At 38.8% G+C, this 114,661-nt stretch overlaps 2 protein-coding genes across 2 annotated transcripts in view; both read right to left on the bottom strand.

The window, feature by feature from the left end:
* Nucleotides 1-1,709: 1,709 nt before the first annotated feature.
* On the bottom strand, nucleotides 1,710-101,646 carry SYTL4 (synaptotagmin like 4). The gene is made up of 17 exons (XM_016194511.2): nucleotides 101,525-101,646; nucleotides 56,288-56,463; nucleotides 55,825-56,040; nucleotides 55,586-55,695; nucleotides 55,253-55,355; nucleotides 20,363-20,464; nucleotides 18,375-18,450; nucleotides 17,619-17,709; nucleotides 17,404-17,507; nucleotides 16,811-16,909; nucleotides 15,441-15,619; nucleotides 15,066-15,168; nucleotides 13,985-14,146; nucleotides 10,390-10,498; nucleotides 6,696-6,795; nucleotides 5,719-5,927; nucleotides 1,710-3,333 (listed from the first exon to the last, which is right to left on the bottom strand). Exons 2-17 carry the CDS (start codon nucleotides 56,395-56,397, stop codon nucleotides 3,185-3,187), a joined length of 2,022 nt encoding a protein of 673 aa, XP_016049997.1. The 5' UTR covers nucleotides 56,398-56,463; nucleotides 101,525-101,646; the 3' UTR covers nucleotides 1,710-3,184.
* A 12,642-nt stretch (nucleotides 101,647-114,288) lies between these two features.
* The window catches only part of LOC103126604 (small ubiquitin-related modifier 2-like), a 4,562-nt gene continuing 4,189 nt past the window's right edge, over nucleotides 114,289-114,661 (bottom strand). Inside the window, exon 2 of the mRNA XM_060182662.1 lies at nucleotides 114,289-114,485. Within this exon, the coding sequence (XP_060038645.1) occupies nucleotides 114,289-114,485 (197 nt within the window). The remainder of the gene's footprint in view (nucleotides 114,486-114,661) is intronic.

Genomic DNA, 114,661 nt, shown 5'->3' with positions numbered 1-114,661 from the left:
GATAGTTAACCCAGGTCTGCAACCTTGGTAGAACCGCAGTGGACTGCGATAGAGGGATCAGGGATTCAGAATTCTAGTGGTTAGAATAGTGTGGAATTGTACCCCTGCTGACATGTACTTTTATAAATTAATATTGAATCACTAATAAAAAATCAACAGAAAAAAGCCCTGCACACAAAAAGTACCCATTTTAAGTTTCTTTGCCCAAGAAGTCAAGAATCACTTGGGTTCTACCTATAAAGTCAGAACCTTGTTAATGAGATTAGTTACTTAGCATCAGTGTTATCTCTCTCCTTGAACATTGGCTGGATGTGGTATAAAACTATTCATTGTAATAGTACAATTGTGTAACCCAATATAAATCACAAATAAAAATGGAGAAAAAAGATTGAATACTGGTAATGTGAATAAAGGCAGAAAGCCCTACCTCGTAAAGAAATTGAAGGATTCAGAAAGAAGCAAAGCGAGAACATGTTCCCTTCATTCCTCTGCCTGTGCACTTGTCTCTTTCCTTCATTACAGAGCATAAAAAGCTAAAGGAGAAATTCTCTTTGGGCGGAGAATGGTAGGGAGAAGAATGGAGAGAAAGAGGGACAGGGAGAGGGAGAGAGACTGGCATCTCCTTAAACACAAAGTACAAAAGACATGATATCAGAACTCAGAAAAGATATCAGTTAGCAGTGTAGGAAAAGAAACAATTTTCCTTTCATAGGATGCTATAATTCCATTTCAGGGGGTTCACTTCCTAACAAAGTCCCAAAAACTAGGTATAGATCAGGTCCCATGAGATAGGGCATATGTTCACATGTATCCATAAATTAGGGCAAAATATATACCTGAAAGCAAAAGTGCACAACAGTCTGCAGTGAGTCAGTATATATAGTAAGCAAGTAGAAAGACCTAAAAAGACACCATAAAGTTTCTAATGAAATAGTGTCTACTTAGACCTAGATACCCTCCTCACCTACTTCCTATTATACTTCCCTCAGTCACTCCAAAGCTAACCTTATCAAAGTAATGATAGCAAAAGCTGAATAAGGGAAAGAGACTGGCATACTTTAATGATGACTCTTTAGTCACTATCAGGCCACCTCATCAGCTGGCGCCCTAGTTGGGGAGTCCTGAGATTCCCAAACAGACATGATGGGCCTAGACCTCAAATAAATTCCTCTCTCCATTGTTACCAGTTATCTCTATCAGGAACAACACAATACACCACTTTGTGGGCCCCCATAGGACCTTTCCCTCAACTTGGATCAACAACGGTAGAGAATGTTCCATATTCTGCATATTCTGAAGGGAGTCTGGACAACATACTCATCTTCCACCTAACGAAGATGGGTCCTAAAATTCGGGCAGTTTGGAATGTTCCTACTCATGACCACAGAATGTGAGTTCAGATCTACAGGGATGCAGAGGTCACATGGGCTCCTAAGCTGAATATGGGCCCCAGATCAGATCAAATCAATGGGGTTTACAGTCAACAATATTTATACACCTTTCCCATATTTGGGAGCTACTCTCTTCCCTGATCCAGCTATCTAGTCCTTTTTCAAGAAACATTTTCTTTAAATTAGCACAGAGTTTCTAGAATAGAGTATTTGTCACTTTGGTTCTTATCCTTTAAGCCACATGTAAAGCAACAACATTAAGTCAGGACATTAGAAAGAAACAAGCAAAAACATGTATAGAACTAACAAATGCAAACATTTGACAAATGAGAAAGCTTTATTGAAGCACACATACATTTCAGGGAGTACTGGGCAAAAAAAAAATTATAACCTAGGACTCAAGTTAACCTTCCATTACAATAACAATCCATCCCCAAAAAATCCTATTTAAAATTAAAACACTGCTCACCCAGTTCACACATTATGAATCAGAATTGCTCTCAATTCAGTAGATTTATGGAAGAATTAATTAACAGCTGACTATATTAAAAGAGACTTCTTCTCTGATACATATTTTCTTTTCCAAACAAATTTAAATGTATAGATGAAAACATCAGTTTGAACAGTTTCACATGACTCTTAGGTCACTTATTCCTTTCTAGAAAGGTTTCAACCACTCCCACATTATAGCTAGATCATATTAGGAAACTTAAAAAAAACATAGGAACTGAGACCCTTTCAAAATAGAATTTAGGTAACTGGGAGATTCTCTGAACACATTCTCTCAGACCACTAATGGTGCCTATCCAGGGGGAACACCGGGCCAATTATGACAGCACTTGGCTATGTCTATAGAATGATATGTATACCATATCCTATATGGTAACATATTGTGTGCACAAGCATTAAGAATGGTGTGGCACATGAGAATGAATATGTCTCATCTTTTACTAGAGAGATGAGGAGCTCTCCAACTACAACAATTACTAATTTAAAATGATCAACACAAGCTAGGACAGACTTCAAGTTCACTAACTCAGGTCCACTGGGACTAACCAGAAGCTGTGGTTAGACATACCTCTGACTTAGTCAGAAAGCTATCACCTAATTAAAGTTTTTATTTTTCTAAATCAGCTGCATTCTAAGGGTCCCCAAAATGTCTACTGAAGGTGATTAAGAGCCAGATGGAACTTAGTTTTTGTTTGTTTGTTTTTTATCATTTCAAAGAAAATAACTATATTTAAACAAAGGTAGAAATTGCATAAAAACAGGTTAAAAGACAAGTTCTAGAAATGTATCAATATAGAAAATAAGTGGAATGCACGTATTGGAGTTTTAAAAAGGGGACCAACTCACCTTTCCTTTCCTTTTCTGTTCTTAGTAACCCAACCCTGCTTCCCAGTGTCTTGGCCTCAGACCATGCACATTTTGAAATACAGACCAGTATAAATGTCAAAGATAACTCGCCTTTCTGGACAAGTAGTAACAGGATAGGAAAATAAGAGATAAAAAGTTTTAAAAATATTTTAAGTTAAAACCTCATAAAGATATAAGAATGAACACTTGAAAAGTACTAGGTTGTGCATAAATAAAATCCTAGAAAGATCAGTTTTTGAGCCTGCTTTAAAAGGAGGAACAAGTCTGCATCACTCTTGCATAAGAACTTATAGAAATTCATATTTGTACACATACATACATCATGCACATATTAAATTATAAATGTTTTCTTTTAGTTTCTTCACATCCTCTGACTTGCCCTGGCCAGGGCTGGACCTTCAGAGAAACACAAGGACTCACAAGCCCAGCTTCTGCTTGGCCATCGAGGAACGGAGTTGCAGAGTCCCTTCTGCCCAAGACCCTGGGTACTGTCGCATCTTCTGCCACAGGCTCACTTCTTCCCCAGTCGAGTCCATCCAGTCCACTACTTCCCCATTACTGATCCCTAAGGAGAAACACCAGAGGAGGCTGAACAGGGGCCCCAATCTTCAGCTCCCTAGGAAGCATGTGTTAAAAAGTATGAGAAAGTTTGCTGTGAAGATGGGCTGATTGAGTCAGAAATCTGGGAACTGCTGCACTGCTCTCTTTACTGATCCTCCAGAACTATTTATATACTCCTGAGATTCTAGCAAGAGATGCCTGGTGGATAAGATAGGAGTGTAAAATATACACAACAGCTAGAGACTTCTGATGCTAAGGCTGTTAGAAAGCTCTAGTGCCAGACACCTCACTCTAGAGCTCCTGGCCTTCTGTTGTCAAATTGACTTAAACTTTTTTTTAAGGGAAGAACCTTTTCTCTAGCTGTAGACTACAGGTCTACATCCTTATTCCTTGTACATTCATTCATTCAACAAACATTTATTGAGTGCCTATTGTGTGCCAGATACATACAATGGTGAAGTAAGCAGAAAATGTCCTACACACAGGCAGCTTACATTTGAGTAAGGAAAACAGAAAAATAGATAAGTAAATCAACAAGAGTAGCTGAGAAGTCATCATAGCATGAAATGTAATGAAGTAAATAAGCAGGGTGACCCTGCAGTAGCTAGAAAATCTCCTTTAGAAGGAGTGGTCTGATAGGCTTTCTAAAAAGGAGACATTTGAATCAATATGTGAAATCTGTGAAGAAGGCAGTCTTCAGAGAGGGAACACTAACTGTAAAATTGATGGAGTGGGGATAAACTCAGTATATGTAGAGAGCAAAAAGAAAGTTATCAAGAGATGAGAAACTGGAGACAAGATTTTTAAAGAAATTGGGGGGGGACAAAAATCCAAGGAATATTTGTTTCTTTTTCTTAAGATTGTTAATATCAGAATAAATATGTATTCATCTCTAGTAGGGAGGAAGAGAGAATGAAATGTGGTCCAGGAGGTGACGCAGTAGATAAAGAATTGGTCTCTCGAGCATGAGGTCCTGAGTTCAGTCGCAGGCAGCACATGTACCAGCATGATGTCTGGTTGTTTCTCTCTCTCCTCCTATCTTTTTCACTAGTAAATAAATAAAGTCTTAAAAAAAGAAATTGGTCAGACAAGGCAGACAGGTGATTCCAAAAGTGAGGTCATTAAATGTGAATATATATGGGCCCTGGATCAGACCACTGGGGTAAGCAGTTAATTGTATTTACATACTTTCTTCAAGTTTGGGAGCTACTCTCTGCCCTAATCCAGCTTTCTAGCCCTATTCTCAATTCTGACTACATCTTCCCAGACAATATATTTAACCCACCTCCATGTTAACTATCAAGCTCAAACAAAAATTAGTAAAGTTAGGGGCCCATAGGAACATACCTAAAATAGACTTCCTAGCTTCTTCCCATCCTAAGATCCCTATTCTCATCTGCTCTATTTTTATTCATTGTTTAATTTTATTGTTTTGTCTTGCTTTATTTCTTACTGCCTTTCAGCCACCAAGTTGCAGATGCCACTAAGATTCCATGCTCATTTCCCTGGACAGAAAAAGTCACCAATATGTCCTGGAATCTCACCTCTCCAGATCCCTACCCCACTAGAGAAAGATAGAAACAGGCTGGGGGTATGGATCAATCTGTCCCATGTCCAGTGGATAAGCAATTACAGAAGCCAGAACTCCCACCTTGTGCAACCCCAAAAGAAATCTGGTTCATATCCCGAGAAATGGGGAAAATGTTAGGGGAGCAGGATTAGAGGGCTCCATCAGGACTTAGAGAGCGAAGAGGAAAAAAAAGGTAGGTCATTCAGAAATAGCAATAAGTGTAGGTATGACTTAGAAAGGAAGAGAAGGTGGGGCAACAGGAAAAAATGGGCAAAAATATGTACATATATAGTTATAGAAATAATAGTCAACCCATATCTGTGAGCTTGGGAGAACTACTGCAGTTTCCAATGGAGGGAATGGGGGCACAGAATTCTGGTGGTAGGAACAGTGCAGAACTATACCCCTGTTTATCTTATAATTTTGTAAATCACTAATTAAAAGAGTTTGGGGAGAAAAATGCAAATGTGACCCAGAATACTTGGAAAGAGTGTGGCCTTTTATAGAAAGAGAACTTCTTTCATTTTAACTGAAAGGAAAATATAAAATACAGGTAGGTGTGTAGATTTCTTTGGTGGGAAGACAATTGAATTCCTAGTAATCAGAGTCATATTTATTTATACACCTAAGAGTATATGGGCTCAGCCTCCTCCTAAGTTTGGCACATAGCAAGCACTCAATAAGTACTGGTTGAATATTAACTGTAAGGAAAGAATCCAGGTCTTATCATAGTGACATTTTGTAGGGAGGTGTACTGCATATTGGAAGTGAATGAACAAAAGGCCTTTTAGACAGTGAGAATGAGGGGGAGGTTCTCACCAGTGCCAAAACCCAGCCTGACCCCTCCCAGGAAGTCATTGCTGGCCAGGGGTTCCCGGTCCCACACAGTCAGTTCCAGGCACATGTGTTGCAGATCTTCCAGCCTTATACCATTGTAGACAAATGTGTGATTGTAGTGGGGATTCAGGGTCTTCTTCATCACTGGAGTTTTACGCTTACTGGCCTTGTTCCTCATAGGAAGGAGGTATCTGGCAGAAGGTGGGGAGTAATCAATAACCTACTAAAATCTGGCAATATCTATTTAGATTTCTCTCTCCCTTACCACATATTTATCCCAGGAAGATGAGTCAGTGCTCATTCCCTATTACACATACTCCTTCTTTAGGACCTGAAGCTGAGCTCCTACTGTCTCCCACTAGATAAGTTAGTTACCTGATTCAATTCCTTTAAACCTGGAGGAAAAATTAATATAAAATTATAAGTGACTTATTGTTTATATTCCACAAATATGGGTTTTAAATATTTGGTTCCCTTCATATTGGGTAAATTCTTCTTTAAATACAACCAACAGTAGTTACTATAGGCAAATAGTTAAACATGATTTACTAGCAAATTTAAGCTGGAGGGGGTAGTCTATTACTAGGAGAAAGCTATAATTGGGGGTATTAAATATTATAAGGGACAAAGTTCTGAGTTCCCATTTTGATACTCAAGGAACACATATTTTTATTCAGAATTAATTAATAGCATAAATCTTTAATAAGGGAAAAGTCAGATCTATCTATCAATCTTCTATTTGAAAATCAGCCTTATAGCCCAATTCAAATTGAGCTCAAATAAGTATAAACATAGTAGTAGAGGTTTTATTATTTTCTAATTTCAGGAACAAAGTTGGCTATTGGAGGTAGTAGGACACACATGGATAACATCCACAGAGAAAGGTTAAATTGGGATCTGTCTTCTCTTAGTTCTCTTGTCCTGAAACTGGTTAGTTTGGTGCTGATCCAGGGACTCACCCCTTGACAAAGCTGTCTGAAGTCCCTCCTGATTTGGCAGCTGTCAGGTTCTTGGCTTCTTTGATCCACACCTGGAGCTCTCCCCCTTCCCCACCTTTACCTGTAAGGGATGTTAGCCATAGCATGTGAGCCCCTACTCTCAGACTTCTCTGAGGCATTACCTACATAATACTCCTTTTCCTTGCTTGTGAAGGCAATAAGCTACAACTGGGCCATATTTGACTTTCACTCTCAGGACCTAACTGTAGACAATAGGAACTCAATTAACAAAAATAATGTTAATAAATACTTGTTCAAAACTAGATAGGAGGCAAGAGATCACTTACTTAGTAGAGTGCACACTTTACATTGCATGAGGAACTGGGTTCAAGTTGATGGTACCACATGGGAACACCATGCACAGAGGAGTTTCATAGTGGTTAAAAAAAAAAAAAGTATAGTAGTGTTTCTCCTCCTCTCTCTCCCTCTCTGTCTCTATCTAACACTGAAAGGGAAAAAAGTCTACTGGGAATGTTTGAATCATGCAGGCACAAAAAGATCTGGCAGCAAAAAGAAAGGGAGGGAGGAAAAACTAGGTAAATGCTATATTCCTCACTAGGCATTTAATTCTCAAAAACAATTATGAAATATAGACTATTATTCTCCTCATTTTACAGATGAGAAAACTGAGGGTTACAGAATAGACTTGTATGGTAGCGGCTGCATAGTTGAAAAAGAGGACTCTCTCCATTTGTTTTCTTGATCCAGCCCCATTTTGAAAGACTCATCAGGCATCAACTTCAAATACCCTCGTATTTTTTATTATAGGTTTCCTCCAACATCTGAAAGTAAAATTTTTAATTGATATAACTTGCTAGGTTACTTTTGAGGTCTAGAAATACTAGATAAAAAATGTCCACATAAGTTAATGATAATCACAGTTCTCGGGCTGGGGAGATAGTATAATAATTATGCAAAAACAAACAAAAAACTTTCAATGCCTGAGGCTCAGATGTCCCAGGTTAAATTTTCAACACCATCATTAACCAGAGTTGAGAAATGTTCTGGTACAAAAAACAAACAAACATACACTCCAAAACCCCCAAACCCCCCAAAAAAGAAATAACCTACTAAATATAAAAGTTCAATTTTTGGATAGTGTAGAAACATGTATCCCTTTCTCTACTGATCTCATTTCCTCCGTCTAAATATATATTAATTAAATAGATGTTATCTCCTTTTAAGAATATTCATTCAGGGAGTCTGATAGTAGTGCAGTAGGTTAAGCACACATGGATCGAAGCGCAAGGACTGGCATAAGGATCCCGGTTCAAGCCCCTGTCTCCCCACCTGCAGGGGAGTCGCTTCACAAGTGGTGAAGCAGGTCTGCAGGTGTCTATCTTTCTTTCCCCCTCTCTGTCTTCCCCTCCTCTCTCTGTCCTATACAACAACAACAATAATGACTACAACAATAAAACAAGGGCAACAAAAGGGGATAAATATTTTTTAACAATAAAAAAGAATATTCATTCAAAAAAAACTTTTTTATATTTATTTATTTTCCCTTTTGTTGCCCTTGTTGTTGTTGTTGTTTTTAGTTATTCCTGTTGTTGATGATGATGTCGTCGTTGTTGGATAGGACTGAGAGAATTGGAGAAAGGAGTGGAAGACAGAGAGGAAGAGAGAAAGATAGACACATGCAGACCTGCTTCACCGCCTATGAAGCGACTCCCCTGCAGGTGGGAAGCCGGAGGCTCGAACTGGGATCCTTATGCCTGTCCTTGTGCTTTGTGCCACTTGCACTTAACCTGCTGTGCTACCGCCTGACTCCCTCAAAAGAAAATCTTAATTATTATCTCCATTTCAAGATATTCTGAATGTCTCTCTTGTCATCACCTCTCCTTCTTAGCTTCATTCACTCAATCTCATTCCTTTTTTTTTTAATTGAAGAAATGCTATTTTATAAAAATGTATTATTTCAGGGGTACGCTTTCACATCTCCCCAGGAATACATGCTAGTACACTTTGCTCTCTACCCAAACACCACCCACTCTCTACTGCAGTCTACTGTATTCAGTCCATCTTTTAGTCCCTTCTTCTTCCCCCCTCCTTCTTTAGCAACTCCAGGTCTCCTGATATAGACTAAGGGTTTATTTGTATTTCACCCCATCTTTACTTGTTCTGCTTTTTAAATCCCATGAGTAAAGTCATCTGGTATTTGTCTTTCTCCTTCACTCAGCCTACTTTCTAGTGAAATCTGACTGAAAATGTAACCAGATACTGATGACCCATGTCTTCAGTCCTTCTCAGATCTCATCTCCCAGTGCTATTTCAATAATGTTGACAATTTCAATTTCTTGTACTACAAGCTGCTTTCTGATAGTGGTTTATTTCTTCTTTTAAAGTGGTGTGCTTAAGTTTTCATTTTATGGGGTTTTTTTTTTTTTGGCAGTGTTGGGACCTTGAACATGCATGATTCCACTACTCCCAGGCTACCTTTTCCATTCTTTTTACTTCAGAGAAAAGAGACCACAATGCCACTCTACCATTTGTGGAGTCTCCTCTGGTGTCATGGTGCATTCATATGGTGTTGGAACTTGAACTATGGTGATGAACATGCTCTACCAGATGAGCTGTCTCCTAGTCCCTGGCATTACTCTCTCTTGATAACTAAATGACAATGATGTTTTTTTGTTCTTCATCCTTTAAAATATGACTGTCCTAGACCATGGAGATAGCTTACCTGGGAGGGTTCTTGCTTGCCATGCATGCAACCCAGGTTCAAGACTGGTCCCCACAGGACTGGGGGAAACTTCAGTGATGCACTACCTCCCTCTCTGTCTGTTTCTCTTTCTATCTGAAAAAGTCAGCCTAGAGGGGTGAGGCCTCAGCTATGACAAAAATATGTCACTGTTACCTACAATCCTATCCTTGCTTGTACTGTCATTCTACAAACCCTATTTGGAGAGCTCACTAATTCCCCAAATTCTGTGGAGTGGATCTTGCTGATAGTATTTTTTTCTTCTTTTTTTTTTTATTTATAAAAAGGAAACACTGACAAAACCATAGGATAAAAGGGGTACAACACCACACAAATCCCACTACCAGAACTTCATATCCCATCCTCTCCCTTGATAGTGTTCCAATTCTTTAACCCTCTGGGAGTATTCCAGCCTTTAGGTTCATGATTGGTTAACAATTTGTTTGGCTTTGTATGTTAAATCTTGTTTCAGCTGAAAGTATTGCTTTTCTTTTAAAAATCTCTGGCTTCCTTTGGTCAATTAATCAAATTGAGTTCCTTACCATTATGTTCAATGCACTTTTCATTCAAGCTACAAACTCATCTCCAATTCTAGCCCCACTATCACATATAGATAACATAATTCTTGGCCAACTGAAGTAAGAAACTCAGTCTCTCATACTCACAAACAATCCCATACTTAATCATTCATCCTAGCCAGCCTTTCTCAGTTTCAAAGTTTCTGTTTTATTCTGCCTCCTTATTTTCTTGCCATAGTGAACTGAAAAAAAAGGTCAACCCTAAGGCATTCCCTCCTCGTTTTAAAAACTGTAGAAAAAGCTTACTTAGTAAAGGATTAGAAGATGATCCAGGAAAGATCTCAAATTTGGTCTCTCCAACATTATATGGCACCACCTCACAAAGATCCTGTGCAGAAAACTAAATGCTATATCCAAGGCCCCAAAGAAAACTCACTCTTTTTCCGGTCACCTCCAACAGGTAGTTTGGAGGCTGGGATGTATTTCAATGAAACCACCAACTCGCCTTTGTGTGATGGCAAGCCAGTCGGGGACTCAGCACTGATCTGAAACACAGGGAAACCCCATAGGTCAAGCTGGGCTTTTCAGGAGTTGTTGGATCCTCTTGTTGAGGAGATTCTAAATATCACCCTCAAGACTAGCTTCATGGCATAACTGGGAATATAATCCAGGGTCTGTAGGCCATGGCAGCCAGTTTTTAAGGAAGTTTTTCTAAAGGAGCTGCTAAAAAAACAACAAAGAACCTGCTTACTGATTTGCTACAGTAGGAATATATTAACCAAATTGCAAAATACCCACAAAGGTCTTCCAATAAGACTGCCATACAAACTCTGGAGACTGACATCAGCATAGTTAGTAATGGTAAAAAAAACCGGAAATTTCAATCAATATAAGGAAAAGACAAATGAGTGATTTTTAAAGATTTATTTTACAAGAGATTAAAAACCAGAGTACTGATATAATGAGGTATATGGGGTACAAAGGGTCAAACCCCAGGCCTCACTCATGTGCATTCTGTACTCTATCCACATCCCAGTCTCTGTTGGAGTGATTTTAATGTCTTCATATTTCCTGAGGCATGGGACCACTAAAAATTAAGCAGTGAATCTATACATAAGTTACATGAGAATATATCTAAATTATCTGCCAACAAAGAAAGATGCAGATAAAATATCCCACTAATACTAAATATACAGACCATGTTAGCATGTATTATGTATATCCTTTTATTTTTCATTATTTTTGTTTATTGGATAGAGACAGCCAGAAATCGAGAGGGAGGGAGTGATAGAGAGCGAGAGAGACAGAGAGACACCTGAAGCACAGCTTCACCACTAGGAAAGCTTTCCGCCTGTAGGTGGGGACCAAAAGCTCAAACCTGGGTCCTTGCACACTGTAACATGTGTGCTCAATCAGGTGCACCACCACCCAGCCCTGTATTAAGTTTATAATTATTATTGTTATAATTATAACATATATAGCACTCACTATGTGGCATGAATTATTACAGGTGCTTTAAGTACATTGTTTTGTTTAATATTCTAGATAGTTTCTATGAGACAGACAATAGTATCCCAATTTTATAGGTTATGGAGCAGAGGAACAGAGACTAAGCAACTTAACGAGGTTATATGGTTAGTAACATACAATGTCAGGGTTAAAATTCATAAAGACTTGCTCTAGACTACATTCTTTGAACCTCTATACAATATTACATAGAAAAACCCGGAAGGGGGAATATGGATTGAACTGCCAACACCCATGTTCAATGGGGAAGCAATCACAGAAGCCATACCTTCCACCTTCTGCACCCCATAATATCCCTTGGTCCATGCTCCCAGAGGGATAAATAATAGGAAAACTATCAGGGGAGGGGATGTAATATGGAGTTCTGGTGGTAGGAATTGTGTGAACTTGTACCCCTTTTATCCTATGGCTTTGTCAGTGTTTACTTTTCATAAATAAAAAAGAAAAAAGAAAAAAACAGAAGGAAACAATATTAACAGAATGTGAAAGAGGACTTTTACTTTTTGAATTGTTTATATCTGTATAGTATATGTGAGAATGGCATATATTACATGCACGATTTTCCAAGATAAAAATGTGTTTTATAGTAACTTTAACAGATGAATGCAGCCCTATGTTCATAGCTGCATTATTCACAATATCCAAGGAGTAGAAGAAACCCAAATATTCATCAGTAGATAACTGGACTTATGGGATATATATTAAATGGAATACTACTCTGCAGGTGGCGCAAAGTGCAAGGACTGGCATAAGGATCCCAGTTCAAGCCCCCGGCTCCCCACCTCCAGTAAGTTAACTTCACAGTCGGTGAAGCAGGTCTGCAGGTGTCTATCTTTCTCTTCCCTCTCTCTGTCTCCCCCTCCTCTCTCCATTTCTCTCTGTCCTATCCAACAATAGCAACATCAAGAACAACAACAATAATTACAACAATAAAACAAGGGCAACAAAAGGGAATAAATATCTGTTTTAAAATTTAAAAAAACCATTTTTAAAGTCAAGCTACAAATACACAGAAAGGTTTTTATGAGTTTGTTTGTGTACAAATAAATTAAAATTCCTTCATGTTTATCCATGCTACTTAATTCAAAATTTCTATGAATATATCTATGTACTTGGTAATAGTGTTTGTTTCTTTTTCAAGAAGAGTCTAATTTTTGTTTTATATACTTGTGTGCTGTTGTAATTTTGAACCATATGCATGGAAAACTTTTATTCTCAATAATACACATAGATAGGGCAGTAAGTTCAAACATTCTAAAAGGGCATACAATTGATCCTTGAACAATGCAGAGGATAATGTGTACTGACTTGTCAAGCAGTCAAAAACCTATGTGTAACTTCTGACTCCCTCAAAACTTGAATACAGTAATACCTTGGTATTCACAGGGGGTTGCTTTCAAGACTGCCCTATGAATAACAAAGTCTGTGGATGCTCGAGTCCCTGAAAGTTGGATCTCTGTATCCAAAGGTTCCAAATCTGCAAATTCAACCAGCTGTCATTCACGGCTAGTAGAATCCATAAATATGGGACCCTGGGACAGGGAAAAAACAAATTCCACACAGAAGTGCACCTGTGCAGTTCAAAGCTATTTTGTTCATAGCAATTATACAGAGAAAAATAAATCCCCCACCCACATTAGTCTGTCATCCTAGAGGTAGCAATCATTACTAGTTTCTTGATTATGCACAATGTATACATTTTAATATTTAAAATGCTAATATAACATGTTGTAGGAATATTTGCCATTAAACAATTCTGATAATCTAGAGCTCCTAATTGTGTTTTAGCAATCTCATCTGAACCAGAACACCATTAACCTACTGAATGTCCATTATGAACCAAGCACTGATTAGTATTTTGTATACAGTTAGGCGAAAGAGGACTAGTAATATTATCTCCATCCTACAGATAAAGAAGCCAAGGCTTACAGAGAGTATGTGTCTTGACTAAGTCATTTTACATATTAGATGAATCACTTAGCTGGCAAGTAACAAAAAATGGGTCAAATTCAAACCCTAGGTACTACTTTGAGCTCTACTATACTCTCACCTGAGATACCATTTCCAAGTAAAACTTAGCTTTGGCTTGCATGACCAAGGCAGGTAGAAGTTCATGGGTTGCGTTACTTGCCATTTAAGTGAAAAAGTTAGCACATAAAAGTGGTGTAGATTAGGATACATCCAAAAGGTTAGCTTGTAGAAGAGGTATAAGTTAGAGTGCTAAGATTTATTCAGATGCTAGAATCCTAGAAGGCACAGCTTGGCACACAAGTGAGAAACTTCAAAGACAAACCATAGTGTCATTCTTTGTCTGGTCTCCACAGAAGAGGTTATTCACACTTGACATACAAATGTATCTGAAATTACTGCCAAGCTCAGGAACCCCAGTAGGATGTGCTAGAACTCCACAGACTGCATGATGAATGCTACTAATGTATAGCAGTAGAGGTCACTACAGACAATTCTACCTCAGATCCAAACAGTAAGTTGTTAAAGCGGACTACCTTTCCATGTAAAGGGAGACAATGATCCAGTTTCTTATCAAGTTTCCAGGAATCCATCTGGATTTCTGCCTCTCCAAGAAAAGTGTTTCTGCCAAAACGACCATGGTGCCAAACAGAGAACTGCAAGATCCTCTGGGCCAGAAGAGACTCTGAGATCTCATACTGTGAAGGGAAAGGAGAAGCCTGAGACATTTCATTCATAGCAATTCCTCAAAAAATGTATTCCAGAATCGAAACAACTATACCTAAATCCCATAGTGAAGATTGTCAAATTACATTAATAAATAAGCAATTTTGATTTTCCTTGTTCAAAGCCTCAACTTACCACATTAAAAAAAGTTACTATATTCCCTGGGAATACCTAAAAAGTTCATTTATTTTTCACTGAGCAGGTAAGAGAACACTGGAACATTTAAAAAGAGTTGCCATAAAGACTCTTTATTCCAAATGATTTTTCAGAATGAGATCTGTAAGCACATGAATCTCCAACTTCGGAAAAATAAGAAAGGAAGAAAGAATGAAAGAAAATAAAAAGCCGGATCACCTTTGTTCTCTTCTCTGTTTTTTGGAATGTTACAATGTAAACAGATACTCACATTGTATTTTCAGACACAGGTGTGGTTATTGAAGTCCACAGTGACTGGCCATGTTGCAGAGAAATGACTAGCTTAGAGTACAAGACAGAACATGTTCTTTTTTTTTCCCTCCAGGGTTATTGCTGGGCTCAGTGCCTGCACCATGAATCCACCGCTCCTGGAGGCCATTTTTCCCCCTTTTTGTTGCCCTAGTTGTTGCAGCCTCGTTGCGGTTATTATTGCCATTGTTGACGTTGCTTTGTTGTTGGATAGGACAGAGAGAAATGGAGAGAGGAGGGGAAGACAGAGAGAGGGGGAGAGAAAGATAGACACCTGCAGACCTCCTTCACTGCCCGTGAAGCGACTCCCCTGCAGGTGGGGAGCCGGGGGCTCGAACCGGCATCCTTACGCCGGTCCCTGCGCTTTGCGCCACGTGCGCTTAACCCACTGCGCCACCGCCCGACCCCCGACAGAACATGTTATACCATCAAATTCTAGATACTTACTCTGAGGATTTCATCATACAGTGGATTTACAGTGTCCCGCTTAATACTGGTTTTCCTTTTTCCTTGGCGGGACTTGTCAGGCAAAAGGTAAGTCTTCACATAACTAGAAATCAAAGAAAGTACTGCATAATTCACCATCTTCTTTCAAGTCTATTAATCACTTCTTGCTCTTCATACACATATGCCATGACAAAATGGTCATGTCACATCCAAATGTCTCAGATACATTCTTGCGCTTTCCCACTTCTCTTCCAACCACCCTCTATCAAATCTCCCTAACCCTCCATGAAGTGATAGACTCAATTCAAGACCTAGACAGATGCCAGGATCTGAGTTTTCATCTTAGAGCATCAGTCAGGTTCTAGAAACACTCACGGGTTACAGCGCTTCTTGGCTTCATCAGCATAAGCCAGTTGGTGGCACTCCTTCACATGGATGACCAGAGTCTGCATTTGTTGCTCATACTTCAGAGAAAAGGCAATCCTGCCAGTCACAAAGATGTTCCCAAAATCACCAGCTTCACTGTAGATGCTCATCATGCTGCCGATTGTACTCTGAAGATAAAGCACCCACAAATATCTGGGGGGAGGTATATTTCCTTCTCCCACACTGCCAACATCTTTCATATTAAAACTATAGCCACTGAACAAAATGAAATTTTGGAAGCCCCTACAACAAGCTGGTGCTGCAAACAATCTTGTCCCCAAAGTCTAAGAGACAATAGCATGCTAATAATTGTTTAGATTGATAAATCAATTCAGGGCTTGCCAAAGCTCTTAAATTATCTTCTTCGTATCTCTTTTTCACATACTTTATCGTGTTTTCACCTGGTCCAGAAAATGGGCAAGAAATATAGAGAGTGAAGGTACAGCTAGGTCCATTTTATGTCATATATGTTAAGACGTTGGCTAGAAGACATTAGTTACTAACTTAACCAAGTTGCTTTCAGGTAGTAGATTTTCCTTCATGGCCTAGAAATTAAGGCTGAGCACCCTTCGTGGATTATTGGTGTGCAGAAGAGTAGTTCTCTTTTGACTTGGGTGTCATTTTATTTTTATTCACTTGATCTTAACACCTACAGAGATAACTTATTGGGACAAAAATATGGAAACAATCCCACAAGAAATGAAAATATATTCCAGAAATTGGCTATGCAACCCAATTATTCTCTTCCTGTGTTATTGGGAACACACTCTAATTACCTTGGTTTGTGACTATTTCCCCTATACATCAATTTTCATATTTGCAAAAGAACAAGACTCTGATTCTTAAATATTCATTTAACTTCATGACTCTGATTCTACAACTGCTCTTTAATCATTCCCTGATACCACTTAGCCCTGACAATGTCCTTCTCATGGCATTCATTACCCTTTAATGTGAGATTTATTGTAGGATCTGATGAAATATAATTTTGTTTATTTCATGGCCTGGATACTTCTAAAGGCAGGGGGCATATGGATTAATGTTTGTAAGGCTGTAATGAAAAATATCTATAGTCCTAATTACCTGACATAACTCACCAAGGCAAAGGCTGAGGAAGTCACCTAACTGCACTAAGCAACTATAGTTTAAATTCAGGACAGGAACAAACAGACAAACTTCACTTATCTGGGAAGAGTAATTAGGTCGACTTCCTCATGTCCTTACTTTGCTCTAGGGAGACTGACTCTTTATTCCCAGTCCCTCCACCCCCACCCCACACTGTCCCACACATCAGTAGCCACAGAATTAACAGAACTCACCATAGAGGAGCCACTTCTCATGCTGCTTCTGGCCAGCTTCTGTCTATGTAACTTCACCAGATGGTCAATATCTTCTTCTTCCTCTTCCTCTTCTTCTTCCTAGAGTAAATGTAGATTTGGAGTTAATAAAAATGAGAAAAAAATTCAAAGACTGCTTCTTTTAATGGGAACCAAGATTATTGCCAAGTTCTAAGATATTATTTGTACATTCATTCATATATCCTTACTTTATACTCCCCTCCATTTTAGGATTCCCAACTATATTCTAACCATCTTTCTCAAATGTCAAAAGAATATGATCAAGTTATCTCCCATTTCACTGCCCCAACTCAGTCATTTATTTATGTTTTAACAAAATAATTATTTAAGCCCCAGCTGTATATCTAGCAAGTGTTTTTATATTCTACTTTATCCTTTACTTTAAGCAAATAAGAAACCAGATTTAACTTTAGGAATTTGGAGAATCAAGATTCAAGTTTTCTTTTCCTAAAGAATTAAACAGGTTGATTAAGAATATCAGGTGTCAAAGTCAACTCTACATGCATAAGATTTCATATACATAAGAGGCTAATGTGAGGGAAAAAATTACTTACCTTATTCATATTGAGACCTGGGACTGATTTACTTCTATCTCCCAAAGAACCACTTTCATGCCCCACATCTTCTGGGCGAAGATCAATTACAGATTTGGTATATTCTAAGTGGAAGACCAAACACCCAAATCAAAAGGGACATACTCTTCTCCACACCAATAATTCATGAAGGGCACTCAACTTTAATTTCTAGGCCTTGAAGGGAAATCCACTACCTGAAGGCCTGAGTATCTTTCTAGTGTTCTTCTTGAATATCATTTCATCTTCATCAACAGATACTACATTTTGATACCCAGACTGAGTTTCCTGAGTAGAAATATGGGCAAGGACATAGAAAAGGACATTGAATAATTGTAAACATAGAGTAGGGAAGGATAGCCTTAAGCAGAACAAGGCTTACTTTTGATAAGCTATGATATACTTACAGCAAACATTAAGTATCTAGGAAGTAATACAAACCTTATTTTCCTTATATGTTTCAACTAACACCTTAGAAAATGTTTCCAATACTCTGCCATCATAAAAAGATGATATGGTATCCTTTGGGACAAAATGAATGAAACTGGAACTTATTGTGCTTAGCAAAGTACATTAAGAGATGAAAGACACGTGCCAGATGGTTGCAATCACATATGGAATCTAGAGAATCAAATCACACAGACTTACAAAAACAAACAAAACAGAAGTAACAAAGTTGTCTCTAAGACTCTATATAAGACCTGTGGTGGTTATTGTTAGGAGGGTAGAGGCACAGAAATTTGGTGGTAGGTGTGGTATGGAACCCTGTAATCTTACAATCTTGTAACACATTATTAATCACAAATAAAAAATAGCTTTAAAGGGAAAATAAAATATTCCCAAATGAGTTTGAATTAAAATTTGTGTAGCTGAATTCTTGATTCATACTCATCCTGAGAAAAGGTTGTGAGAAGTAAAAGAGGAGATTCAATTAAACATAAACTAAATCTCACCTTTTCTACCTGAGATTTAGGGGCAGACATCTTCTTCCATTCTGGAAAAAGACCAGATTTGTCCAAAGAGTCTCTCCTGGAAGGAGATATAGAAATTATAACAAAATCACACCTACCCTCCTCATTCCATACAAAGGCGTCCAAGCTTGATGGAAGGAGAGCCCATCTTATAGAAACCAAATCCAGAAAGTAAACTGTATATATTAATTGTCTTGAAGACACATCTTTGTACAACACAAATACTTATACCCCTAATTCTTTTTTTTTAATGTATTGGAGGATTAATGGTTTTCAGTATAGTTTTTAATACATTAGGCACAGACTCTCATCTCCCCTTGATGGGTGTCTAAGAGATGCAACAGAATCCCACTGTCATTTGATCCTGCCCCTTTCCCTCATTATCCAGAGTCCTTTCCTTTGGTGTAATATGCTACCCACAGTCAAAGTTTCACCTTATGTCCTTTCTTACTGTCCTTTATTCTTTAGTGCCACCTATAAGTGAGATTATTTGGTATTGGTCTTTCACTCTATGGCTTGTCTCACTCAACATGATACCTTCAAGTCTGACCACGGTATTACATTTTTAACAGCTGCATAGTACTGTACTAGTTTTTTTTTTTGTACCACAACTTTCTTAGTCATTCATGTAACATTGTGCATCAGTGTCACTTCCAAGTTTGGGCTATTATAAACTGTGCTGCTATGAACATCAGCATGCATGGGTCTTTTCAGATATGTGTTTTATGTTTTCCCTGAGTAAAGCCCTAGGAGAGGGTTGATGGGTCAAGTTCATTTCTAGAGTTATGATGAATCTCCTGACTGTTTTTCCATAGAGGATGGACCAATCTACATTCCCATCAACAATGGAGAATCCATCTCCCACCCTCAACCTCTCCAACTGTTGGCATTTCTCTTTTCTAATGTATGACATTCTCAAAAGTATAAACAGGTATCTCAGTGTTGTTTTTATTTGCATTTCCCTGATCATTAGTGACTTTGAGCAATTTTTCATCTTCTGGCTCTTTGTACCACTACTTTGAAGAAGATTCTGTAGATACTTTCCCCCCATTTTTCAATATGGTTGTGTGCCTTTTTATTGTAGTTTGGTGAGTTATTTATGTATTTTGGTTATCAATCCTCTGTCCAATATGTGTTACATAAATATTCTCTCCCACTCTGTGGAGGGTTTCTTTGTTAGTTAGTACTCTGCCATGTAGAAGCTTTTCAGTTTGATGTAGCCCCATTGGTTTATTTCTGCTTTTGCTCTACTTCCAATTGGATTTGAGTTGCTGAAGATGTTGCAAAAACTTATATGGAAGAGAGTTCTGCCTATGTTTTCGTCTAAGTATTTGGTGGTTTCTAGCCTAACTTCTAAATCTTTGCTTCATTTGGAGTTAACATTTATATATTATGAAAACTGGTAGTCCAGTTTCATCCTACACATTTCAACCCAATGTTCCCAATGACATTTGTTGCATAGGCTTTCCTTTCCCATTTGATCTTTGGGGCTCCCTTGTTGAAAATTAGATGACTGCAGGGATGGGTGCTGACTTTGGGGATGTCAATTCTATTCCACTGGTTTATATGTCTATTTTGGTTCCAGAACCAGGCTGTTCTGATTATAGTGGCTCTGAAGTGTTTTGTTCAGGAAGCATAATGCCTCTATTATTGCTCTTATCTCTCAGGACTGCTTCAGCATATCCCCATTTCTAAAGGATGACAATATTATCTACTGCTGGCCTAAAAATACTCTTTCAAGATATGTCAACTTCTCAAAGTCAGCATTTTCCAAGAGGCTGTGCTCAAAGTCAAAGGAGTAGAGACACTATCAAAATAGTTGTGGTAGAGGTCAGAGAAGCAATTTATTTGACTTCCTGAGGACTAAAGTTAGGAATACTAAAGGCATAGGAATCAGCATTCTGATTCAGGAGAAGAAAATGAGAATTCAAACAGAGGGAAATGTCAAAAAGGAGAGGGAGGGTTCTCACCTGGATGTGCTATCTGAGTCAGCTGTGTAGCTATCTAGACTCTCACTCTCAGCCTCCAATGTATACTTTCCACTTTTCAGCTTGGGCACTTCAAATGGCACACTAGAATCAAAGCCAGAATAAAGAAGTGAGTTTTCCTGTTGGGAGTCAAGGTTCCTCTCAAACCAGTCATAATAGTTGCCTTAGCATCAATGCTTCCAAATATATCTGACTACTTCCTACTCCAGTTCCAAATTAGTATAGTCTTCCTATGTGATCCTAAAACATCCTGATTTCCTGATTACAATTATATGTGTGTGTGTGTGTGTGTAGATAATTATTTAAACATTTGAATAAAACCAATATGTTCAATAACTTCAGCACATATTTTAATACATTTATCTTCGGTTATATTTAAGTTTCCCAATGTCAGTTACCAAACATCTTCACTACTATGTTTCCAGTGCCTAGAAGAAAAGCTAGCACAGGTCGACACATACTCCCAGCCTGTCTCTCTCTTTCCCTAGTGGGGCAAGGCTTTGGTGAAGTGGGGCTCCAGCACACATTGATGGGGTCGTCTGCCCAGGGACATCTGGTTGGCATCATGGTAGCATCTGGAACCTGGTGGCTGAAAAAAAAAGAGCTAACATATAAAGCCAAACAAATTGTTGACTAATCATGAACCTAAAGGCTGGAATATTACAGATGAATATTTGGGGTCTCTTTTCTGAGGATAGCTAGTAGGTCTATTTTAGTTATATTCCCAGGGCCCATAACTATACTAGTTTTTTTTCCTGAGCCTGACATCTGATATGCTGATGGACCCAAGTTATTGTCAGGGGAGATGCTGTACTGTATAGTATACAATTTATAATGTAAATAATAGTCTTATAATAGAAGAGGTGTCTCTGAAAAAATTGACAGAACCAAAGGATGAGTTAAATGGCCAAGCTCTGAAAGGAACTAGTAAGCAGAAGTCACAAAAGCCTCCAGGTAAGCCCTACGGAAATGCTAGGGAACCTTTTGTTTTTTACTTATTTGTTTGTTTGTTTGTTTGTTTTATAAAAAGGAAACACTGACAAAACCATAGGATAAGAGAGGTACAACTCCACACCATTCCCACCAACAGAACTCTGTATCCCATCCCCTCCCTTGATAGCTTTCCTATTTTTTTCCTTTTTTATTTATAAAAAGGAAATATTGGTAAAACCATAGGATAAGAGGGGTACAACTCCACATAATTCATGTTCAGTGGGGAATCAATTACAGAAGCCAGACCTTCCATCTTCTGTACCTCCTAATGACCCTGCGTCCATACTCCCAGAGGGATAAAGAATAGGGAAGCTATCAGGGGAGGAAATAGGATATGGAGTTCTGGTGGTGGGAATTGTGTGGAGTTGTACCCTCTTATCCTATGGTTTTTGTCAGTGTTTCTTTTCTATAAATAAAAATTTTTTAAGTAATAAAAAGAAAAAAAAGTAAAAGAAAAGCTAGCACAGATACTCAAATATTTGTCAACTGAATCATTAATTAAATGTCTTCAGTAAGGCTTAAAATCATATAATATCATATATGTGAAAGAGAATAAATGTTTTCATTAGGATATTCAGAAGACAAGACTGCTTTTCAGCTTAATAAAGAATGAGCCAGGACAAAGTGATGGTGACTGTTTCTGGGCCCTTTAACTCAAAAAATTTGTGAGAGCAGAAGAAAACTTATTATTCCTTAAGTATCTGAAATAAATTGTCTGTCTGTAAGAATACCAAAAGCCTGCAGTTTTCCTTACTTAAACTCACTATTTTTTCTCAGTCCTGCTTTCTGGTCCTTCCTCATCTCCCAGATCTCCAAGTATTATTCCTTGAATTATTTTACTTCACTTGAATTATTATTAGTAATAATTATCTTGAATTATTACTAATTCATTTACACTAGTCTAATGGCTTTAAATGCCATCAATAAACTATTAATGCCTAAATTTATCTCTCAGTCAAATTGCAGGTTTATACTTTCAATAGCACACTTGGTGATTTTTTGCTTACATGTTGCAAATACAGAAAATCTAAACAGCAAAACTTCACTCCTCCCACAAATTAGGTCTTCACTTAGTTTCATCAAATGATAACGCACCTTTTCATTTATTGTATCAAAAACTTATCCCTGACTCCTTTCATTCATTCTGATTACAAATTCAATTTTTAGCAAATTCTCCTGACTTTGTCTTCAATGCATATGTAGAATCTGTCCAGATCTCACTGTCATTACACTGGTCCAAATCATCATCACCTACCTCCTAACTGATCTCCTTGTTTTTTTCTCCTTGTCTCCACACAGTCCATCCTCAGTACAACAGTTATTTTTGTGTTCAGTAGATATATACTACTATATGGATGAAATTTGAAAACATTATGCTAAGAAACAGGAGCCAGATACAAAGAGCTATATTTCATCTGACTCCGTTTATATGAACTGTCCAGCACAGGCAAATCCACAGAGACAGAAATCAGATTAGGTGATGGGGAAAATGAAGAATGACTGCTTAATGGGTACAGGGCTTCTTTGAGCGATATGAATGTTCTGAATTTAGATAGTGGTGACAGCTGCACAACATTCTGAAAATATTAAAAGCCAATGAATCGCTCAATTAAACATTGTTCAGTTAGGGGCTGAGTGGAGGTACATCTGGTTAAGTGTACATGGTACCATGTACAAGGACCCATATTTGACCTCCTGGCCCTTACCTGCAGAGAGGAAGCTTCATGAGTGGTGAAGCAAGTATAGAAGGTTTCTCTCTTCTTCCTCCCCCCTACCCTCTCAGTTTCTCTCTGTTCTATCAAGTAAAGAAAATTTTAAAATAAAAATTAAAGGAAAAAATGGCCACTGGGAGCAGTGGATTTATCGTAAAGGCACAGTGCACCAGTGATAACCCCAATGGCAATAAAAATTGTTTGGATGGAGAATTTTATGTTAATTTAATTGTACTTCATTAAAAAGTAAGTCACTCAGAATCCTTCTTCCCACCTGGATTATTTACTAATGCCAATAAAAGTATTATATGATCTGATTCTCACCCTACTTCTATCCTCATCTTTCACCACCCCCTACACAGTTCCAGATTAATCAAATGTGTCAAAAAGAAAACTTACCTTACTCTCTTTATACCTTCTTCCTCTGCTTAGAATGATTTTCACCGAGACAGTCTCAGCATCTACTCCCTTATTTGTCTTTATTCAAACATTACCTTAATGTTAAGACCTTTCCTAAATTATCTTAATTAGAATAGCATAGGTAAAAGTATGCTTTCCTGGAACTCTCTATCCTTTTCAGCTACTTCATTTTCTCCATAGAAGTGGGCCAAGGCAACATCAGATATACCGTGTGTATAATAGTTTATTGGCTATGTCTCACAAATTTAAGCTTCAGTGCCTAGCAGATAATAAGCATTAATAGATATTTATTAAACAAATAAACAAACTAATAAATGAACAAATTAATCAAAATGTATAATGTCTTAAGCAATAAAAATAAAATCATCACATTATTTTTGAGGACATTTGAGCTAGTTCTATGAAAACAGACAGCAGGGATTGAAATTCTACATGCTTTCAGAGACAAAACAGCAGTCATTTATTCATAGTTTAATTAGCCTTATAGTCCAAGTTAAATTATAGAGTTTAACTTCATTTTTCCTTTAGAATTTTTTTTACCCTTTTTTTCCCCAAGGAATATGGAACTAAAGTGGAACCATTCTTCTAGAAAAGTAGTTCAGCAGTGGTTTACAGTGTTCTCTACTTGCAGTTTTTCCTATAGATTAATACACACTGATCCAGGGCTGATATAAACAACCTTAGGGCAAAAAAGCCATTAGTTGACATCTGTGCAATAAAACAGACTAAGAGATGGGAACCCTGGGCTCTATCTGTCTCATCTCAGGTAAATCACTTGTTCTGCTTTCTTTTCTCTAAAAAAAAAAGGGGGTGGCATGGGAGTTGAATTAGATTATCTCTGAGGCACCATGATTTTATGGAATATATCATTTATGGCCACTTAATCTGTTCCCATGTTTAGGATAAATGAGAACTTCTGGATCCACTGAGACAAGAGGTTACAGATAGTCAGGAGCAGCATTTTTCAGAAATTACATTCTGACTGATGATGTCAGATGTGTTTATTAGATTCAGGACATAAAAGCCATTATTACCATTATGAGTAAAGAAAAAAACAGGGCCTTATAACCTATAACAAATGAATCACTCACCCAAGGATGTGTGGAGAAAATCACAGTACATACATACAGTGAAAACAATTGATATGTGCAAAGAGTGAAAGTTTAAGTCACAAAAATCATTAAAAAAAAAAAAGAAGAAGAAGGTTTAGCCCAGCAAAGGTAATTCCAATGTGGAAATGTGCAGACTAAGTGAATGAGGAGGGAGTCCTAAGGTAAAATGAGGAAAAGCAAAGTATTCAGGATCTAGCTCTTGCCGTGCAGCCCAGCTCTTGCTGGGTTATGTCACCTCCTGGAGTACTAGAAAGAGGTAAGGGATGTACTCTAGCCTGGATCAAGTGAGTTCTGATTGAGGACATTTAAGAGATACTCACTTAAGAGAAATTCAGGAGATTGAAACCAAAACTCATAAGTTACTTTCTGCTCCCTCCCCTCAAATTGCAGAAAGAATATTAAAATTAATATCCTGGAGGGATGGGCAGTGGCGTACTTTGCTAAGTACATATATTACCATGCTCAAGGACCTGGGTTCAAATCCCTGCCCCCTGCTCCCCACCTGCAGGAGGTACACTTCACAAGTAGTGAAACAGGGCTGCAGGTCTCTCAATATCTCTCTCTCCCACTCTATCTCTCTCCCGCTCTTTCTCCCGCTATATCTCTCTACTCCTCTCAATTTCTCTCTGCCCTATCAAATAAAAAGCTAAAATAAGCCTACTAGCTATCTACAAAATGGAGACCCCCAGGGGGGTCAGGCGGAGGCACAGTTGGTTAAGCGCATGTGGCGCAAAGCGCAGGGGCCGGCATAAAGATCCCTGTTCGAGCCCCGGCTCCCCACCTGCAGGGGAATCGCTTCACAGGCGGTGAAGCATTTCTGCAGGTGTCTATCTTTCTCTCCCCCTGTCCTTCCCTCTTCTCTCCATTTCTCTCTGTCCTATCCAACGACGAACAACATCAACAATGGCAATAATAATAACCACAATGAGGCTACAACAATAAGGGCAACAAAAAAAGGGGGGGAAATGGCCTCCAGGAGCGGTGGATTCATGGTGCAGGCACCCAACCCAGCAATAACCCTGGAGGAAAAAAATGGAGATACCCCACAACTCTTCATCTGCACTATTCCAGCCTTTAGGTTCATGATTAGTCAACAATTTGTTTGGCTTTATATGTTAACTCTCTTTTCAGCCACCAGGTTCCAGATGCTAGCATGATGCCAACCAGACTTCCCTGGACAGACAACCCCACCAATGTGTCCTGGAGCTTCGATTCCCCAGAACCCCACTCTACTAGGGAAAGAGAGAGGCAGGCTGGGAGTATGGATCAACCTGTCAACACCCATGTTCATCAGGGAAGCAATTACAAAAGCCAGACCTTCCACCTTCTGCATCCCACAATGACCTTGGGCCCATACTCCCAGAGGTTAAAGAACAGGAAAGCTATCAAGGGAGGGGATGGGATATGGTGTTCTGGTGGTGGGAATTGTGTGGAGCTGTACCCCTCTTATGCTATGGTTTTGTCAGAGTTTCCTTTTAATAATTAAAATAAAATTAAATAAATAAAATATAAAAAGGTAAAAATGGCCATCAGGAGCCATAGATTAATCATGTAGGCACCAAACCCCAGCGATAACCTTGGTGTATATATAATTTTTGATAAAGGGGCCCAAAGTGTTAACTAGAGGAAGGAGGGTCTATTCAATAAATGGAATTGGGAAAACTGGGTTGAAACATGCATAAGAATGAAACTGAACTATCTCACTAGAAACAAAAGTGAACTCCAAATGGATCAAGGACTTGTATGTTAGACTAGAAACTATCAAATACTTGAGGAAAATATTGGTGGAACACTTTCCCATCTAAACCTCAAAGGCATCTTTGATGACACAAATCCAATTGCAAGGAAGACTAAATCAAAAACAAATCAATGGTCCTAGACAAAGTGAAAAGCTTCTGCACAGAAAAAGATACCATCACCCAAAGAAAGAGACTGCTCACAGATGGGTGATTTTTACATGTCATACATCAGACAAGAGGCTAGTAAACAAAATATATAAAGAGCTCACCTAATTCAGCAATAAAAAAATCAAATGACAAAATCCAAAAGTGGACAGAGGATATGAACAGGATATTCACAAAAGAAGAGATCCAAAAGGCTAATATATGAAAAATTGCTCCAGATCACTGATTGTTAGAGAAATGCAAATAAACACAACAATGAGATACCAACTCACCCCTGTGAGAATGTCATACATCAAAATTGACAGCAGCAACAAATGCTGGAGAGGTTATGAGGACAAAAGGTTCTCCTCCTACACTGCTGGTGAGAATGTAAATTGGTCCAGCCTCTGTGGAGAGCAGTCTGGAGAACACTCACAAGGCAAGAAATGGACCTTCCATATGACCCAATATTCCTCTCCTAGGGATATATCCTAAGGACTCCATAACACCCAACCAAAAAGATATGTATACACCCATGTTCGTAGTAGCCAAAACCTAGAAGCAAACCAGGTGCCCAACAACAGAAAAATGGCTGAGAAAGCTGTGATATATTTACCATGGAATACTACTCAGCTATTAAGAATAATGAACCCACCTTCTCTGACCCATCTTGAAAGGAGCTAGAAAATGTTATGCTAAGTGAGGTAAGTCAGAAAGACAAAGATAAGTATGAGATGATCCCACTCATAAACAGAAGTTGAGAAAGAAGAACAGAAAAGGAAACACAAAGCAGAATTTGACTGAGTTTGGAGTGCTGTACCAAAGTAAAAAACTCTGGGTGGAGGGTGAGGATAGATTTTTCTGTGTCACCGTGGAGTGGGGGTGGGGGGGCAGTAGGGATACAGACCTCTGGTGGTGGGAATATACAGTCCTATTAACCTATAGTCTTTTTAAATTTTTTTTTTTAATTTTTTAACCTATAGTCTTATAAATCACTATTTAGTCAATATGAGAGGGGAAAACTGATTGTTTCAAACATTTTAAAGCATAGACCTCAGGTCTGAGTACACATTCCTTTAATCTAAGCACTTAAGGCTTCAAATTGATAACCTGATTGAATTTTAACAGTGGACTTAAATTCTTAATAAATTTCTAATAATGACTTTTCTTTGAAATATTAAACCACCTATAATCTTAGTCCAGAAAGACCAGAAGCAACTATCTGTGTTACTATAACAGATACAGCTATATGTAAATAGCATTAAACGACATGAATCATGGTGAGATCTTGTATGATACAGAAAATCCTAACAATGGGATTTTCAAAGTCAAACAAATTTCCAAATAATTTGGTTATAATAATAACTACCTATTGCCTTCTTAAATGCTAAGACAGCAGGAACCCTCCCCATTCTCCATAAAACTGGTATTTCTCCCAGTCCTGGAACCTCAGCAGTGGGGCTCATCTTCCACCAGGCTTCTCTCAACCCATACCAATTGATATCGCATTCGCTGACTTCAACCAAATCAATGCAACCAGTATCAATCAGTTGGACATGTTTCATTTCGGACTGTGTCCATAGACAGGTCTGCTATGGTAACCCTTCAGCTTCAGTACTCTGGCTAGACTTTGCCTAGCTCATAGAACTCCTTAATTCCATTTCAGTGGCACACTTCCAAACAAAGACACAGCACCGGGGGTCAGAGCTAAGATGACAACTTAAAAGTAGCTGCACCTGCAAACTCTGACAACAACTGCTAGAAAGCCTTAGAGATCCTGGCCTTCAGTGGAACAAGAAGGAGACATCCTAAACGTCAGACAAAGGAGGTGACTATAATTCAATTTGGGTTAAAAACTAGAGCAAAAAGAAAGGAAATTTTTTGATTATATCTCTCAGCCCCCCTCTCCCCATAACCAGACCCCGGGGGTAGGGGAGCTGCTGATAGCAGGCTCCCCACTGAGCTCCTTTCTTTACCAAGATTCCTGGCCCACAAGGGTGTCATTCCAAACCTGCTTCCAAATTTCTAGGCTATTTTTGTTTTTCGTCTGAGTAAGGGACTTAGACCCATTTGGAGTAACAATTAGCTAATCAAGTAAGCCTCACCCAGCCTGGGAAAGACTGCTTGAAAGTTTTTTTTTCCTTTTGTTTGGTTTTGTGTTTTCTTTCTCAATCAGTTGTCTACACTCAATGTGCATAATGCTAACTGGGAGCTGTCCAAGCTGCAGACCCACTGCTTGGGCTTTTTACTCTGTTCTATATACCCTAATACTATTATATATACACGCATACCCCTTTGGCCCCCTCCATCAGGTTGACCAAAATTAACTCTTAGTATATTTTCCATTGCTAGGTAACAAGAATTATCACTCACTGTGAGAGACACTTGTCTCACTTTTCATACCTCCTCTATCCACTCTCGCCCTTCTCCTACCTCCAAGCCAATTAAAAAAAAAACACACAACTCTCCTTACACTGCTTTTTTTTTACTGTTTTATTTTCTTTTTTCTTTTCTCTCTTTTTTCCCCTGTCTTCCTTTCTCCCTTCCTCCTCCCTCTGCCTTCTGAATTCACTGATTTGTGAACTATTTCATGGAAGAAATCTGACTCAGAGCGGACTCTCTTTGTGTGTTTCTCTGCTCTACTTCCCCTTCTCCTCTTGCTACCCCTAGAATTTACAGTGGACAGTAGATTTGCATAATTGTCTATTCCTTGTATCCATTTTTTTCTTTCTCATTGTTTTTCATTTGGACTTAGTTGCTATTTCTTCTTGAACTGGAGACATTGTGGGACAAATGGGTATTGGCTAAACTGCTTCAGTCATTGCTTTAGTTACCACTGTAATTTCTGAGGGTGGTGTTTGCATTTGTCATAAAGATATTTAGTAAAGTGTGGCTTGTAAACAAAACAAAACAACTGAGGAACAAAAAACATAAAAATAAAAAACACATTAAAAATGGGTAGATCAAGAGCAAATAAAACTTCTACTACAATGAATGAAGATAAGAGACCAGAATAAACTACAAATCAGCCAGAAGTAACCATAGATAAGAAAATCATGCAAGCAATAATACATTTATTAATCACATAAATGAAAACAACTTTGGAGAAAAGGAATAGCAGATATAGGGAAACAACAGATGAGACCCTCAAGGAAAATACTAACTACCTTGAGGCAATTAGAGAACTGAAAGCTGAAATAGCTGAACTGAAGAAAGCAGCTGAGGGAAGGGAAAGCAGACTAGCAGAAGCAGAAAACAGAATTAGCCAGACAGAGGAAAGCTAGAGACTGAAGAAAGCAGCTGAGGGAAGGGAAAGCAGACTAGCAGAAGCAGAAAACAGAATTAGCCAGACAGAGGAAGAGCTAGAGAAAACTAAGAAAGAGGTGAAAGAGCTCAAAAAGAGATTGAGAGACACTGAAAACAACAGCAGAGACATATGGGATGATCTCAGAAGAAGTAACATTCATATAATTGGCCTGCCAGAGGAAGAAAGAGAGGAAGGGGAAGGAAACATTCTAGATGAAATTATAGAAGAAAACTTCCCAGAACTGAACAACAGAAAGGACATTAAGATCCAAGAGGCTCAGGGAGTCCCAAACAGAATCAACCCATACCTGAAGATACCAAGACACATTATAGTCACAATGAAAAGAAGTAAGGATAAAGAAAGGATCCTAAAGGCTGCAAGCAAAAAACAAAAAAATCACATACAGTGGAAAACCCATATGACTATCAGCAGACTTCTCCACTCAAACTCTAAAGGCCAGAAGAGAATGGCAAGATATCTATCGAGTCCTGAATGAAAAAGGGTTTCAACCAAGGATAATATATCCTGCTAGACTTTCATTCAAACTAGATGGAGTCATCAAAACCTTCTCAGACAGACAACTGTTAAAGGAGGCAACCATCACCAAGCCTGCCATGAAAGAGGTTCTAAAAGACCTCTTATAAACAAGAACATCACTATAATACTTGCAACATATCAGAACAAATAAAAACTTGTTGAACAATGGCACTACAACACATTAAATCCATAATATCTGTAAATGTCAATGGCTTAAACTCACCCTTCAAAAGGCACACAGTGAGAGGATGGATCAGAAAACAGAACCCAACCATATGCTGCTTGCAAGAATCCCGCTTGACCCAACAAGATAAACACAGACTTAAAGTGAAAGGATGGAAAACTATCATACAGGCTAATGGAACACAAAAAAGGCAGGAACAGCCATTCTCATCGCTGACACAATAGATTTTAAATTAAATAAAGTAATAAAAGATAGGCAAGGTCATTACATAATGATTAAAGGATCAGTCAGCCAAGAAGATTTAACAATTATTAACATCTATGCAACCAATTAGGGACCACCTAAATACATCAAGCAGCTACTCGAAGAACTTCAAAAATACATCAAAAGTAATACAATAATAGTGGGAGACTTTAACACCCCACTCTCACACTTAGATCAACAAAGCACAAAATCAACAAAGAAACAAGAGAATTAAATGAAGAGATGTACAGAATAGACCTCTTGGACATTTTCAGAGTTCTTCAACCCAAAAAATTGGAATATACATTCTTTTCAAAATCACACAACACATACTCAAGGATAGACCACATGTTAGGACACAAAGACAGCATCAACAAATTCAAGAGCACTGAAGTCATCCCAAGTATCTTCTCAGACCACAGTGGAGTAAAACTAACATTTAAAAACAAACAGGAAATTATTAAAAGTCACATAATCTGGAAACTAAACAATGTACTACTTAAGAACCACTGGGGCAGAGAGACACTCAAGCAGGAAATTCAAATGTTCCTGGAAACAAATGAAAATGAAGACACAACCTATCAAAATATTTGGGACACAGCTAAAACAGTATTGAGAGGGAAACTTATAGCCATACAATCACATATTAAACAACAAGGAAAACTACAGACTGATATCTCAGATGAACATAGATGCCAAAATATTAAACAAGATCTTGGCCAACCAGATACAGCAACATATCAAAAAGATTGTTCATCATGACCAAGTGGGATTCATCCCAGGAATGCAACATCCATAAGTCAATCAACATCCATAAGTCAATCAATGTCATTCACCACATCAATAAAAGCAAAGCCAAAAACCACATGATTATCTCAATAGATGCAGAGAAAGCCTTTGACAAAATCCAACACCCAGTCATGCTCAAAACTCTACAAAAAATGGGAATAGATGGGAAATTCCTCAAGATAGTGGAGTCTATATATAGCAAACCTACAGCCAACATCAGACTCAATGGACAGAAGCTGAAAGCATTCCCCCTCAGATTGGGGACTAGACAGGGCTGTCCACTGTCACCGTTACTCTTCAACATAGTATTGGAAGTTCTTGCCATAGCAATCAGGCAAGAGAAAGAAATCAAAGGAATACAGATTGGTGGGAAGAAGTCAAGCTCTCACTATTTGCAGATGATATGATAGTATACATAGAAAAACCTAAAGAATCCAGCAGAAAATTACTGGAAGTTATTAGGCAATATAGCAAGGTATCAGGTGACAAAATCAATGTACAAAAATCAGTGGCACTTCTTTATGCAAACACTAAATCTGAAGAAGACATCCAGAAATCACTACCCTTTACTGTTTCAGCAAAATCAATCAAATACCTAGGAATAAAGTTGACCAAAGAAGTGAAAGACTTGTATACTGAAAACTATGAGTCACTCTTCAAGGAAATAGAAACTGATACCAAGAAATGGAAAGATATCCCATGCTCATGGATTGGAAGAATAAATATCATCAAAATGAATATTCTCCCCAGAGCCATAAACAAATTTAATATGATACCCATCAAAGTTCCACCAAGCTTCTTTAAGAAAATAGAACAAATACTACAATCATTTATCTGGAACCAGAAAACACCTAGAATTGCCAAAACCATCTTTAGGAAAAGAAACAGAAATGGAGGCATCACACTTCCAGATCTCAAATTATATTATAAAGCCAGCATCACCAAAAACAGCCTCATATTGGAACAAAATAGGCATACAGACTAGTGGAACAGAACTGAAAGCCCAGATCTAAACCCCCACACCTATGGACATCTAATCTTTGATAAAGGGGCCCAAAGTATTAAATAGAAGAAGGAGGCTCTCTTCAATAAATGGTGCTCAGAAAACTGGGTTGTAAGATGCAGAAGAATGAAACTGAACCACCTTATCTAACCAGAAACAAAAATCAACTCCAAATGAATCAAAGATCTGGATGTCAGACCGGAAACACAAATACTTAGAGGAAAACATTGGTGAAACACTTTCCCACCTAAACCTCAAAGACATCTTTGATGAAACAAACCCAATTGCAAGGAAGATTAAAGCAGAAACTAACAAATGAGACTACATCAAATTGAAATGCTTCTGCACAGCCAAAGAAACTATCACACAAACAAAGAGACCCCTCACAGAATAGAAGATCTCCTCATGCCAAACATCAGACAAGAGACTAATCACCAAAATATACAAAGATCTCAGCAAACTTAGCAAAAAAAAAGCAAATGACCCCATCCAAAAATGGGCAGAGGATATTAACAAGACATTCACTTCAGAGGAGATCCAAAAGGCTAACAAACATGAAAAACTGCTCCAGGTCGCTGATTGTCAGAGAAATGCAAATAAAGACAACACTGAGATACCACCTCACTCCTGTGAGAATGGCATACATCAAAAAGGACAGCAGCAACAAATGTTGGAGAGGCTGTGGGGACAGAGGAACCCTTCTGCACTGCTGGTGGGAATGTAAATTGGTCCAGCCCCTGTGGAGAGAAGTCCGGAGAACTCTCACAAGGCTAGACATACACCTTCCATATGACCCAGTAATTCCTCTCCTGGGGATATACCCCAAGGATTCCACAATGCCCAACCAAAAATATATGTGTACATCTATGTTCATAGCAGCACAATTCATAATAGCTAAAACCTGGAAGGAACCCAGGTGCCCAACATCAGATGAGTGGCTGAGAAAGCTGTGTTACATATACACAATGGAATACTATGCAGCTATCAAGAACAATGAGCCCATCTTATCTGACCCATCTTGGACAGAGCTAGAAGGAATTATGTTAAGTGAGCTAAGTCAGAAAGATAAAGACTAGTATAGGATGTCCCCACTCATCAACAGAAGTTGAGAAAGAAGAACAGAAAGGGAAACTAAAAGCAGGATCTGATTAAATCAAGAGCAGGGCACCAATGTAAAAACCCTGTGGTGAAGGGGAGGGTGGCCATTGGGCTTCCCAGCGGAGCTGGGGGGTGGGAGTGTGGGGGTGGGTGATGGGGATGGGAAACCAAAAAGTGGTGGGAATGGTATTTATGTACACTCCTATTAAAGTGCAAACATATAAACCACTATTTAATTAATATGAGACAGGAAAAATTGATCATATGTCTAGAAATTCTTAAAACACAGACTCAGTCTTTTTAATACATAGGCTGTCTTTGATATGTTAATTCTCTCAAAAGCCTAGACCAGGGAGAGCAGAAGCAACTGGTAGCACAGCTATATACAAGATGCTGGGTATTATACCCCAACCCCTAACAAAGGGACTTTCCAAAGTTAACCCAATCACCAAATAATGTGATGATAACAATAACTATCCATTGTCTTCTTGAACCCTAAGACAACAGGAACCTCACATTTCCACTATAGAGCCTATATTTCCCCCAGTCTGGAACCTTAGGGTGGGGTCCACTTTCCTGCATGCTGCTCTCAATTCATATCAAATAATATTGCATCTGCAAATCACAACCTAATCAACTCAATGAGTGCCACCCCAGCATGCTTCACTTCAGACTGTGACTAGAGACTTCAGGTGTGGAATGACAACCCTTCAGCTTCATCACTCGGGTGAGACCTTTCCTTTCATAGTATTCTCTAATTCCATTCCAGGTGGTCCACTCCCCAATAAATTCCCCAAACCTAGATATAGTCCAGGTCCCCTGAGATAGAGCATAGGTTCACACGTGCCCATAAACTAGGGGAAAATATATACCTGAAAGCAGAAGTACACAAGAGCATTCAGGGAATACCCCCAACACTTCATCTGCACTATTACAGTCTTTAGGTCCATCTTTGTTCAACAATTTGTTTGGCTTTGTATGTTAACTCTCTTTTCAGCCACCAGGTTCCGGATGCCAGCAAGATGCTGACCAGACTTCCCTGGACAGACGACCCCATCAATTTGTACTGGAGCTCCGCTTCCTCAGAGCCCCACCCTACTAGGGAAAGAGAGAGTCAGACTGGGAGTATGGATCGATCAGTCAATGCCCATGTTCAGTGGGGAAGCAATTACAGAAGCCAGACCTTCCATCCTCTGCAATCCACAATGACCCTGGATCCATACCCCCAGAGAGATAGAGAACAGGAAGCCTATCATGGGAGGGGATGGGATATGGAGATCGGTTATGGAAATTGTGCGGAACTGTACCCCTCTTATTCTATGGTTTTTTTAATGTCTCCTTACTTAAATTTAAAAAAAAAGAGTTAAAAAAAGACACAGCACCTAAATATGGACCAGGGCCCAAGAAATAGAGCACACGTGCATATGTATCTAAAATTTCGGGGAAAATATATACCTTAAAGCAAAAGTACAAAAGTTTGCAGTGACCAAGTAAGTACAGCAAGCAAGTAAAAAGACCTAAAAAAAGATATCTTAAAGTACTTAATCAAATAGTTTCTACTTAGACCTAGATTTCCCCTTCACCTACTCCCTATTTTACTACCCTCAATCACTCCAAGACAAAGTAAGGGCTACGAAAGCTGGACAAGGGCAAGAGACCAGCATACTTTAATGGCAGCTCTTTTGGTTACTACCAGGCCACCTAATCTCCTGGGCACTAGTCAGGAATCCTGGGATTCCCACACAGACATAATGAGCCATGCTTGCTCTCAATGTGGATCAACTATGGTAGACTGCCCCATTCTGTGAAGGGAGGCTGGGCCAAAATACTCTACCACTTGAGGAAGATGGGTCCAGCAATGAGTCCAGCCTAGAACATTCTTAGCTATGGCCACAGAATGTGAGCTCATATCTACAGGGATGCAGAGCTTACACAGGTTCCTGCACTGAATATGGGCCCCAGATCAAACTGATGGGGTTTTTCAGTTAACAATATTTACATAATTTCCCTATATTTGGAAGCTACTCTCTTCTCTGATCCAGATTTCTAGTACTATTTCAAACTCTGACACCATCCTCCCAGACAATACCTTTGGCCCACCTGTATGTTAGCTGTTGGGCTCAGACAAAAATTAGGAAAGTGATGAGCCCTTTGTAATATATTAAAAATGGGTCTATTATCTTTTTCCAAAATGGAGATCCCAAGTCTCATCTGCTCTATTCTTGCATTTAGGTTTCTGGTTATTAAACATTTTGTTCTGCTTTATATATTAATGCTTTTTCAGACACTTGTGAGGGTTAAAAATGGACACAGGTATAAACTAGGGAAAACGGATACATGTATAATCAAGGAGAAAATGGGTATAGGTATAATCAAGAAATGGCTAGCATAGTTCAGAGACCAGACCCGGTGGTGGTTAGGCACCAGAACAGTAGAAAGGTTAAAAATTAACCAGACCTAGAGTAGGAATAATAAGAAGAAGAATAAGAAAGAAGAGTCACCAGGCATCTGCATTGCAAAGGTAAGGACTCTCAACAAAGAAGTTGCCTGGTTGCATTACAGGGGTATACTGTACCTCAGATACCAATACTGAAGAATTTGCTGCTAACTGTATCTCAGACTACTGAAATCAGTAAAGCAGGTTATAGCTGCTCTACAACCAGCAGTGTTTTCAACACACAAATAAAGGGGGTACCCAACACTCTTGTGAACTCATCAAGCAAACTGTCTAAGAAGTTCAGACTTGTCTTCCAACAGTTTCCTGTCCCTGGAGAATGCATGAAGAGGCAAATTGTGGGCAGGTCTGAGGAGTGAATTACAGTAAACTGTCTGTGGCTGCCTGAGGCCAGCAAACCAAACCTTCCAGGGAATGTACTTTTAGTCAAAACTATCCTAGTCCTGCCTTCTAGTATTGTGCCTATTATTAAATTCAGTCCTCAGGGAGAACAACACCAAGACCAACAGATACTATGGTACAACCTCAGTGGTAGTGGGAAAGGAGGGGTTCATGAACCTGAGCAAGAGTACTCTGAAGGGAGAGATTGCCTTTGTGTTAGTCTGACTGATAAGTCAGATCACAATGTGGTGGCTCATGACTTTCCCTTGACTGGACCTGAACTGCAAATTAGGCCAGAAGCAACTTGGCAGGCTGTTTGGTCTCTCTTCTGAAACAATCAGGTATTACGCCATTAACTTAGACTTGCAGGTCCACCCACTCATCACCACAGCAGAGACATGGAAAGATAGTTTCTTTGGGAACTTGGAGAAGCTTCATTAGACCAACATTCTTACCAACTGGTAATAAGGGACCAAATTGATACCAACCTATGACAAGACCTCTACACACTGCACCACTCACTATGATCAGCAGGAGCAGTTGTGTCACCATCAGAGCAATAGGTCCACCATGCCTGAGACACATCATAAGGTGGCTGGATTCAGGAGTACTAGAACCAACAGACAAGAGGCAACCTAACAACATACCTGAATATCATGTAATACTCTAAGAGCTGGTGCCTCTGCAGGGAGTCACAATGTATCTTTCTTTACTTTTCCTGAAATTTAAGGTAGCCAACCAGTGGCATACAATGTCTTCCTGTCATAAATTTTAGCCACAATCAGTATCTACATTCTTTTTTTAAAAAAATATTTATTTATTTATTTATGGGAGTTGGGTGGTAGCGCAGAGGGTTAAGCATAAGTAGTGAAGCGTAAGGATAGGCATAAGGATCCCGGTTCGAGTTCCCATCTCCCTACCTGCAAGGGAGTCACTTCACAGGCGGTAAAGCAGGTCTGCAGGTGTCTGTCTTTCTCTCCCCCTCTCTGTCTTCCCGTCCTCTCTCCATTTCTCTGTCCTATCCAACAACGATGACATCAATAACAACAATAACTACAACAACAATAAAAATATTTATTTATTCCCTTTTGTTGCTCTTGTTGTTTTATTGCTGTTGTTACCACCCAACTCCCCAATATTTACATTCTAAAGTTATCAACATTTACACTGGAATCCTACTGACTACTGAAGATGCACCACAACTACTGCTCCTACATATAAGATATAAAAATAGACCCAGGCATCAGCAGCAACCCCCACCTAACTGGTACAGTGATGCCAGAGAAACTTATGGACTGGGATGTACTATTCTGTTACTTGGGAATTGCTTCATTATAGAGGGACTATGGTATACTCCACCTTCATCTCAAGTAAAGCAAAACCCTAGTTCTGTGGTATGCAATAGGTCATTTTACTGGGGCTTGGTAGTGTCTACAGAGGAAGCAGGCTCCACACATCATGAACAGAGAAAAGGCACTGAAGAGAATGTCTAAGCAAACTAAAATAGGTGAACACCCAGGACACAATTTTAAAAGACACCAAATATAATCGTAAGACAAAAAGTAAACTATCAGCAATGAACTAAGACAAAAGCACAGAAAAATATCCCAATAGGCAAGAAGCAAGTAAAAGTGAAAAACATATCCAAACATTAACTGATACAATAATCACAAGAATGAGGAAAGCCTTTGATGGAAATAGTAACAGAAATGGGGAAAAAACAGACAAGTCAGTAAGATAAAATACAAACTAGCTTGTGGTAATTAGAGAGTTGAAAGCTTAAATAGCTGAGGTAAGAGCTCAACTACCTGGATAGGCTAATACAATAACTAAGCAAGGTATAAAAATAGCTGAGCAAAGGAATGGAGCTAAGGGAAGTTACAGCAGGACAACTGAGTTGTAAAACAAAGGTAGAAAGATAAAAGGATGAATTAGAGAAAACTAAAAAGTAAGAGAACTAAAAAAAGATTAAGAGACACTGAAGACAACAAAGACATGTAGAATGACCTCAAAAGAACTAATACACATATTATTGGTTTGCCAGAGGAATAAAGAGAGGAAGAAATAGAAAGCATACTAGAGGACATAATAACAGGAAACTTCCCCACACTAGACAATATGAAGGAGATAAAGATTCGAGAAGCACAGAGAATCTCAAACAGAATTGACCAAAATCTACATATACCCAAGAAACAAAATAGTTAAAATGGTAAATGGTAAGGATAAAGAAAGAATAATGAAGGCTTCAAGAGAAAAACAGAGAGGAACATACAGAGAAAAACCCCTAAGATTAATAGCATATTTCTCTACACAAACCCTACAAGACAGAAAAGAATTGTAAGGTATATATATATATCAAGAATTCAATAAGAAAGATTTTCAGCCAAGAATACTCTATCCTGCCAGACTGTTGTTTATATTAGATTGAGGGATAAAAATCTTCTGAGACAAGCAATAATTGAAGGAATCAACTGTCACCAAACCTGCTCTATAAAAATTTCACAAAGGGCTCCTATAAATAAGTCACTGACTTCCGGAGGTGGGGCTACAGAGCAGCAGCACCTATGTTTCTCTCTTATTCTCTCCCAGGTCAACTAGAAATACCAAAGGAGATCATCTAGGACTGCAACAAGGCAGGACTAGAATGACTTCAGGTACCTACCAAATCAACAGTCAGTGTAAATATGTGTGGCTCATGGACAGAGAGAAGCTTAGGGAGAGATTAAGTGGCTGTTAACAGTCCAGCAGTTTACCAGTTGAAACACCACCTCCAGTCTGTTTCACCAACATAAAGGCAGCTGAAGGGAGGAGAGCACTCCCCTAAGACTCACCAAATGCAACAATATCAATTTTATTAAAAAATGTCATCCATTAGAACACTCAAGACAAGTCGAGAGTAATGGCACTTAAATATATTAAATCCATAATACCAATAAATGCCAACAGTCTGAACTCATCCATTAAAAGGCACAGAGTGGGAAGATGGATCAGAAAATACAGCTCAATCATATGTTATCTACAATAATCCCCAAAAATCAAAAAGACAAATACAAATTAAAAATGAAAGTATAGAAAACCATCATACAAGCTAATGGAACAAACACACAAAGGAACAGCTATTCTCATATCTGACACAATAGACTTTAAAATAAATAAAGTAAAAAAAAATAAGGATGGATATTACATGATACTCAAGAGGATCAGTCAACCAAGAAGACTTAAAAATTATCAACATTATACATCAAATGAGGGAACATCAAAATATGCCAAACATCTACTGATAGAGCTCCAAAAATACATAATCAAGAACACAATAATAGTTGGAGACTTAAACACCCCACTCTCTCAAACAGACAGATCATCTAGGCGGAGAGTTAATAAAGAAACAAGATACTTAAATGAAGAGATGGGCTAGACTTATTGGACACTGTCAGAGTCCTCCACCCCATAAAAGTGGAATATACATTCTTTTCGAGTCCACATGGAACATTATCATGGACAGACCATATATTAGGCCACAAATGCACTGTCAGCAAATTCAAGAATACTAAAGTCATCCTAAGCATCTTCTAAGACCACAGTTGAATTAAACTAAAACTTAACAGTAAACAGAAAATTAATGAAAGTCACAAAATATGGAAACTCAACAGTACACTGCTGAACAACTACTAACTCAAGGAAGAAAGTAATAAATTAAAATTTTTCTAGTATAAAGTGAAAATGAAGACAAAATATCAAAATATTTGGGACACAGCTAACACAGTACTAAGAGGGAGATTCATAGCCACACAGGCACACTTTAGGAAACAAGAAAAAAACTCAAATAAACATAACTACACATCTTAAGGACTTAGAAGAAGAATAAAGGATATCTACAAGAAGCAGAAGTAGTGAAATAATTAAAATTAGACCAGAAATAAACAACATAGAAAATAAAAGAACCACACAAAAGATTAATGAAGCAAAGTGCTGGTTCTTTGAAAGGGTAAACAAAATTGACTAACCCTTGGCCAGACTCACTTAAAAAAGTGAGAAGATTCAAATAAATAGTATTGTAAATGAAGAAGGAAGTATCACAATAGACACCAGAGAAATCAAAAGTATCAAGTGATTCTTCTATAAGCAATTATATGCCACCAAGATAAAGAACCTGGAAGAAATGGAAAAGTTACTAGAAGCTTATAGCCTTCCAAAATTGAACCAAGATGATCAAGAAAACATAAAGAGGCCAATCACAGCCAAGGAAATTGAAACACTCATAAAAAACCTTTCCAACAATAAAAGTACATGCCCAGATGCATTTACAAATGAATTCCACAAAACATTCAAGGGATAGCTAAAACCCATACTTTTTAAACTCTTCCAAAATATTAAAGATAAAAGAATTCTCTACCATTTTCTAAGCTGACAAGGATACAAGAAAAGAAAAACTACAAATCAGTATCTCTGAAGAGCATAGATATTAAAATACTTAACAAAATGCTAGCCAACCAAATACAGCAGTATATTCAAAAGACTATACATCAGGACTAAGTGGGATTTCTCCTAGGGATGCAAGGCTAGCTCAATATATGTAAATCAATAAATGTGATCCAACACATTAGTAAGATAAAAACCAAAAAGTACTTGATTATTTAAATAGATACAGAAATCCTTTGTAAACTATCTAAAAAATCTTATCTAAAACTCCTTCATGATCAAAACACTACAAAAAATGAGAATACGTGGAAAATTCCTTAACCTAGTACAGTCCATTTACAGCCAACATCATGCTCCTTACAGAATGGGAGAATATCTTTACATGCCACACATCAGGAAAAAAGTCTAATAACACAAATATTTTAAGAGCTCACCTAACTCAGCACCACCAACAACAAATGATCCCATCCAAAAGTATGTAAAGGATATGAACAGAATATTCACCAAAGAAGAAACCTAAACGGCTAACAGAAATATATAAAAATGGTCCAAGTCATTGATTGTTAAAGAAATGCAAATAAAAGCAACAATGAGATACCACTTCAATGCTGTGAGAATGTCATACATCAGAAACGATAGCAATAACAAATGCTGGAGCAGTTGCTTGCATAAGGGAACCATCCTTCACTGCTGGTGGGAATGTAAATTGGACCAACTCCTGTGAAGAGCAGTCTGGAGAACCTTCAGCTAGTATTGGACCTACCCTACCTTATGATCATATAATTCCTCCCCTGGGGATAGATTCTAAGAAATCAAACACACTCATCCAAAGTGTACCATGTATATCTATGATGACACCAACACAATTTGTAACAACCCAAGCTTGGAAGCAATCCAGATGTCCAACAACATAAGAAAGTTGAAGCAAATATACACCATGGAATCCTACTCGGCTATTAATAATGATGTAGTCATCTTCACCTCATCTTGAATGGAGCATGAAGGAATTGTGTTAAGTGACATAAACAAGAAAGAGAAGGATGAATATGGGATGATCTCATATATGGACAGAAGTTGAAAAATAAGAATACAAAGTACAACTTGGATTGGGTTTGGTATATTTCATCAAAGCAAAAAGACTCTAGCAGTGGGGAGAAGGAGGGTGATATCAGGTCCCAAGTGTGTTATGGTATAGGAGGACCTCTACTAGTGGTGAAAATGTGTGTTTTACAGAAAGTTGAGAAACTTTACACATGTATCAACAATGTATTTGCTGTAAACCATTAATCCCTCTAACATAAAAATTAATAACTATTTTTAAAAATAAATGGTTTGGTAAATATATTGATATGTCATAGTGATATAGAAATAATTATAAACTATAGGAGAAACCTGTTTGGGAACAAAATTGAACCTTAGTATAAAGAAGCAAATTAAAGGTGGCTGTATGGAACAATGGATAGTGCACTGGACTTCTAGTTACTAAAAGAAGCAAATTAACTACAGGTCAGTGAAGGTGCTCTCTTGTATAATGCATTGCTTTGCCATGAATATGTCTGAGGTTCGAGCCTGATCCCCACCACATAGAAGGAAGCTTCAGTGCTGTGATGTTTCTGTATCTCTCTACCTCTCTGTTTTTATCTAAAGAAAAAAGCAAATTACTTGTGAGTGGTTTACACTAAGTGGAACTTAAGAATACAGATATGATAACATACTAAGAACTAAATTACAAAATGCTAAAATAACAAAATTGAAGGAAAAAAATATTAAAACCTAAACAAGAATTTGTCAGAGAAATGCAACTAAAGACAACGAGATACTACTTTGTACCTGTGAGAATGTCATACAATAGAAAGGACAGTAACAACTGTTGGCTAGGATCTGGAGAAAAAGTAATCCAGTGGGAATGTAAATGGATCCAAACCCTGTGGAAAACAGTCTTGAGATTTCTCAGAATACTAGACATAGACTGACCATATGATCTAGTAATCCCACTCCTAGGGATATATCTGAAGGAAAAAAAATACACCCAACCAAAGAGATCTATGTATACCTATGTTCATAGCAGCACAATTTGTAATATTCCAATCATGGAAACAACTCAAGTATCCAATGACAGATGAGTGTCTAAGAAAGTGTCTAAGAAAGTCATCTTTGTTTCATCCTGCATAAAAATTGAAGGTATTATGTTAAGTGAGATAAGTCAAAAAGAGAAGGACAAATACCAGATGATCTCACTTAAAAGTGGAATTTAAGAGAGTCAGGCGGTAGCACAGTGGGTTAAGCGCATGTGGCGCAAAGTGCAAGAACCAGCATAAGGATCCTCGTTCGAGCCCCCGGCTCCCCACCTGCAGGGGAGTCACTTCACAGGTGGTGAAACAGGTCTGCAGATGTCTGTCTTTCTCTCCCCCTCTGTCTCCCCCCCCTCCATTTCTCACTGTCCTATCTAACAATGATGACATCAATAACAACAGCAATAACTACAACACCAATGAAAAACAAGGGCTACAAAAGGGAAAATAATAAATATGTATAAAAAATTTTAAGTTGAATTTAAAAAACAAAACTGAAAAGGAAAAACGCAAAGTCAATCTTATACTCTTCAGGGCCTACTGCACCAAAGCAAAAGACTGGGAAGAGAAGGATTGAGAGGAAGTGAAAAGGGTCATAGGGTATTGATGTGCCCGTATGTCAACAAAAATAATATAAATCACTAACCTACACTCTTCTCAATTTCTCTCTGCCCTATCAAATAATGGGGAAAAATAATAAATGGCTGCCAGGAGCGGTGGATTCATTGTGCATGCACCAAGCACTAGCAATAACACTGGTGGCAGAATTAAATATGCTTAATACTGAAACAAGTAGTTTTAAAAATGACTAACCATCCCCACACCTATGGACAGCTAATTTTGAAAAAAAGGGGGGGCAATTATTTTTTTGTATTTTTTTATTTTTATTTATATAAAGGAAACACTGACAAAGCCATAGGATAAGAGGGGTACAACTCCATACAACTCCCACCACCAGAACTCCATATCCCATCCCCTCCCCTGATAGCTTTCCTATCCTTTAACCCTCTGGGAGTATGGACCCAGGGTCATTATGGGGTACAGAAGATGGAATATCTGGCTTCTATAAATGGTTCCCTGCTGAACATAGGCATTGACAGGTCGATCCATACTCCCAGCCTGTCTTTCTCTTTCTCTAGTAGGGCTCTGGGGAAGTGGGGCTCCAGGACACATTGGTGAGGTCATTTTGGCCAGGGAAGTCAGGTTGGCATCATGGTAGCATTGGGAACCTGGTGACTGAAAAAAGAGTTAACATATAAAGCCAAACAAACTGCTGACTAATCATGAAACTAAAGGCTGGAATATTGTAGATGAAGATTTGAGGTCTCCGTTTTGAAGATAGCCAGTAGGCCTACTTTATTTATATTACAAAGGGAGCCCAAATTATTAAATGGAGGAAGTAGAGTCTCTTTAATAAATGTTATTGGAAGAACTGGGTTGAAACATGCTGAACCACTTTATCTCACCAGAAACAAAAGTCAGCTCCAAAGGGATCAAAGACCTAAATGTTAACCAGAAACTATCAAATGCTTAGAGGAAAACATTGGTGGAACACTTTCCCACCTAAACCTCAAGGACATCTTTGATGAAACAAACCCAATTGCAAGGAAGACTAAAACAAACAAAAAAATCAATGGGATTACATAAAATTGAAAAGCTTCTGGACAGCAAAAAAAAAAAAAAATCACGCAAAGAGAACCCTCACAGAATGGGAGATCTTCACATGGCATACATCAGACAAGAGACTTATAACCAAAATATATAAAGAGCTTACCAAACTTAGTAACAAACAAAGCAAATGATCCCATCCAAAAATGGGCAAAGGATATGAACAGAATATTCACTACAGAAGAGATCCAAAAGGCTAATAAACACATGAAAAACTGCTCCAGGTCACATATTGTCAGAGAAATGCAAGTAAACACAACAAAATGAGTTATATCAATAACTATCTATTGCCTTCTTAAACCCTTAGACAGCAGGAACCTTACCCTTTCTCTATAAAACCTGTATTTCTCCCAGGCCAGGAACCTCTGGGGTGAGGTTCACTTTCCTGCATGCTTCTCTCAATTCATACCAACTGACACTGCATCTGCTGATCCCAGCTTAATCAATTCAACCAGTAACACCTAGGAACACTTCACTTTGGACTGTGTCCAGAGACGTCAGATGTGGAATGTCAACCCTTCAGCTTCCTTACTCTGGTGAGACCTTTCCTAGCTCATAGGACTCCTTAAATCCATTTCAGGTGGCAAACTTCTTAACAAAACTACAAAACCTAGATATAAAATAAGGCCAGTTAGGTGAAAATATATACCTTAAAGCAAAAGTGCACAATAGTTTGAAGTGACTCAATAAATGAAGCAAACAAGTAGAAAGACCTAAAAAGCCACCATAAAATACCTAAAGAAAGTTTCTACTTAGACCTAGATACCCTCTTCACCTATCTCCTATTACATGTCCCTCAATCATTCCAAAGATAACCCTGTCAGACAAAGTAAGTACAACAAATGCTGAGTAAGGACAAAAGACTGGCATACTTTAATGATGACTCTTTAGTCACTACCAGGCCACCCCATGACAGGGATGGGGCACTAGTCAGGGAGTACTGGGATTCCCACACAGACATGATGGCCTAGACCTCTAACAGATCCCTCTCACCATTGTCACTGGTCATCTCCATCAGGAACAACATGATGGACCCCTCTGTGGGCCCCTATCAGACCTTGCCCTCAATGTGGATCAAAAATGGTAGGGAGTGTTCCATTCTCCAAAGGGAGGTCGGATAACATATTCTACCTATTACCCAAGGAAGATGGGTCTTGAAATTGCACAGCCTGGAAAGTTCCTAACCATAACCACAGAAAGCGATATCAGACCTACAGGGATGCAGGGATTACACAGGCTCCTGTGCTGAATATGGGCCCCAGATCAAACCGATGGGGTTTACAGTTAACAATATTTATATACTTTCCCCATATTTGGGAGCTATTCTCTTCCCTGATCCAGCTTTCTTTTTCCAACTATGACACTTTCTCCTACGACAATAACTTGGGTCTACCTGCATATTAGATGTCAGGCTCAGGAAAAAATTAGTGAAGTCATGGACCCCTTGGAATATACCTAAAAATAGACCTACTAGCTTTTTCCAAAACAGAGACCTCAAATCTTCTTCTGAAATATTCTTGCCTTTAGGTACATGACTAGTCAAAATTTGTTCTGCTTTCTATCTTAACTGTTTTTCAGCCACAAATTCTAGATGCCAACCTAACTTCCCTGGGCAGACGACGGTCACTGATGTGTCCTGGAGACCCACCACTCCAGCCCTGCCCAACCAGGGAATAAGAGAGTCAGGCTGGGAGTATGGATCAACCTACCAATGCTTATGTTCAGTGAGGAAGCAATTATAGAAGCCAGACCTTCCACCTTCTGCACTCTATAATGATCCTCGGTCCATACTCCCAGAAGGGTAAAAATAGAAAACCTATCAAGGTAGGGGACTGGATACAGAGTTCTGGTGGTGGAAATTGTGTGGAAATGTACCCCTCTTATTCTATGGTCTTGTGAATATTTCCATTTTATAAAATCACTAACCACTTGACCCAGAAAATACACCAAAAAAAAAAAAAAAAGGAAATGTCCACAATGAAACTCAAAGCAAACATTCAGGAGACTTCCACAGGCAGGGCTACAGAGCAGCAGCACCAGTTTTTCTTTCCTCTCCTCTCCTGGTTCAACTAGGAATACCAAAGGAGATCATCTAGGACTGCAACAAGGCAGGACTAGAACGTCTACAGGAACCCACCAAATTACCAGTGAGTGCAAATAAGTGTGGCTCGTGGACAGAGAGGAGTCTAGGGAGAGATTAAGTGGCTGGTAACAGTCCGGCAGTTTACCAGTTGAGACACCACGTCCAGTCTGTTTCACCAACAAAAAGTCAGCTGAAGGGAGGAGAGGACTCCCCTAAGACTCACCAAAAGGAACTGAGAGTCTCCATTGCTACTTCCCTCAGAAGCTGGAGTAGCAGGGGGAGGCCCTGTGCTGACACTAAGGGACAGAGAACTAACCAGGTTACTCAGGAGAAGACATATAACTTTTTGGCTTAGCACTGGAGCTGTGAGAGTCTCTTTGCATAACCACTGTATTATCTATCACACACCCTGCTTAATCTCTTGGTCTGGAATGAGGGATTAAGCTAAGAAGCCTACTTATAATTTAAAAGCCCTCAAGCTCCCATAGCCTATAGGAAAGAAAAAGAAAAAGAAAAAGAAAAAGAAAAAAAAAGAGGCTTTTAAAGCCTCTGTGCTCCAACTGAGGGATTAAAATAATATTGAGTATATATACCACAACTTGCTCAGCCACTCATCTGTTATTGGACACCTGGGTTGCTTCCAGGTTTTGACTATTACAAATTGTGCTGCCAAGAACATATGTGTACACAGATTTTTTTTTGGATAGATATGTTGTGTTCCTTAGGATATATCCCCAGGAGAGGAATTGCAGGATCATAGGGTAGTCTATCATGTCAGATATGAGAATAGCTGTTCCTGCCCTTTTTTGTGGGCCATTGGCTTGAATGATAGTTTTCCATCCTTTCACTTTAAGTCTGTGTTTGTCTTGTTACGTTAGGTGAGTTTCCTGTAGACAACATATTGTTGGGTTGTGTTTTCTGATCCATCTTCCTACTCTGTGTCTTTTAATAGGAATACAATGGAATACTACTCAGCTGTAAAAAATGGTGACTTCACCGTTTTCAGCCAATCTTGGATGGACCTTGAAAAAATCATGTTGAGTGAAATAAGTCAGAAACAGAAGGATGAATATGGGATGATCTCACTCTCAGGCCGAAGTTGAAAAACAAGATTAGAAAAGAAAACACAAGTCGAACCTGAAATGGAATTGGAGTATTACACCAAAGTAAAAGACTCTGGGGTGGGTGGGTGGGTGGGTGGGGAGAATACAGGTCCATGAAAAATGATGAATGAAATAGTGGGGGTTGTATTGTTGAATGGGAATCTGGGGAATGTTATGCATGTAAAAAAAAAAAAAAAAAAGAAGTAGAAACGCAAAGCAGAAATTGACTGAGTTTGGAGTATGGCACCAAAGTAAGAAAGCAGAAGTACACTAGAGTTTGCATCACCAGGTTCCAGGTGTCATCAGGATGCCGGCCAGACTTCCCTGGATTGAAGACACCACCAATGTGTCCTGGAGCTCAGCTTCCCCAGAGACCCATCCTACTAGGGAAAGAGAGAGGCAGACTGGGAGTATGGACTGACCAGTCAACACCCATGTTCAGCGAGGAAGCAATTACAGAAGCCAGACCTTCTACCTTCTGCAACCCTCAATGACCCTGGGTCCATGCTCCCAGAGGGATAGAGAATGGGAAAGCTATCAGGGGAGGGGGTGGGATATGGAGATTGGGCGGTGGGAATTGTGTGGAGTTGTACCCTTCCTACCCTATGGTTTTGTTAATTAATCCTTTCTTTAATAAAAAATTTAAAAAAAAAATAAAATAAAATAAAATAAAATAAAATAATATTGAAACAACTGTTACTTTCCACAACTGTGAACCCTTTAATTAACTTACTTAGACACAAGTCAATCCAGGCAAGAGTGATCAGTAATTCTGAAAAGTATTGAGAGACGGACCTCATAACATACTATATAGAATGGTTAAACTAACAAGAAGAAATATTGGAGAAATGAACCAGGACAAGAGTCCATATAAAAGCCCCCCAAAGGCTGAAGCACAGAATAATGAGGTTAACATCCAAATACTAGTTAAGGGAATAGCCACAGGACTTAGTAAAGAGTTTGAAAGAATTGTCATCAGAAATGCAGAAACAACAAATGAGACTCTGGAAGAAAACACTAATTATCTTAAGGTTATTAGAGAGCTGAAAGCTGAAATAGCTGAGCTAAGAACACAGCTAGCTGAACAAGCTAAAACAGTATCAGAACAGGGTAACAAAATAGATGAACTCCAGAAAACAGCAGAGGGGAGAGAATAGAATAAATGAGGCTGAAGACAGAATTAGAAAGATTGAGGACAAATTAGAGACAACTAAAAAAAGAAGTAAGATATCTCAAAAAGATATTAATAGATACTGAAAACAACAACAGAGACCTATGCAATGACTTCAAAAGAAATAATACACACATTATTGGTGTACCAGAGGAAGAAAGAGAGAGAGAGCAGAAGAAAGCATTCTTCGGGACATAATAGCTGAAAACTTCTCTAGTCTAGACAACATCAAAGACATAAAGGTCCAAGAAGCCCAGAAGGTCCCAAGCAGAATTAACCCAAACTTAAAGACACTAAGACACATCATATTTAGAATGTAAAGGAATAAGGATAAAGAAAGGATCCTGAGGGATGAAGAGAAAAACAGTTACCTACAGAGGAAAACCCCTGAGATTAGTGGCAGACTTCTACACACAAACACTACAAGCAAGAAGAGAATGGCAGGATATCTATCTAGTGCTCAATGAGAAAGGCTTTCAACCAAGACTACTGTGTCCTGCTAGACAGTCATTTAGACTAGATGGAGGCATAAAAACCTTCTCAGACAAGCAACAGTTGAAAGAATGAACTATCACCAAGCCTGCCCTGAAAGAAGTTCTGAAAGGTCTCCTATAAACAGTCAGACCACTAAAAATATGTAAGAATACTCTAAAACTCTACAAGAATGGCATTAAAATATCTTTAATCTTTGATATCAATAAATTTCAATGAACTAAATTCACTGATTAAAAGGCACAGAGTAGGAGGATGGATCAGAAAATACAACCCAACAATATGCTGTCTACAAGAAACCCACCTAACTCAACGAGACAAACACAGACTCAAAGGGAAAGGATGGAAAACTACCATACAAACCAATGGCCCACAAAAAGGGCAAAAAAATCTATTTTCATATCTGACACAACAGACATTAATATAAATAAAAATTTAAAAAATAGGGATGGACATTACTTAATGCTCAGAGGATCAGTCAATCAAGAGGACTTAACAATTATTAACATCTATGCACCCAATGAGAAGCTATCTACATACATTAAACATCTACTGAAAGAGCTACAGTGATATATTAACAGCCATAGTAGGGGACTTCAGCACCACACTCAAACTGATAGATCATCCAGGAAGAAAATCAATAAAGAAATGAGGGAGCTAAGTGAGGAGGTAGATAAACTAGAACTATTGGATATTTTCAGAGACATTCACCCCGAGAAACTGGAATACACATTCTACTCAAGAACACATGGGTCATTCTCAATGACAGACCATATGTTATGCTACAAAGACAGCATCAGCAAAAACAAGAATATTGAAATCATGCCAAGCATCTTCTCAGACCACAGTGGAATTAAACTAACACTTAACAATCAACAAAAGATTAGTAATCATCCCAAAATTTGGAAGCTCAACAGTACACTACTTAACAACTACTGGGGAAATAAAGGAAGAAATCAAAATGTTTTGAGAGTTCAATAAAAATAAAGACACAAGCTATCAAAATATTTGGGACACAGCTAAGGCAGTACTGAGAGGGAAGTTAATAGGCATAAAAGCACACATTAGGAAACAAGAAAAAGCACAAATAAACAACCTGATTGCATACCTTAAGACCTAGAAGAAGAACAAAGGAACCCTAAAGCAACCAGAAGGACAGAAATAACTAAAGTTAGGGCAGAAATAAATAACACTAAAAACAAGAAAATCATACCAAAAAAATCAATGAAAGTAAATGTTGGTTCTTCCAAAGATTGAACATAATCAACAAACCTTTAGCCAGACTAACAAAAAAAAAAAAAAAGAGAGAGAGAGAGAAAAGACACAAATAAATCGGGTTGTAAATGAAAGAAGAGATATTACAACAGACACCGCAGGAATTCAACATATCATGTGAGGCTTCTATGAACAACTATATGCCACCAAGCTAGAGAACCTGGAAGAAATGGACGATTTCCTAGATACCTGCAAACTTCCAAAACTAAGTAAAGAGGAACTAGATAACATAAACAGGCCCATCACAGCTAATGAAATTGAAAGTTATCAAAAACCTTCCCAAGTATAAAAGTTCTGGACCAGATGGTATTACAAATGAATTCTACAAAACCTTCAAAGAAGAACTAATACTTCTACTTTTAAAAGTCTGGAATACTCCCTTCCAGCTTCTATGAAGATAATATTACTCTGATACCAAAAGCAGACAGGGACACAACCAAAAAAGAAAACTACAGACCAATATCTCTGATGAACATAAGTGCTAAAATACTGAACACAATTCTTGCCTACCGGATAGAGCAGTATATTAAAAAGATTGTTCATTATGATCAAGTGGGGTTTATCCCAGGGATGCAAGTTTAGTTTAATATACGTAAATCTATCAACATGATCCACCAAATCAATAAAACCAAGACCAAAAACCACATGGTCATATCAATAGATGCAGAGAAAGCCTTTGACAAAGCCCAACATCCCTTTACGATCAAAACGCTACAAAAATAGGAATAGATGGAAAATTCCTCAAGATATTGGAGTCTATATATAGCAAACCTACAGCCAACAATATGAACTCAATGGTGAAAAACTGGAAGCATTTCCACTCAGATCAGGTACTAGACAGGGCTGGCCAGTATCACCATTATCATTCAACATAGTGTTGGAAGTTCTTGCCATAGCAATCAGGCAGGAGCAAGGAATTAAAGGCATACAGATTGGAAAAGAAGAAGTCAAACTCTCCCTATTTGCATATGACATGATAGTATACATTGGAAAACCTAGGGAATCCAGCAAGAAACTTTTGGGAATCATCAGGCAATACAGTAAGGTGTCAGGCTACAAAATTAACATTCAAAAGTCAGTGGCATTCCTCTATGCAAATACTAAGTTAGAAGAAGATGAAATCTAGAAATCAATTCCTTTTACTATAGCAATAAAACCAATATAATATCTAGGAATAAACCTAACCAAAGAAGTGAAAGACTTGTATACTGAAAATTATGAATCACTACTCAAGGAAATTGAAAAAAAGATACAAAGATTAAAATGAATATAATACCCAGAGCCATATACAAATTTAATGCTATCCCCATCAATATCCCAACCCCACTTTTAGGAGAATAGATCAAATGCTAAAAATGTTTATCTGGAACCAGAAAAGACCTAGAATTGCCAAAACTATCTTAAGAAGATAGAACAGAACTAGAGGCATCACACTCCCAGATCTCAAATTGTATTATAGGGCTGTTGTCATCAAAACAGCTTGGTACTGGAACATGACTAGACACACTGACCAGTGAAATAGAATTGAGAGGCCAGAAGTAAGCCCCCGCACCCATGGACATCTAATCTTTGACAAAGGTGCCCAGACTCTTAAATGGGGGAAAGCAGAGTCTCTTCAACAAATGGTGTTGGAAAAAAATGAGTTGACTAGATCCATACTCCCAGAGGTATAGAGAGTGGGAAAGCTATTGGGGAGGGGATGGGATATGGAGATTGGGTGGTGGGAATTGTGTGGAGTTGCACCCCTCCTATCCTATGGTTTTGTTAATGTCTCCTTACTTAAATAAAAAATTTTTTTAAATGAGTTGAAACATGCAAAAGAATGAAACTGAGCCACTATATTTCACCAAAAACAAAAGTGAATTCCAAGTGGATCAAGGACTTGGATGTTAGACCAAAAACTATCGGTTACTTAGAGGAAAATATTGGCAGAACTCTTTTCCACATAAATTTTAAAGACATCTTCAATGAAATGAATCCAATTACAAAGAAGACTAAGGCAAGTATAAACCTATGGGACTACATCAAGTTAAAAAGCTTCTGCACAGCAAAAGAAACCAATACCCAAACCAAGAGACCCCTCACAGAATGGGAGAAGCCATACATCAGACAAGAGTTTAATAACCAAAATGTATAAAGAGCTTGCCAAACTCACCAACAAGAAAACAAATAACCACATACAAAAATTGGGAGAAGACATAGACAGAATATTCAGCACAGAAGAGATGCAAAAGGCCGAGAAACACATGAAAAATTCCTCCAAGTCTTTGATTTTCAGAGAAATGCAAATAAAGACAACAATGAGATTACACTTCACTCCTGTGAAAATGTTATACATCAGAAAAAGTAGCAGCAGCAAATGCTGGAGAGGTTGTAAGGTCCAAGGAACCCTCCTGCACTGCTGGTGGGAATGTCAATTGGTCCAACCTCTGTGGAGAACAGTCTGGGGAACTCTCGGAATACTAGAAATAGATCTACCCTATGACCCTGCAGTTCCTCTTCTGGGGATCTATCCTAAGGAACCCAACACACCCATCCAAAAGGATCTGTGTACACATATGTTCTTAGCAGAACAATTTGTAATAGCAAAAACCTGGAAGCAGCCCAGGTGTCCAACAACAGATGAGTGGCTGAGCAAGCTGTGGTATATATACACAATGGAATACTACTCAGCTGTGAAAAATGGTAACTTCACCGTTTTCAGCTGATCTTGGATGGAGCTTGAAAAAATCATGTTAAGTGAAGTAAGTCAGAAACAGAAGGATGACTATGGTATGATCTCACTCTCGGGCAGAAGTAGAAAAACAAGATCAGAAGAAGAAACAAAAGTAGAACCTAAACTGGAATTGGTGTATTGCACCAAAGTAAAAGACTTTGGGGTGGGTGAGGGGGAGAATACAGTCCCAAAAAGGATGTCAGAGGACCTAGTGGGGGTTATATTGTTATGCAGAAAACTGGGAAATGTTATGCATGCACAAACTATTGTATTTACTGTCAAATGTAAGACATTAATTCCCCAATAAAGAAATTTTTAAAAAGCAAACACTCATTACAGTATTATTCTTACTGTAAAAAAGTAGAAATAACCCATATTTACAATGGATGAATGAGTAAGAAGATATTAGTATATGATAATATAAAAGAATTTTATTTTCCAATAAAAACTAATGAAGTACTGATACAGTATGGATAAACACTGAAAATATGTGAGAGAAAGGAGTCTAAAAGGATCACCTATTATGTGATTCTATTTAAATTAGGCAAACCCATACGGACAGAAAGGATTATAGATTTAGAATTACTTAGGAATGAGAAAGGGTAGGGATACTGGGAGGTGTGGGGGATGATATATAAAAGGCATAGGGTTTCTTTCTCTTTTTTTTGCATAGGGTTTTTTCTAAGGTAATAACAATCAATTGCAGTGATTTAATGGTTATGCTGGCAAACGCTGGAAGAAGAAGAAATGGTTATGCTTTAAAAAAGAAAGAATGCATTATACACCATAAGTATGTGAACCATTGGTATTCGCATACCACTTTAGTAAGACTATTACCAAAAGAAAAGCTGAAAAAAGAGAATAGCTCAGTGGTCTTCACAATGTTTTTTCTTCTTCTTAGAGGACTGTTAATAACTACTGTGTTTTGTAGTACATAAACATCTATCTAAAGTTTAGCTATTCTTCCATTTCATTTCATTTTTTATTATGTTAAAGTCAGTGTAAATTAAATATGATGCTTTTAATTTACTATTATCCCACAGTTTTTTAGTCCATACATCCATTCCTTTATACACACACAGGCACACACACACACACACACACACATTTATAGAAATAATTTATAGAATAATTTTCACATAATATGAGTACTAGGTAGTGTAAATTTGGGTGATATATTTTGCTGTATTCTCTCCTATACTGGTTGAATTTTCTTTTTTAATATTTATTTATTTTCCCTTTTGTTACCCTTATTGTTTTATTGTTGTAGTTATTATTATTGTTATTGTTGATGTCATCATTTTTGGATAGGGCAGAGAGAAATGGAGAGAGGAGGGGAAGACAGGAAGGGGGAGAGAATGATAGACACCTGCAGACCTGCTTCACCACTTGAGAAGCGACTCCCCTGCAGGTGGGGAGTCGGGGGCTCAATCTGGGATCTTTACGCTGGTCCTTGTGCTTTCTGGTTGAATTTTCAATAATGAAAATTCCATAATGAGTGTAAATTCTTTTATTTGCCTTCATATTGTTCTTATATAGAACAAAATAATTAATCCAAGATGTTTATGTTTACATATGAAACAGGAAGATTAGAAATTTTTTCTTCTTGTCTTTTTCCTGTATATTTCAAAAAAATCTTATGATTTGAACATCTACCATTTTATAATAAGAAATTTATATACACATAATATATATATATGGAGAGAGAGAGAGAGAGAGAGAGTGAGAGAGATGAAAGCAATTGCTTGGTTCTTACCTGGGCTCCTTCTGTTGTTCCTGGATGATCTTTCTTCCTGGCCAGATAATGCCCACCTCTGACTGGTGAAGGAGAGACTGTCCCACCATTTCTCTCTTATTCACTTCAAGACAAACGAAAGTATGTCAAATGGTAGTGACGATAAAGGAAAGGGAAATACATCACATATGGTTAAAGGATGGTAGTATAATATTTTATATTCCCTGGGAATAGGTGGAGTCCAAGGTGTTAAGACACCAACAATAAAAATACACTAGAATTTCACACCAGGAATCTGCCATTGAGGTCAACTATAAACTATATCATGGATCTATCCTTTAACAGATTCAGTACCTGCAGTTTTGCGACGCAGAGACATCCTAATGATCTCACTGCCTGTGCGGTAAGCAAAACGATTCACTTTCTGGTCATAAAACCAGTCTCCAGTTGCCATTTTCAGCTCTCTGAAAAGAAAAATAAAAAGACTCTTATAATTCAACCAACAAAAGCAAGGAAGAAAAATTCTTACCACATTTCCTTTCTACCCAACCACAGATGATACATCCCTCTACTCATCCATAGCTGACACTCACATTTCCTTGGCACACACTTTGCACCTCCAGATACCATTGCTCTCCTGAATACGGCAGTCCCGACAAATGAGATGATTACAACCCCGGCAAGTGTTAGTCTTAGGAGTCAAACGGCCCAGACTCTCCTGGCACCGAGCACAGGTTCGGTCACTATAGTGCTGGCTGCCTCTTTTGGCCCCTTTCCTTTTTATCTCCAGTAACTCATTCTTCAGTCGTCTGTAAAGATCAAAATAAAAATAAGCATGAGCAATTCAGGACATAAATAATGAATGGAAAGGAGTTGAGGGGCAGAGGCAGAAATACTACTTGGTTCTGCAAAAGCAAAACCTCAGAATACAACCACAATGAAGAATGGTAAACCTCATATACAAGTATCTTCGAAAGTCAGATGTTAGGTTTAAAGAAAGGTGTGGATATTATCTGACAAAGGCCTGAGAGCCCATGTTCTTTCTGGGAGTCTTACCTAATTCTTTTCTCATCTGCTTTCCGGAGTTCTTCATCTCTCTGTAGAACACTGAGAATCAAATCTCTTTCCACTTCAGACAGAAAAGAAAGGTCAAGTATCTCTGACATGATTTATTTTATTTCTTTCCTTTATAATTCTCCTTAAATCACCGTACCAAGAGAGCTATCAGCTACCTGGAAAAAGAGAAGAACTACTTTCACACATTTTTACTTCTGAATAGGCCCACAACCCTAGAGCCTTTCACTTGTATCAGGTAAAAGGACAACACACAGATATGTCTAACCTATTTATCATTGGCACTCACATCTTAATCCTGCCCCAAATGAAAAACTTAGATTTTATTTTTATTTTTTAAAGATTATTTACAAAATACAAAGGTAGGTGGAGAGAAAGAACCAGAAATTATTCTGGTACATGTGCTGCCGGAGATCAAACTCAGGACCTCATGCTTGAGAATCCAATGCTTTATCCACTGTTCAACCTCCAGGACCACAAGAAGTTAGACTTTACAGAAAAAAAAAAACCCAGCAATTACAGAAGCTAGAATTTTCACCTTCAACACCCCAAAAAGAATTCTGGTCCATACTCCCAGAGGGGGAGAAATGTTATGGGAAGATGACCAGAGGGGTCTGAAACCCAATTCCATCAGAAACAAAAGCAAAAAAAGGAAGTAGTAATAGGTGTAGGTGTGACTTAGAAAGGAAAAGAATACAGGACCATAGGAAAATGAGCAAAATATATTTGGGCAAAATACATACATATAAATATAGACAGACAGTTATAGAAGTAATAGTTCATGATTAGTCAACAATTTGTTTGGCTTTATATGTTAACTCTTTATTCAGCCACCAGGTTCCAGATGCTAACATGATGCCAACCTGACTTCCCTGGGCAGACGATCCCACTAATGTGTCCTGGAGCCCTGCTTCCCCAGAGCCCTGCCCCACGAGGGAAAGAGAGAGACGGGCTGGGAGTATGGATCGACCTGTCAATGCCCATGTTCAGCGAGGAAGCAATTACAGAAGCCAGACCTTCCACATTCTGCACCCCATAATGACCCTGGGTCCATACTCCCAGAGGGTTAAAGAACAGAAAAGCTATCAAGGGAGGAGAGGGGATATGGAGTTCTGGTGGTGGGAATTGTGTGGAATTGACCCCTCTTATCCTATGGTCAAGTGTTTCTTTTTTATAAATAAAAAATTTTTTAAAGAAATTGATTCTGAGAAAAATATGGAATAAACACTGAATTTGTTTCTCACTAAAAAAAAAAGAAGTAATAGTCAACCCATTTCTGTGACCTTGGGAGACCCACTACAGTTTCCAATGGAGGGAATGAGGGCACAGAATTCTGGTGGTGAGAACAGTGTAGAACTATACTCATTATCTTGTAATTCTGTAAACTATATTAAATCACTAATAAAAAAGGAAAAATTGGAGGATTCCGGAAGATGGCAGAATGAGAAGCTGCTAGTAGCTTGAGCTCCGGCCACATCTACTGGAAATGGTAGGATTTTTTGCCTTTAGTAGGCCAGTCAATAAGGGGTCCTAGCAGTAACACCAAGGAGGTGACTATAACTCAATTTGGGTTAGAAAATAGAGTGAAAAGAAAGGGGAAAAAATTCTTTTAAATTACTATTCCTGAAGCGCACTCCCTCCCCCCACCATAACCAGTCCCTGGGGACCAGAGATCTGCTCCTAGCAGGCTCCCCTGCTGAGCTTCTTTCTTTACCAAGATTCCTGTCCCACCAGGAGGTGTCATTCATTCTAATACTATTCCCTTCTGAAACCTTTGGCCTTTTTTCTTTCTAAGTAGCCAATCAGCTGCCTCTGCTCAGGGGGCATGAGGCCATATGGAGACATCCAAGCTGAAGGCAGGACAGGTTTTTTACTCTGTTCTATGTTATCATCAATGCAAGATAAACGCGTACCCCTTTCCCCCCTACTTCAGGTTGACCAGAATTAACTTTTAGTGTATTTTCCATTGCTAGGGGACTGGGTGTCTTATTAACTGCTAAAATAACTTGTTTCACTTTTCCTACTGCCCCTACCTATTCTCTCGCTCCCCCCCCCACATAGCTAACTAAATAATAATAAATAAATAACTCTTTCCTTTCACTGCTCTTTTATTATTGTTCTTTTTCTTATCTTTTTCTTTTTTCTCTATCTCTTTCTTTTTTTCTTCTTTTTATCATTCTTTTCATCCTTTCTTCCTTCCTTCTTCAGCTTTCTGAATTCACTGATAAACGTTTGGGAATTATTTTGGGGAAGAAATCTGACTCAGAGTGGACTCTCTCTGCGTGTATCTCTGCTCTAATTCCCTTTCTCCTTTAGCTACCCCTAGAATATATAGTGGATAGTAGATTTGCATAACTGTCTAGTCCTGAGGTTTGTTTTTTTTCTTCTTATCAATCAGCTGCCTCTGCTCAGGAGGCTTGAGGAAATCTGGGACAGGTTTTTTACCCCACTCTATTTTATTATTAATATTATATAAAGGTGTATATCTTTCCCCCCTCTCCTTTAGGTTGACCAGAATTAACTCTTAGGGTATCTTACATTGCTAGGGGACTGGGCATCTTATCCATTGTGAGAAGAACTTGTCTCATTACTCCTACCTCCTCGACAGACTCTCCCCTGCCCTGAAAGAGGTTCTGAAAGACCTCTTATAAACAAGAACATCACTATAATACTTGCAATATATCAGAGCAAACAAAAATTTATTTGAACAATGGCACTACAATACATTAAATCCATAATATCAGTAAAAGTCAATGGCTTAAACTCACCCATCAAAAGGCACAGAGTGGGAGGATGGATCAAAAAACATAACCCAACCAGATGCTGCTTGCAAGAATCCCATCTGACACAACAAGATAATCACAGACTAAAAGTGAAAGGATGGAAAACTATCCTACAGGCTAACGGACCACAAAAAAAGGAAGGAAAAGCCATTCTCATCTCTGACACAGTAGATTTTAAATTAAATAAAGTAATAAAAGATAGGCAAGGACATTACATAATTATTAGAGGATCAATCAGCCAAAAAGACTTAACAATTATCTTAACTTAACATCAATGCACCCAATGAGGGACCATCTAAATACATCAAGCACCTATTGAAAGAATTTCAAAAATACATCAATAGTAATACAATAATAGTGGGAGACTTTAATACCCCACTCTCACACTTAGACAGATCAACAAAGCACAGAATCAACAAAGAAACAAGAGAATTAAATGAAGAGATTGACAGACTACACCTCTTGGACATTTTCAAAGTCCTTAAACCCAAAAAACTGGAATATACATTCTTTTCAAATCCACATAACACATACTCAAGGATAGACCACATGTTAGGACACAAAGACAGCATCAATAAATGAAAGAGCATTGAAATAATCCCAAGTATCTTCTCAGACCACAGTGGAGTAAAGCTAACATTTAACAACAAACAGGAAATTATTAAAAGTCACATAATCTGGAAACTAAACAATGTACTACTTAAGAACCACTGGGGCAGAGAGACACTCAAGCAGGAAATTCAAATGTTCCTGGAAACAAATGAAAATGAAGATACAACCTATCAAAATATTTGGGACACAGCTAAAACAGTATTGAGAGGGAAACTTATAGCCATACAATCACATATTAAACAACAAGAAAAAGCTCAAATGAAAGACCTTACTGCACACCTCAAGGACTTAGAGTAAGAGGAACAAAGGAACCCTAAAGCAACCAGAAGGACAGAAATCACTAAAATTAGAGCAGAAATAAACAACATTGAAAATAAGAGAACCATACAAAAGATCAATGAAGCCAAATGTTGGTTCTTTGAAAGATTAAAAAAAATTGACAACCGCCTAGCCAGACTCACCAAACAAAACAGAGAGAAGACTCAAATTAATAGAATTGTAAACGATGGAGGAGATATCACAACTGATACCACAGAAATCAAGAGAATCATGTGAAACTTCTATGAAGAACTATACGCCACCAAGCTAGAGAATCTGGAATAAATGCAACAATTCCTAGAAACATATACCCTTCAAAACTGAACCAAGAAGAACTACAAAACCTAAATGCACCAATCATGGACAAAGAAATTGAAACCATTATTAAGAATCTCCCCAGCAACAAAAGTCCTGGACCAGATGGCTTCACAAACGAATTCTACAAAACTTTCAGGAAACAGTTAGTACCATTACTTCTTAAGCTTTTCCATAAGATTAAAGAAAAAGGAACACTCCCTTCCAACTTCTATGAAGCCAACATCACCCTGATACCAAAAGCTGACAGGGACAAAACAAAAAAGGAAAACTACAGACCAATATCTCTGATGAACATAGATGCCAAAATATTAAACAAGATCTTGGCCAACCAGATACAGCAGCACATCAAAAAGATTGTTCATCACGACCAAGTGGGATTCATCCCAGGAATGGAAGGCTGGTTCAACATCCGTAAGTCAATCAATGTCATTCACCACATCAATAAAATCAAAGCCCAAAACTACATGATTATCTCAATAGATGCAGAGAAAGGCTTTGACAAAATCCAACACCCAGTCATGCTCAAAACTCTACAAAAAATGGGAATAGACAGGAAATTCCTCAACATAGTGAAATCCATATATAGCAAACCTACAGCCAACATCATATTCAATGGAAACTGATATCAAGAAATGGAAAGATATCCCATGCTCATGGATTGGAAGAATAAATATCATCAAAATGAATATTCTCCCCAGAGCCATATACAAATTTAATGCAATATCCATCAAAGTTCCACCAAGCTTCTTTAAGAGAACAGAACAAACACTACAATCATTTATTTGGAACCTGAAAACACCTAGAATTGCCAAAACCATCTTGAGGAAAAGAAACAGAAATGGAAACATCACACTCCCAGATCTCAGACTATATTATAAAGCCATCATTATCAAAACAGCATGGTACTGGAATAAAAATAGGCACACAGACCAGTGGAACAGAATTGAAAGCCCAGAAATAAATTCTCACACCTATGGACACCTAATCTTTGATAAGGGGTCTCAAAGCATTAAATGGAAGAAGGAGCCTCTCTTCAACAAATGGTGCTAGGAAAACTGGGTTGTAACATGCAAAAGAATGAAATTGAACCACTTTATCTCACCAGAAACAAAAATCAACTCCAAATGGATCAAAGACCTGGATGTCAGACGAGAAACAATCAAATACTTTGAGGAAACATTGGTAAAACACTTTCCCCCCTATACCTCAAGGACATCTTTGATGAATCAAACCCAATAGCAAGGTAGACTAAAGCAGAAATAAACCAATGGGACTACATCAAATTGAAAAGCTTCTGCACATCCAAAGAAACTATTAAACAAACAAAGAGACCCATCACAGAATGGGAGAAGATCTTCACATGCCATACATCAGGCAAGAAACTAATCACTAAAATATATAAAGAGCTCAGCAAACTTAGCACCAAAAAAGCAAATGACCCTATCCAAAAATGGGCAGAGGATATGATCAAAACATTCACCTCAGAGGAGATCCAAAAGGCTAATAAACATATGAAAAACTGCTCTAGGTCACTGATTGTCAGAGAAATGCAAATATTAAGACAACATTGAGATACCACCTCACTCCTGTAAGAATGGCATACATCAAAAAGGACAGCAGTAACAAATGCTGGAGAGGTTGTGGGGACAGAGGAACCCTTTTGCATTGCTGGTGGGAATGTAAATTGGTCCAGCCTCTGTAGAGAGCAGTCTGGAAAACTCTCACAAGGCTAGACCTGGACCTTCCATATGATCCAGTAATTCCTCTCCTGGAGGTGTGTACTCCTTTGTTCATAGCAGTACAATTTATAATAGCTAAAACCTGGAAGCAACCCAGGTGCCCTACAACAGATGAGTGGCTGGGAAAGCTGTGGTATATATACACAATGGAATACTATCCAGCTATCAAGAACAATGAACCCACCTTCTCTGACCCATCTTGGACAGAGCTAGAAGGAATTATGTTAAGTGAGCTAAGTTAGAAAGATAAAGACGAGTATGGGGTGATCCCACTCATCAACAGAAGTTGAGAAAGAAGATCTGAAAGGGAAACTAAAATCAGTATCTGACTAAACTGAAAGTTGGGCCCCAAAGAAAAAACCCTGTGGTGAGGGGTAGACATGCAGCTTCTTGGTCCAGTGGGTGGTGGGGGTGGGTGGGTCGGATAGGACACAGTCTTTTGGTGGTGGAAATGGTGTTTATGTACACTCCTAGTAAAGTATAGTCATATAAATCACTAGTTAATTAATATGAGACGGGGAAAATTAATTTTATGTCTTGAAGTTTTTAAAACACAGACTGATTCTTTTTAATATATAGGTTGTGTATTTGATATGTGGACTCTCTCAAAAGCCTAGACCAAGTAGAGCAGAAGCAACCAATGGCACAGCTACATACAAGATAATGGGTACTGTACAGCAAACCCTAACAAAAGGACTTTTCAAAGTTAACACAATTACCAAATAATGTGATGATAATATTAACTATCCATTGTCTTTTTGAACCCTAAGACAGCAGAAACCTCACATCTCCACTAGAGAGCCTATATTTCCCCCAGTCCTGGAACCTTAGGATAGGGCCCACTTTCCCGCATGCCTCTCCCAATCCATATCAAATAATATTACATCTGCCGATCGCAACCTAATCAACACAATGATTGCCACCCAACATGCTTCAGCTCAGACTGTGTCCAGAGACTACACGTGTGGAATGACAACCCTTCAGCTTCATTACTTGGGTAAGACCTTTCCTTTCATAGTATTCTCTAATTCCATCCCAGGTGGTTCACTTTCTAACAAAGTCCCAAAACCTAGATATAGACCAGGTTCTGTGAGAGAGCATATGCTCACACGTATCCATAAACTAGTGCAAAATATATACATGAAAACAAAAGTACACTAGAGTTTGCAGTGAGTACCCCCCTTACACTTCCTCTCCACTATTCCAAGCTTTGGGTCCATGATTGTTCAACAATTTGTTTGGCTTTGTATGTTAACTCTCTTTTCAGCCACCAGGTTCCAGATGCCATCAAGATGCCGGCCAGGCTTCCCTGGACTGAAGACCCCACCAATGTGTCCTGGAGCTCCGCTTCCCCAGAGACCCACCCTACTAGGGAAAGAGAGAGGCAGACTGGGAGTATGGACCGACCAGTCAATGTCCATGTTCAGTGGGGAAGCAATTACAGAAGCCAGACCTTCTACCTTCTGCAACCCACAATGACCCTGGGTCCATGCTCCCATAGGGATAGAGAATGGGAAAGCTATCAGGGGAGGGGATGGGATATGGAGATTGGGTAGTGGGAATTGTGTGCAGTTGTAACCCTCCTACCCTATGGTTTTGTTAATTTATCCTTTCTTAAATAAAATTTTTTAAAAAAGGAAAAATTATGACTATGAGATAGGTGTAGGTCTTCAGCATAAGCATATTAGTCTGAAGGAAAAAAAAGCACAGAACAGCTGAGTTCAAACTGCCCCTCCACCAAATGGATCCTTAACCACCCAATTTCCAACAATTTAAATGTTATCAATTCATAAGTCATTAACCAAAAAAAAAAAAAAAAACAGACAAATGTCTCTATAGTATAAAAGAAACCCATATGGGGAGTACTGGCAGTTTTAAGCCTATTTCTCCTTTCCTGACAAGCTTCCATGTTCTCACAATTCTGTCTGATTTCAGCTCCACTTCGGAACTGCCATCATGAAATGGATAACTAATTAGGTAATGTGCATGCCTTCATGTGCACAAAGTTCATGCCCATGAGACACTATAGGAGAGGTGCTATGATAATGCAGGAAGCTCTTTCAACCGAACAACAGAATGACTAGAGTGGTGAAATTATGCTGTGTAAGGGCCTGATTCCACAAAAGCAAACACATATGTATGACTTACACTAGTTACCAAGGTTCTTATTGCTAATAAAACATGCATGGACAAAATTCTCCCATTTCACACACTTGTTAAGCACCTACTCTGACAGGACACTAGCATTCTGGGACCTTGAACTTTTGTAACCAAGGATTTTTTTTTTTAACTTTTGCTTCATCACTGAGAGGGAAGAGAACCTGGATAACGACTGAGGAATTCAGGCACTGTTTCTCTTATCTGAGAGGGAAGAGGGAAAAGGAAGGACACTTGGAAGTTGTAACAGGTGTCGGTGTGGCTTAGAAAGGAAGTGAAGGTAGGGCCTTAGAAGTGAATAAAAATGAGCATCAGTTTCCATCTTTGCTCAAATGGCCCATGTACTCTGCTGAGTTCCATGTGTTCCTTTTCATTTTCCTGATTAAAACTTTAAAATACTGGGGGAGAGGGGAAACCCTATGAAGATTACTTAAGATATGGAGGGGGAAGCCTTCAGTAATGTAATAAGAATCACTAATTTGAGTCATAAATAAAAAAAAGTTATGGGACATACGGAGTACTGCACAGTAGTTAAATATATATAATGTGTCCCTTGGGACTAAATAGATGGACTTGGCAGTGACTGTGCTTACTGAAGTAAGAAAATGGAGGATAACTACAAGAGAATTGCACTCATATGTGGAGTATAAAGAATTGAAATAGAAAGGACAGGAGACTGGCATATTTTAATGATGACTCTTTAGTCACTTTCAGGCCACCCCATCACAGGGGTGGGGCCCTAGCCAGGGAGTACTGCGATTCCCACACAGACATGATGGGCCTAGACCTCTAACAGATCCCTTTCACCACTGTCACTGGTCATCTCCATCAGGAACAATATGATAGACCCCCCTCTGTGGGCCCCTGTCAGAATTTGCCCTCAATGTGGATCAACAATGGCAGGGAATGTTCCATTCTCCAAAGGGAGGTTGGATAGCATAATCTGCCTATCACTCGAGGATGATGGGTCCTGAAATTGGCACAGCCTGGAATGTTCCTAGTGTGACCACAGAATATAAGCTCAGACCTACAGGGATGCAGAGGTTATATAGGCTGCTGTGCTGAATATGGGCCCCAGATCAGATAGATGGAGTATACTTTTCTGTTGTTAAAAATTCATAAGCTCTAGCCGGCCGGAATAGCTTCACGGCAGGTAACAGAGATGCGGAGATAACGGCTGGGCAGGGAAGCTGTATTTCTTTATTCAGGAACAACGATTCATAAACTAAGACAAACTAATCACCAAACAGAACTCTGCTGTCTCTTTGCGGCGGCACAAGCACTCTCTATTACTCTGAAACTCAAGAACCCTCTCCAACTCTGGAACTCTGAAACTCTGGCGGGGTTCCTAGGGGCGGGGCCAAGCGTGCCCGCGAAATTAACAGGACTGATCCAATTCTCTTGGCGGGGGAGAACTAGAACCCAATGTAAAGCATACAACAATTCCCCCTATTCTTTTAACTAAATGGCTACAGTATCAAGGGTGTGGGGTGAACAGAAACCTATATCGTACAGGCATTTTTATAAAAAGAAACTGGCACAAACATGGAGAAACATGCAAGCAAGTAACAAGAACCAGTGTGCTGCTAAGGGAAGGCCTGAGGCGGCCATATCTGTCTCTGTGGGCTAAACTTTATCAGCTTAAAAAAAACATTTCTTGCCTCTGGGGGGCGTACCTGTCTCGACGGACATTTGTATGGGGGTGGGGAACGGCCTAGAGTCCCAAAGGCAGCTGGCTACAATTTACTTACTATGAAACAAAACTTGTTATTAGCATATTTCTAATGGAGAAGGAATTTGAGACTTTTACATATCAACAACATCTTTTAACCTTTTGTTACACCCATTCAAGATGGAGTCACGTTGTACTCAGGAAAGGAAACCTCAGGCATGAGAATAATTAGCATAGCCATTGTGCGATCTACCATTTCTAATAGAGAAGGTAATGGAGAGTTTTACACATCAACAAGTCTATTTAACCTTTTGTTTAGACCAACTTAGTTAAAATATATTGCTTGTTAACTAATTTTTACCTTAGACTTTAAATGTAAGTTAATTTTATCTTTATGAGAATTACGTTGAAAACCTTTTTTATTTAACTTTGACTAGTAAGAATTTAGCCTTAAAGTTACTGTTTACCAAACTTTAAACATACACATAAACATGGTCATTAATACACAAGGAGAGAAACCTTTGTTACGAAGACATGTCATTTTAAACACAAATTTAGATATGTACTGTCTTAGTTGTTGGGGGGGGGTTCACCATCCGGAGGTGGCTTCCTGCACAGCTTCACTTCTAGGAATTGCAGGTTGTGATCTCTGCACAAATCTCTGCTTACTCCAGCTTGTCTGCCTTCAGACCGGACTGGCAGCTGGAGATCTCGTGTGTCCAGTTTCGGCAGGGAGCCCGGGGGTCTGGGAGGCCTGGGATCGTTCCAGAATTTATAGCAAGAGGGCAGGCAGGCCAGGCTTGTAGAAGGTGTGGGCCTAGGTGCCCAGGGGTGGCGGCCATGATAGGCCACCACGGCCCTGCCCCATGGCCCTGCCATGTCTGCTGCCCTGCTCGCAGTGGCCGAGCAGCGTGGAGGGATCACGCATCCAGTGGCAGCGGTGGAGAGCCGGCTCCTGTGGGCTGGCCTCAGGCTCTTGCATGTTGGCATCGGGCTCCAGCGTGTTGGCATCGGGCTCCAGCATGTTGGCGTCAGCCTCTTGCGGGCTGCGGGGCTCTTGGGGCTCTTGTGTGCTGGCATCGGCCTCCTGCAGGCTGCGGGGCTGCGGGCGCGGTGCGCGGGGTTGCCTGGGCGCAGCCAGCTGGCTGGCTGTTTAACCAGGTGGAAACAGCAGCTCCGCACCTCGCCTCCCGCCCGCTGGCTCTTCCCGCTGGCTGTTCTGAGTTCGCCCGAGCGAGTGGAAACCACAGAGTGGTCCAGAGATAAATGTTCCAGAAACAGCAAAACAGTCTCGTGAAGAAAGAGCAGAGGCCTTTGGAGATCTCTTCACAAGCAGAAGAGAAGGCCATAGTGTATAGGTAGCCAAATTGTCTTTACTTATCTGAGAGATGTGCAGGTCAGGTCCACATGGGTGCCATTTGTTGTTAAAATTCGGAAGGCTCTTGCTGGGTAGGTTGGCTTCATGGTGGGTAACAGAGACGCAGAGACAACAGCTGGGCAGGGAAGCTGTATTTCTTTATTCAAGAACAACGATTCATAAACTAAGACAAACTAATCACCAAACAGAACTCTGCTGTCTCTTTGCGGCGGCACAAGCACTCTCTCTTACTCTGAAACTCAAGAACCCTCTCCAACTCTGGAACTCTGAAACTCTGGCAGGGTTCCTAGCAGTGGGGCCAAGCGGGCCCACAAAATTAACAGGACTGATCCAATTCTCTTGGCGGGGGAGAACTAGAACCCAATGTAAAGCATACAACACTTTTCCCATATTTTGGAGCTACTCTCTTCCCTGATCCAGCTTTCTAGTCCTTTTTCCAACTATGACACCATCCCCCCAACAATAGGTTAGGTCGCCTGCATACTGGATGTCAGGCTCAGGCAAAAACTCGTAAAGTCATAGGGCCCTTGGAATATACCTAAAATAGACCTAATAGCTTTTTCCAAAACGGAGACCTCAAATCTTCGTCCAAAATATTCCAGCCTTTAGGTACATGATTAGTCAACAATTTGCTCTACTTTCTATCTTAACTCTTTTTCAGCCACCAGGTTCCAGATGCTACCATGATGCCAACCTGATTTCCCTAGGCAGACAACCCCACCAATATGTCCTGGACCCCTGCTTCCCCAGAGCTATGCCCCACTAGGGAAAGAGGAAGACAGGCTGCGAGTATGGCTCGACCTGTCAACACCATGTTCAGTGAGGAAACAATTACAGAAAGCAGAACTTCCACCTTCTGCACCCCATAATGACCCTGGGTCCATGCTCCCAGAGGGTTAAAGGATAGGAAAGCTATCCAGGGAGGGAATGAGAAATGGAGATCTGATGGTGGGAATTGTGTGGAAATGTACCCCTCTTATCCTATGGTCTTGTCAGTGTTTCCATTTTATAAATAAAAAAAATTTTTTTAAAGAAAGAAATTCACATAATAAGGGAGAAAGATATATAAATATAAGAGTTCAATATAGTACATTCTATCAAAAGGGGCTGGGGAGGAGGCATAATGGTAATGCAAAAGACTGTCATGCCTGAGGCTCCAAGGACTCAGATGTAATACCTAGCACCGTTGTATGCCAGAGCTGAGCAGTGCTCTGGTGTTTCTGTATCGCTCTCTCATTAAAATAAATATATTTCAAAAGTCTATCAAAGGGACCATAAATTAAGTGTTGTGGCAATTTAGAGAAGAAAAAAGTTGTTCTATCTTGCTTGGAGGGACAAGAATTGTATACTTAGAAAGCTACACAGAAGACGTGAATACTACCTTATAGAGCAGAGTATATATATTTGTTGGTGAAGAAGTTTAAGCTAGACAAATTGGTGTCAGACAATGTATCTGTAAAACACTCTTAAAATTATGAATTTTAAAATTTATTATGTAAACAATATAGAAGATTTATTATATAAACAATAGAAAGCAATAAAACATCACTGTTGTTTTATTTTTGATGTTGGGAAATCATATGATCAAATTCCTTTTACAAAGATCACTATAGCCATGTATGAAAGAGTAATCCCCAGGATAAATCAAATACATTGTAAAATAGGCACACCATATCTGAGAATTTGTACAATGAAATATTCAAAGAAATGTGAATACAAAATGTTAACACAGTATAAGTGAAAAACAATAAAATAATATTTAACAGGAGAATAATTACACAAAATAATACACTTAATTATATACTGTGCACTCATTAAAAATGTTTTAAATGAGATCAGAAAAGAAAACACAAGTAGAACCTGAACTGGAATTGGCGTATTGCACCAAAGTAAAAGACTCTGGGGTGGGTGGGTGAGGAGAATACAGATCCAAGAAGGATGACAGAGGACCTAGTAGGGGTTGTATTGTTATTTGGAAAACAGGGAAATGTTATGTATGCACAAACTATTGTATTTACTGTCGAATGTAAAACATTAATTCCCCAATAAAGAAATTTAGAAAAGTTTTAGACCTGTAAGAAGTTAAAATAAATAAATAAATAAATAAGCCAAATAACTAAACAATTTTCCAAGGGAAACATGGCCCAGAGACATATAAAGAAATAAATGCTCAGGGGCTGGGTGGTGGCACAACTAGTTAAGTGCATGTATTACCATGTGTAAGGACCCAGGTTCAAGCCCCCAGTCCCCACCTGCAGAGGTAAAGCTTCATGAGTGGTGAAGCAGGGCTGCAGGTGTCTCTCTGCCTCTCTTCCTCTCTAGCTCCCCTTCCCTTCTCAATGTCTCTATCCTTATTCATATATATATATATATATATATATATATATATATATATATATATATATGAAATGCCCCACTTATCATTAGAGACATGCAAATTAAAGCTACACTGAAATAACACCTCACATCTGAAAGAATGGCTTACATCAACTAATCAGGAAATGACAGTGTTGTCGAGGGTATGGAGAAAAAGGAACTCTGCTACACTGCTGTTGGGAATGAAAACTGGTGCTGCCCCTGTGGAAGACTGTATGAAGAGTCCTTAATCAAAATAAAAATGGAATTACCTTATGATCCAGTGATAACACTCTTAGGAATTTATCCAAAAGGCACTCAAACACTAATTTGAAGGAACATATGCACCCTTATGTTTACAGCTACATTATCCTTAACAGTCAAGTAGTGGGAGCAGTCCAAATGTCCATCAACAGATGACTGGCTAAATACTACTCTGCAGTCAAAAAAGATGTTGTGTCCTTTGGGACAAAATGAATAGAACTGGAGGTGATTATGCTTAATGAAATAAGTAAACAAAGACAACTACCAGATAGTTTCACTCATATGTGGAATTTAGAGATCACATGAACTTGAAAAAAAACTGAAGCAAGAAAACTGTAAGACTTGTGAGAACTATAGTGGTTATCTTTGGGAGGTTGGAGAGTGGGGATACAGAACTCTGGTAGTGGGTTTAGTGTGGAAATATATACTATAATCTTACAATCTTGTAACCTACTATTAATCACAAATAAACAAATAAAAATAATCATAGATCTGCATGAAAATATACCCCCTAAGTGGAAATGGACTATACTGATTGATTACTTTCATTAATTACTTACCTAGTCATGTTTCTATGGAAAACAACATAAAATTCTTGAACAACAGTCATTATCACCAGTTTCTCTTGGGGAATAGGACTGGGAGGGCCAACATGCACTTTCTACTTTCTTTCTTTCTTTCTTTCTTTCTTTCTTTCTTTCTTTCTTTCTTTCTTTCTTTCTTTCTTTCTTTCTTTATTGCACCAGGGTTATAGTTGGGGCTGGGTACATGCTTGATGAATCCATGGTTCCTGGTGGCCATTTTTTCTTCCTTCCTTCCTTTCTTTTCTTTCTTTCTCTCCCCTTTTCATCTATATTAGATAGAGATAGAGAGAAATTGAGAGGAAAGTAGGAATGAAGCTTCTACCTTTCAGGTAGAGACCCAGAGTTTGACTCTGGATCCTTGTGCATGGTAACATGTACACTCAACTGGGTGCCCCACTGCTTGGCCCCTATAGTTCAGATTATTTTACAAACTTTTTTTTATCTCCAGCACTTTGGAGTTTCTGTCTAGGTTTAATTTTTTTTAAAAAGTAACTTATCTTCAAGAAAAGAAAATAATTCATAGAAGACAGTTATTACTGCTATGGAAGGTTTGTTATTGGTGACTCTAACCAAGAGGACAAGTTGTTTTATTTTTGTCACCCTTCAGTGTCTCATTTACAAAGTGGCCTACCTCATAAAGCTATTTGTCATGAAAATTAAATGTCTGTTAAATATTTGGGATTTATCTTTCTCTCTTCACCAGTCTTATAACTAGGGCTCCACACCTATATGATTCCACCATTCTTGACAGACTTTTCTTTTTAATAGAGGGTAAGAAACATGGGAGACAGAAGGAAAGAAGGAGAAACACTACAGTACTGCTTCATCATTCATGAAGTTACTCCTTTGCATAGTGTACCCTGGGTTGACTTTTTCATTTTTTTAACTTCAGAAATAAACAGATATACATAAAGAGAAAGCAAAGCACTGGAGCTTCTCCTGGTATTGTGGCACTTCCACATGGTGCTAGGCCTCAAGCTAAAATCATGGGCATGGCAAGGTACGCACCCTACCTACTGAGCTATCCTCTGGTCTCTAAGATTACATTTTAAAGAAGAAACCTGCTGCTTGCCTCACCACTACCTCCATACAATAGGATAGAATATTTTCTAAAAAAATCAAAAAGAAAAAAATAGAATAAAATAATGGTCTCATATACAGTGAGGGAAGTGACGTCTGATAGGAAATAGTACATCACCTATGGAAACATGTATCTTGGAAAAATAAGAAGGGGACAAGTACTAAAACCAGACAGATGCAAAGTTGGAAAATCTGTCACTTTTTATATTCTCCCAATTGACAGATACTGGGGTTTAGTGGTGAAACACAAGCCAAAAAAAACTAATTAGGGCTCTTCACTGAAATTCAATCACAGGTGTGTAGTCAAAAGGACAAGGATTATCTGTTGAGAAGACTACAGATCAAATAACATGACTAGCCAAACTGGAACTCTGATGGACAATTTGTTCCAGGTTAGTAGCGGGGTGTCAAGACACAGATGAAATATCTCAGTGTTGCATCCCTGGGAGACTTCATGCCCACAGAAAGATGTGTCTTAGAGAAGGTGGTCTATTCAGTTAAAAATTTATATAAAGTTATTGCACATATATCAGCATATTTTAATAGAAACACAAAAACAAGAAAGAATAAAAAATCTGCCATCAAATTGGAAGTTAATGTACTTTTCTTGATTATTGGTATACATCAATAAAGCAGATTATAAGCTGAAACAAAACATACTTGATAAAATAAAGATATAAAGTATTATATATTCAATATATAGTCTGATCCTATAAATTAGGAAATAATTAATTAGTGAACATTAACACCAACACTGACACAGCTGGTAGACCAGAAAGGACCTTTACAGCTATTTCAAATATTTCAAATTCTGAAAATAGGTTAAAAAACTTAAAAAAAACTAGGTCTAACAGATAAAAAGTATGAAATAATGAGTAAATAAAGCAGGACAAATTATATTTGAGTTCAAATCCCAGTTTTGCTATTTTTTTCAGTTATATGACTTTGGATAAAGGCTTAAAATATAAAAAGATTATCAAAAATAGAATTCATGTTAAGAATTGTACTTAGGGGAGTCGGGCAGTAGCACAGCGGGTTAAGCGCATGTGGCACAAAGCACAAGGAACTGCGTAAGGATCCTGGTTTGAGCCCCCGGCTCCCCACCTGCAGGGGGGTCGCTTCACAGGCAGTGAAACAGGTCTGCAGGTGTCTTTCTCTCCTTCCTCTGCCTTTCCCTCCTCTCTCCATTTCTCTCTGTCCTATACAACAACGACATCAATAACGATAACTAGAGCAATAATAATAATAATAAAAAGCAACAAGGGCAACAAAAGGGAATAAATATTTTTTTAAAGAATTGTACTTAGATTAAAAGTCATTGCTGGTGTTCCCAGAATGGAAACTAACATTAATGAAGAAAGTATCAAGATCTCACTCTCAGGCAGAAATTGAAAAACAAGATCAGAAGAGAAAACAAAAGTAGAACCTGAACTGGGATTGGCATGTTGCACCAAAATAAAAGACTCTGGGGTGGATGGGTGGGAGAATACAGGTCCAAAAAGGATGACAGAGGCCCTAGTGGGGGTTGTATTGTTATATGGAAAACTGGGAAATGTTATGCATGTACAAACTATTGTATTTACTGTCAAATGTAAAACATTAATTCCCCAATAAAGAAATGAAAAAAAAAGAAAGAAAACACACACACAAGGTATCAAATAATGTCCCAGAACTATACAGCAAATAAGACAAATTTTGTTTAATTTATGGGTACACTGACACCTCTCCCAGACATGTACCACACAGGTAAATGTGAGGATAACACATATGCTGAAATTAGAAATTTCCACCAAATGCGAGTCTTTTAAGGATAGACACTGTATCTGAACTTTATGGCAACCAGTTTACTCAACACAGTCCCTGACATATAGTGTGATTTCAATAAATGTTGACTGGATGTCTTTGTCCAGAATTTTTTTGTGTTTATGTCTATACATATACTCACAGAAACTGAAGAGCAGTAACAGAGACAAGAGTAGTTTTGGGTTTTTGTTGTTGTTGGTTTGATTTTGTTGTTATTGTTGTTGTTTCCCTAGGGCCATAGGGTGTCATGGTTAAGAACAAGAACTTTGGATCCAGACTACCTGAATTTGAACTCCAACATTACTATTTACTGTGTGACCTTGGGCAAGTTAACAAAACTCTCAGGGCCTCAATGGCCTCATTTCCTTTCTTACCCTCCTAGACCAACCATAAAGACTAAATAAACTTTATAATATGTGTAAAGCATTTAAAGTGATAAGAACACAGAATGGTCTCACAGCTACATCTATTTTGTCAGTTTTCACATATCACTTGTGGGTTAAGATTTGAGTCTTACAAAATGACATTTGTTTTCTTTTAAAGAGTACAAATGAATTGTGAATCAAATTGCACAGACACCATTTAAAGTTTATGGGATTTTTTAAAGTGAGAAACTATGCTGACTGTTTCTCTTATCTGGGAGAGAAGAGAAAACAAAGGAAAGACACTCAGAAGTAGTAATAAGTGTAGGTATGACTTAGGAAGTGAAGGCAGGACCATAGAAAAAATTGGCAAAAAATATATAGATATACACAGTTATAAAGTCAGCTCATATCTATGACCTTGGGAGAACTACTACAGTTTCCCATGGAGAGAATGGAGATACAGGAGAGAGAGAGAGAGAGAGAGAGAGAAAGATAATGAGAGAGACTGTACTGACAACTTTACAGAGATAACAGTTAAACTGTCTTGGTAGTTTCCAGGGAGGAATGCAGGCAGAGTATGGTGAATTCCCTTAGCTGAGATGACAAAACTGAGAGTGATGGGAAATTTCCAGATTTTAGCCCCTGGATATGCTTATAATATGTACTTACAATCTGATTGTGATATATTTGTAAGTAGGCTTCAATACAGAACAGAAATACTGAAAATATAATGAAAGGGTTAATAATAAGTAGAAAGTCTGAGATTATGCAGGTGGTTAAGACAGTGATGCAGGATGGCCTTCACTGAGTGAGGAAGTGATAACAAGTACAGACAGTGAAGGTCAGACTGAACTTTTACTGAGAAGGCAACTTCTGTAACCCTGGCTAGTTTCTGCCCTCCTAAAAGGGTACCCCTCCTCCCCACCAGTGGTGTATCTTATGCTGAGGCTAAACTTGCCCAGACACAGCTATGCAGGAAAGGTAACAGTAACTAAGACAACCAGAGCCTGAGCAATGCTTACAAGTGCCACCCCTACACCTTGCAGTCTCGGCTTCTGCAATGACGCTTTTTGTTCTCAAGCCTGTACCCACTATAAAAGCTTGTACTGTCCCTTTGGTTGATGCCAGAGTTATCAGAAAGATCTGAGCTCCTGGCCTGTGCGTGAATAAAAGGCTGCTTTCTTCCTCCACCCACCTTGGCTTCAGTCATCTTGATTATTAACAAGAGTCTAGAAAACCTAGGCAGCTAGAGTTCATAGGACAGAGTATCCAAAAGAACTACAGAAATTGCATACCTGTGAGAACGCGCCTCTTGATCAAGGACAGAACCTGCTGAAAGGATTTAAAAAAAAAAAACTGTTTCATTAACTCATACTGGGGCAGTGGCAGGAGTAATGCCTGTTACCACTAATCAAACTGGAAAACCTCATGATTTACAAGACACTGGGCAGAGTATTCAGATGTGGCATACCCCCATGGTGGGAAATAACTAGCCCTAGCCTCTGTGCTTCTCTAGTACTGCTCACAAAGTCTGAACAGCAATGACTCAAAGGGTCAGTCTTCCAGGTGACTCAAATACATCCCAACAAAGAGCCCATCAAAATGTATAGTAATATAAAAATATGCAATACCCAGCAAGGCAAAGGGTACACTATATAATACATAATAAAATTGATGGGGGTAACTTGTGTGCAAAAAAAAAATAATAATAGGAGGCAGGTAGCTTACCCAGAAGAGTGTTCACATTACCATTTACAAGAACCCAGGTTCAAGCACTGAGCCAGCATGTTGGGAGCAACTATAGGGGAAAAGTTTCAAGAGTGGTGGTTCTTCTTTTCTCCCTCTTTCCTTCTCTATCTTTATCTGCCTCTCACACTCTATCTAGAGGGAAAAAATACATAGCCACCAGGAGCAGAGGAGTTGTTCAGGTACTGATATTCAGTGGTAAGTCTGGTGGCAAATAAATAAACAGTAATAAAAGTAGTATTAATAATAATAGGAATGTAGACAAGGCCAGCAGATGTTTATCCAATACAGTGCACATGCTACCATGTTCAATGTTCTGGGTTTGAGATTCTGGTCATCATATGGGAGCACCTGCAGGTGAAAAGCTTCATGAGTGGTGGAACAGTGCTATAGTATCTCTTATCTCTCTATCTCTTCCCCTCTCTATTGCTTTTTTTACCTCAACCTCTATCTAGAGCAAAGAAAAGAAAAATGGCCACTTGGAGCAGTGGCACTGTATGGGGGCTGAGTTCCAGCAATAACCCTGGTGGCAATATAAATAAGAATTTGGAAAAAAATAGAATTTCAAAATCCAGGGAAATACAGTTCATGACAAAGATAAAAGCCAATAAGAAAACTGACTGATAATTACACAAATGTTATACATAGCAAAGTCTTAAAATAGTAATAATTATTTGTCTGAGATTTAAAAAAATATACATTTTGTATTTCTGAGGACAAAATGGAGAGGACTGGAGGTGATTATACTAAATAAATTAAATAAGAGGTAAAAGACAACTATCAGATGGTTTTACACATACATGGAATATAGATAAGAAAAACAAATGAACTTACAAAAAATAAGTAGCCAACTCTTTGAAAATCATGGTGGTTACCAGAGGCAGGGGCCAGAGGAACACAGGAACTTTGGCGTCAGATGGGTTTAACTGTACATATACATGTGTAGGTGTAAAACTATAATCCTGAAATCTTATAATTTTGTAAACCAATATAAAATAATTATAATGTAAAAATTAAACTGAGGAAAACGATTATTAATTTTAAAAAGATATCTTCCTTTTCAACAGAAGTAGACCAGCAGGGATTATTCCATCCTACCTAGTACATTCTATTCTTTTTCTTTAAAACATCTATTTTTAGGAGAGATAGAGACAGGTCAGAGCATCGTATGCAATGCAACACAAACAGTCTAGACATATGTTGTACCAAGAATCAAATATGAGGTCTCATGCATGCAAAATATGTGCCCTACCTGTTGAGTCTCCTTCTGACTACAGGAAAACTATTCTTATAAATGCCATATATTATCCATGATCCTGCTTGCATGTAGTTCTGATGTTAATTAGGAATAAGGAATGGATAAATCATTCTGAAAACTGTAATACAGCTGTCCTGATGCAAGTAGGACAGCATAATGAACAACAATTTCCTACCATAAAGTGCACTCCACAGAGGACTGTGTTAACTAATGTGACTGGGGACATCTCAATATCTGAAGTAAATAAATCTAAACTATATGTGAAGTCATATTTATTATGTGTGTGAATTTTGATAACATGGTTGAAAACACAAACTTAGTGGATACTAAAAATTCTGTACTCTTTGGGAAACTTAATTATTTAAATATATAAAAGTGGATGGATTCTAGAGCATAGAAAAATAAGACCAAATCTAAGTTGCATGGTGAATTTACAGACTTCTAAAATGATGACTCTCATGTAGACAAGAAAGCTTTCAAGGACACAGGCCTTCTTCCCTATTCTTTGAGATCTAGTCACCTATGCAGAAAGGTATCAATAGGTAATGTCTTCTTGGCTGGTAATAGTTGAGTGAGCATTGTAGTATTGCTTACAATCAACAAAATGCTAACATCACCATACTGTCTCTTGTGTCAACTTTCCCATTCAATTTCAGGATGATAATCAAAAAAAGCTGGAATATATTTATTAAAAATACCTTTGTCTTAGATATCTAATCAGTGTCACTCAGATAATCTTTAGGTAGACCCAAACTGCAAGGCTACTAAGTCTCTTAGGATATACACCCCAGGGAGTCGGGCGGTAGCGCAGCGAGTTAAGCGCACGTGAAGCAAAGTGCAAGGACTGGCCTAAGGACCCTGGTTCGAGCCCCCGGCTCTCCACCAGCAGGGGAGTCCCTACACAGGCAGTGAAGCAGGTCTGCAGGTGTCTTTCTCTCCCCCTCTCTGTCTTCCCCTCCTCACTCCATTTCTCTCTGTCCTATCCAACAATGACAACATCAGTAACAACAATAATAACTACAACAACAATAAAAAGACAACAAGGGCAACAAAAGGGAAAATAAATACAATTTTTAAAAAAGATAGGATATACACCCCAATCCCCATGCCCACAACTGTATCTGGTCCTAGTGATTCTTCTACAGAAACTCCCTCTGATATGCACTCATAGTAGCTAATGCCTCCAAATGTGTATGCAATTTTTAGGCCTTCAAAATCCTGCCTACATTATCTAAGCATCTGTCTTTAGGCATCTTGTTTGCATCTATGTTTTGGCTATTATTTGGGATATATGTTCAATGCAATACTAGTCTGTAATCAAAATAGATGAGATTATACCATTTGGAACAAAACAGATGGAACTGGAAGTGACTCTGCTAAGTGAATTAAGAGGTAAAGGACAACAACCAGATGGTTTTGCTCGTATGTGGAATATAGAGGACTAAAGCAAATGAACTCGTAAAAAAAATGGCAACCAAACTGTTTCTTAAACTATGTGAGAACTATGTTGGTTATGGGGGTCATAGAACTTTGGTGGAGGATGTGGTGATTTATACTTACCATGTAAGGGTGTGAAATTATACCATGGAATTTTATAAAACACTTAGGTCACTAGTAAAAAGAGAAAACATCCTCCTTACTATTATGACCTAAAACTCTGTATTTTGCACTATTTATAGAATCTCATTAGTTAGAAACATTAACTCTGTTCTTAAGTGCTATAATCACTGATTACGGATTTTTTTTAATGAGGCATAGTGCTTCCCACAAAGAAATCATAGCTGAACAAAGGAGTTAATGAAATAGTCATAAATAAAACATGATGATTAAGGGAATATATAAGGGGTTATGAGAATACTAATATAAAGGAACCTACTCGAATTTGAGTAAAAGGGTTAAGAGAGATGATATCAGTAGTACCTCTAAAGGACTAGCTTTAAATAATGTGTACCAGTTGAGCTGGTTAACCAGAACACAAAATACACTACATTTACAGAAGCATCAGAAGGGCAAAGCAGCACTATAAGGGAAAACAGTACAGTGGTGCTATGTTGTAAGGGAGGATGTGGAAGAGGCAAGTGGGATCAGAACATGTGGGTGGAGGAACTTGATATGCTTATGCTCAGAAACATGAATAGGTAGCCTCTGTTCATGTGAACCAACCACTGAAAAGTTTGAAGTAAGGCAAGGGGTTACTAGATCACTCTTTAACAGTTATGTAGAATATAAATTTGAGGTCACTATGGTAAACAATTAAAAGGAAGATGATGTGAGCCCAAAGCCCCTAAAAAATGCACTGTTCCCTTTTTTTTTTACTTTTCATTTTTCTTTTCTTCTTTCTCCTTCCTTCCTTCCTTCCTTCCTTCCCTCCCTCCCTCTCCTTCCTTCCTTCCTTCCTTCCTTCCTTCCTTCCTTCCTTCCTTCCTTCCTTCTTGATAGAGATAGGAAGAACTGAAAGGGAAAGGGGGATAGGAGGAGAACAGGAGCTTGAACCAGGTCTTTGCACATGGCAATGTGAGTTCTCTACAAGGCACACCACCATTCAGTGCTCAGGTACACATATTGAGCAAAGGGCATAATATAGTACCTAGCATAGAACAAGCACCCAGTAAAAGGTAGCTTTTTAGTTTTTTTTTATTATTAACCATATGTCTTGGAAAATATACGAGTATGTGGCTGTTCTGACATCTTTCCATGAAATTTGAGAAAATTAATCAGTCTTTTTGCCTAGATGAGAGTCACTATACCTCTCTGCATGGAGGCAAGCTGGAAAGTATAAATATTAAGTAAATGTTTGTAATCAGGTACAATCATTTTAAAATGCATTTATTTATACACTGTTCCAGACAGGATTTAAAGTGACTTACAGAGATATATAAAACATAACAAAATGATATAAATTCAGAAAAAACAGGATCAAAAAGAAGGAAAACAAGAGTAGAGATGAAATAGAGGTGTCTAAATGAAAGCCCTAAAACTAAGAAGTAACTAGGGCTTCCCAATGGTCAGTTGGGATCTAGGGTTTCCCAATGATCACTTGGGGTGTAGACTCCCTTAAGACCACCCATGGAGCACAGACATGCTTCAGACAATATGCCTATGGCCTATCTGCACTGAGGCCCATTCTCAAAAATGTGATGGCAATCAAGTTTTTCTTTTCTTTTTAAATATATATGTATGTATTAGAGGCAGAGAGAAACTGAGAAGGGAGGGGGAGATAGAGAGGACCTACAGCACTACTTCAACACTCCTGAAGCTTTTGCCCTGCAGGTGGGACCAGAGGCTTGAACCCAGGTCCTTGCACACTGTAATGTGTTCACTTAACCAGGTGCATCACAACCTGAACCCTCCAAGTTTTTATTTTCTCCAAACAAGAAAGGTATAACTAATTTTCAATTTTATAATCTTCTGATTTTAGTTTTACAGTAAGGTTCTCTTTACCTCTTATAATCCTTATTTATGTATTTATTTATCTATTTATTTATTGCCTCCAGTGTTATTCCTGGGGCTCAGTGACTGCACTACAAATCCACTGCTCCTGTGGCCACTTTTTTATTTTTTTACTTTTTATTTATTTTTGATAGGACAGAGGGAAATTGAGAAGGGAGGGGAAGATAGAGAGGCAGAGAGAAAGACACCTGCAGACCTTCACTGCTTATGAAGCAAACCCCCTGCAGGTGGGGAGCTGGGAGCCTGAACCAGGATCCTTGTGTGAGTCCTATGTACTATGTACTATGTACTATGTGTGGTTAACCCAGTGTGCCACTGCCCGGCCCCCATACAAACCTTTTTAAAATAGGCTCTACATGGTGGCCAGGAAGTAGTGCACCTGGTTGAGCACACACGTTACCATGCCAAGGACTGGGGTTGGAGTCCCTGCCTCTGAAGCAGGTCTGCAGGTGTCTATTTTTCTCTCTCCCCATCTCTTCTTCTCTTCTCAATTTCTCTACCCTAGCTAATAAAAAATAAGGAATATTTTTTAAATGAAAAAAATGGCCACTAGAAGCTATGGATTAATAAGTGCTGGCACTGAGCCCCAGTGATAACCCTGGTAGCAATAAAATAAAAAAGGTTCTACAAAGGTGTAGTTTGTATGTACAGTGCCATTTTGCAGTTTTACTTCTTATAAAATATCTACCAACTAACAAAGTTGAAGATGATGGAAAGAAGAGGAAGGAGGATGAGGAGCAGAAATAAAGAGCAAAGGAGGATAAACAGCAACAGGAGAAAAGAGGAAGCAGCAGTTAACACTTCCATAATGGTTACTTTCCTAAGCACTTTACATATAGTTATTTTATCTGCATATTGTGAGGCAACTACTATATTATCATGTTTTACATATGAGGAGCGTGAAGCAAATAACATTAAACAAATAACTCACCTAAGGTAGATTTGTTTTTATTTGCTTTTTTAAAATTGAGGTAATGTTAGTTTACATAATTATTTCTGGAGTGTTTTCATGCCTTTTCAAAAGTAATTTGTCATTCTAGGTTCAATTCCTAGCATCACCAATGACTAGAACTCTGGTTTTTCTCTCTGTATATCTCTCATGAAAAAAAAAAATTAGGGCAGGGGAGATGGTAAAACGGTTAAGCAAAACGACTCTCATGCCTGAGACTCAGAGATCCCAGATACAATCCCCACATCATGATAAACCAGAGCTAAGCACTGCTCGATTAAAAAAAAAAGAAATAAAGTATTTTTAAAAAGCTATTTCTCACTACAAATCCACAAAGTACAAAATTTATTAACAGAATAAAAAGCAACTCAGTAAAAAAAAAAGTGGACAAAAGATATAGATACTACTTTAGTGAACACATATCAGCATAAGAAAAATACCTCTACATCCCATAATGACCCTGGGTCCATACTCCCAAGGGATAAAGAATAGGAAAGCTATCAGGGGAGGGGAGGGGATATGGAGTTCTGGTGGTGGGAACTGTGTTGAGTTGTACCCCTCTTATCTTATGTTTTTGTTAATGTCTCCTTTTTATAAATAAAATTATAAAATTAAAAAGAAAAAAGAAAATAAATAAATTAAATTAAATTAAAAGAAAAATACTTATCAAAAAAAGAAAAAAATACTTGTCATCATATATTATTAGGAAAAGCAAATTTAATCTACAATGAGATATCTCCTCAGGGGGCTGGATGGTTGGCACACCTGGTTGAGCACACATGTTATAAAGAGTAAGGATTCAAGACCTCAGTACCCAGAGGGAAAGCTTCACGAGCAGTGAAGCAATGCTGCAGGTGTCTCTCGCTCCCTCCTCTATCTCCCCCTTCCTTCTTGCTTTCTCTCTGTCTCTTACCTAATAACAAATCGATAAAGTAAAATAAAACAAATTTAAAAACAGATATACCCTCACATCTGTGAGAATGGTCTATTTCATAAAAACCAGAAACAAGTTAGTGAGGTTGTGGAGGAAAAAATAACCCTTGCATATTGCTAGAAAGAATGCAGCTTCTCCCAACTCCAGAAAAGCACAACTGTAGTAACGTTCCAACTCCAAAAAAGGAAGGTCAGTATGGTCTATGCATGAGGTATGATTATGCGTATTTACAACTACCTTCTCCCAATGCCACCAGGGCCCGCTGGAGGGGCTCGGATTCCATGATGTAGACTTTAGAACTTTGCTAAGTGCTTTTTAGACTGCTTAAAACTTTTCCCAGATTTTTAAACTGGGTTGTAACATGCAGAAGAATGAACCTGAACCACTTTATCTCACCAGAAACAAAAATCAACTCCAAATGGATCAAAGACCTGGATGTTAGACCAGAAACAATCAAATACTTAGAGGAAAACATTGGTAAAACACTTTCCCACCTAAACCTCAAGGATATCTTTGATGAAACAAGCACAATTGCAAGAAAAGACTAAAGCAGAAACAAACCAATGGGACTATATCAAATTGAAAAGCTTCTGCACAGCCAAAGAAACGTTCACACAAACAAAAAGACCCCTCACAGAATGGGAGAAGATCTTTACATGCCATACATCAGACAAGAGACTAATCAACAAAATATACAAAGAGCTCAGCAAACTTAGCAACAAAAAGCAAATGACCCCATCCTGAACAGACATTCACTCCAGAGGAGATCCAAAAGGCTAACAAACATATGAAAAACTGCTCCAGGTCGCTGAGTGTCAGAGAGATGCAAATTAAGACAACATTGAGATACCACCTCACTCCTGTGAGAATGGCATACATCAAAAAGGACAGCAGCAACAAATGCTGGAGAGGCTGTGGGGACAGAGGAACCCTTATGCACTGCTGGTGGGAATGTAAATTGGTCCAGTCTCTGTGGAGAGCAGTCTGGAAAACTCTCACAAGGCTAGACATGGACCTTCCATATGATCCAGTAATTCCTCTCCTGGGGTTATACCCCAAGGACTCCATAACACCCAACCAAAAAGAGGTGTGTACTCCTATGTTCATAGCAGCACAATTCATAATAGCTAAAACCTGGAAGCAACCCAGGTACCCAACAACAGATGAGTGGCTGAGAAAGCTGTGCTATATATACACAATGGAATACTATGCAGCTACTAAAAACAATGAACTCAACTTCTCTGACCCATCTTTGTCAGAGCTAGAAGGAATTATGCTAAGTGAGCTAAGTCAGAAAGATAAGGATGAGTATGGGATGATCCCATTCATCAACAGAAGTTGAGAAAGAAGATCAGAAAGGGAAACTAAAGGCAGGATCTGACTAAATTGAAAGTAGGGCACCAAAGTAAAAACCTTGTGGTGAGTGGGAGGGTGGACATGTGGCTTCCTGGGCCAGCATGGGGGTGGGGGTGGGGGTGGGGGGGGGGATGGGACACAATCTTTTGGTGATGGGAATGGTGTTTATGTACACTCCTATTAAATTGTAGTCATATAAATCACTATTTAATTAATATGAGAGGGGGAAAAATTGATTGTATGTCTAACAAAGGGACTTTTCAAAGTTAACCCAATTACCAAATAATGTGATGATAACAGTAACTATCCATTGTCTTCTTGAACCCTAAGACAGCAGGAACCTCACATTTCCACTATAGAGCCTAAACTTCCCCCAGTCCTGGGACCCTAGGGTAAGGCCCACTTTCCCCATATGCTTCTCCCAATTCTTACCAAATAATATTACATCCACTGATTGCAACCTAATCAACACAACGAGTGCCATCCCAGCATGCTTCACTTCAGACTGTGTCCAGAGACTTCACGTGTGGAATGACAACCCTTCAGCTTCATCACTTGGGTGAGACCTTTCCATTCATAGTATTCTCTAATTCCATCCCAGGTGGTTCACTTCCTAACAAAGTCCCATAACCTAGATATAGACCAGGTTCTGTGAGAGAGAGCATATGTTCACAGGTATCCATAAACTAGGGCAAATATATACCTGAAAGCAGTAGTACACTAGAGTTTGCAGTGAGTACCCCCCTAACACTTCATCTCCACTATTCCAACCTTTGGGTCCATGATTGCTCGACAATTTGTTTGGCTTTGTATGTTAACTCTCTTTTCAGCCACCAGGTTCCAGATGCCATCAGAATGCTGGCCAGGCTTCCCTGGACTGAAGACCCCACCAATGCGTCCTGGAGCTCAGCTTCCCCAGAGACTCACCCTACTAGGAAAAGAGAGAGGCAGACTGGGAGTATGGATTGACCAGTCAATGTCCATGTTCAGTGGGGAAGCAATTACAGAAGCCAGACCTCCCATCTTCTGCAACCCACAATGACCCTGGGTCCATGCTCCCAGAGGGATAGAGAATGGGAAAGCTATTGTGGAGGGGATGGGATATGGAGATTGGGTGGCAGGAATTGTGTGGAGTTGTACCTCCCCCCATCCTATGATTGTGTTAATGTCTCCTTTCTTAAATAAATAAAAATAAATTAAAAAAATTAAAAAAAACTTTTCCCAGATTTTAAAAGCTGTTTAAGGTTAAGTTTGCAAATTTAATGGAGATGCTGTTTATCTTTTGAAGTAATAAAATCTGCGTTGGAATTTTAAAGAAAATATGTTGTAATACTGCTGTGTAAGTATTATTTTAATGTCTTCTTTTGCCTGTTTTCTATTTCAGTACATTCACTGTGGTGACTGTGTGTAGCATTATAACTGCTTAGCCATTTATTGCTAACAATTGATAGTGGGAATTGGACATTTTATTTGTGAGATTCTGCAGAATTCATTTTTCCATTTCCAATATTTGCTGAAGTTAAATAAAAGTTTTCAAGCCACTGATGTAATAAAACCTGAAACCAAAAAAAGAAAGAAAGAGAGAAAGAAAGAAAGAAAGAAAAAAAGAAAGAAAGAAAGAAAAGGATGCAAGTCAGAAAGAGAAAAACGAATAATGTATTATTTCACTCATATGTGGGATATGAAAGGAACAGACAAAACTAACAACAACAAAAAATCAATGTTTTGTTTGGAGCATGCAACTTTAGGTTACCAGAGGAGGGACAATATAGGGGAAACAGTCTGTTAGCTTTCTTATTCTTTAACCCTGTGGGAGTATGGACTCAGGGTCATTATGCGGTGCAGAAGGTAGAAGGTCTGGCTTCTGTAATTGCTTCCCCGATGAACATGGGTGTTGATAGGTTGATCCATACTCCCAGCCTGTTTCTTTCTTTCCCTCCTAGCCTATGGTCTTGTCAGTGTTTCCATTTTATAAATAAATAATTTTTTTTTTAAAAAAGAACTAGCTTATTTGATTCCAGGGTTAAAGTTATTAACCACAGTGCTACATGGCCTTTTCAGATTCTGATAATATGTATCACACAGAGGAATATTTCAGAAGTGGGACATTCTACCTTCAGGAACTGGAAGTATATACTATTTTTAAAATTCTCAGCTAGTAACAGATGAGCTTTTCAGAAGGCCTTGTTCTAGATTACTTTTTCAGTCTCCTGGACTACCTATATAATGTTGTGGAATAGGAAGAGAGCAGCTTTATATATGTGGGGGAAATCCACTCTTGTCATACAAAATATCCCTTCTAAAGCATGGTAGGAGCTTATGGGGGGGCAAGAGTAAAATATACTTTGTTAGCTCTTAGAAACACATGCAGGGTCAATTTCCTCTAGAATGAATAATTTACAATAATACATACTTTCCTAAATCCCAGAGGGAAGCTGAATATCTTAATATACACATTTCTCCTGCAGAATGCTTGTTTCGATACATGAAAATAGGGTCCCATCTTCATGATTTCACATATCTTTTCCTGCTCCTCACAACCCCGGGTACCTTAAACCTACCAACAATCCTAGAAGGCAGAGCTCAATAAACTTGAGACATAAAAATAAACAGAAAAGATAATTTAAAAGACCATGGATCTAAATAACCCCTCCTGCTTCTCCCCCACCCCCAACAATAGGAATTATGCAGCTAGTAAGATCTGAGCTTCCTAACTTGTAAGGTCTGCATTGGAACTTCTCACATAAGCAAAGCAGGCAGAAGAACCCAATGAGATTTATAGGGCAATGGATGGTCTGTCATCGTCTATCAAAACCTCTTTCCTTAGCAGTCCAAAAGTGCAAAGATATCTTAAATGTTCAGCTAAAGGAATAAAATATTTTTATTTATTTTTTATTTATTTAAAAAAGGAGACATTAACACAACCATAGGATAAGAGGGGTACAACTCCACACAATTCTCACCACCAGATCTCCGTATCCCAAACCCTCCCCTGATAGCTTTCCTATTCTTTATCCCTCTGGGAGTATGGACCCAAGGTCATTGTGGGATGCAGAAGGTGGAAGGTCTGGCTTCTGTAACTGCTTCCCTGAAGGAACAAAATGTTTTTAAATCTAGGTGTTTTATCTGCATAAACCATTAATTTCAAAATCTGGCAAGAGCTGATGCAGTGTCACTTCTTAGTATGCCTCATTACTGTGTGGAACACCATTATCTTCCCCTAGTCAACAGGCTCTGATAAACCAGCACCCCTGTAGTGGAGGTCCTCATCTCCTGCCAGGGGCACAGATGGTGAAAATTTCTAAATTGACATCTAACTCTTTCTTACCAGCCACATCACCTGAAAATCACCCACACAGTCTCCTTAAATGAGAAATCATGGTAGTTCATGACTAATCCACCCCATATTTGCACATAGCTGTGATTTCATGCATTTGGTTTCTTTTTTAATTGTAGGGATGCTGTGATCTAGCTTTGGCCACAGAAGCCTTAAACACAATCAAATAATTTGTAGTTGAATATAACTTGAATTTTATGTGTGTAGCAGATAATTCTGAAGCATGATTTAAGGCTTACATGACATTTAGTAAATGTTAATTTCTTTTAAATAAAAATAAATATACACAGAAGTATATGTATATAACACCTTAGATATAAATTGAATAATATAAAGGTAAAATATTATTGTACTGCAAGCCCTCTCCCTCCTAAAATTCTTAATCATAATTACTTTACACATTACACCAGATCTCTAGAGCTAGATTAGCACATGTATTATCCATATCTGGTCTACAGCTAGAAGCAATGCCCTAACACTAAAATAATAAAAACAGAAAAAAATTAAAACAGCTAAAATGTTAAAATTATGTTTTCAGTTCTGGCACAGAATACAAAAGTACCTTAACATATTTTGGAATATGAAGTTTCATAATTCAGTCAGTTAAAAAGCAAAAAAGCATTCAAATTTGCCAGATGGACTTTCCTAGTCCCATACATGTAAATACTTTGCCTTCATATTATTATTAGTTCAAAATAGAACTAGGGGGCTAGCCATGGCACACTTAAATGCTCACATTACATTAGTTACCACCTGCAGGGGGAAAGCTTCAGGAGTGAGGAAGAAGGGCTGCAGGTATTTCTTTCCCTCTCTACCTCCCCCTCCTCTCAATTTCTCTCTGTTTCTATACAATAATAAATGAAAATATATTTAAAAAAACAAATAGAACTATACATTTAGGAATCAGTATATGGGTAAAAATTATGTTTCATTCTATTATTTTAAAAATATCATAATGACTCTGGGTCCATACTCCCAGAGGGATAAAGAATAGGAAAACTATCTGGGGAGGAGATGGGATACGGAGTTCTGGTGGTGGTAATTGTGTGGAATTGTACCCCTCTTATCCTATGGTCCTGTCAGTGTTTCCATTTTATAAATAAATATTTTTAAAATATGAAAAATATTTTATTGATTATATTTCGATGAGAGAGTGAGAGAGACCGAGATCCTAGAGCACTGCTCAACTCTGGCTTATGATGCTGCTAGGGACTGAACCTGGGACCACGGAGCCTCAGGCATGCATAACCATTATGTTATCTCCCTAGCCAAACCTTTCATTTTATAAAAGTGAGTAATCTCCACTTCTTTTTGTCTTTTTCAATTTCCTTGAGTAGTGACTCATAATTTTCAGTATACAAGTCTTTCACTTCTTTGGTTAAGTTTACTCCTAGATATTTTATTGTTTTTGTTGCTATAGTAAAAGGAATTGATTTCTGGATCTCAATTTCTTCTAGCTTAGTGTTTACATAGAGGAATGCCACTGACTTTTGAATGTTAATTTTGTAGTCTGACACCTTACTGTATTGCCTGATGATTTCCAAAAGCTTCTTGATGGATTCCTTAGGTTTTTCTGTGTATACATCATGTCATCTGCAAATAGGGAGAGTTTGACTTCTTCTCTTCCAATCTGTATCCCTTTAATTCCTTGCTCCTGCCTGATTGCTATGGCAAGAGCTTCCAACACTATGTTAAATAGTAATGGTGATAGTGGGCAGCCCTGTCTAGTACCTGATCTGAGTGGAAATGCTTCCAATTTTTCACCATTGAGTATGATGTTGGCTGTAGGTTTGCTATATATAGACTCCACTATCCATGTTCATGGGTTGGTAGAATTAACATCATCAAAATGAATATACTACCCAGATCCATCTACAAATTTAATGCTATCCCCATCAAGATCCCAAGTACATTTTTAGGAGAATGGAACAAATACTGGAACCAGGAAAGACATAGAATTGCCAAAACAATCTTGAGAAAAAAGAACAGAATCGGAGGCATCACACTCCCAGATCTCAAATTGTATTATATGGCCATTGTCATCAAAACTGCTTGGTACTGGAACATGACTAGACACACTGACCAGTGGAATAGAATTGAGAGCCCAGAAGTGATCCCCCACACCTATGGACATCTAATCTTTGACAAAGGGGCTCAGACTATTAAATGGGGAAAGCAGAGTCTCTTCCACAAATGGTGTTGGAAACAATAGGTTGAAACATGCAGAAGAATGAAACTGAACCACTGTATTTCACCAAATACAAAAGTAAATTCCAAGTGGATCAAGGACTTGGACGTTAGACCACAAACTATCAGATACTTAGAGGAAAATATTGGCAGAACTCTTTTCCACATAAATTTCAAAGACATCTTCAATGAAACGAATCCAATTACAAAGAAGACTAAGGCAAGTATAAACCTATGGGACTACATCAAATTAAAAAACTTCTGTACAGCAAAAGAAACCACTACCCAAACCAAGAGACCCCTCACAGAATGGGAGAAGATATTTACATGCCATACATCAGACAAGAGTTTAATAACCAACATATATAAAGAGCTTGCCATATTCAACAACAAGACAACAAATAACCCCATCCAAAAATGGGGGGAGGACTTGGACAGAATATTCACCACAGAAGAGATCCAAAAGGCCGAGAAACACATGAAAAAATGCTCCAAGTCTCTGATTGTCAGAGAAATGCAAATAAAGACAACAACAAGATACCACTTGACTCCTGTGAGAATGTCATACATCAGAAAAGGTAACAGCTGCAAATGCTGGAGAGGGTGTTGGGTCAAAGGAACCCTCCTACATTGCTGGTGGGAATGTAAATTGGTCCAACCTCTGTGGAGAACAGTCTGGAGAACTCTCAGAAGACTAGAAATGGACCTACCCTATGATCCTGCAATTCCTCTCCTGGGGATATATCCTAAGGAACCCAACATATCCATCCAAAAAGATCTGTGTGCACATATGTTCTTGGCAGCACAATTTGTAATAGCCAAAACCTGGAAGCAACCCAGGTGTCCAACAACAGATGAGTGGCTGAGCAAGTTGTGGTATATATACACAATGGAATACTACTCAGTTGTAAAAAATGGTGACTTCACCGTTTTCAGGTGATCTTGGATGGACCTTGAAAAAATCATGTTGAGTTAAATAAGTCAGAAACAGAAGGATGAATATGGGATGATCTCACTCTCAGGCAGAAGATGAAAAACAATATCAGAAAAGAAAACAGAAGTAGAACCTGAAATGGAATTGGCATATCACACCAAAGTAAAAGACTCTGGGGTGGGTGGGTGGGGAGAATACAGGTCCAAGAAGGATTCAGAGGACTGAGTGGGGGTTGTATTGTTATATGGGAAACTGGGGAATGTTATGCATGTACAAACTATTGTAGTTACTGTTGAATGTAAAACATTAATTCCCCAATAATAAAAAAAATTTTAAAAATGAGTAATCTCCTTCAGTAGAAGTAAACTGTACGAGGGACACTTCTTCACATATATACCTTCAGTGTCTAGAATTCTGCCTGTATACAATAGACACTTGTTAAAGTAATGAGTTGTCATCAAAAGTAACATCATGGGCTAAAGAGATAGTTCACCAAATAGGGTATGTGCCATGTCATGTATGTGGCACAGGTTTGAGTCTTGGCCCCATATGGGAGGCGAGAAGCTCTGGTGTTCGTCCTCTCTCTCACTCTTTCTCTCTCTCCCTCTCAGTGAGAAAGCTGGAAGCATCAAAAATACTATACATCATATTCAGCCACATAAAAACTTCTCACCCAAGACTTCTACATTTTTATATTATTAATTCAAATATTACACTCCAACTACAACCTTTATATCCTTCACAGAACCCCTGTGTTTATTACAGGGTTATATACAAAAGCCAAGAACTAGAAACAACTATAATCTGAGGATACAACATATTTACAAAGGAATACTATTAAGCTATAAAAATGAAAATGTTCAACATTAACAAACCTATAAAGTAATAATAACAAAATTAACTCAGATTCTGTGAAACTATGATGGTTGCTGGGAAAAAAGGAGGGCTGGTACATTTCAATTTTCTATATTACACATTAGTGAAATCATCCTGCAGTTGTCCTTCATTTCCTTACTAACTTCATAAAGCATAATCACTACCAATTCCATCCATTTAGTACCAAAGGAAACATAATTTTTCTTTAACTTTCTCAGACTTCATGGCAGAGATAGTCTTCCATACAGTCTTCTACTTTCACACTGTCTGTTCTTTCCAGTCTCACTTCCATTCATGGATAGTTCAGATTTGTTTCAACTGCACTAATAAACCATATTTTGTTGCAAATAATCTGATGAAAACACTGCCCCAAAAGAGTTAAACTACTCAAGAGGCACTGGGACTCCTGAAACCTACCAGAGAAAAATATCACAGTCTGGAAAATCATTATCAATAGAAATTCTTGGTCACCAAGCTCACTTCAACACTGCTTGACGCTCAAACTATGCTTCCCTGACACTAGAATATTCTCCTATTTTACACAATAACTACTTCAGACAACATGGGGCATATTCAGGGTGGTATGGCCACAGACCACAATAACTATTCCAAACCTTGCTCTAGCACCCCAAATTTCCAACTCAAACTTTATCCTACCTCACTCAACTCCTACTCTAAGAGAATGACCTTTACTTTTTAATCATAGATATAAATTAATGCCCTCAGCAAGTTCCTGTCACCAAATCTACAAAATTATTTTCCTGACATCTGTTCACTCTTTCCTACTTCTTGTTTGTTTAAAAGTATCCCTCTGGGACAGAGTGGTAAGTAGCCTGTACAGTCTATAGCATACCATACATGATGACCGTGGTACAAGCCCCTGCCTGGTCCCCACCTACAAGGGGAAAGTTTCACAAGTGGTGGACCAGTATTACATGTGTATTTCCTTATCTATCTATCTGTTTACCTATCTGTCTACCTACCTATCTAGCTAGCTAGCTATCATATCCCTATGTATCTATCTATCTATCTGTATCTCTATCTCTGTGTCTATCAAAAAGAATGAAAAAAATATGATCAGAGGAAATGGAAAAGTCAAGCTGGCACCAAACTCCAGGAATAACCCTGGTGGCAAAAAGAAAAGAATAAACCTTCCAGCTCACCCTGTGCCTTAAGAATTCTTCCCCATCTGTCAAGACCCATATTCAGCGGGGAAGCAATTTCAGAAGCTAGACCTTCCACCTTCTGCACCCCATAATGACCCTGAGTCCATACTCCCTGAGGGTTAAAGAATAGGAAAGCTATCAGGGGAAGGGATGGGATACAAAGTTCTAGTGGTGGGAACTGTACCCCTCTTATCCTATGGTCTTGTCAGTATTTCCATTTTATAAATTAAAAAATAAATAAAATAAACTATAAAAAAGAACTCTTCCTGATAAGGACATTGTACTATCAGTTATCCTTTCCTTAATTTAAATTCGTCCAACAATTATGAAAATCAGCATTGATCATCCTCAAAACTTAAAAATGGAAATATGTAAGAGCCAGTTATCCCATGTCTGGGTATTCACAGGAATATGCACCCCTGTGTCTATTACAGTGTTATGTACAAAAGCCAAAAACTAGAAACAACTATTAGCTGATGAAACAACATATTTACAAAGGAATACTATTAAGCTGCAAAAATGAAAATGTTCAACAGTAACAAACTTATAAATCAATAATAACAAAATTAACCTCGATTCTGTGAAACTATGGTTACTGGGGGGGGAAAGAGGGCTGGTACATTTCAATTTTTTATATTACACATGAGTGAAATCATCCTGCAGTTGTCCTTCAGTTCCTTACTAACTTCACAAAACATAATCACTGCCAATTCCATCCATTTAGTACCAAAGGAAACATTGTAATTTTTCTTAAACTTCTGATTAGTACTTCACTGAATTTATGTCCCATGACTTCTTTATCAGTTAAGGGCTCCCCCCAACTCATAGGATTAAAATATAGGGTATCCCTCAAATATTTTAAACTTTTAATCAAGAAAATGAAAAGTCATGAACCAGAGTAACACATGAGTCATTTGGGCAAAGATGGCTGACCCCATATGGAAACTGATGCTCATTTTATCTACATTTAAGTCCCCACCTTCACTTCCTTTCTATATCTGTTACAACTTCCAGGTGTCCTTCCTTTTTCCCCTTCTCTGTCAGATAAGGGAAACAGTACCTGAATTCCTCAGGTGTTGTTCAGTTTCTCTTCACAAAAGTTGCAAGCCTCGGTGAAACTGGAGTTCAGATCCCTCTGGTCATCTTTCCCTAACATTTCTCCCTCTGGGAGTATGGAGCAAGTAGTTCTGGCTTCTGTACTTGCTTCTCCAATGGACACAGATGTTGACTGGTTAATCCATACCCCTAACCTGTCTCTCTTTCCCTAGTGGAGTAGGGCTTTGGAAAGGTGATACACAATTGTTTAAAGATATATATGAGAGAGAGAGAGATACTGAAAGAAAGACTAGAGCATCACTCTGACATATCTGACATATGCAATGATGGCGACCTACTGGTGTACTCATGCTTGAGAATCCAATGTTCTAATCATTGCACACCTCCTGGGCCACTACCACTAACATTTTGCTAGTTGGTCTAACAATTCCTCTCCTAGCTATATACCCAAAGAACACAAAAACACTAATCAGAATAGGTATGTACACACCTATGTTCACTGCAGCACTATTCACAATAGCCAAAATTTTAAAACAACCCAAGTTCCCAACAAGTGAGGCTTATAAAACAGCATTTCTTCAACTAAAACTACAACTAAAAATAACTAAGTTCAAGTTAGGTTTAGAAAGTCACACATATGAAACCACAATTTCAGCTATTTGCCAGAACTATTATTTCCTGCTTTCTTATTTTTTTGTCATGGCTATTCTGAAAAATTCTTCAAACTGGACTGTCCATACTATGTTTCCACACCTGACTCATGACTATAGCCAGAGTGAATGGGTTCAGTGACTGGGGACAGAAACAAATTCAAGTTATCTAAGCCTTTCTTGGTTCACTGTGATATGGCAACTTAGATGATATGCCTCTAGAGAGTTCCCCTTTTGATCTTTCTCCAGTGTTATCCCAAACCCTTGCCATTCTGGTCAGATGAAACTTCTCTTAAAATCTTGGCCTTGTACAGCTTCTTCCATATCAACAACTTCACTAGTCCTGTCCTCTTTCAATGGAAGAGCTACTTACCCATTTCTAAGGCTAATCTTTATGCCCCTTTCATTCAGTCTTTATGCCCCTTCTCTCTTGCTTCCTTAGCAACCTTACATCATCAAGCTTCATAACATTTACACATAACTAGATTATTCTCCCTCCTATATTTAATGCAAAGCAAAATTAACAAATGTTGATTTTCCTTTGTGTTCTACTATCTGTTAAAAACACACTCTTCAAAGTGTGTACCATATTCTTTCTCTATTCTTCTCAGTCCTTACTCCCCAACAATCTGCCTTCACTCACTGCTACACTGATGTCATCGCTGACTGCCTAATTGCCAAATCTAATAAACATGTTTTTTAATGTTTTATGGTGTATTTTATCTAATTACATGAAGGTTGAAGATCATGAATAAAGTTATGACATATGACAGACAGAGAGAGAAAGCATGTAGTATATAACAGGTAATATACAATTATCCCTAATAAATACACTTTTCATACAAGCAAAGCAAGTATATAACCTAGCAGAAAAATGCATAATGGATATAAAGGAACAAGTCTCAAATTTAGTCAGGTTCAGCATTGATAAAAATTCAAGTTAAATCATCTAGATTCAATTTATTTTTACCTATCAGATTCATAAAAAAATGTTGAAAAAAATAATTCATCCTCATTGAGGGCATGGGGAAGAGAACTCAGCTGTGATAGTGTAAACTCTTAAGTGTCACTATGGTGGTGCCTATTCACATTTATCAGTGTATAAGCTTTGATTCATTATGAATTGTGCTGCTATGAACATAGGAGTACACACCTCTCTGACCCATCTTGGACAGAGCTAGAAGGAATTATGTTAAGTGAACTAAGTCAGAAAGATAAAGATGAGTATGGGATGATCCCACTCATCAACAGAAGCTGACTAAGAAGATCTGAAAGGGAAACTAAAAGCAGGACCTGATCAAATTGTAAGTAGGGCACCAAAGTAAAAACCCAGTGGTGAGGGGTAGACATGTAGCTTCCTGGGCCAGTGGGGGGTGGGAGTGGGCGGGAGGGATGGGTCACAGTCCTTTGGTGGTGGGAATGGTGTTTATGTACACTCCTAGCAAAATGTAGACATATAAATCAGTAGTTAATTAATATGAGAGGGGGAAATCAATTGTATGTCTCAAAGTTTCTCAAAAGACAAACTGAATCTTTTTAATATATAGGCTATGTATTTGATATGCGGACTCTCTCAAAAGCCTAGACCAAGTAGATTAGAAGCATCCAATAGCACAGCTATATACAAGATACTAGATACTGTACAGGAAACCATAACAAAGGGACTTTTCAAAGTTAACCCAATTAACAAATAATGTGATGATAATATTAACTATCGATTGTCTTTTTGAACCCTAAGACAGCAGGAACCTCACATCTTCACTATAGAGCCCCTACTTCCCCCAGTCCTGGAACCCTTGGATAGGGCCCACTTTCCCGTATGCATCTCCCAATCCAAACCAAATAATATTGCATCTGCCGATCACAACCTAACCAATGCAACGATTGCCACCTCAACATGCTTCACCTCAGACTGTATCCAGAGACTTCACGTGTGGAATGACAGCCCTTCAACTTCATTACTCGGGTGAGACCTTTCCTTTTATAGTACACTCTAATTTCATCTCAGGTAGTTCACTTTCTAACAAAGTCCCATAATCTAGATATACACCAGTTTCTGTGAGACAGAGCTTATGTGCACATGTATCCATAAACTACTGCAAAATATATATCTGAAAGCAGAAGTACACTAGAGTTTGCAGTTCCAGATGCCACCAGGATGCTGGCTAGGCTTCCCTGGATTGAAGACCCCACCAATGTGTCCTGGAGCTCAGCTTCCCCAGAGACACACCTTACTAGGGAAAGAGAGAGGCAGACTGGGAGTATGGACCGACCAGTCAATGCCCATGTTCAGCGGGGAAGCAATTACAGAAGCCAGACCTTCTACCTTCTGCAACCCTCAACGACCCTGGGTCCATGCTCCCAGAGGGCTAGAGAATGGGAAAGCTACCATGGGAGGGGGTGGGTTATGGGGATTGGGTGGTGGGAATTGTGTGGAGTTGTACCCCTCCTACCTTATGTTTTTGTTCACTAATCCTTTCTTAAATAAAAAATTTTTTAAAAAAATAAAAAAATAAGCTTTGATTCATTAAGCCTACTTAAATTTAATACTAACTTCTTTTGTATTAAACAATGGTTTCCACACACTGCATAATTCTCTTAGTATAAAACTAGTCAGGTACTATAGAAAATAACATTGACCAATGACTTTTTCATAAAATTCATGATCCAATATCCATTTCATAACTAAAACTTGATGTCAGAAGCTTAATTATTGTATCTTTTCTTTTCTCACTTCCCTCCTCCATAGTAAGTTTCTCCAGTGTCTTTACTCAGTTACTCACAAAGTGACTGGAAGACTCAGCACAGCTAACAATCCACATATCCCTCCTCTCAATGTGGGCCTTTTTTCTACACACATAAAGTAAAACATCTTCACATTTCCCCTTTAAATTTTACAAGTTTTCCAACCATAGACTCATACCTAAAAAGAAAGAAAGAAGGAAGTACTTCTAATTAGGTCAAAGTTACCATCAGGAATGCACTCATAAAGCAAAACAAAAACAAAAAGCAGCAGAAGAAAAACTACAAGAACTGGGTCTGTAGGGTGACAAACTGGAGACAACTAGTTCCATCCAGGTCCAGGTGATCAGAAAGAGAGTCAATTCCTAGAACAGTAATATCTTTCTTTCTTTTCTTTCTACCTTTCTTTGTCTTCTTTTCTCACTTTTCCCCCCTTTTTTTCTTTAGTACTAAAAGAAGTAATATTTTTAATTTATATAACAAAAAATACTAAGTGCCTACAAGGGGTCAGTCTCTGTTAATGATTGAGTTCACTGGTGAAGAAAACAGAAATCCCTGCCCACATGAAATTTACATTGGGCGAAGGGTAAAAGAGACAGACAGGCAACGAGAAACAAAAGTGAATAATCTATACAACACATTAGATAGATTACATTATACACATATTAGAATATATATTATATATCAGATACATATATACATTGGAGTATAGAAAAGAATATACTGAATGTTCAAGGAAGGGACTGCAAGTTTAAAATGGGTGGTTGGTTTCCTTCAGGACAAAATTGAAAGAATTGGAGGGGATTGTTCTTAGTGAAAAAAAGGTGAAAGACAACTACTGTATAGTTTCTCCCATCTGTGAAAATGTAGATACTTTTTCTGCAATATTTAAATTTTATTAGTGAATTACAACATTATAAAATAATAAGATTATAGCCCCACACCACTTCCTCCACCAAAGTTCTGTGCCCTACCACAGATTAACTGCCATACTTCTCCCAAGGTCTTAGAGATGGGTTTATTACTTTTTTTCTGCAAGTTTATGTGTTTAAATTCTCTATGAAATATAATTACATCACATTAATGTGCCAAAAATACAACCAAGCTGTTTTTTATAAATGCCATTGTGTTTACGGTACATGGAGTATGAAGTTATACCCCTATATTTTTATAATCTTGTAAACAAATCTTGTAAGCAAATCACTAATAAAATGATATCAACAAAATGGGTGGCCAGGGAAGGCATTTCAGAGAAGGTAATATTTAAATACAAATTCATAGCTATCAAAATTTCACCTCCTGTACCTTAATTCTCTCATCTCCAGGCCTCAGACCTTGAAAGCATGGTATTCCTAGTCCCTAGCACAAATACTTGTTAATCTCTTGTATTTAGGACAAAGGAACACCAAGATCCCTACCTTCCAAGTGGAAAAGCAATCAAAAGAGGTGTTAAGGTTTTTCTTAAAATAAAATAAAGTGATTTAGGATACAGAATAAGGGTAGATTTGCTTGGCATAAGAAACTGAATTTAGTAAAGCTATCTCAAAGGAGTTAACTTTAGAGCTAAATCTTGAAAGGAAAACAGGAATCAAAGATAGGAAAGTTGATGTGGGTGGCAAATTAGCTTTTCAGGAAAAAAAAAAGCAAAACAGAAATAGGCATACTAGTTATCTTAAATGGAGAGCCCAAATCTTCATTTGCAATAGTCCAGCATTTAGTTTCATGATTAGTCACCAATTTGTTTGGCTTTATATGTTAACTCTTTTTTCAGTCACCAGGTTCCAGATGCTAGCATGATGCCAACCTTATTTCCCTGGGCAGATGACCCTACCAATGTGTCCTGGAACCCTGATTCCCCAGAGCCCTGCCCCACTAGGGAAAGAGAAAGACAGGCTGGGAGTATGGATCAACCTGCCAATGCCCAGGTTCAGCAGGGAAGCAATTACAGAAGCCAGACCTCCCACCCTCTGCACCCCATAATGATCCTGGGTCCATACTCCCAGAGGGTTAAAGAATAGGAAAGCTATTAAGGGAGGGGATGGGATATGGAGTTCTGGTGGTGGGAACTGTGTAGAGTTGTACCCCTCTTAACCTATAGATTTGTCAGTGTTTCCTTTTTATAAAAAATAAAAAAGCAGAGGGTAGACAGCATAATGGTTATGCAAACAGACTCTCATGCCTGAGGCTCCAAAGTCCCAGGTTCAATCCCCTGCACCACCAACAAGCCAGAGCTGAACAGTGCTCTGGTTAAAAAAAGAAGAAGAATAGGAAAGCTACCAGGGGAGGGGATGGGATGTGGAGTTCTGGTGATGGGAATTATGTGGAGTTATATTCCTCTTATCCTATGGTTTTGTCAGTGTTTCCTTTTTACAAATAAAAATTTTTTAAAAAGCCAGGAGAAAGGGGGAAAAAAGGAAAAAAGATACATAGATGTAACCAGGGAGAACATTTTCTCTGGACTGTCACTGTCTAAGGTACTCCATTCATCCCAGGTAAAACAAGCATACACTCGCCTTCATGCTCTCTGACCTGTCTGCTGAGAAATCCTTACCATTTACCCATACTCGCACCCCCAACCCCTAGCAGAGAAGAAAAAAGTTGGGTCTTATTAATACACCCCTAAAATTCAGGATCACCCTCTCCAACATTCAGGACAATTACAACTGAGTTAAGACGCTTGGAGGATCTATTTAACCTAATATTCTTGGGGGAGGTACTTAAAGTAACAAAATGGTCACAGGCCTCATGTTAGAAACAAAGTGGGTAAGATATCCCTTATTTAGGTAAGTGGCCCAAAGTCTTCACAGTGCATCTGTGATGGAGTGAAAGATCAAAATTTATGCCTCACAAGCTTGAAAAGCAAAAATTCATCCCTCAATCCTCGCCCAGCAGTTACTTAGTATTCTTAACATCTAGGACAACAGAGGTGGTATCACAGGAAAGAGGAACAAAAGGTCTGCAATCAGAGGGTCTAGCTCTGATCCTAACTAGCTAGATGATTGGGGCAAGGCACATGCCTCCTATTCATTAAAATCTGGTCACAATTATAATGCCAACAGTATATAGTTATAGTAAGAATTATATATGCTAATAACTTATTACAGTGCCTTGCTCAGTGGCTTCTGATAACCTTGCTAATAACAACCTTTAGCAGCAAAATCTCAGAGTGCATGGACCAGAACACTACATACACTAAGATGCCCACTATCCCAGCACAGGCACCTCCAAGCTCCATTTCATTGCTATAACAGAGTGAGACACCTGAAATTAAGTTACCAGAAATGTCCATTCCCTGTCAGAAAAGTCTCACAAGCCAAACTGGTGATCTTTTTCTACTACAATGTCTAACAGATGCTAAATAAACATAAATAAAACTGCAAGAAAAAATTAATCAGGGTCTCAGCTCTTTGCATTAAACATTATTCTTTCCACAGGCCAGCAGGGTAAACACATTCTGTTATTAATAACCTAATATTTGTAGATTTATGAAGGGTGAGGTGAAAATGAAAAAAGTAGAAAAGAAACAGGTTAGAGGATTGGGCAGTAGAGCCGTGGGTTAAGCACATTTGGCGTGAAGTGCAAGGACCAGCATCAGGGTTCCAGCCCCCAGCTATCTTTCTCTCCCCCTCTCTGTTTTCTCCTCCTCTCTCGATTTCTCTCTGTCCTATCCAACAAGGACATCAATAACAACAACAATAACCACAACAACTGGATCCGGGCAGTGGCGCAGCGGGCTAAGCACACATGGCACAAAGCGCTCAGTCCAGCATCAGGATCTTGGTTTGAGCCCCAGGCTCCCCACCTGCAGTGGGTTCACTTCACAGGCGGTGAAAGCAGGTCTGCAGGTGTCTATCTTTCTCTCTCCATCTCTGTCTTCCTCTCCTCTCTCAATTTCTCTCTGTGTTATCCAACAACAGTGATGATAAACAAGGGCAACAAAAGAGAAAAATAAAATAAATAAATAACCACAACAACGATAAAAAGGGGGGAGCAACCAAAGGGAAAAAGGTAGTCTCCAGGAGCAGTGGACTCTTAGTGCAGGCACTGAGCCCCAGAAATAACCCTGGTGGCAAAAAAAAAAATTAAAGAAAGAAACAGGTAAAAATGGGAGATTCAAGTGTTATACTGGTGACTAATTTCTGTCACAGATATAAAATGTCTAAGATCACGTCTAGCAAGAGCAGTATTCTGTAATGCTAGGTCCTCTGGTCCTGAAGAAGCAGGGATAAGTTGGTTAATGACAAATAGATCATGTATCCAAGCTACCAGAATTCAAACCAAATGATTTTACCACCAAAATCCCAACTCAGTTTAACTTTAAGAGCTAGAAGAACTGCTTTTCAGCCACTTTACAACCCACCACAAAAGAAAGAAACATTCCCTTCTAATAAGGGCTCTAGGGAGTCCCCTATGGGAGTACATGCTGGCAACTTGTTTGAAGAGTGACAAGATTTGACTCCAGAGCACATAGCCACTTGGGTCCCCAGTCTCACCTGAAAGGGGAACCCACTGAGGCAGGACTCTGTGGTCAACCAATCTCTGGTCTTTCTGTAACTACGTCTAGCCAAGGCCTGAACAGTTGACACCACTGCTAGGTCGGAAGTCCTGAAGCAGTTAGGGTCTTAGATCCCGCGAGCCAACAGAGCAATCACAAGAGATGACTCAAGCCTAGGTGGACTAAGGCGCAGTTCCCGCTAAGAGTTCAGTCCCACCCCGGCCCCAGGCCCAGTTCACCCCGAAAGGAGACAAGCCACAGCTGCTGAAGAAAAGTCTGACCCATCAGCTGGAGCTGAGACCTGGAGGGGACAGAGCCCAAAGTGAAACAGCCCTTGTAATCAAGTCCGGAGAAAGGGCCACTGGAACTAAGCAAAGTGGCAGGAGGGAGTGCCCCAAGTAGACAGCAGTCAAAATTGGCGGATGCGGGGGGGGGGGGGGGGGGGGCGGTGCTGAAGGGGGGAGGGGTGCCTTCCCAGGCAAGTGCACAGGAGAGAGGACACTGGTTTTCTGCCAGCTAGCGAGGACACACTTGGGTAAGTGGGGGTAAGTAAGAGTGTAGGTCCTTGAGATGGGGGATGGGGGCACTTAGGGGTTGGGGATTCAGGTGGAGCCCAAGAAAGAGGACGAAGAGGCGCCACTAGCGGGGGACCTACCGGTCACTGCAACAGGTGCAGCGAGAGGGCGCAAAGTCTCACTGCGGGATTCAGGGCAGGGTCTCCAAATCCGGGAAGATTGCAACCTCTCTCTGGCCGCTCCGCGGTCCCTTCTCACCTACTCGGAGGCGGAAAAAGCTGCAACTTTCCCTGGAGCAGGGAGGAGCTGGACTCTTAAAGGGGCCGCATGCAGCTCAGGAATCCTTAGTGGGGAACCGCGCCTTCCACAAGGGAGCTCTGGGAGCTAAACGAAAACTTTTAGTTATTGAAGGAATGCCCTTGAAGATTAGGAAAGGAAATTTGAAGACTGAGGGTAGAGGACTAAGACTAGACCTACCATGGTGAAACTTGCGGTGTACAGCAGCACCAAAGTAGGTGGAGGTAGACACAAAAGGGGAAATCAGTGTGTGATGGTGAAGGAAGACTTCAATTGGTGATGAAGTGGTGTGCATTAACCCATCATGGGGAAATTAATAAGAAAATTGTAATTTATGACAACTGTCTTGTAAATTGTAATTCCCCTGGGAGGGGGAGGGCAGTGCTTGATTATGCCTAACCTCCCACTTTTATCTTGGGCTGCTTTCTCAGATGGTAAATTGCCTGTTTTTTCCATTCAAATGAGTCAAAAGCTAAACAGGTGTGCTGAGCATCTAAGAAAAGGTGGACTCTAGACTATATAATTTGAGAAGATAAACTATTATATCATTCTGATCCTTATACTTTTGACCCTTGATGACAAAACTGCCTAAGTCTTCCTGTTTCAACTGAGGTAGATCATTCAGTAGCCGTCTTTCATCCCATTACTTAAGTTCATTTCCAAGACATTGTGAGAACTACAGTAGTTATCTTTCTTGGGGGGGTGAGGGGGGGGTAAAAGCACATTGGTGGGGGCTGGGTGGTGGCACACTTGGTTGAGTTACAGTATTATAGTGCTCGAGGACCCAGGTTCAAGCCCCCAGTCCTTGCCTACAGGGGGAAAGCTTCTCGAGTGAAGCAGGGCTGCAGGTGTCTCTCTGTCTCTCGTTTCCGTCTCGATTTCTGGCTGTATCTATCTAATAAATAAATAAAGATAATAAAAGAAAAAAATTAAAGATTTCCCTTTCTTTTTTTCAAATATTTATTTATTTATTCCCTTTTGTTGCCCTTGTTGGTTCATTGTTGTAGTTATTATTGATGTTGTTGGATAGGACAGAGAGAAATCAGAGAAATCGAGAGAGGAAGGGAAGACAGAGGGGGGGAGAGAAAGATAGATACCTGCAGACCTGCTTCACCACCTGTGAAGCGACTCCCCTGCAGGTGGGGAGCCGGGGCTCGAACCAGGATTCTTAGGCTAGTCCTTGGGCTTTGCGCTACATGGGCTTAACCCGCTACACTACCGCCCGACTTCCCCAAAAAATTTTAAGCACGTTGGTGGTGTATACAGTATGAGAATATATCCCTGTAATCTTAGAATATTGTGAACCATTATTAAACCATTAATAAAATAACTTAAGTGGATATAATAATTTATAATAATAATTTAAGCAGATATGATAATTACATAATTTAATATTTCTAAAACAAAAGTTTTGAGAAAAAGGGCTGAACTCAAATGCACATGGAGACAGCTGTTTAAAAAGCATTCTAGGATGGGGGAGATAGCATAATAGTTATGCAAAATATTTCCATGCCTGAGGTTCCAAGGTCCCAGGGTCCCAGGTTTAATCCTCTGCACCACCATAACTCAGAGTTCAGCAATGCTTTGGTAAAACACATACACACACACACACACACACACACACACACACACACACACACACACTACTCATTATTAATCAGTGGAGATGAAGAATAAGTTTGAACAAGATTGAAATTATTTAGCAAAGGTTTTCATTTGCTTTTATAACATATAAGGGTGAAAACTGGCCACCTAACAAGTTTATCATAATTGTTGGCAGGTGTGTATGATGCTTAAAACCCCTTTTAGATGCATTGAGCAACAGTTATCAGTAGACTTTAAAATGTTTACATCTACTTGGTAATTATAGATTCCTCTTTCCACTGTTCTCTCCCCTCTTCTAACCAGTCATTACACAAACTGAAGTACCTTTCATTTGTCATTAGCAATAAAATATGTTCAAGCCTCTGCCATCTACAAAAAGAAAATGATGAATGGAAGGAAGGAAGGAAGGAAGGAAGGAAGGAAGGAAGGGAGGGAGGAAGGAAGAAAGGAAGGAGAGAAAGAAAGAAAGAAAGAAAGAAAGAAAGAAAGAAAGAAAGAAAGAAAGAAAGAAAAAAGAAGGAAAGGAAGAAAGAAAGAAAGAAAGAGGGGCAGGGGAGACAGCATAATGGTTATGCAAACAGAATCTCATGCCTGAGGCTCCTAAGTCCCAGGTTCAATCCCCTGCACCACAATAAGCCTGAGCTGAGCAGTGCTCTGGTGTTTCTCTCTTTCTATTTCTCTCTGCATCTCTCTCAAAAATAAAATTAATAAAAAAAATTTTAAAAAAAGAAAGAAAGAAAGGTGGCTTCCCTAAAAACTATGTACACCTCCAACATCTTTTTGTGGACAAATTTAAAGGTACTTTTTGCACTCCATGACTTTATTTCTTTTTTAATCTTTTTAGTGACTTAATATTGATTTACAGAATTATAAGATAACAGGGGTATAATTCTGTACCATTCCCACCACGAGTTCTGTGTCTCATTCCTTCCATTGGAAGCCACAGTAGTTCTCCCAAGATTGCAAATATAGGTTGGCTATTATTTCTAAAATTATCTATCTGTATCTATATATATTTGCCCATTTTTTCTATGGTCCTGCCCTCTCTTCTCTTCCAAGTTACACCCACACCTATTACTACTTCCAAATGTCCTCCCTTTTCTCCTCTTCTCTATAGCTCCTGATGGACTTGGAATTCAGAGCTCTCTGGTCATCTTCCCCTATCGTTTCTCCCCCTCTGGGAGTCTGGACCAAAATCATTTTTGGGGTACAGAAGGTTGGAGCTCTGACTTCTGTAATTACTTCTCTGCTGGACATGAACATTGGCAGGTTGATGCATACCTCAGCCTGTTTCTGTCTTTCCCTAGTGGGGTAGGGCTCTGGAGAGGTGAAGTTCCAGGACACATTGGTGAGGTCATCTGCCCAGGGAAGTCAGGATGGAATCATGATAGCGTCTGGAAGGCACATGCCCTTATTTCTCTCTCAGCAAATTGGCTTCCTTCCTGAACATTCCACTGGAACTGTGCTTAACAAGATACCCAACCAATGACCTTCGTGTCAATAAAGAAATAAATAAATGGGGCATTTTCAGTCCTTATCTTGCTTAACCTCTCCCCTATATTTAACTTGTAACCATTTCCTCCTCCTGGAAACTTTTTCTGTACCATCTTTTGCTTTTCCTCTACCCCCATTGCCTTCTCCTGAGTCTCCTTTGTAGGTTCCTTTTTTACATTTTGACCTCTGAAAAGAAAAAAAAAATTCTCAGGGCTAGACTACAAGTATTTATTCTCTACATGACTCCATTTGCTCACTGGTTTTAATACGTATCTATATGGCAAGAAGTGTAATTTTCTAGTTCTTTCAGGACCTCTTATCTCTGCTTTCTGACATCTTCACTTGGATATTTTGCAGGTATTTCAGAACTAAACTCATCAGTCTGTTCCTCCTCCAATGTTTCATATACAATAAATCACATGCCACTCAAAGCACGAGTATGTGTCAATTTGACACAACAGTATGCCCTCACTAGGATTTTTCTTTTTCTTTTTTGTCTTTCTTTTTTTTCCCAACAAGGTTTGCACTGGGGCTTGGTGCCAACACTACCAATCCACTGCTCCCAGTGACCATTCTTTCTTCTCTCTTCCTCTTCCTCCTCCTCCTCCTCCTCCTTCTTCTTCTTTATTCTCCTTCTCCTCCTTCTTTCTTCTCCTTTTCCTTCTCCTCCTTCTCCTCCTCTGCTTCTTCTTTTTTCTTTTTTCATAGGACAGAGAGAAATTGAGAAGAGAGGGGGAAGATAACTTCAGCTGCATCCCTGCTGCAAGTGGGAAGTGGGGGCTGGACCTGGGTCCTTGAGCATGGTAATATGTGTGCTTAACGAGGTGCACCACTGCCTGGCTTCAGCCCTCACTAGTATTTCTATATTGAATGAATGTGTGCAAAGGAAATAGAAATATACACAAACATTTTTCACTGTGATGTCAATACCAAAATTACATAGAATAATAAAATATTTGAAAAAAGGAATGATTCAATGGCTATGAAAATGATATTCTAGTACGGTAATGAAATAGTCAAACTAATAATTACATATAATGACATGAATGTGCTTTACTATAACATTTATTTCAAGTAGGATATATTTAATATTAAAATATTATCACAACAATTAATGGGAATATGCATAAAAAGACTAGAAAGAAATACACAGGCCAGCAAGATAATTCACTTGGATACTGAGCTTGCTTCCTCATGGGCATAACTCAAGTTAGAGCCTTGTCCCCACCATACTGAGGGAAGCTTTGGTGCTGTGAAGTGTTCCTCTCTGTCCATCTCTGTTTCTGTCTTTCTATCTGAAAAAGTTAACCTGTAGTGATGAAGCTTCAGTGATAACCAAAAAAGAAAGACACACACAGAAAGAAAAAGGAACAAAATATTAACAGTGGGAATCGGGCAGTAGCGCAGCAGGTTATTCGCACTTGGAACAAAGCTCAAGGACTGGCATAAGGATCCCGGTTCGAGCCCCTGGCTCCCCACCTGCAGGGGAGTCACTTCACAGGTGAAGCAGGTCTGCAGGTATTTGTCTTCCTCTCTATCTTCCCTTCCTCTCTCCATTTCTCTCTGTCCTATATAAAAATGACGACATCAATAACAATAACAATAACTACAACAACAATAAAAAAACAACAAGTGCAACAAAAGGGAAAATAAATAAATAAAATATAAAAAATAAAAAATAACAGTGACTGTCAATAATTAGTACAATTAAGTAATCTTTTTCATTTCCCTGATACTTTTCAACTTTCTTACAGTGACTATGTATAACTTTCATAATATTAAAGCTGCATTATTATTTTTTTTTCTTTCTCATCAGAGCACTGCTCATCTCTGGCTTCTGGTGGTGCTGAGGCTTGAACCTGGGACCTCTGGTGCCTCAGGCATGAATGTCTTTTTACATAACCATTATGCTATCTCCCCAGGGCCCCCTTAGAAAAATCTTTAAAGGGGGATGACAATAAACACTCTTATTCCAGCAGACAAAACTATAAAATTCAAATTCTAGGTTCTATCCAGAGTTTTTGTTTTTTCATACTTTGGACCTCCAGTACCTGCATAAAGCCTGGAGTGTGAAGAAACCAATTTAAAAAAGAAATCTGCCTTACTGCCAACTTTGCTCTTGGGGCCTCTAAATTTTTGGCTTTAAATGTGTTCTTTATCCCTAATCTGGCCTTTGATCTACACTCCTTCTTTACTAGAAGTACTTGGCATGTACTCATCATCAACTGCTTTCATCAGTGAAGTGACTTTGGGAAATTCTTAGTCCAGTCTTCTTACTCTTCAAAATATTTCCAGATATCAGTTTTTTACTCTTTTCTATGTGTGCAGTTTCTTATCTCCAAGGTCCACCTCATTATAGGAGTTATGAGACTGTGACTAGAAGGCAGTCTCACAGACACACCTGCAAATGCACAGAGAGACAAATGTAAACAATGAAGTTGAAGCAAACCTAATTCCATGGCCAGTTTAGACATAATCCATGCTTTTCAATCTGCTTTTCACTTCTGCTTGATTTTCCTTGTCTGCCATAAAAATTCTGCACTCAAATCCTTATGCCAAATGTAAGAGTCCCAAAGCAAACAACCATGGGCACTATATTGTGCAAAGTTGTAAACAGAAACTTCATTTTCCTTTATGTAATCTGTAAACTCCTGTCCCATAATGAACCATTGGGTTCAATGAGTTGGTGAGTTTGATTACACTGAGGAGGTTATGACTGGTGAAACCCAAATGTGACAGAGGATTTCCTCAGTCCCAGGTAACGGATTGATGGATGCCTCATTATTAAGTAATATTTTTCCCAGAGCACTTCTCAATGCTGGTTTATGGTGGTACAGGGGACTGAACCAGCAACTTTGGAGCTTCAAGCATGAGAATCTCTTTGCATAACCATTATGCTATCTCTCCCACCTAAAAATGCTCTTTTTTAAGAGTTACTATATTTTAAAATGCATAAATGCAAAGTAGAGAATAATATAACAACAAAGATATGTTTACTACCCAATTTAGCATGACTAAGACATCAATAACAACAACAACAATAACTACAACAATAAAACAACAAGGGCAACACAAGGTAATAAATAAATATTTTTTTAAATGTACTGAACTATAAAGAACTATACACCACCAAGCTAAAGAATCTGGAAGACATGCAACAATTCCTAGAAGCATATGCCCTTCCAAAACTGAACCAAAAAGAACTACAAAGTCTAAATGCACCAATCACAGACAAAGAAATTGAAACCGTTATTAAGAATCTCCCCAACAACAAAAGTCCTGGACCAGATGGCTTCACAAACGAATTCTACAAAACTTTCAGGAAACAGTACCATTACTTCTTAAGCTTTTCCATAAGATTGAAGAAAAAGGAACACTCCCTTCCACCTTCTATGAAGCCAACATCACCCTGATACCAAAAGCTGACAGGGACAAAACAAAAAAGGAAAACTACAGACCAATATCTCTGATGAACATAGATGCCAAAATATTAAACAAAATCTTGGCCAACCAGATACAGCAGCACATCAAAAAGATTGTTCATCACGACCAAGTGGGATTCATCCCAGGAATGGAAGGCTGGTTCAACATCCATAAGTCAATCAATGTCATTCACCACATCAATAAAAGCAAAGCCAAAAACCACATGATTATCTCAATAGATGCAGAGAAAGCCTTTGACAAAATCCAACACCCAGTCATGCTCAAAACTCTACAAAAAATGGGAATAGATGGGAAATTCCTCAAGATAGTGGAGTCTATATATAGCAAACCTATAGCCAACATCATACTCAATGGACAGAAGCTGAAAGCATTCCCCCTCAGATTGGGGACTAGACAGGGCTATCCACTGTCACCGTTATTCTTCAACATAGTATTGGAAGTTCTTGCCATAGCAATCAGACAAGAGAAAGAAATCAAAGGAATACAGATTGGAAGGGAAGAAGTCAAGCTCTCACTATTTGCAGATGATATGATAGTATACATAGAAAAACCTAAAGAATCCAACAGAAAACTATTGAAAGTTATTAGGCAATATAGCAAGGTATCAGGCGACAAAATCAATGTACAAAAAACAGTGTCATTTCTTTATGCAAACACTAAATCTGAAGAAGAAGAAGACATCCAGAAATCACTCCCCTTTATTGTTTCAGCAAAATAAATCAAATACGTAGGAATAAAGTTGACCAAAGAAGTGAAAGACTTGTATACTGAAAACTATGAGTCGCTACTCAAGGAAATAGAAACTGATACCAAGAAATGGAAAGATATCCCATATTTAATATTGTAAATATTAAAGAGATTTAATGTAGTTAAGGCTTTTGCTAGCTGGATATTGGGGGGATATGTTCCTCCTTTAACTTTATTTAATTGAGCCTTAAGGGTTTGATGGGCCCTCTTGACAATGCCGCACAGATATCTTGAAGGAGGCGCCATTTTCCCAAGTGCTTTTTAATCACAAAGACAGGAGTATTCCATGGGCTTCGAGAATGACGAATGTGTCCCAAGGACAACTGCTCTCGGATGAGCTCTTTTAAAATTTCTAGCTTATCCCTAGGTGAAGGCCACTGTTCCATCCAGACAGGCTCATTAGAAAGCCAGTTTAAGCGGGGTGTTTGGCTACGAACAGTGGCGTTTAGTATTGGGGGTGCTGATTAGATCTGGTCTCACAGGAGCGAATGTTACGCTCTGCAGAGGTATCTGTGGATATCCTAACATCAAGACATTCCAGAAGATCCCTGCCCAGTAGGTTGGTGCTGATATCAGCTACCAAAGGGCGGAAGTGTCCAGTAGAGCCTTCTGGGTCTTCCCACATGAGCGAATCTCGTGTGCGAAATGATGGGGTCACCCCTCCTACTCCATGTATACTGGGTCCAGGGAGAAGTTCCCAATCTTGGGGAACCTCTTCTTGCCTTAAAATCGTCTTTTCTGCCCCCGTGTCGATCAAAAATTTAAAAGGAATATTGCCAATCTTCACTGTCATAGAAGGGTCACCTCATTCTAAAACAGGAGTGGTCCACAAAATCTCAGGCCCCGAATTTGTACCATTCAGGGGCGTGCCATCTTTGTGAAAATTTGACCAACAATCTCTTTTCCAGTGAAAACCTTTACGACATCTTGGACAGACCGTACGTGGCTTCTGGCTCCCTGACTGAAGGCAGGGTTGTCCTGATTGGAGGCGGGGTTGCCCTGACTGGAGGTGGGATTGCCCTGACTGAAGGCGGGGTTGTCCTGATTGGAGGCGGGGTTGCCCTGACTGGAGGCGGGATTGCCCTGACTGGAGGCGTGGTAGCTCTAACTGGAGGTGGGGTTGCCCTGACTGGAGGCGGGGTTGCCCTGACTGGAGGCGTGGTCACAGCTTATCTGGACATTGTTTACGCCAATGTCCTTGGCGACTGCACTGAAAGCAGGCCCCATTTTGATTACGTGGGGTAACTGCATAAACCTGTGTCATAGCGGGTGCCCCACAATTGCCTGATGTAAGTTCCTGTGTTGCTAAAATCCAATTATCTGGGTGTAGATGTTTAAGATTAAGGCATGCCTGACGGCATTGTGGTATCATGCCATCCCAGACAATAGAGCGCAGGAGTAGAGAGCGGACGTCAGAATTATAAACCTTTCTCTCCAAGCTAGTACATAGGTAGCCAAATTTTCTTCACTTATTGAGAGATGCGCAGGTTAGGTCCACATGGGCGCCATTTGTTTTTAAGTTTGAGGGTGCCAGCAGGCCGGGCTAGCTTTGTGGCAGTGGACAGAGACAGACTCGGGGACACACGGCTGGGCTGAGAAGCTGTAGTTTAATCTTTATTCACGAACAGGCAAATCACCACACCATGTGCTTCCCTATCCTTCTTTCTCCCCTGCTGCTGCTGGGACTCTGGAGGTCCTTAGCATATGGGGTGGGGAGAAAGAGGGGCGTGAAACTAGCAAGGGCCAAACCATTTCTCTCAGAGGTAGGGGGAAGGGGACCAAACCAACATGAAGAATACCAACCAGTCAACGTCCATGTTCAGTGGGGAAGCAATTACAGAAGCCAGACCTTCCACCTTCTACAACCCACTATGACCCTGGGTCCATGCTCCCAGAAGGATAGAGAGTGGGAAAGCTATCAGGGGAGGGGATGGCATATGGAGATTGGGTAGTGGGAATTGTGTGGAGTTGTAACCCTCCTACCCTATGGTTTTGTTAATTTATCCTTTCTTAAATTAAAAAAAAAATGTACTGAAGCTTTGCTTCCCCAGAGCCCCACCCTACTAGGGAAAGAGAGAGGCAGACTGGGAGTATGGATCGACCAGCCAACGCCCATGTTAAGAGAGGAAGCAATTACAGAAGCCAGACTTTCCACCCTCTGAAACCCACAAGGACCCTGGATCCATGCTCCCAGAGACATAGAGAATAGGAAGGCTATCAGGGGAGGGGATGGGATATGGTGATCAGGTTATGGGAATTGTGCGTAACTATACCCCTCTTATTCTATGGTTTTGTTAATGTCTCCTTTCTTAAATAAAAAAAAAGAAATTGAAAAAAATTAGCATTAGGAATGCATTAGGAGCCCTCTGTTTACACTCCCATTTCCTTTGTGTTCCCTCTTCTGGCAATTAAAACAGTGGCTGTAGTTGCTGCCCCACCTCCCCTCCACATTCCTAAACTAACAGGCCTGAGACAACAGTGCTAAAAGGTAAAAGATCACTAGGGAGTAATCCAGCTGTCTCAGGACTGACACTGGTATGTATCAATACCAGGCACTAGTTTTCCCCTTTCTTTACCCATACCAAGACCACAGATGAGGAAGATGTATAGCAATTACGTGAAAGATTGACTTTGTTTCTGCCTACTTTGTAATGGTGAAACAACCTGCTCCCTCCACCACTTTTGGGAGGGGGACCTCAATAAAACTGTGTGCTTTTCCAAGGTGCAGGGAGAACTTCCTGGAGTGATCTTGAGTCTCCTATACACCAGTGTAATAAACTCCTCTCTTTCACCAAGAACTGGCTCTAGTCTTGTGCTTTGGGGATCTTTTCTGTAACAGAATCAATATTTAAGATATATCAATTACCTGTTATATATAAGCACTTGAGTAATGCGTCAGGAAGAAAGATACACTTTTGGAAACAGTTCTTTCATTCAAAGATGTGTATTGAGCATGTAACATGAAAAGAGTATATTGGAATTTTGATGACCCTTTCCTGAAGGAGTTCAGTTTATTGTGTTGGAAGCAGACAAAATATAAACATACAAGTTAACAAAGCACAGAAAATTCAAAACTGGGGAGATGCAAAGGATATATAGAAGCACCCAAGAAGGTAGTCAATGAAGGATACCAGTAAGTTATAGCTTTTCTGGATCTTAAAAGATGAGTAAGAATGTGTTAGCTATAACCACATACATACATACACACACACACACACACACACACACACCAACAGCATAAGGAAAAACAAACAAACAAAAACTAATATCACTATGTCTATGCAGAGAAAGTGTTAATACAAGGAAGTTTGTGTTGCTAGAGCATAAACTAGAAGAAAAAATTACTAAGGGAGCCATGTGGTGGCCCAGCAGTTTAAGCACAGGACCCAGCATCAGGATCTCAGTTCAAGCTCCTGGCTCCCCACCTGCAAGGGGTTCCCTTCACAGACAGTGAAACAGATCTGCAGGTGTCTATCTTTCTCTCCCCCTATCTGTTTTCCCCTCCTCTCTCAGTTTCTCTCTGTCCTATCTAACAACAACAACAACAACAATAACAACAACAACGACAATGACAATGACAATAAACAACAAAGGCAACAAAAGGGGAAAAGTAAATTTTAAAAGTTTAAAAAAATTACTATAGGTGAGAATTGAAAGCATATTGATATGTAGAACCACTATAAGAAAATATCACAAACTGAATTACTTAAAACATGAGAAATTTATGATCTTATAGTTGTGTCTAAGAATCCAAGATAAAGGTGCCTTTAAGGTTAGTTCTTTCTTTTTAAAATATTTTATTTATTTATTTTCCTTCTTGTTGCCCTTGTTGTTTATTGTCATTGTTTTTGTTGGATAGGGCAGAGAGAAATGGAGAGAGGAGGGAAGACAGGGGGAGAAAGATATTCACCTGCAGACCTGCTTCACCCCTTGTGAAGTGAGCCCCCTGCAGGTGGGGAGCCAGGGGTTTGAACCGGGATCCTTGCGCTTTGTGCCATGTGCACTTAACCCACCCCCCCAAGCCCGCCCCCCCCCCCAAGATTAGTTCTTTCTGAGGTCTCTAAGGAATAATTTGTGTTGATTTCCTAGCTTCCGGTGTTCTGTTGGTAACTTTTGGTATTTTTTAACTTGTAAACATATCATCCTAATCTCCTTTTCACTTTTACATAGCACAATCCCTGAGTAGTGTTCCAATTTTATTTGTCTATGTTTTTTATTTATCAATGAGCTAGAGAGAGAGAGAACACCAGAGCATCACTCTGGCATATATGATGCCAGGGATTAAACTCCAGACCTCATACTCAAAGGTTAGATACTACCACTGTGTTAACTCCAGGGCCACCAAAATTTCTATTTTTATAAAGACATCAATCATGTTGCATTAGGGTCTAGCTAGGTGATCTCATCTTAATTAAATTGCATCTACAACTATCCTATTTACAAATTAAAGCACATTCTAAGTTATTGCAAGTTGGGGATATAAATTGGAGAGGGGAAATTTTGACCCACAATAGATGAGTTAACTCAAGAGATCCTGTGAGGTACTTCACAAAATTTGGATTTTATTCAGAGGCTACTTACAGCCATTCAACAAACCCTGAAGCTCTTTTTCTTTTTAACCCCAGCCCTGCCTGGAATTCTTTATTTATGTCATAGTAGATGGTGATAAGTGAAATATTTTTTATTCACGTTCACAACTGAATATTTCACCATGCACATATGTCATATTTATATCCATTCATCAGTTGATAACATTTTTGTTGTTTCCACATTTTGGCTATCATGAATGATGAAAATATGAAATTCATGTGTAAGGATTTTTTAAACATATATTTTAAAATCTCTTGCATATACTTAGGAGTGGAATTCCTAGGTCATAAGGTAACTATATTTAACTTTTTAAGGAATTGCCAGACTATTTTATAGATATTATCACCATTCCTAGATTACAGATAATGAAATAGGCACATACAAGTCAAGTTGTTAAATAAGGATTTGAAGTCATACACCATCACTTCAGAGTTCATGGTCTTAATTTATACTCTATACTGCCTTTCAACACTAACCAAAGACAGTAAAACTGGTAGTGCGATTATTATTCCTCTCCATTCAACTCCAGTCTGTATGGAAGAACACTAGAAATTAATTGTAAGAAGACATTTTTGAAGGGAATTCATAGGAGTGGAAAATGCTTTGGTTCTTGTGTTCAAGGCAAGTAAAATGGCTCCAATTTAGTCTCTCAAGAGTGGAGATGGAATCTTCTAGTGTACAGACTTACTGTACTATGAAAGTATTAGGCCTATATTGCTTCTGAAGCTTATCTACTATGGGAAAACCTCATGTTTTCTGTGATACCTGCTAATGTTAAAATCTTGCACTTGACTTTCATCTGAAGAAGCCTGAAGACAAAAGGTTGGTTGAAGCCACTGATAAAAGTGGGACAATGAAATAGGTGTGGAGTTCCAAGGTTACCAGTATTCCATGGGTCAGGGTCCTCTAAGTATAACTGGAAAACTACAGGGGAAAGAAAAAGTCATAAGAAGAAAGTTATATGAGCAAGAATCAAGAGGGATGACAGTCAGTGTATAGTTGTTCCCATCTGGAAATGGTGCAGGCAAGTGTCCCCACAAGAAATATAAAGAATTAAAGGGACTTAGGAAGAAGCCACAAAAGCACATTCCAAGAAAAGG

The sequence above is a fragment of the Erinaceus europaeus genome, chromosome X, assembly GCF_950295315.1.
Source record: "Erinaceus europaeus chromosome X, mEriEur2.1, whole genome shotgun sequence".
In the NCBI taxonomy this organism is placed as follows: Eukaryota; Metazoa; Chordata; class Mammalia; order Eulipotyphla; family Erinaceidae; genus Erinaceus; species Erinaceus europaeus.
This window is presented reverse-complemented; position numbering and strand designations above follow the sequence as displayed.

What these genes read in the sequence shown, in the direction of transcription:
- SYTL4 (XM_016194511.2), bottom strand. Translation starts at nt 56,397, where the DNA reads ATGTCAGAGATACTTGACCTTTCTTTTCTGTCTGAAGTGGAAAGAGAT. An exon ending in GAACAACAGAAGGAGCCCAG is followed by an intron (nt 20,465 to 55,252) that starts GTAAGAACCAAG and finishes CTTTGATTCTAG; the next exon opens with TGTGCCATTTGAAGTGCCCA. An exon ending in TGGAGGTGACCGGAAAAAGA is followed by an intron (nt 6,796 to 10,389) that starts GTGAGTTTTCTT and finishes CATCCCTTACAG; the next exon opens with GTAAAGGTGGGGAAGGGGGA.